Raw genomic sequence first — 131,727 nt, 5'->3', positions numbered from 1 at the left:
TCCTTCATGCCTGGAAGAAACATCCAGGGCTTCTCGATAAGTGGCAGAATCTGGTCCCAATTTGTCGTTTCGTAAGCTAGCTTGACCACTGCAAGGTGGAGGCTCGTGAGCATGGCGGAATCTGGGTCAAGTCGTCTCAAGGCGGCAACGACGATCTCGATCGACTGGCGAGCCTGTCGCAGAGGTGAACACTGTTAGTATAACGACGTGTTCCAGGTCGAAATGTTTATCTTACTGGGAAGAGCTTGCACTCGACGACATCCTTGACCAAATCGTAAAAGACTTCACCGACGTAGCGTATCTGTCGAGCGTCATATGACAACAAGAACCGGGCAACATGCTCGCGAAAGGCGTCGACTGATATCGGAAAGGAAGCCTCGTCAATGTGCTTGAGCGTGTTCAGGATCGCGAGGTGCGAGATCGAGTGTTTGGCGGGGTTGACGATCTGTAGAACCCCAGTTAGCAATGCCAAATGGCCAACAGTAAGGGACGGCGGCGACGGACCTCTAGCAGTTGGGGGGCGTTGGTCGCAATCGCAGGTGCCTGGTCCTTGAAAAGACGAGTGATCTTCGTGATATGGTTCTTGATGGTCTTGTCATAGACCTCGTCGGTCGCATAGCTCTCGTGGTCGAAGTAGAGGAGTACCTCTTCCATCTTGCCGGCAATCAGTGCACCTAGCCGAAGCAATGGAGATGTTGGGTGGATGCGGCGAGCTTGCGCTCCGACGGATCTAAGGGCGAAGGACGCAGAAACCCGAACAAGCGGCTTAGACTTGGGATTGCCAAGATCGACGAGAGGGAAGAGGGGGCACGGGGTGGTTTGCTCGAGAGAAAGTCGGAGATTCGCAAATCCAGGGCGCAGTTCAGGATGATTGTAGGCAGCCTCAGTACGAAGCTCAAGTCGCCAGTGGGAGAGGTACCCACGAAGGACGTGCCATTGCTCCATTCTGGTAGTGGGGTTTAATGGTCCGTGCACTATGGTCAATGTGTTTCGACCCGCCTAATCCTCGGCTGAATATCTTTGGCCTTTGGAAAGGAGACGTGAAGGCGGGTGTAGCCCCACCTGTTGATGGCAGTGGGGCTCTACCCCTCCAAGCCAATGATAGAAAGCCAGGTGCAAGCTCTCGCCCTCTATTCTTCGTATCATCCTGCGTGTTCCTTTGGGGTCTCTATTCCTCTCTTTCGTCAATCGTGACATTGTAATAATATGCAAAGAATAAAGAGATTCAGCAACAATGCTATCAGTTGAGACGATAGAAAGACTAACAAGGACGGGACAGCAACTGACAATGACTGACAGACACCATATTGGGTAGCTCAGAGATAATGAAAGCAACAGTGAAGAGATCAGAATTGTGTATCTGTACTAACACAATGCACCGCCTGCCATGCACATTCGCACGAGACTCTTTATTCGCTCACTTTTGATGGACCAGTACTTGGGAGAACTAGCACCATCACCATGAACATATTGTAAAGAGTTTGGGGGTGAAACCTCGAAGTGATATGCTTCTCGCTTTGTCTATTGGTTTTCCAAAGAAGTTGGGGAACCTGGTCCGTTACCCCGCCCCCACCATGGATAGTCGAAAAACATTTTGAGATAGGGACTCAGACTCATTCTACCATCGCGACAACTGACCCCAACTATCGAGCGAAACTCTGCTGTACGTCAACCCTGGCCCCAAAAGCTGTAGGATATTGAGTTGTCTCTCAATTTGCCAGTTCGGTGTATTCTAATAGTGGAAATAGAACCTTTATTTCTCTACTTCGAATTCCATCAACGTTCCATCAGACTCGCCGTCAACCACTATCTATAATGCCTCTCCCTGACACCGTCGAGCTGCCCGCTGGCTTCGACGCCCACGTCCACTTGCGTGATGGTGACATGTGCAAGGTTTGTCGACGTGCAACCTTCAAAGCAGATCCCGAACACACCAACCAACTGATTGTCCCAGATCGTCGCCCCGACTGTCCGCCAGGGTGGAGTGAACCAGGTAAGTCGCATCAACGTAGACATAGCACGTTTATTGCTAACACATCCGCTGGCCTTGATCATGCCCAATCTTGCACCCACCCCCGTGACTACTGTAAAGATGGCCCTGGACTACTCCGCGCGCATCAAGCAGGCCGTGGGCAAGGACGAGGTCGACCTGCTCATGACCCTCTACCTCCACCCGGACGTCACCCCCGAGACCATCAGAGAGGCAAAGAAGGCCGGCGTTGCCGCCGTGAAGAGGTTTGGGAGCCTTTATTACCACCAAGTGCTGCCCTACTTCAATTCACTTCTCTAACCAGTGCTCAGTTACCCCGCTGGCGTCACCACCAACAGCTCTGCCGGCGTCGTGGACTACGACGCTTTCCATGAGGTCTTCAAGACCATGGAGGAGGTTGACCTTATCCTGTGCCTTCACGGCGAGTGCCCGTCCCACGCCGGCAGCGACATCACAACTCTCAATGCCGAGTCCAAGGTGAGCAGACGGATCCGAATTGTGTTCTGGACATCCTTGTTGACAACTCTACTCCAGTTCCTCCCTACGCTCAAGGCCCTCCATGCCAAGTACCCCAAGCTTAGGATCAGTAAGCTAGACTCACTACGGCACTTGGGCAGGACATGGCTAATCTTTCTAGTTCTCGAGCACTGCACAACCGCCGAGGCTGTTGAGGCTGTTAAGTCATGGTGAGTCCAGAGAGCTGGAATGGGTATGAGCTTGAACTAACAACACTCAAGCGGCCCCAACGTCTCCGGCACGATTACCTGGTACGTTTCTTGAACCAAGGCTCAAGAAAGACATCAAGCTTATTGTGCAGCCACCATCTCTTCATCACCATTGACGATGTCGTCGGTGACGCGGTATGACCGAACAGACCCCTATTACCCGTACTTTCTGAGACTAATACGGACGCCACACAGCTGAACTTCTGCAAGCCCGTTGCCAAGGTAAGATCATCCAACCTTCTGAAGAGCACCCCCACCTCCCCTCGTTGTACTCGTCCCATCAGGCCACGAAACTAAACACCCACAACAGCTCCCCGCCGACCGTAAAGCCCTCCTCAACGCCGTCGCCCATAGCAACGGCAAGTTCTTCCTCGGCACCGATTCGGCCCCGCATCCCATCACCTCCAAGACGGGTCCTTCCAAGGCCGCCGCTGGCGTCTTTACGCAGCCCTACGCCGTGCAGTACCTCCTTGCGGCCCTCGACGAGGCCGTCGCCCGGGGCGAGCTCCGAGACGAGGACATCACCCAGGAAGGCCTCGAGGGCTTCGTCAGCGGCTACGGCCGCAAGTTCTACGGCACCGAGGACGTCCGTAAGGAGCGCATCCGCCTCACGCGCGGTGGCGCCGTCGTCAACCAGACGTTCGAGGGCGCGGGCATCCAGGTTGTGCCGTTCCGTGCGGGCAAGGAGACTTGGAGCCTGGAGTGGCTATAGGTGACTCGATGGAGGAAGCTCCACTTGTGAAAGGTAAGTTAAAAGAAGGCGGCACGTCAGCACAGTTTTGCGTTTGGTTCGGCATTCGCCCGCCGGCCACCATTGCTGGCTTGTGTCTTCTATAACGAATACAATCTATCAAGCCTGGAAACATAAAAGCCTTGCCGATATCCTCAGTCTGTCATATCTCATGTCTCATTCCGATTTCGACGGACTCATACCCAATCCAACCAAAGGAGCCTGTTCCATACCCGGACTCTAGTATGACTCGTATTTGATGTTGTTATCCTTCTCACCCATGTTCGTCTCGAGAGAGCTCAAACGCGCAAAGTCGTTCGATGTGGTGAAGTTGCCCAGGTCCTGATGGCATATCTGGCTCTGATCGGATGTCTGCTTCGAAGGCGGACCAATCGGGCCCCAGACACAAGAGGAAGTAGGTGAATTGATGTTGTGGTGGTACGCAGACCGCAGTCCTGCTTCTAACGTTAGCTTATAGGTTACAAGATGAAAGGGCTCGAGACGAGTACCAGCAGGAGTCCTGTATCCTCCAGTCTGTCTTGGGGATGGCACTGAGCTCATTTGTCCTTGAAGGCCAAGCTTCACTCCCTCGGCCCTCCGCCAAGACTGTGACGCTCTTGATAAGCCATTGTGGCCCTTTTCACTTTTGATGGGTGAAACATGTCCGCTTTGATGTTGTTGACGAGCATCAAAGTATGCTTCAGAACCGTTGTTCTGCTCGGGAAGTGCCTGTGACTGCTGTCGCTGCAGCTCGGCCTGCTGCTTCTTCCACCATGCCGGCAGTCCGTGGAACAGACCCAGGGAATTTTGCGTTGCCTTGTCGAGTGGCATCTCATGCTTGTACTTACAACCCTGCTGCGTGAAGGCACAGACGCCCTCGTGAACCCACTTGTCGCAGTAGATCTTTGGCTTCCTTGGCGGCGTGGGAGAGGAAGCTACGATATGATCAATTCTTCTCTGTAGTTTCACAAAGATTCCCGTCAGTGCATGATGTACAGTTTCAAGGAAAGAACGCACGGAGAAACTGGGGAGCTGAAAGAAACGCCATGAGCATTACCTGAAGAGCATCAGACACTGGTGCCGGTGATGGCGGAGGGGTCTGATACGTTCAGCGCCAACGATCTGGTGCTCGACGGGGGATAACAAGAGCGAAGGAAACGCGCATACCTTGAAAGCAACCGGCTGAACAGGATTACCAGCCAGATTCTGAGGGTCCGACCCTCGAGGCGGCGGAAGAACAAGCATGCCGTCAGTACCGTCCTGAACAGCCGGGATTCCCACCAGGGGCGGAAGCAAGTCGGCTGGAATGAGCCGCGTGTAGTTGCCATTTCCACGATCCAAGCAGTAGGCATAGAAACACGTCGTGTCCACGCTTGACTCCCCGCCCATATGACGCTCTGGCATCGGCGATTCCATCACCAGGTATCCATGGCCGCTGGTCGAACTGGGCGAGTGGTAGTGCCCCTGGCCAGGACCCCGACGAGCCCCCGCACCATAGCCTCCCCGCCAGGTCGGGACATCAACACGACGAGGCACCGAAGGATTGATCTCCTCGAAGTGGTAGTTGGAAGGACGGAACATCGTGTAGGGGTTCTTATAATGACCTGGTTGAGCGTCCACGTGGAGAGCGCGAGGATTGCCGCCGATTTCCAGGTTAGAGAAAATGAACGATACGGTGGAACTGATTTCAGGCGTGGTATTGCGTGTAGAGCTTCTGGAGCCAGATGGTGAGTATTATTTGTCGGAAGAGGAGTGGTTCAGGTTCGATTCCATCCTGCAATAGGGAGTGAGAAGAGCGGCAGCAATGGTTGTAGAGGACAGGAAAGAATCGAAAAAGGCCCAACCCAGGGCAGGAAAAATAAATGGTTGATTTGGGCCACCTTGCAAACGCTCATTACCTTGCTTCCAATGCTGTTGACCGTAATGATCACCTCTGGCGCGTCAATATGCGCTTCCTCCCTGCCTCAAAGACGACTTTGACGCCGTCCACTACGCGCAGGATGAATGGGGATTCCGGACCAAGGGACCAAAGACTCAGACATGAGACCCTGATGCCTTGAACGCGAAGGTCTTTAATTACAAAAGAAGCTAGAGAGAGAAAAAACTGTTCGTTGCCATCGTCGTTTGCTCGACCGAAATAAGATCCGCTGCATTCACCCGGTTAGCTGCAGTCTTGGTTGTGTACCTCAACACGTGACAAACAGCTGCCTTCTACGGTTGAACAAGTCCAACAGAGCGTAACCTCTAGCTTGTTTTCAGGAGTATCATAGTAGAGCAAAACTGGTCTGGTATATTTGTCCGGTCTGCAGGTCTCTTGTCGCGTATGTGTCAGTGCCGGCCTTGCTCCCTGACCAGAACATGCCTGCCACTTAAAGAATACCTTTCCTTCTAGAAATTCCAAATCTATGGGCCTATGTTCCTTTTCCCCCCTAGTGACCTTCCAGTAACCTCAGATATAGAGGCCTCTATCGTCGTGTCTTCTGTGTAGCAAATATGTCAATATTTTATGTCTTTCGTTGACGACGACCTTTGATCATGGCTATGATGCGTAGCTTTTCGATCAAGTTTCGTTCTGCAGAGAGGCTTCTTGCGGTCGATGGCCAGTGCCTCAAATAATCAAGAGCCAAGCGAAGTTGAGCTTCAGAAGTAAATCTTGGGCAGGAAGCTGATAGATGCCGCAAGCCGCAACTTGCACATGTGGGTGCATTGGGATGCATCTGTGACAAACCGAAAGAGTTCCTTCGCGCCTTCTTGGGCACATTCGCGTTGATTGATGTAACTGACTGCTGCAGAGCTCCATACCCACCTTGCTGGGCTGTGGCTATGGGATAACCAGTCGCTAAAGTCGTGTTCCTGAGATTATCCAGCCAATCCATGTCGGACCTCAGGAGTTGATCACCACCGCCCCCTCGCCCAGAGTTGGAGTATTGGTGAGTTGGGATTCCGGGCTGCTGGGTGTGGTAGTTGACAATGGGCTGAGCGGAATTGTTGCCACCAAGGGCTTCTCCGTTCCCCTGGACTGGTCCGAGGCTTGCGGCTTGGTGATTCTGCTCTGAATTGGGTCTCCATTTCTTGTAGACGCCTTGACCTGTCCTAGATTTTGCGTATTTTGGTTGCGAGGCGACTGTTTCCGCGGGGTTAGTTTTCGCGGGGTCGTCGTTTTGACCTTGTTGGATTGCACGAGGCCGTTCTTTGGAGTTCTGCGTTGGCGCGTCTTCTGTGGTGTGGAGTTGTTAACTTGCTGTCTCTTACTGGCACTTGTATTTCTTCGAGTGGAACGAGTAGAAGCAGATTTAGCTTTACCTTTGGAACCATTTCCCAAAGCCCTATTCTCCGTGTCAGTATCCGGTTCCTCATCGTCTTCGCCAATGAATTCTCCGTCGTTATCGGAGCTGTCGCTGTTGTCGACGGCAAGGTCAGTGACGACACCAGCTGTGCCATTGGTCTTGTAGTTGATCGCCTAAAACATAGTTGTTAGTAGGCTTGGTGGAAGCGTTTGACTCGTTTCTGCCCATTTACCTGACGGCGCCGACCACCACGACCAAGAACCTCCTTATTAAGCTCCGCGATTCGCCTGGCCTCAGCCTCGCGCTCTGCTAGAATCTCCTCCCAAACGTTTGGGTTGACTGTGGGTTCGTTCTCTTCAGCCAAGTTGTCTTCGAATCCGGCTTTGTCGTTGGCCCAGACCCGCGCAAAGGAGAACTGTGACTCAGCAGACTCGTCATTACCGGTCTTTGTCTGCTCAATATCAGACCGATCAAGAAGCTTGTCGACACTTGCGTCGTCATAGCGGATGATGTCCTTGCCGTCATGGTCGTCACTGAACAGCGCAGACGCTCCAAACTTCAAAATTGACTCTAGGTCATCCGGCTCGCCTTCTTCATCCATAGCCTCGATCAGTACATGGTCAAGAGCCATCTTCTTCCGGCCAATCTGCATGATTTTCTCTTCGGCCGAGTTCTTCGTCATTAGCTGGAAGCAGAGAACTTTGTGCTTCTGTCCAATTCGATGAGCTCGAGAAATGGCTTGAATGTCTTGATGAGGGTTGAAGTCCGGATCTAGAATGATGACCGTGTCAGCTGTCGCCAGGTTGATACCTACACCTCCTGCCCTGGTTGAGAGGAGGAATGCAAAGATATCGGAGTCCGGCTCGTTGAAGGCGTCAATGTGCTTCTGCTTTTCCAGACTGTTGATCTTGCCATCGAGTCGTCTGTGCTGGAAGCCAAGCCCATTCAGGAAGTCTTCAATGATGTCCAACTGATCCAAAAACTGGCTGAAAATGAGAACTCGGTGGCCCCTCTCCTTCAGTTTAGGCAGCATAATATTCAAAAGCATGAGTTTTCCTGATGCCGAAACAAGATTTTGGTGCATCTTATCTTGATCTAGCGATCGCTCCTCGACTGCCTCGCTATACATGAAAGGATGGCAAAGGCACTTTCTGAGCTGCATGAGGATGTTGTTCAGGCTCCCACGATCTCTCTTGTTAATCTTGTCATCCGCGAAGATGGCCTTGATTAAATCAGGGCTTTTGGCAATGATTGATTTGCAAAGCTTTTCCTGTAAAATAGACATGGAGACAGGAACAATGATCTGTGCCATGGGAGGCAGAAACTTCAAGACCTGAGCTTTCGTTCTTCGAAGGAAGTATTGCTTGATTCGACCATGAAGCTCGGGCAGGTTTTGGCCATTCAACTCCTGGAACTCCTCGTCAAGTTTCGCCGCGTTCTGAGTTGGGTCGACGAACTGCAGCAAGTTGAAAAGCTCTCGCTTATTGTTCTGCAATGGCGTGCCCGTCAAGAGGAGCCGGAAGGGGAAGCGCATAGAACGTAGAGCCGTGTACAACAGGCTCTTGTCGTTCTTCAGTCGTTGACCTTCGTCAACTACTAAACCAGCCCACTGGACTGAGCTAAACTTGTGCTTCGTCCGTTCATCCTGAGCAGAGTCGTACGACATGACGACGACATGGGCCTTGATGTTCTGAGAGCGATTCGGGAAAAGCTCAAACTCATATGCCAAGTCCTGTGCTTGTTTGCCCCCGTGGTAAGTGACAACTCGGAGATCTGGAGCCCATTGTTTGATTTCGCGCCGCCAGTTCGGGCAAGTGGAATTCGGGACGACAATGAGGAACGGCCAGCACTAGAGGAATTAGCACACCGAAAACCTTATCGTACATAGCAAGTACGCACCTTCGGGTCGCTGTGGACGAGAGTTGAAATCAAGCCAATGACTTGCACCGTCTTGCCTAAACCCATCTCATCGGCAAGAATGACGTTCTTGCTTTCGTGGTAGTTCCATAAGACCCAGTTGACACCTTCAATCTGGTAATCCATCAGCTTGCCGCGACGGAGGCCAGGAGGTTGATGGTTCAATTTGACGAATTTCTGATCCTTCCATTTGTTTACCCGCTCCTTCATCTTGGCATTTGGAGGGCTGTTGAAGTACTTGCCAGCCAAGTATTCGTAGTATGCCGCTTTGAATGCGCTGTAGAGTTCTCCAGTATCTGGCTTTGGCGGGGAATCCCAGACCGTCTCGTCGTAGCCAAGACCTTGAAATTTGACGTATATCTTGTCGACATTGCCGATGCGGTCCATTTCACCCTCCAATGTTCCCCTTGCCGTGCCCTTCACCTTGGCCTGAAAGATGACATCAACAAGAAGGTACTCCTGAGGGATTGCCTCAGTTTTAGTAAACTTCAGTGCCAGGTTTTGATCTGCATCCTTCTTTGCAAAAGAGGTGCGCATGGCTCCCGCAGCGATGTGGAAAACCCAAGCTCCAGGCATCCAGCTGCAATGAAAGTATGATTTACCCTGCCACTTGATAAGGTACTCTTTCTCGTCCTCCTTCAAGTCGCTGTATGTCTTTCCGGACTCGAGTGACTTCTTTTCGGCAGGCCGCCAAGCCACCAATGTCTGGATCTTGTCAGATACTGTACCGCAGTCGAAGCACTTCCAGTCAACAGAGTACTCTGAGAGACGTTGTTGACGAAGGTCGGACAAGTCTGAGTCCATCTCAGATGAAGGCAGATGCTCGTAGTGCCAACCACGTTTGCACATAGTACACCGGAACAGCAGGTTGTCAGCATTGTTGACCAAGGAAGGGTCAACAGGTGTAATTGGGTCCTCGCCACCGTTCTCGAGACGGATCTTCTCTTCCTGCTTTGAAGTTCTTTTGGGTGCGAATGCGGCGCACGAGCGTCCAACGCCTTTGCACTGTTGGCAATGATCGTGTCGCGGACTGTTCTTGTCCTTCTTGTCGTAGAATCTGATGCAGTACTTGCACTGAAGAACGAAATCGTCAACGCCGACCTTGGTGACGATATGCTCTCGAGCTGATCTGTATCCGATGCAGCCTTTGTGAAACGACATGGAGCAGCCTTGACATCCAATCAATGGGCCTCTGTTCACAGCAGGGCCGGCGTTGCAGGCTCCACAGAAATCGGTGTGAAATTGATTGAATGGCGAACTATGGTTGACTGGCTTGAAGACTTCCTTGATATTGACAACCCTTGGTGCACTGGCTGGTGCTGTGTCTTCGATGTAGAATGATTCATCATCCATCAGCGCTTCATCCAGCATGCTGGCCTTGTTTCTGGTCGACCTGCCAGACCGGCGGCGGTCCTCGAACTCAATCGATGAGCCTCGTGATCTGGGTTGCCGAATTGTCTTTGCTTTCGCCTTGAGACGCCGGGATTTTTTGCGCCGGGACGAAGAGGGCTTTGGCAGAAGGTCGGAAGTGATGATCTGAAAGTCATCATCGTCGTCATCCTCAGATTGCTGGCGAGGCGGGTCTTGAGACAGCTCATCCATATCGTCGTCGCGAGTCAAAGGCATGTTGGTGAAGACCATGCTGGTCAGTTTTAGCTGTTTCTGAGTGCGTTCTCTGAGTTGACGACCTTGCGGCGGGGCTTCGTCCTTGTGATCATCGTCCGAAATCATCGGCGAGCTGTGACGATTGCTTTGTCTTGCGGATATGCGCTGTCTTTTCGAGCGACGAGGACCAATGTCCTCATCAGAGTCCAGAGTGGAATTTTGGCGGGTTCGACGGTGAGTTGAAATGCGTTGGCGGTTGGATTGGTAGGGAACATCATCTTCGCTAAGCGCCATGGTATTGTCATCGGCGTCAGAGTCGGCAACCGACTCATCCCACGCCCCTTGCCATGACCTCTTCTTCGCTCGGTTGTCATCAACGCTGACATTTCCGTTCTCAGTCATGTTGTTCTGGAATCGCAAGAGAGCAAGCTGTGCGTTTTCGTATGAGAGTAAATCGTCGACCGTAATCTTAAAGTGTTAGCGTCTCGGAAATATGTAAATATTGAAAGACTTGTTCACTTCTGAATGGTGTCAAAAAGAGAGTGCTTGAGAAGGATGTCTTGGACGAAAAGGGCAGACTCGGAGAGAGAAGATAAAAAAAGGCACAGAAGGCAGGCGCCAGGGGATTGGTGTGCAAATCAGCCAGTCGCCAACCGCGTGCATGTGAGCTGGCCGAGCCCAGAGACAACAATCCTCATGTGTTCTTCAAGTTGCATACAGCAGGTAAGCAGCTTCAGAACGTTAGATGCGGGCTGTCAAGTGTGAAGTAGGAGGCCCGTGATAACAGTAAGAGTGGCTCAAGGTAGGTAATAGGAAAAGGCAAAGTAGACAGTTTGAGAGATGATTCCGGGTTGAGGTAAGGTGGTTGATCGAAAGAGACTGATCTCAAACTACCCAAGGTAGGTAGATTGGGCGAGAAAGGAAACAATGGTAGAAGACGATAGACAAGTAGATATGAAGAGCGCCCGTTAAAAGGCAAGAGCAACCGGGAAAGATTCGATACTCGAGAAGCAAGAGGAAAACACTTACGATATCCTGCCGGCCATCTGTGAATTCCGCCTTGTACCACACTTCGCCTTCGGATCCTGTGACCTTTTCGACGACCTCGTTCACAACGTCACTTGTGATAGAGACATATTGTGCGCGTTCTTCTGGCGACAAGTCGGGAAGGACGATCTCCAATTTGCAAGTACGCCACTCGGGATCCTGCAGTGCAGTATTTTCGGCGCTCGATCTGTTAGCGAATGTAGAGTTCACATGTGTGTCTCCAACTTCAATGGAGGGGCTATGCTCGTCATTTTCGATGTCGATCTTCATCGAGGTCTGCGCATCTTCTGTCGTCGCAGGTGTGGGTTCTAGGGGGATTTTGTCGGTTGTGGCCTTCACAGAGGAGTCAACTCCACCGAAAACTGTCATAGTTTCGTCGGAAGTTGTGTCTTCAGCTTCAATATCGTTGGCCATCGTTTTGTCTGCCGTGGTCTCGGTTGGATTCTCGCTGGGCATGTCTTCGCTAACTTGGATATCGGGTCCGTTGGGCTCGGCTGAAGTACCGAGGTCGGAGTTGTCGAGTCCGAAGAGCGCGTCGCTTGGAGAGCCCGCAAGCGACTGCACGACCTCGTCGTCAGCGCTGGTCGGAACGTCGTCCATGATGCGATAAGCTGTGACGTTGTAGCATTTGATGGGTGGGGAGACGGGAAGAGCCGATGGGAGGTTGTGATGTATTTTAGTTGCCGGTGATACAAAGGAAAATAAAATAAAAACCAAGAACCAAAACCGAGCCGCCAACTGATCCGATTATTACGCTCGGGTGCTCCTACAAGCAGCAGGCTGTCGTGCGGTGGGAAATGAGGAGTTGCAGGTTGCTCGCTGTCGAGACTCTGGCAGGTGCACTTCAATGTACAACGCGACGATGCTCGAAACCGCGTTGCTCCATTAAACCTCGTTTCCCGAAAGAGCGCGCAGTCACTGGAGGAAAGTACGTACCAGTTCAAGGGCCCCTTCTTTGTGTGGAGGGGGCGCGTTGTGCCGGTAGAAGAAGCCCGCCAGATCGCCCTCTTCATCCAATCAAAGGCCAGTGGCAGCTTCAATAGAGCTTTACCGCCCAGACCCTGCGTAGGAGCAAAGCGGCAGAAAGAAAAAAAAACCGACCAGGAGGCGAGTACTTGGAACTCGTACATAGCCCACCTACAACATAGTCACTCATGTAGCAGCCAAACAGCAATATCAACACCTAGGCCTATCCCATTTACGCAATGCAATGAGTCTCCTTTCAATATGGAGCGCTTCCCGCCCATTTACAACTTCGACAGCACCATTTCTTCTTTCCCGCAGCCCACTGCTCTCTAGCCAGGCGCGCAATGCTTCGCTTTCTGCGATCCACCGCGGAATATGGCGTTCTGACAAGGGGTCTCGCAACGACCGCCCGAGTAGGCCTGACTCTCGGTCGCGTTTAACGGAATCGCGAGGCCGAGGTCGACCCAGAGACGCAGCCGAATCCAAACCAGATTCTTTCAGCGACCGATTTTCACGCGCTATTGGCAGCCGTCGAGATGGCCCTCGAGACCGCGAGCCACGACAGCACTTCAAGCCGAAGAAGGCGTTCCAGAAGATGCAGGAGATGGAGGAAGAAGGGGGAAGAAAGTCGCGGAGCAAACGATTCAACGACCCCGAGTTTTCCTTTGGCAAGAAGAGTCTGGTGTATCAACTCAACCGAGGCGAGTTGAAGGACAAGGTTTCAAAGCTACTGGAGAAAAAGGACACACGTGATGGAGATTCTCCGAGGCCATCTTTTCAGCCTGATCGGCGGGGCGACCGCCAAGACGACCGTCAACCTGACCGTCGTCAGGATCGCTACCAAGACCGGCAACACGACCGTTCGACACGGAGACCAGGATTCACGCAGGACAGAATGAGATCTATGAGGGATGGTGCGCGCAGGGAGCTTGAGGACGGAGATACACCTCGGCGGCGGTACGACTCGAGGAGGTCAGAAGACGATTCGCACGCAAAAAGGTCATCGGACTTCCCGGTTTCGGTTCAGTATACCACTGCCGCGTCGCAATTTCTCTTTGGTCGTTCTGTCGTGAAAGCAGCCCTCAAAAACTCGAGACGCAAACTCTACCACCTTTACGTCTACCAGGGCAGCAACAAAAACACCACCAAGGACGATGACTGGATTCTGGCTTTGGCGGAGAAGAAAAAAATCAAGGTCACTCGTATCTACGAAAGCGACCAGAAGCTGCTCGACAAGATGAGCAAGGGTCGGCCACACAACGGCATGGTCATTGAGGCATCACCTCTGCCGCAGCTGCCGCTGACGGGTCTTGGCGCAGAGTCGAACGAGCTGAAGGGCTACCCCGTCTATGTGGCTCGTCAGTCCAGGGAAGAGACCGAGATCAACGGTACTGAGGGCTTCATCCCGTGCCGGCCTGGATCTCCTAAACCGCTTGTACTCCTTTTGAACGAGATTTTGGACCCCGGCAACCTTGGCGCCATTCTTCGAACCGCCAGGTTCCTCGGCGTGTCGGCGGTTGCTATCACGCAGAGAACATCGTCGACCATCACTTCTACGGTGTTGAAGGCGGCAGCGGGCGCTGCCGAAGAACTGAGGCTCTTCTCGGTCGAAGACCCCGTCGCATTCCTGGACGCTTCTCAGAAGGCCGGGTGGACTTCTTACGCAGCTGTCGCACCGACGGCTGGACTGCGCAACGACAACCGTCAATGGACCCCGGAAAGCATCGAGGATTCCAAGCCTCTCACCAAGGAGCCTACCATCCTAATCCTTGGAAACGAAGGCAGCGGTCTCCCCTACGACATTAGGAAGAAGGCCACCCGTGAGGTTACAATCCCACGCATGGTCATGTCAAGCTCGGTGGACAGCTTGAATGTCAGCGTGGCTACGGCGCTGCTCTGCAACTCATTCCTGAGAGGTGTGCAGCCGCCACTGACTCTCACCGAGAAGTTGCAGAAGGACGCTCGCAAGGCAGACAGCGGAGAGAGTCTGTTCTGATAGGACGGAGATGTAACAACTTGTACCATATATGTACGACTACCTGTAAACGATCATCTAGAGGATAGAGTATTACCCTAGCGCTCTTGGTGCGCGGAGCGCAAATCATCTTCTCTGCAAAATATGGCCTCCGAGTAAGGATCGCCAGATCGCTGAGGTGCGCAACCTCACGAATGCTGTGCCATGCTCGAGTTCCCGCAGTGCATGAGATCGGCTGGCGCGACCCATCGGCGCGGGCTGGTTGCCCAGGTGGCGCTCCGGAGAAGCTACCCGTTGACCCCTGCAAAACCTTACAGCCCAACCCCTGACAGCGTCCAGGTCTGTGTTTCTCCCGCGAGCTTAACAAACGGTCGCCGACCCGCCTGGGCCCTGAATGACGTCTGTTTGGCAACTGTCAACCAGCCCCAGCCCCCTAAAGAATCCCTAGCGTAAGCGGTACGTACCGAGCTGAACGAACGGTGCTATTGCCAGATAACAAAGCCAGCAAGCGCGCGACCCGGTAATCCCAGAAAAATAACCAATGCAAACGCAAACAAACGTATTGTCGGTGATCGGATCTCGAGTTTGACGTGTCTCGCTGCGGGTCACAGACAGCAAAGAGACAACGGTCGGATACGAGAGAAGCGAACTTGGGGCGGTGAGGTGTCGCAGCTGGCGGCCTCGAGCGTATGCAGCTCCATCACCTTGCAGGGTGGGAACCCCGAGGTGTCCAGCTCTCTCTTCTCTCTCTCGCCCAGCCACCGATTTCCGCACCTCGAAACTCGATGACCCTTGACGCCTCACTGATTACCGACCGGCCCTTTTCATGAACTCGCACATCTATACGAGCGACGAGCCCCTCCTCATCGTGCAGATTTAATATAGACGTCAAAATTCACATTCAACTGTCGTCGCGGTCGCCATTGAGCTCAACTGACAAGACGCGACTGAAGCTGCCTTACACACAGGAGCTTGGGCCGGCTCGCCGATCCTAACCACCCACAGCACCATCACCAAGAACAAGGCGATCCGTTGAGCGAGGGCGAAAGCTCTGCCTCGATCTCGGCACAATGCGTTCCCTCTCACTCATCGGTCTGCCCTCTTCGCTCCTGCTTCTCATAGCAGCCCACGTCAACGCAGAGCACCCAGCAGCCATCCGCAAAATGCCACCAAACGCCGGCGAGAAGCTCCTGCCCGACGACCTTGCCTTTGCCGACGACATCTTCACCACCCCGCTCTCACCCCGCGAGGAGCTCGTCGCCGCCCGCATGGCTGACGACCCGCTCCTCTACAACGCCTCATTCCCTTACCGCCCGCCCTTTGCGGAGCACTTTGACAGCGCCAACCATGGCTGGCAGCACCTACGGCGTGCCGCCGAGGTTCTTCATATCCTCGAGAGCAGACAGTCATGCCCTGCGAACATGAACAGCTGCGACAATATTGGCTCGCCGAACAAGTGCTGCATGAGCAATGAGGTGTGTGTGAGGGTCCAGGATCAACGGGTCGGGAACGTCGCCTGTTGTCCGCTGGGTGCTTCATGCAGTGGAGCCGTAGGAGCATGTCCCAGCGGCACGACGAGCTGTGACGCTGAGCTCAGTGGTGGATGTTGCATTCCGGGTTACGTCTGTCAAGGTGTCGGCTGTAAGTCTACACAAAAATGTTTGAGTGCTGGCGTGATCATGAGCTGACTCTTCCAGGTGTACCCAGCCCTCTCCCGGCGCCGAGCACTTCACCCACCCAAACGGCCACGAACGGAGGAGGAGGTGGAGGAGGAGGTGGTAGTGGAGGTGGAGGCGGCAGCAGCACCGGAGGCGGCGGCAGCGGCGGCAGCGGCGGTGGTGGTGGGTCAGGCGGCACAACTGCACGGGAGACCGTCACGACCACCACCGTCTCTACGACGACACTCGCAGACGGCAGAACCACCACTGTTCTTGTCACGATCATCATAACAGTGAACCCAGGCACCGCCACAACGAGGAGAACCACGACCACCACCGAAAACCCCGGCGAGACCCCGACGACTTCGGGCGCCTCGGACGCTGTGCCCCCGTTCCGACCAACGTCGACCAACTCAGGCGAGGACGGCAGCCAGCCCATCCCGTCGGACTACTGCCCGACTGGCTTCTACGCATGTCTCGCTCGCGCCGGCGGAGGCTGCTGCCAGACCGGCCGCGACTGCGCCACAACGTCGTGCCCACCCACGCCATCTACCACCATCATCAGCAACGGCGTCACTGTCGTCGTACCCGTCACCGATGTGCCAGAGCCGCAGGCGACGGAGACGTGCGCCAGCGGCTGGTTTCTGTGCGGCGAGGAGGGCGGCCCCGTCCCCGGCTGCTGTCCGAGCGGGTACGAGTGCGGCACCGCGAGTTGCTCGAGCGTCTCACCCAGCCAGACGGGCGAGATCCAAAAGCATTTCCCCAACGCGGGATCCAGGGCCGCGGTATCTCTGGCCCTGATGGCCGTTCCATTCGTGTTTGCATTGCTTTGAGACGATATTATCATGCATTGGGCGGCGTTTATAACTGGAATTCGGAAGCATTAGGGAAACGGGACGATGAACGAGATCAGGGCACATGAGAGACCGCGAGGGATGCGAGGTCTGCGCGTATCGCTTGGCTTGGAATGAGAACCACGTTGATTGTTGCGTGAGTGCGTGCATGGGAAAGCAGATATTCTAATAATGAAACCTAGGTCCTAGCAAACAGTCTGTCGCTCCGTGGCGAATGCAGATATGGGATCCCTCCAGCTCCTCGAAAAATGAGGTTCAAAGGACTGATGTGCCTCTATAATGCTCCCTGGCATACTGGACTCCGTACTCGCTTTTGTTCCAAGTACGAACAAACAATTATTTCCCGTCGCCCCCGAGATTCAACTCAGGCCAGCGACGCCCTTGTCCCCGCGTAATTCCGTGTCGAATGCCGTCCCAAGTCAGATGAATCTATACAAAACAAAAACTCCTCTGCGCCCCGAGTGCCTCGAACGGCTCCTGCATGCCACCGCCGGTGCGGTGCGGTCGTCGATTAGTAATTAAAGGTCTAGGTTGTGTGAAGGGGGTCGGCCTTAGCGGCCTGGCGATGAGCGAGATGCTCGAGACGCGACGACGCAATCCCACGTCCCTTGGACGAAAGAACGGTCGTCTAGATGAAGTACGCGGCCACGAGACCCGCAAGGGCGAGGTATCCGGCGCTGTTCTGCACGGCGCCGGCGGTGGGCACCGGGGTGATGCCGCCGGTGATGGACTTGGAGGGCGGGATGGGGGTGCGCGTACCCGACGCGCTGCCAGAGTCACCGCCGCTCTCGGTCGGCACGGTGCCGTTGCCGGAGGGGCTAGGTCCACCAGCGGAGGGCCAGGTCCACCAGCGGAGGGGCCGGTTCCGGTTCCCGTAGGCCACGGCGCAGAGGACGGAACCTGCACCGTGCTAGGGAGTGCTCTGGTCCTGGTGTCGGTTCCCGTAGACCGCGGCGCAGAGGACGGAACCTGCGCCGTGCTAGAGAGTGCTCTGGTACTGGTGTTGGTGCCGTTGTTGGTGGACGGCTGGGGGGCGATGGGGTTCGTCGTCGACGGCCCGGCACCCGTACCGGACGCGGTCGCGTACGGCGTGCAGACGCTGGACGGGAGCTGGAAGGGTTGGGCAGCGTAGACGATGCAGTTCTTCTCGCAGGCGGCGTCGCCGGACTGAGACTGGGACTGCCAGCACCGGGCGAGCTGCAGGACGCCGGGGGGGAACTGGCCGGCGAGGTTGTTGCTGCAGCTGGCGGCCAGGCCGTGGCCGTTGGCGTCGCAGCGGATGATGACGTCCGTGCGAAGGGAGTCGCTGGTGCAGAAGGCCGCGTTGGGACGAGGGCAGTTGTACCGGCCTATCGTCGAGTTGCTGGGGACGGTGTTAGTGAAGGCTTGGGAGAGGGGAAGAGCGACGTACTACATGAATTGGGCTGAGGCAAGCGCCGAGGCGACGAGGACGACAGCTGCTGATGTCTTCATGTTGATGGTTTCGGTGGTGAAGTGCTGTAATATGAACAACGGCACAATATGAGGGATGGTGGTGATGGGATGTGGCTGTTGTATAGCTGAGCTCACAAAACAAATGATGTGATACTGTTACTGTGATACTGTACTGTGGTATGAGATAGAAGTAGTTGTAAGGGATGAGAGATAGAGATGCGGATGAGCTGGAGAGGGAAAACATGGTCATACATATATAGATTGCACGAGATGCGTAGTCAGTGACAGCGAAGGTGCCGTCGAAGCCATCTCCAGGCACGAAGAGGAATGGCTGAGACCGGAGAGGCTGGGGACAAGTTTGGGACGTACCGCAAGCGAGCAAGCCGACAAGCAACCGACCCTACCTTGCAGAGACTGCTGGACTTGGAAAGAGACGAGAAGCCGGCATTGAGGCAAGGTCAGCCGTAATGGCGAAGCCAAGCTGGGCTGAGGCTGGGAGCGGCGCTTGCTTGTGGGTCTGTCAATGGGCCAACTGGGATTCCGTCGGCGTCCTTTCTTGACAAACCTTCCTATTCGAGAGAGACTTAGTCGGTTGCCTCTCCTTTGCTGTCGAGTCACCTTTCCCGGCCTAATCCGCTATTAAGCTGCGCCCTGCCGAAAGCGCCCGAGATCGCAAATCTGCCCGACGCCGTTTGTGCAGCTCCGTACACTGAGGAGAAACTACCTCGCTTGGCCATGCGATGCACACGTACATGTAGATGTAGATGGTGGCGTGTGGCACGCGGATGTGTTGATGGATGGACGAACTGGTGGTGTTCTGCTACCCTGGTTTCGGGAACGATGGGGAGCAGGGGTCCTGCAGGGAAGGGATGGCGAGGAATGGGAGTTGGCAAGCCGAACTTCATGTCGTTCTGCCGTTACCAGCGTATGCGTAGAGACGTTAACGGACGTTGCATCGCTGACAACACAAGGGGGAGCTTCCCACCCCCTGTCGCGATGCATTCCTTAGGGAAGCAGATGGACACTCGGCTTGGTTGCGCACGGCGCATCCAGTTTGCCCAGCGTCTTCCAGAGCCCCCTCCTCTTGGCCAGGGCTTGCTCGGCCCGGAAACATTTCTATTGCGCTAACGAAGAGTTCGAATTATGAAAAGCGGCCTTCCAGCTGTGGGACTCCCCTCAGCTGAGAAGATAGGTAGCTATCTCACAGCGGCTCCTTAGCAACTCACATGAGACGGTGCAGATGAACAAGGTGAGACAATTTACACACAATGCAAACCTGAAAGTGGCCGGGGCAGAGGAGTGTGGTGCCTGCGCATTCCGATACTGCCGAGGACGGCGGCGACGCCAACGGGGAAACACGTCTCTGGGGAGGGAGAGAGAGAGAGAGAGAGAGAGAGAGAGGAAGAGCACGAGACGACGTGCATCTGTCAAGCCACTATTCGTCGTAAGCTCGCCTCCGTCATGCTCACACGTTTCCCGCGTGGGATGGGGACAGTCCAAGTCCAAGTCCGCCTCCGAGCCCGATCGTCAGGAGGAAAGAGAGCGGATGGTTCGGATGCCCACCAGGGTTTCGGGGGTGAACTCCAGCCGTCCAGAGAGTCGGCGTGCGTCACTTGCATGGCCGGGAATTGTCTCCAGCACACTCATCTCCCATTGCCGAGGTTCTTGAGGTACGAACTCTGTGGCTTCGAGCTCGGAGACCAACTCGTTCAGCCAGCCGGGCTGGTGGACAAGTCTTTTCCAAAGAAAAACGTCGACCTGCGGACGTAATGCCGGCACCGCCTCTTGGCACACAGAGTGCACCCGAGGATAGATGGTTGCAGAAGCGACGGAGCGGCGAACGGTTAGTCGTGTTCCTTTCAGCCCTGTTTCGCCGAGGTCTTCAGCGCTTATTCCGTCCTGCGTGGGATAATCCTATCAGGTATCGGCCCGGTTGACTCCGAGCTGAACTGGCGACATGGCGCGTCCTCTCGTGTTGATACGCCTCACATTCCCAAAGTCGCTAGAAGCGGTTTTGTTCGTGTCGTTTCCAGGATCGCCGCATCTGGCGAGCCCAAATGGCCGAGAGAAAAAGATGTTTTGGGACACTTGGCGGCCGCTGGCGGCCGCCGGAATGTTTCTAGCCCAAGCCTGTAACCGAAATAGAAACACTCAAAGTCCCTGTCGCGCATTCCTGGTAAAGACCGCGCGCGCCCCGCCGTTCCCGAGCTCTATCTACCCTGTCGGAGGGGTTCTGCCGAAGCGCACCGGGGTCTTGGGAAGAAAGTCCCCCACCACAACTCGCGACGCGTCCCCCCGCGTCCCCCCGCGTCTCCGGCGCCTGCCGGACACTCCATTCACTGCCTGTCGTGGAGCTAAGAAAGATGCAAGTGGGCAAGCGGGATCATGAACTGGGTGTCTTCCTCAGCTGATGTGGCAGGGCTGTGTGTCGTGCCACCAAAAGACTAAACGCCTCGAGTGATGTCATCGCTCACTCCCCCTGTTTGTGCATCTAGTATCATGGTTAGTGACCTCACATTTGCCTCTAGTTAACGAAATCACAGTCGGACGCACAGTAACTTTTCAACACTCTGAGCGCAAAAGGGTACCGCTAATATCATAATTCATATATGCACCTCATATGCTTGCAACTCAATGATTTTCATTGGCATCAATGAAACCAGATTCCAGGACCAGCACCAACCGCCGACTTTTCCACTCACGACTCCAACCGCCGACAACGCCTATACCACCAGAAAACCTCATCTGCTTGTATGGAACGCTATTGACATTGTCACTGCGTCATACAAGCCCTGTTGTTCCCATGATTTCCTATCATTCTTTCCTTTACAGCTCCTCGTAGGCCTCGGTCTGGTTGACCATGGCGCTGAGGGGCCGCGCTTGACCATGATGCTCATGATCTCGTACAGTGCGTCGGCAGCAGCCATGGTAGTGTGCTCAGCGTTGGTGTCGTAGGCGGGCTGTTGGTTTCTATAGTTAGCTATCCGGTAGTTACTGAACAGTAGTGGACAGGAAACACTTACGGCAACCTCGACGATATCAGCAGCAATCAAGTTCAGGCTCTCCAAACCACGCAGGATCGTGCGGAGCTCACGCGTGGACCAGCCACCAGTCTCCGGGGTACCGGTAGCGGGGGCAACTATCGGCGTTTGTTAGTCACAGTCCCCCGAGCGTTGTTCAGCAATGTTCTCTTACAGGCAGGGTCAAGGGTGTCAATGTCCAAGGACAGGTAGACGGGGTTCTTGGTGCCGACGCGCTCAATGATGCGCTTGATGATGCCATCGGTGCCGATCGTGTCAATCTCGCGGGCCTCGACAATCTCGAAACCGCAGTAACCGTCGTTCTCGTAGTCACTGGGGCCGCTGAGGGTCGTACGGATGCCGGCATGGATGTTGGAGTCATTGCGCAGCAGGCCCTCCTGCGAGGCGTGGTAAAAGTACGTGCCGTGGTTGATGCTAGCGACCTCGGACGGGGAGCCGCCAAAGACCTTGGGACGCCCTGACTACATTTAGTTTTGGAAAGATGGGTGGTTGGCCGTTCATTGCTTACATGTGTCGAGATGGCTGTCGAAGTGGATGACAGAGACCGGACCGTAGGCGCGGTTGATAGAGCGCAGCAGAGGAAGGGTGATGGTGTGGTCACCGCCAAGGGTGATGACACGAGGTAGGGTTCGCTCGTTCTTCGCGGGACCCTTCTTCGCCGCATCGGTCGCCGGCTGGCGAGAGAGGATGTTGAAGTGGCCCTCCTCAATTTGGTGCAAGGCCCAGGTGTTGTCATATCTAATGGCTCGTTAGAACATGCTGGCAGAGCTGTGAGACAGTCTATCCTTACGAGGTAACCGGGATATCTCCGCAGTCCAGGACGGTGGCCCAGCTGTTGAAGGGGTTCGTGGCCAAAGGCACGTTGTAACCTCCACTGTGAGTGTGTAAGTACCTCTTCTTTCCAAGTCTTTCTGAACGCAAACGTAAACGTACTATAGGTTCAAGCGGCGGGAGCCTTGACGGATTCCCGAAGGGCCGAAACGAGCACCGGGACGGTACGAAGTGCCGGTGTCAAAGGGGGCACCTAAGCATTGTCAGCAAGTTCCGGAGCCAAGCGCCGTGCGTATGTCCTACCAATGAAGGCAATGTCGTATCTGACATCCTTTGCGCCTAGGCACGGCTGGTAGGGCAGACGGCCGAAAGTCGAGATGCCTGAGAACACCGAGTCGGCCTGCGACAAGTCAGATACAAATCATTGGCCAACCCATTCAAAACCATACCTGAGTGCCGCCATCACCAGGAAGGTTGTTGTACCAGAGAGACTGGTGAGGCCCGGCAATGGACTTTTGGTGGTCGTCGTGGTCACCGTGACCATAGACGGTTGCCGCAAGGCAAAGGGCGAGGATGCTTCGAGAGATCATTGTGCTGAGGCTTGAAGGTAAGGCAAGTTCAAGTTGCAGCTGATGACCAAGAGAATTCTGCAGAATCGTAAAGGGAAAAGGCCGTGCTTTTATGAATCTCGGCCTGCTGCAAGGTCCCAAGTCTTGTCAGAAGAGGATTGGCCCCTCAGTTCGACAGCTCTCCACGCATGATGATCGATTGCAGCATCAGGTATGGTCCGGGACCGGCTCCCAAGCTTATCAAGGCCGCTTTGAACACACCGACGGGAGCTCCCTGTGATGGGACTGGTCAATGGAGAGCATCAGATGCGGTGTCGGGAAAACCATTAACGTGTTGGTGTTAGGTAAAGACCAGGGCCGTGGCAGAGTTGTTGGCAATGCGGGGCAGAGATAAAGCTCCCTCCTGCTCCAGTGTCATGATGCTTGCAAGATCAGCGCAGATGTTGGGCTCAAGCGTCGATTGGTCTAGTCGGCTCTGCACTCCGGATGGGAAACCCCAAGATCAAACGCTCGGTACATATGTTGGCAGGGTTCTGCCTAGCAGTCGAGCCGGTGGGAAGGTGGCATCTCCGTGAAAAGAGCGAACCAAGAGTCTTTGAACGGTCTAGACGCCACGAGAAGGGCGGGGGTGGGTTGAGTATTCGTCGGGTGTTATGATGCAAACTCTGAGATAGATAAGCCAGAATGGGTTCCCGAGATGCATCTTCTGCAGGGCCGTCGGCTGGGTGTTGGAGAACTTAGGAGCCGTTACAGCACAACCTTAGATGCGCGGGGGAGGAGCGCCCGTCAGACTGGGACGAGCCGAAGGCCCCATAGCCAATGAAAAGGCATTGATTTTGTTCATGAGTCGTTGAATGTGCGAACGTCTGTCGTCCCCTAGAGTCCTGTTCAACGAAGACGCATTGACGAAGGCTCTTTGAAGGGAGTTTCCTTCGATGACGACGTGGGGCAACCCTACGCGGGGCTGATAAGATAAAGCTACGGCGCGCTAGCATATGCAAGCTGTGCTAGACGCTTACCCGAATAGGAAAACAAGCAGTAACGGCCACCTCGGTGCGCTTGCAGTCCATCATGCACGTTCTGCAGGCTGTTCGCCTGAAGCGAGCACGATAGAGATGACAGTGTTGCAAGTCCCGGGTCAGGATGATGATAAGAGGCTCGTTTTCCCTGGAAAAAGCTTTGGTGACATGCCCATGGCTTTTAGCCAAACAGATAAGGACCGATGGATTCATATCACGCTTGCGTCGCTCATTGACCGGCATCTCCGGGGACGACACATATAAACTCCCGCATATCTCTCTGCCTACTCGTTTGATTTCCCACCTGGGTATTCCCTCGTTTGATACGGCTACTTATCAGCACATACCGGCCACCGAAGGTAATATCTGATCCCAGCTGTTTTTTTCAGAAGATGAAACACCTTTTGAGGTGGTCCATACCACCTGTGACGGACGGAGTCGGCCGAACACATTGTGGGTTGGACGCCGGGGCCCGAGAGTGCTCCGCTCCGGTGGTATGGGCAGCCCGACAGGCGCTTCCGGCCGAAACATGCCGACCCGGCTGACTGAACCAAAGACATGCTGGCAAACCTTACACTGCGCCGGCGGGCAGATGCACGACTCGAGAGACCACACGTATGGGAAGAGCGAGTTCTCGACCAAGCCCTCAAGCGTAGGCGAGGATCGACTCCTAAGCCGAGTCCGGAGGTTCCTTCCAGCGAAGGCCATTTTCAATCCTCGCCGGAGTAGACATCGTATGCCGGTGGCCCGCGGCGCATCATACTCGCGTTTCTTTCTCGTCTTCGTGCAGCTACAGGAGTAGTTTCTGTTTCCGAATCTGCAGGTGGTCTCATGCAGCGAGCCGTGGAAGACCGCTGATTTGCCCCGGGGCTCGTCGGAGTCATGCAGGTCTGAGAAAAGAAGGCCGAACGTTATGAGCCGGCCCCCGTAGCTATGATTTGTCTTGGACGGACGCGGCCTCTCTGCATTCTGCAGTCATAAGATTTTACGGGAGGGCAGTACGTCGCAGACACGCGGTAGAGTCAGGGCATCGTTAGTTTTCAAAGTGCGACGGCTGTCGCCGCCGTCAAGGTGAGGCAGGAAGAGTGCATGGCGATGGTGTCACAAGAGTCCACACAACACCTTCGCCTTCGATACGAAAGTCCAGTGGTACTGTACTCAGTGTTTGAGGGTAGGTTTACAGATTCAGGTAAGTAAAATCCGTCCTGTAGCCAGTGTTGCAACCGCGGTACTGCTGGCAGACGGCATGGCTTGCATGGCGTGTGGTTGGGCAGCCAGTTGAAGAGGGGAAGAAGCGGACGGCGGGGACGAGGCACAACGATGGCGACACCCGTTCTCCGGACCAGTCGGAGGAGGCCAAAGTGAGGGAGAAGACGAAGGAGAAGGGGAGGTGGGAATGGACACCAGTGGTGGGAAAGGAGAGGAGAGGAGAGCAGAGGAGGAGGAGGAGGAGGAGGAGGAGGAGGAGGAGGAGGAGGAGAGAAAAGGCGGCAAAAAGTTGGCATGGCTTTGCAGAAGAAGGAAACCACGCTGCAGCACGATGCAACCACTAAAGCAGATGCAGCCTATGGGAGGTGGTTGTGGCCCCTGGAGCACTGCGAGCTTTGGAGGGTGAAGAGAGACGGCCCCACTTTGACCGGCCGCTCGTGGTCTACGCAAGGCGCTACAGAGCCCACAGAGCACACTTGTGTGCAGTTGGGACGGTGGATGAGTTCCTTATTCGGCCCCCTGGCGGAGCTACTGCTGCTGGCTACACGCACCTTCCTTGCAAATTTGTATATCACGGGACGAATGCATCTGCAAGGCGAAAGAGAGAGAGGGAGAAAAAATAAATAAAACACCCCCAAAGTGAAAATTTGCAAAGTGGAAGCAGATTGGACTTGGAATGGAACCCTTTGGAAGGGGACGAAGTAGCAGAGAAAAAGGAGGGGGAGGAATCCAACACCATCCAAGGCAGTGAGCGAGTGAATGTGTTCTTTCCTGCCACCCGATTTTTTTGGTCCTTTTTTCCTTCCTTCTCTTTTTCCCCCGTCTTTCCTTCGACCGGTATTGGTCCAGCTTCTCAAGTCCAGGCAGGTCCTTGGCCCGGCCTTGGGAAGCCCCGAACCCACCGTCCAGCGGAACGCTGAACACACATCCGGCTCCTCTCAATGACCAATCTTTCTTTGCGTGTAGTGTACCTGTACCCGTCACGAAACGAACTGGTTGGGCCCACGTCCCATCAAGAGGTCTGATGTACCTCCACAGCTCCGCGCCGTAGGGAGGTACCTTGGATCGTCTCCCTGACCTCACCCTGTAGTATCCCACCAGAGCTCGACTGACAGGGCGGTGCCTTGTACCCATTTACCGGGCGCGCCCCCACCACTCTTTCTTTCCTTCGCCTATCGCCAGCGTTTCCTCCGCGCCTCCCTGTCTTCAGGAGCGCAGTACCTGACCTCTGCCACCATTCATCACTCTCCTCCACCACTACCTACTCTTGTACTTGTCGCCCTACTTCTGCTCTGCCCTTGTCTCTTCACCCACGGCGCATTTCTCTTTCCTTGCGTCAGACCCTTTCCCGCCCTGCCAATCATCCTTTCCGTCCTTCCTCCTGAACCGTCTCCATCATCTCAACCTCTTGGAGCCGTGTCCTGCACCAAAATAGCGCCAGCGTCCGTCCGCATGCCACACGAAGAAGCCCTGGATCGACATTCGCTCTTGCTGCCCTCACTACGCCCGGCCGAAGTTCAGCATTAATCTCACATATCGTCCCGTCTCGTCTCCTTGCTTTCGGTCTGTGCGACTTGACCCCGATCAAATCGCATCCGGCACCTTGACTAGGCCTCAGCCGAGTCTCCGTTCTCACTTCCTCCTCTCACACATGCGCGAAGCCTGGACCCTACCTATATCGTGACTACCGAGACTTTCCACCCTCTGCCTCGAGTAGATTGGAAAGGTCTCTGCTCCTTTAAACCACAGAGCCTCGCGTCTCATGCCACTAGACTGAACCACCTGTGGGTTTGTGTTCCGTCTCATCGACTCCGCTGTCGTCACCCTCGCGACTGTGGCCGACTGTAACTGGACGCCGTTGGACCTTGACGCGATTTACCCACCGAGTCGTTTGGTTTCAAGGTCTCAGGCCTACCTCTAGGCCAGTATTCCGATTACCTCCCCGGCTTTCGACGTTCTTTCTTCACTTGTTTTGCGCCACTCACTGTCGGACGTCACACCCTCCGCCATCTCTTGTCTCTCGTCTCGGGCTTGACCACGTCTATGAACCTCACTCTACCCAGCATGCAAATGACTTTGGCCCTCTCACATCCTCGCTAGCCTGCGAAGGGTCATCTTGTATGCATTTGACACGCGTCGCATTCTTACAGAAACGCATATCAGTGGCAGATGTCCTCTAGAATGACTACCGCAGCGACCTTGAAACCATTACCCGCCATGTCGGGTCGACAGAAAACCTACGCCATGGGCTCGCACGACGATGCCCTGGCGGGGCAGAGAATGTTCAAAATGCACAAAGTCCTACCGCACCCCACAAGACACAGGAGCGACACTGCGCGTTCCTACGAAGTACGATCAACTCCCGGGAAGTATGATCTGGTTGTCGACTCACTATCGTCCCAGATGGACGCGTCGCAGCAACCGAGCCCCCAGACGCTGAGACACCAGCCGAAGCGAATAGGCAGCGGTCCGGATTTGCCTCCGACACCGCCTTCACACTCGCGAACCTCGTCGAGCAGTCACTCAATCCAGCCTCCAAGCCCAGCGCCTGCCGAGACGGTGTCGCAAACACCTACGACGCCTGCGCGTGCGCCTGCCACTCCTACAAACCAGCAAAGCCCGCCAACACCCGACGTTACGCCTCCGCAACCTGCGACTCGCCCCAAGGCTGTTCGACCGATACCCATTGATCGCACAGTCTCGAAGGCTACCACGGCCGAGTCGCGGACTGAGTCGTTTAGAACTGCCAGAGAAGAGCCTTATTCTTCTGAAGAGGACGACTTGCGATCGACAGTTCGGCCAAACACACTGTCTGCGCGAACTTCCCAAAACACTGTTCGTCGGGTTTCGGAACCTCGGGCAAAATCGCCAACGCCGGTTGGACTAGGGCTAGGCCTAGAGTCGCCCTCAGAGGACGCTACAACCCCAAAGGCAAAGAGCGACTTTGGTGCATTTGATGGAGAATGGGCCTCGAACAACGAAGTGGAGCAAGAGTGGGATGACAACTTGGGCAGGAACGTCACAGTGAGGAAGAGGCGCCAAGAGCCCAAGCCCGCACCTCGGTCTGGGAGACGCAAGGTTGAGATCCTTGAAGATCGCGTGGTAACGCCGACAAACGCGACAAAGGCGTTACGTGCGATGTCGCAGCGCGACAGGGCAGCTTTCTATGCTCCCAGCGAGATCGCCTGGTCCAACACGTCAACCTCGGAATCCTTAGCCACTGCCGATGCTCGGAGGTTCTCAGGCATGTCTGCCAAATCAACGAGATCAACGAGATCAAACGCGTCGACGGTTGTTGAGGCGATCTTGGTGGATGCCCCTTCAATCCCACAAAGGCGACAGACCCTCAGACACGTGCGAAAGCAACTCACTCTAAGAGATTCAGGCTCCAATCGGTCACCGGCCAGCTCTGCCACGAACTCGGCCGTCCAGCTTGAAGGTTCTCCGAGGCGTCCAAGGCCGCTCCCTCGCCCTAGCGATAGCCGTCACAACAGTTACGCCTCGAACACGACTTTCAACTCCATCTCGAGTGGTAAAGCTCGCAGGGAGATCTGGAAGAACGGTGGCATCCCGGTGATCGTTGTTCCGGACCGTCGATCATCCGTCAAATCCAAGTCCAGCAGGGAGCCGTCCCTTAGATCTACAAGCAGTCGAAGATCCAAGAGAAGTGCGAGCTTGAATTCGGCAACCCGTGTTAACGGATCAAAAAGCCACGAGTTGGCAACCCCAGTATTTGAGCGGCCGGGGCGGAAAAACCGGTCCATGTCAGAGTCAGATGGCTCGGATCAACGGACGATTGACTATCCACCAGTTATTCCCAAGCGGTCTTCTTCACTATCTGCACCGACAAGTCGCAATACATCGCGCGCAGGTTCGCTGACGGCGGACAGCCTAAAGGCACAAAACGCTTTGTTGAACCAACCCTCAGGACATGAAACGAGAGCACCCGCCTTGACCCTCCAAAGGGCCACCTCATCTGAGACCGACAACGGCCACCATCACCGAGACCACAGGCTCAACGTAGACCGGCACGGAGATCCCTTCTTCGGCAAACGACTATCTACTCAAAACACTCCTTTCTCAGCAGCTTCAGTGGAGACTAGTGGTACTGCACCCGAAGTGTCAGAAGCGAAGGCAGTGAGCTTGTACCCTCATCAGAATTCATCCGTCCTCTTGGTGAACCACTCCAACAAGCCCTCAGAGAGCTCCGACGCGTCCCAGACGGACAAGGAGTTGTCGCACACTCCCCAAAGGCCTACGATAACCACCACTGGACCAGACGGGGAAGGACCTGTGACGCCCCCACAGCCTCAGCATACCATGGACGACGTGGACTCGCCGCTCCGCAACCCGCGAGCTGCTCCCCCAGTGCCTCCCTTTATCCCGCCCGCAATTCAGTTTATTCCTGCAACTCCTTCCGGGCTGACACCAAATCACGAGAGACAGCGCAACATGGGCAACTATTTTGAGACGATGGTAGATGAGGAGCCTCAGAGAAGTGGATCTATAGTTCGCAGGGCGCTGGCCCGAAGGCGGAATTCCGAAACGTATCCGCCGAAGAGTGGCAGACCGGGATTACTGACGAGAACCTTTTCTCTCACGCGTAGAGGTTCGAGCTCAAGGAACCACTCTTCTATGGAAGGACCTTGCTCGTGCCCAGACTGTGAGGCGCCGCCACCCGAGGACGATCGACTCCATCCGCATTGGCGGCCTGCCTACGCTGATCACGAGGACGACGTGTGGGAGAGGGAGATGGAGGACGAGCCCATCGGCCAGGTGTATCGGTACCCTCCAATCGATAACCGTCCAACTCCACGAAGAAGCATCAGTGCGCGAGTGAAGAAGACGTTTGCAATTCTTCCCAATCGCGGTGCAGATGACTTCTATTCGTCAGGGACGCGGGATGAGCCTGATCGGCGCACCATACGCCGGACGGATAGCGGTAACCTTCGTGTCATGAGGCGCCGGGGCAGCCTAGACTCTCTTCGCGATCAGTCACCCAACTCCGGCACTTACTTGAGCGCCGGTGGCCATCATGACAACAAGGAAGAAGCTAGTCCGAAGCGAAGGAGACGCTTTTCTCTCTCGGGCACGTTGGAGGGGTTGCAAAACCTTCCGAGACAAATCAACGAGCGCAAACGAGAGAAGAGGACGCAGGAGCTACGCCAAAAGATAAGTGGCCCACGCGAAGTGAGAGATGGTGTAGGAGATGTCATTCGACCAAACACATACCGCGACTCGCACCAACAAACAAACCTGTCGATCCACCATTTTTGAGCAATCAACGTACAAATTTCTGCAACCAGAGGATTTGTCTGGAGCAACTACGCGTAATATACTTGAGACGGATGCACCAGAAGGGTGTAGGAAAGGGCTACGTGGAATATTACGACCGTTACGAACCAATATCATTTACGACTACAAAACTTTTACGACCAAAGAGCAATTTTCTTCGCGGACTCGGGAACAGATTTTGGGATTGGGGTTGACTTGAAGACCTTGCAATGACAATGATGACCTTACTGGGCATCCGGTGCCCCAGCGAATGCATGGTTTTGTTACGAGAACACTGGAGACTATTATTGTTGTATCATATAGAAATTGCTCGTGAAGATACCATTTTGCAAAGGTTCAGGACAAAGAACCTCGGCGCTCTAGTACAATGGTGTCCCTTTTCCAATGCATTTTGAATGTGATAGTGGTATGAATTCGTACCTTTGCCATGCTGTGAGTTTTGCCCTTCCCTGATTAGACGCCTAAACACCGTATTCAACCGTAACAACGTGCGCGCGCGCGCGCGCGTCCGCGATGAGATGCTATGCCCACGAACCCTTACCGCTGGTCACGTCCCGGAGGTCCACCACCAGGTGGGAATGACCCAGGAGGGCCGGGCGGGAACCCACCAGCACCCGGCGGCGGCATGCCAGGAAACTGGAAGTTGGGAGGCAGGCCGCCCGGTGCGCCGGGAGGCGGAAAGGGCAGACCGGCTGGGAGACCGCCCGGCGGAGGGAAGGGCAGGCCACCAGGGGGCATGGGCGAGCCATTGGGACCCGGAGCGAAGGGAGGCATGGGCGGCATTCCGCGGCCGCCTGGTCCAGGGGCTATGGGCGCGCAGGTCAGTTGCGAATTTGTCGAAGGGGGTTATTGGCGGGAGGTTAGCGTGACTTACGTGGGATCATGCCTTGAGGGAAAGGAGGGGCGCCGGCGGGCATACCAGGGAAGGGAGGCGGGACACCTGTGGGAGCTTGACGTTAGCATCACGACGATGGGGTTGGTAATAAGCCCGCGCGCGCGCACGCGGGGGGACTCGACGAACCTCCTGGGAAGGGAAAAGGCGGCGGGAAGGCTTGGCCCGGCTGATTTTGCGGCAGCATGGGGTTGTTGTGCGCCTGGCCTTCGGCGGCATAGGAGGAGGTGATGGAGTCGATGACAGACTGCGCCTTTTCGTGACCGATTTCTGTGATTGAGGAAATAGTGTTAGCCCTTGTGTTTGCGCGCAGGTATAGCAACGAGGGAGACGTGATGGAGGGGGGTGATCGTACGTTGGTAGTAATCGACGACATTGCGCAGGTGGTTTCGACCGCTGTTGTGCGCCTTCCGCACGCTCATGGAGTCGTGCGTCAGGTAAACATCGCAATAATCGCCTAGGAAATTGTGTTAGTCGGGCAAGGAGCTTCGCGATCGAGCGCGGGGAGGAGCTGGAGGGGACGTACAGAAGACTGGGACCTCGGGTTAGCTTTGAGCTTCTTGCAGTTGATGGAGGGGAGACTTACACTTGGGCATCTTGGCAGATGATGCTACAGGGAATGACGGGGTAGCTGTTTTCCTCGACGCTGGTGATGCAAGACACAAAAATATTGTTTCTTAAGAATTGGCCTCGTTACGTGTGAAAGGGCACGTCGCATTCGTGATGAGAAAGGATGGACATCGAAGGCAGATAGATGCAGCGCGCGCCGCGCCCGGCGCCACACCTCGAAAAGTTGCAAGGCTGCCACCGCACGTGAGTGCCAAGAGCGAGGCTGCCCCTCTTCCCGATTCTGATTGGCCAGAGCATAACCTACCCGCCGACAGGGGTCATTGAGTGGTCCAGGCTCTCGAACGCGACAGATTTCCAAAAATCCCCAAAGGTGGTTCCTCGAGACTGTAGCTCTCCTATCGCTAGTCCAGGGAGCTCCTTCAACGACCAGCTTTCGACAATCCAACCCACGCCCGGCTCCCCCCTCTCCCCTGTCGCCATCGCCTCTTCACTCCCACCGCTGCGACTGGCCCGACCCGATCGGTCGAAACACCTGCGGGTTCCATTACCTTAACTTTTGCGAAACGAACGAACGATGGCGCCGACAAGATCGCTGCTGCACTACGTGTGCGGGCTCGTCCTGCTCGCCTGCTGCGCCCAGGCGCTCAGGTTCGACCTGCAAGCCACGAGTCCCCACGAGGGCAAGAAGGAGCGATGCATCCGTAACTTCGTCGGTCGGGATACCCTCGTCGTCGTCACGGCCATTGTGGACGGTCAGAAGGGTGACGGCATGACCGTCAACATGCACGTACGTGGCCTCAAACGCCCCCCTCTCCTGAGCCTTGGGAATCGAAAAGCGAAGAAAAGGATTGAATTTCCGAGGTGTTTGGGGAAAGAAACGACCAAGAAAGAGAGGGAGAAAGGGAAAAACAGAAACTGTGTTGAATTGGAGGTTCGGCTAACCGCGAGTTGCTCTGCAGATCAAGGACGCTGTCGGCAACGACTACGGCAAGCCGAAGGATATTGCTGGTGGCGAGAAGCGCATCGTATTCACCTCTCACGCTGATGCCGCCTTTGACGTTTGCTTCGAGAACATCCTCTCTGGCTGTACGTGACTCCCCCTCAGACCTGACTTTTACATGCACCTTCAAAGTTACAACCTCTATGATGGCAACGCCTCCAATCCAATGCCTTCGGCTCTCACCTGAGGAGCCATTAGAGCTAGACGCTAACATGAAATCGCACAGCTGGACGCAGTGGTGCTACGAGCCGCCACATCGAGCTCGACATCGACATTGGTGCCGATGCCAAGGACTGGAACGCCATTCAAGCGACGGAGAAGCTCAAGCCCGTGGAGGCGGAGCTGCGGCGCATTGAGGAGCTTGTCGGCGAGATCAACACCGAGATGGACTACCTGCGCGCTCGCGAGCATAAGCTCCGCGACACCAACGAGAGCACCAACACCCGCGTCAAGTGGTTCGGCATCGGCACGACATTGATACTCGTCGGCCTGTGGGCTTGGCAGATTATGTACCTGCGGGCGTACTTCAGGTTCGTGGACCCCTTTCCCGCCACCTGGCATCCGCCCAAGTGGCCGTAGGGCTCCATAACTAACCAGGGCAAATAATGCAGATCCAAGCATCTGATTTAGAGTTCTTCCTGAATGGAGTAAGCAAACAAGTCAGTCAACAGCTACCAAAATCGCAAAGAATTTACGGGACAGACGAGAGATGTTGTGTTGGGCGAGGGTCGGCGGCGACGAGTGTCTCTCTGTGATGCCAATCGGGAAAGCATCCAAGCACCTCGGGGGTTTCCGAGCGTGCAGTAGTGTATACATACCACGAGCGCCATTTAAAAGTCATGAATGATATAACGGACATCATATTACACCCGTTTCTCAACTACAGAGAGGACACATCCGCTCGGAGTACGGTACGGGGCCGGAGCGAAAAAGACATTCCACATGGTCCGTGTGTCCGTCCGCAACGCCGGGCCGATTCCTGGACGGTATAGCCCGCCGGTCCTAACGCCCCCGGCCACTTACTATGCTTTAGCAGTTGCTGCATTTCAATGCTGGTTATGTCAGTTTAAAGTGGGAGTGCCCCATCCAGTGACTGATGTATATAGGGCCAATTGTTTCACCGGGCGCTCTTGAACCACCGTGCATTATCTTAGCGCATATATTGCTGCGCTTGTACTTGCAGCTGTCTATCCCACTGTCAAATTACAGGTCTGTTGTACAACATCGTCCCAGGACCTGGGCGTGGTAAAGGCTTCCAATGAAGCCAGGCTGCCTTCATGCAATTTTCCCCTCGGCTTCACCGTCTTGAAGTGCTCCGTCCGGTTAGTATGCAATGGCTTCCAACGAAGCTAAGAATGCTGTACACCATGTCCCTCCTCCCTACCCATATTTTCCCCCATGGTAATGGTAATTTCCTAATAGATATGGTGGTACAAGCCTCGCTCTTACATCTCTATACGTTCGACCTCGCACCATCTCCATGCATCCTGATCATCGCCCCCACCCCTTCAGTTCTTGTTGCCCGCCTTGTCGACGTCAAACAGGGGGGCATGAACCCGAGCCCGCCCTCCTTGCGCTCCTGCACGTCGCGATGCACGCCGACGGTACCGTCCGCACGGCGGCTGCGCACGTGGGCCCTCAGCATCTCGAGGACCTCGCTGCCCTGCCACCGCGCGGGACGGGGCGGTACTGCGCCTTGAAGGTGCCGATGGTGTTGGCCCACTCCCCGGCGCGCTGCGGCTGCGTGCGGACGTCCTCGGCGGGCTTGGCCGGCGCGGCACGGCCAGAGTCGATGGTTGCGGCGGCGCCGTCGCCGACGGGGCGGTAGGACTCGGAGCCCTTGGTGGTCGCCGAGGCGAGGGTGTCCGTCTCTGGCTTCTGCGTCGGGGCCGAGTTGGAGGGGGCCTCCTCTTGCGTCGCCCAGTAGTAAATGTCCCAGTCGTTCTCGTCGAGGAACAGGTCGTACTGCTGCATCTGGGCCTTTGTCATGTGCGGGAGGTGCTCGTTGGCAAAGGTCGACATGAGGAGGTCGGATTCGAGGGTGCCGCGCTTACGGGACTGGTCTGTCGCACACAAGGTGGGGTTCCGTCAGTCGCCTCTTCTCCCTCTGAGTCTTTTGCCGGAATAGCATTCTCGGGGGGATGGGGGAGACCAGATGGCCGAGAGAACTTACAGAGCAGACGGGCGCGCATGGTCCGCTCGTCCTCGCCCACGCGCCGCAGCGGCTCGACGCGGAACTTGATGCCCTCGAACTCGCCGACGCCCAGCTCGTTGTTGACGGCGGGCTCGGTGTAGATGGGCGGCTTGTCGGCGAAGCACCTCCGGACGACGAGGGGTGCGGCCTGGGCCGGCGGAGCGACTCGGAGGCGGCGAGCCGGGCGGAGGGCGCGGGCTAATGTCGACATTTTTCGCTGTAGCGTGTCTGTGGTGATTCGGTTTCCCTTTGGTTTCTCTTTCGTTACCGTACTACGTGGTCCGAGACGTTGCCGTATGGGGTGTTGAGAGAGACGAAGAATTGTATGAGTAATTGGAAGATTTGATAGGGCGAAGTGGTGGTTCCTGTTACCGAGGTAGACGATAACTGGTGAAGTTCGCCATCGATAAAGAGGACCCTGGGATCTCGAAGCAGCTTGGGCCGTGTAAGTACGTACCGTGTTCGCGATTCCGACACTGTATGACGGTTCGATCTCGACGCACACGCGGAGGCTGGCTTGAATCGTGCAATTGATAATCAAAGCCTTACGTGATCTCTTCCCCGAGGCGGATCGCGTCTGAGCCTACGAAGCGCCTACCGAAGTTGTGGAGAAACTTAGGGTGGCAGTAGTTAGGCTGAAAGCTTGGTTGCACTGCATGCCTCCCTACCTCTGCCCCTCTCAGGTGTATCTCGTGTAAACGAGGCCCCCGGCCAAATCGCTTTGGAGAACAAATTTTGTCACCATGACCATACGCATTCAGCAATTGTTGAGGTTTAGTATCCGTTCACTTTATATTCAATTACCTAGTGTGATGATCGTAGGCCAGCAGGGGTTGTTGTCCGAATGAGTCCCGCCAGATGGTGGCAGTCAGGCTTGTGGCGAGTTCAACATCCGAGATACACACAGGAATGATGATATTTCCTGCCTACGGGCAAAAGACAATGTGGGTATTGGGTAACTGAAAACTCCCTTCGAGATGCAATCTGTCTTCACATCTTCCCTAGAAACCCCTTCGGCGCCAATCCATGCCTTGCATCAAGCGAAAAAAAATAAAGAATCCCGAAGAGACAAGAGTGTGCTTGTTTGCCAGCCCGATCCGTTCCCAAAAAAAGACTTCGCGAGTCCTGAGGAAACCCAACAAGAGCGAAAACCAAGAAAACGATTGTTAACCCTCCCAACCGCACACTCTCATACCAGTCATTATCTTCATCAAAAGGAGAGGGCGTTGCGCAGATCTTGAGCGGGAAAAAAAAGGGGGGATGCTCATGTGTACATTATTCTTTACTCCCCGCCCTCTGGCAATATCCTACCTAGGCTGCGGAGCACCTCCATAACGGGCATCTCTTTTGTGCCCGCATTGGCCTTTTCCTTCGTCTCTCGCTCCTTGAGCCGTGCGGCGCTGAGCGAGAGCACCTTATCCGCCTCTCGGCCTGCCGTGTCGACTCGTTGCAAGAGCTTGTGTATGCCGTCTGCGAGCTGGTCCACCTTAAACTCCAGCGTTGACTGCGTGTTTTGCAGGCGGGAGAGCGTCTTGGCGCGTAGGTTATCGAAGGAGGACGCCGGGTTGGTGAGCCAGCTCAGCATTTCTGCTTCTTTCGGATCAAGTACTGATGCATCTGCCATTGCTGTTTGTGCTGTATCTGGTTCGGGAAATAACGGTGGGACTTCTGTGCGTGATTTCTTCAGCGCCAGCCACTTCTTCTTTTCTTCTTTCAGTCTGTGTCTCGTTAGTATGGAGCCCCTGCGAGTTACTGAATATGGCTCCACCATACCTCTTGACTTTCTGTTCTAGTTGCTCAATCTTCTGTTGGTGCTCGATGTTGCGTGGGTTTGGTTTGTATACCACGGGCCGCTTTGGCCCCTCTTCTCGACTGAACCAGTCTGAAAATTCTGACTTCGTCGAAAAGTCTTTCAGTAGTTGCTCCTGGATGTAGCGTGCTGTACCAAATTAGCGGCTGAAGGGTTTTACAGAATTCATGCCGAAACTTACCACCCAGCACTGTATTAGAATCCGTTTGCCCATGTGGTGGCTTTTCCAGCAGTGCTCGTTCGCCGCACCAGGTTAACAGCTGCTTCATCCGCCTCGGTTCCATGAGGCCTTCAGACTCGATATGCTTGTAGAATTCCGCGGTTTCGACCTCCCGATGCGGAATTGCGTTGTGCCCGCTCTCAATCAGAGAGCTTGCTCTCCTGCCACGCATACCCGTACTGCTCCGCCTATTACCGCCTCCCTTTTTCCGCATCTCCTTGTTGCGATTGATAACAGGCGTATCGCTGACAGGGAGAGTTATTTTCGCCGACTCGACTGGCCCTTCCATGACGCAAGGCGTCAGTCGCCTCTCTACCTCCATTGGTGTCGCGGTTTCCTCATCATTGTGATCTTCTTCCGGTACTGGCGCTGGTCTGCTGACCGGCTTTTCCTTATCCGCCTTCTCGGCCTTTCCCGTCGAGTTGCGCGTGCTTCGGCGCGTCGTCCGCTTCGGCGCAATCAATTCTGGCTCATCCTCCTCTACCGGTTGCAGACTCGCTGTTCGTCGCGTTCGTGGTTTCGATGAAGTCGCCGCTCTTGGTGCAGTTACTGATGATGTTGGCTCGGGTGCCTTCGCAGCCGCTGAAGCGCGTCCCTTCGCGGGCCTTCCTCTTCCCGACTTCTTCGCGGCCACCGGTGCGGGCTCCGGTTCTGGTTCGGGCTCTGGCTCGGAATCTGCGTTCTTGACTCGCTTCGATTTCGAGCCGCGCGTGAAGTGAAAGTCGCCATCTTGCTCGTCATATACCGACGTTGCTGCGCGCATCGTTAGCATCCCCGCTTCATGCCCACGCTCCTCGAACTTACCCGCCAGGCGCTTGCTTTTCCTTCGTTCAGGCTGCTCGTTGCTCATGCTAATGACTTGCAGCGGATGACGGGTTCGAATGACGGTCGTCATGGATGGCGCGTCACAGAGAGCATGTGGTCGAGACGTAGAAGCCGGCGCTGAGAAATGGGGAAACGTCAAGTCGCGCTCCGAAACAACGAAATCGCGTCAATCGGCGCGCAATGGACGTACGGGCAGCAGAAAACTCGGTGCTGTCGTGGTAAATGGGAAATCGCTGGGCATTCGGTCGGCGGGGTCTTGTCGTGGGTGTCGCGTTGATCTGCTGGGGTAGTTGGCGGCGCGAAACTGGTGAGGTGCAGCTTCTACGATGTTGTTTACATGAGGGTCGATTTACCCGAGAGGTAACGCTAAGCCACTTTGGGAAATCTCCATCAGCCACTCATAATCCCGGAACCACGACCGCCTCACTGACATCACCTTATGGCTCTCGGAAGGTTAATGCAATGTCATGAAAATGCTCAAATCACACAAAGTTCTACAAGACTAGATCCGGTAACGTGCAAGCCCTTGCGTGATGCTATCTAAACACCTACTTCTCTACTTAAGACGATAATTATGAGCAGCAAATATAAGCTTCTTCTGCAGGCAAATACAGGCAAGCGTATTATGTGAAGTATTTGATTTCAAGGCATTGCCAGTCATGCAGCTATTGTTACCATTGCTACGTTCAAAACAAAAGTCAAATCAGCCAAACCGGCGGAAGACGGCGTATTTCCGGCTCCCACCCCTCGACGCCTCCCGCATTTCAGTAAACAACTGCCAAACCGTAAACTCCTTTTGATGTATATGCCTTGCATCCCACACCTTTCAATGAAGGGTGAATGCAATACCGGCAAGCCAAGCCAATGACGCCCGCCGACCTTCCTCCAGCCCGAGGAGGACTGCTCCCGTTACTGTACAGCCCAACCTCAACTAGCCCCATGAGCAAGTACGAGAAGCAATGTGATGATGGAGCAGGTGTGTCGTATAAAAAATGATACAGTTGAACCGCAAGTCAAGGCCGAGCCAGGAAAGAAACAGCGTAAAATCGTCATCTCGGCGTTGGCTGAGCACAAGCTAAGCGCGGTAATCGCTGCTAGTTGCTCATGGGTAGGACGAGGTCTCAACTTCCTCGATCTCCTCGGGGTTAAAAGATGTAACCATACGACGCTTCGTAGCTTTATGAAAAGCGCCGCTGCACACCCTGTCCTGCCGCAAGCACCTGCTGGTTCGGAATAGGAGCGGCCATGCCGTACGGGTTCATCTGTGGGTTGAAGGGTTCCATCGCCTGTTGCATAAAAGCACCGTGAAGGCCCTGTTGCTGCGTGACAGGACAGTCCTTGTGGGCGAGGAGTAATGTCTTGAGGTTAACAACCTCCTCCCTCAACTGCGTAATCTGAGCTGTGAGAGCATCATTCTCACTACTGAACAGCTCAACCTTTGACTGGAGATTAGCCAGCCATTGCTTCTTACGCTGTCGACATTTCAGGGCAGCAACTCTGTTTGATGTGGTTAGTGATGTATAGTGACATGATGGCAATGGTCTTGTAGCTCACCTGTTACGCTCCAAAAAGTTCTTGCGCTTCTCTTCATCTGTCATCTTGGACTTAGAACCGCCTTCTCCGTTCTCATGCTTCATATCATCGTCGTCGGAGTGGCTATCATCGCCGTTCATGTCGGGAGGGGGTGCGTTGTTCGGCTTGGACTTCTTGCTAGGGGGCCCTTGGCTGGGGGCTCCTCAGCCTTCCGACGACCGTTCGTCGAACCGCCTCCAGTAGAATTCCGCTTACCCTTACCCCTGGCTGAGGGGCGGGCCTGCTCACTCTCGTCTGACATGGCGCTTCCGCCTTCGCTAACACCTCGAACTGAAGATCCAGCGCCTACTGAGCCGGCGCCGTTCACGCTCATCTGAGGAGACGTATCGATACCCTGTGTGGGGGCAGGAGCGGAGTGTGACTGTGACTGAGACTGCGTTGTCGTCGCGTATGAGGGAGCCTGGGCGCCGTTTCTACCCTGGGCAAGCATAAATAGGCCGTTTGCCGCGTCGTTATCGTGCGGGTCGAATTGCTTTGCTTCGGTCTTCACAGCAGGTGCGCCGTTGGGAATATCCTGGGGTTGCGACGTAACGGGTGGCTGTTGCTGGTTCTGGTTTTGGTTCTGGTTCTGGGTTTCACGCTTCGCAGCAGCACTCAAAGCAGTGCGGTGGAAATCAATCGTGCTAGGTGTGGCACCGCCACTGGCGAGCTGGGCAAACAGTTGCTGAGAGTTGGGGCTCGGGGCAGGGAACATAGATCCGCTGCCACCTGGGGTCAAGCCAGTCCTCAGTGAAGACTCGTTCGGGGTCGGGAATCCGCCTCGAAGGTGATGCGTGTCGCTAAAGTAATCGCTCGTCGGACCCGACAACATGGCCGGGCTTAGAGGACCAGTTCGCAAAGAACCACCTCCCCAGTTGAACGGAGTTGCGCCGCTGCCGGGAAGCAGCGAAGAGGGCGAAGTCAGAGCAGCAACGGATGGCAACTTGGTACCACCGGGTGTCTCTGGCGCGCCTCCGCCGAAAGACTGCTCAAAGGGATTGGGCTCCAGACTGAGAGATCCAGCGGCTCCGCCGCCGAAGTAATCGGGAGTGTTTCCAGTGGCTTGTCCAGGTCGAGGAGGGGGACCGAGAGGTTTCGCGCCGTCAGCATCGGGCTTCAAGCTCGGGTCGGGTTGCTTCACTTCGGGGATGGAATCTGCAGAGCTATGAGCGAATGGACAGGGAAGAGGAGGGCAACGACGATGATGTCTTCGGTGAGAGAACGACAAAGTATCACGATGCAAAAGGGATCGAACGTACCTTGGCGTGGCGGAGTGGCATTGTTGGACTGTTTGGGTGACTTGGTATCACCCCTGGTAGAGGCAGCATTCGGTGAAGTCCCCATGATGACGACGATGATGTATTATACTAGGGGGAAAGAGGGTTGTTGACGTTTGTGGGGTGGGCGCCGAAGGCAAAAGGTGACGGTAGCAGGGTAGGGATGATGTATGGTGGTGGTGAAAAAAGCCAGATGAGGTCAGAGGAGGACAACACGCAGCGGGAGAGCTTAGAGGTCTGGGTGGAAGCGAAGAAGGGGAGAGGGAAACCCGATCCTGCTGCGCAACTTGGGAGAGACAGGCAAAGCAGCGACGGCAACGGCAAAGCAAGATTGGTTAGTCAGTCAGAGGCAGCAGCTACGCTATTGCAGCGCTCCTCTGAATTGGAAGCGGCACGGGAATGGAGAAACTTTCGAAGATCGACGACGTGGTGAGGAGAAAAAGTTGTCTCGCTGTGGCCGCAGCAGAATAGACGTATTGCGTAGTTGTGGCCTCTCTGGATGCGTACCCGGGGACGTGCTAAGATCGGGGGGGTGCAGAGCGAGTATCGAAAGTGAGAGTAGGTTGGGTGAAAAAAACGGCAGACGTCACAGGTCAAGTATGACGTTGCGCGGTGGTTGATTTTAAAAAATAAAAAAAAAGGGCGAGGGCGCACGAGAGAAAAGAAAATGGGTGGGCAGCGGCGCACACTCTGACACCAGGACGCCCACGTCCATGTCCATGTCCATGTCCATCCACGCCCATCCTTTTCCAATAACGCCCCCGTCCTGGTCCAGTCTCGTCAACTTGTTCCTGTGCTATTGCGCTTCTGCTGCTTCCTGCTTTCTGCTCCTTCCCCGTTCTGCGAGAAACGCTGGGATATATGTGGGTCAGTCTTACGCACTGTACGGCAACCGACCCCGGTCACTCAAGAACGGCTTACGAATGGGGTATAGGCTTCCCCACACACCTACCCATCGTACCTCTACGGAACGACGACTACGTATCGCTCCTACATTGGTATCTTCGCAAACGCCGTCCAGTCTAGTCCAGTCCAGCCTCGCCTTGGATGTGTTTGACTGCCTCTCCGTCAAGGCTTTTTGGTTCTCTCTCCGACCAGGTCACGTTGCCCACACACTTTCACGCGTAAACCCCCATGTGCTCCTTTTCCCCATATGCCAACGTCCTGGGCCCAACTCCGTCCACTGCCCTGGCATCAGCGAAGGGTAAGACGTAGGTACACCATCATCAAGCTCCGTCTCATCTCGTTGCTTCAAGCGAAGGACGGTAAGCAGTCTGCCGAAGGCGCGCACCATCTCGTTCAGTCAGGCTTTCTTGCCCCCATCTACGCCTACCTCACCTGTGCGAATTCGCCTCCCGCCTTTCGCCTTATCTTGATTTATCAGCTGAGAGAAACTGTCCAGACCGTTACGTTGTAATGCCTCGGGCCCATCGCTACCCTGGGGGTCTAGACGTCTTGGATCGGCCGTGGCAGATGATGAGTTTTGCTCTTCGCGCGCTCGGCAGCTTCTATGCCCCCTTCCACAGTGCTTCTCTCCCTCCTCACGCAACCCATTTGTCGCAGTCCAACATGTCCGCAACACTGTACAGAACTAGAACACGAACCAGACGGGTGCCTGCTAGGAGCATATCGACCGATGCCCAGTGTCACACTGTACGCGTGCTGACCACTCCCAGCCATTCAGCCATGGCCCAAACAAGGTGGAAGCAGCCGCTGTGTGGTCAGGAATGTGAAGATGCAAGTCCAGGGGGTCCGTACACCCCCCCGTTATGCACCACACAGCCAGTGTCTGTAGCCAACGTTTTCTACTGTGGCTGCACGTTCCCCATCCGGCGGCCCCACCCCTCAAAGACTCCCCAACCCCTGCATTGATTGCATCACTTTCCTTCCTGTCGCAATCATCGCAACTCGCCCGCCGGCTTTTTTCTCATTTTGGCGTTTTGCCCTCTTTTACCCTTTTCCTTCTGCTTTCCCGGTGCGGAGGCAGACGGCTGGCCTGACCGGAATCCACTGTGCCTACTCCTTCATAATCGCCCGCCGAGCCGCACTTGTAGCTCTCGCATTCATACAAACATCCAGTCTCGCCCACTCGCTGGTGGGAATCTCCAACCCATCACATCAGAGCTACGACTTCTTCGACCCAGCACTTCGCACCGCCCTGCCTTGTCTCTCGCAAGTTCTAGACCAGCCAGCGCCATCGAACCACCCGCACCGTGTGCCGTGCCAGGTGTCTAACCATGCGGCCGTCAGGTCGCCCGTAGGAATCTGGCCCTCGACCAAACGTTACGGTGAAGTGATCGACACTTTTGTTCCTCCTTCGGGATAAGGCTTCCCCTCCTCCATTACAATCTGGATTCCCAGCCGTGCAACAACTGTACGAATGTTAACCATCCAGGCTCGACCGCATCCGACAAGACACGCGAAACCAGATCGTGTCAGACTATCTCGCTCCATCTTTAGACCACCATACCTTCGACGGCAGCCGCTCACCGTCGATTTCTAAGCCGCACCTCCTCGACCCAGTTGGCCGACGACAGCGAGCGTGGGTGGGCCGGCATGGAGGGATTCAACGCGACTGACAATCGGAGTGGCAAATTACAGTCGTCATCCACCAATGAGGTGCTGCGTAGCGCTGCGGATTGGCCAGGGAGGGCCCGGCACCTAGTCCCTGCCCTCCGACTGGCGACTATGAATGATTCCAACAAATTGCGTCACAACACTAGCACACGTCGGGCCACGTCCATCGAATCCGTTCCGAGGCCCAGACAGAGACAGAAACGCAGACGGGAACGACGATGCCGTTTCCCCTTCTCGCACCCTTTGGCAAGCGACCCGCCGACTGGTATTCGCTGGACCTTTGGCAGCGTTGTTTACTGATGCCCATTCAGTGACAACGTTCCTCTAACCGAGACCTGTACTGACCAGTTGAAGGCGGCAGGCTTGTCACAGCAGTTGTTGGGTTCCTCTCCTTCCAGACTCCCATTACGTCACGGTCTTGCAAAAAACAGTCTGTTTTAGGCTTGAGACGAGGACGACTGATAAAGTTCTTGAAGGGGTTCCCAATTGCGCGCGCTCAAGGGCCACCACGTCTTTAGCCAATCCCTCCCAGAGGCACGCACTGTCCTAGTGCTTTTCAGCTTTGTGTGTTGCATCGGTGGCGTCATTGGAGATGACGTAGCTGTATATCGTTGAACTATCGGCGAATGGGATATCTTTGTCACCCCATAAGCCCAGAGAGTCCAACGCTGCCGCCCACACTTGTCGCCCGGCACGTTCGGCGACGCATCTCGCAAGGTGTGGTAGGGCAACGCGAATCCAAACAGTGGACAAACCCAAAAGTTGACGGTCTCCTCGCCTGCGTCCCAGGACTGACTTCCTCGACGGTGGGCTGCGATCTTAACAGGACCCAGTCCATAACGGCAACCGACAGCAAATATTCGACACTCAGCGTCCTCCGGACCTCTGAAAGCCCAACAATGGAGGACCCACAGGTCCGCTTCGAGACGACCGCTTGCTCCCACTCCCACGCATTCCAGGCGTGGTGTGCTTGGTTGGGGTGTTCTGCGTTTCGCGAATTAACAATAGCGGTCCCAGGCTGAGGAAACGGTACGTATCTCCGGAGGAGAAGGACCTTGTCGGCAAGTCAGTTACCAAATTATGACGCACTAGACCCGGAGTATAATCCCTGCGGCCTGCAGCCTCTGCTCCTCTATTCCCGCACCACTGGGGCACACGCACTGTGCTCAAACTTTGCATTTTGCATCGCGTCGCGACGCACTGTACGGCCGTCTGGCCGTCCCATCTCAACCGTACACCCCCGTCGGCGCGTTACAGCGACTTGGCCTATTCACTTTTTTTTACGGACTCGAGTTGGGACAAACAATCGGTTTTCCAAGCCTCAGCAGAGACACTGATGGGACAATGACGAAGAAATGCTGATTATTAAGTGAAAGTGACGGCACGTCTGATAAGCACTTCATCCAAAGCTCTGACTCGGCACGCTGATTGTCGTCGATTTACCTGCTTGAGGATCGATTTCGATCTTGCTGACCAAGAATGTCAGATGGGAATTCGCATCCCGAAGCACGTCCATGTCACGCGTTTTGCAAGAAACACGCTGAATAACTGGAGGAGAATTTTGGCCTCTCCAGCTTTGGCCTATCGTTCTGTCTAGCTAGCGTATCGTCTCCACTGCCCATTCCCTCGGGTCGACGCCACGAGCGTCTGGTTAAGCCTCAACTCACGCCGGTTCCCTGGCGGAGTATCTCGTCCGATCGTCTTCAGCTCAGCATCGTCGATGGGCCCAGTCGCGACCAATCCTCCCGGCATCGACGCATTTCCTGTGCCTGTGCATCCTCTGATCCGATCGACTCTATTGCTTCCCTACGCACACCACTGAGCTCCAACCCTAGTTATGCTTATCGCAGGTGGCTAGCCCCATCGATCTGGCTCATACTGTAGCATCCTACAGCACACCATCTCCTTCAACGGCGGTCCTAGTACCCAGATTGAGTAGGGCGCGAGGGAGACCATACCGGTCCATGGTTGACGATACCCAGAAGGTTGTTCCATGTTACTACTCTTGGACTTACATCCTATTCGATAGCGGAAGGTGCTGAAGCCGGAAGCAGGAGCTGTCATCCACATCTCGTTTGTGGTACGGATGATCTCCTCCACACTACGCTATCAATTCGGGTTTCAACTACTTGACCCATTGCTTGCCAGCATCATATACGTTGTGCATCAGTATGTTATGCCTTCGGCAATAAGTAGTCAACGGTTGAAACCCGGCTACTCGGCTTACAGTGTACGACGAAGTATTAAATCTGAAAACAGCTTTTCGTTTAGTAGACACGATGGGGAAACTGTACAATCGTATCGGACCATTCACAAACTGCGGCATATCTCATGAAGATCCCTCGCAACGTGTCGCCGGTTGCGTTCCGAGAAGTCTTGTGCGACGTAGACGATCACATTCCTAGCCCTCTATCCCAGCTCAGATGGGCTCTAAATTCTCGATGGGCAGTTCCCGATCATCTTCCATGGTATTTTCACGTGTCCTGGCTGAGGGGTCCCTATGGCACGTTGTGACACCGAGCCCGGTGAGTGAAGAATCTCCCCGTCTTTCGTCCCATTCCAGAGGTTTGGGAAGAAACCGCGTGATGGCCACTGCGCTTTTAGCAAGGCCTCCATCATTCCGCAAAGGCCAGCCGTGGGCTTCTACAGCTTGGCGGAACTTCTGCGTTCCTTAAACTTGTCCAGCTTCTCTACTCGGAAGCCGTGTCTCGGCGCATGCACTCTTGCCGGCCCTTTGTGTCCCTGAACCCCAATCACCACCTCGTCCCCGTTAAGACTCACGAGCTTCCCGGTGTCCTTGTGCGAGGCGCCCGTGTCGGCGGGCCAGAGGATGACCTCGTCGCCCGCTTCAAGCCCCTCGGCGGCGACAAGCGCGTCATTGCTGTCGATCCAGCCCTCGGCCTCGCTGTACGGCGACGAGGCGACGATGTCTGCCGCCTCGTCCCCGGACACCGCCGCGACCTTTGGCGCCACCTTCTTTGCCGCTGACGCGGCTTTCTGAAACCGCTCGATCCAGGCAAACACCTTTGGGAACCTCTCTGCCGAGATTTGTTCCTTCGGCAGCGCGCCGGGGATGTTCGCAAGCCAGTGCGGCAGCCACACGGCCTCGATGTCCGCCAGCCCGGGCCCGTCCGTGTTAAGGACCCAGTCGCGCCCGTCGGCGAGGAGCGTCGTCTCGAGCAGCTCCATCATGCGGCGGATCTCGTGGATGGCCATCGGCCGCGCTCGTTGCATCGTCTCCACGGTGAGCTTGCGGCCGGAGAAGCCCTCGCGGTCCTTGAACCAGGTGCGTTTGGGGTCCTGGAGCATCGGCAGGTTCGCGGGAAGCATGCTGGTGGCATTGGAGAAGACGCCGCCGTCGATGACGAAGGCCTCGAGGAGGCGCTCCACGGCGACGTGCTCCGGGCCGGCGGCGCCGAGGCGTGGGCGCGAAGGGTAGAGCTGCTCGAGCTTGCGGAGCATGAGGCGCGTGTCGTAGTAGATGTCGCGGCCTATGGTGAGGATCGGGATGCGGCGGTGGACGATGCCCAGCTTCTCGACGTCTGGGCGGGGGAGGACGGGCGGTTGCATCTGACATGTCGTGTGAGCGCACAGCTCGGGAGTGACCAAGACAGAGCAGTGGACCTACGCATTGGACATACGGGATGCCCCTGAGAGCCAGGTACCACACGATCCGCCTCGCGTACGGCGACGCGGAGTAGTGGTATAGCACGATCTTCTTGTCCTCGTCGGATGAGGCCATTGTGGACTGATTCACCTGATGTCGCGGCTGTGGTGAGATGTGGTGAGATGTGGTGAGATGCGATTGTGAAAACACGACAGCACGGAGCTGAGCCTGGGCGGTGATAATAGGTAAATTCCCCGATTTATCGAATCGACGTGACTCGTGTGCAGCGGGCTGATGAACCGTGATCGACGCGCTTGCAAAAGTTCGGTTCGAAAGGGGCACGCGGCACTTGGAGGTTTAAATGACGGGAGGTGAAGGCGGGAGCCGGGATGAGGTCAGAGATGCCGAGGCACGACACAGCCGACATTTGAGCTAGAGCCGGCCGATGCGGGGGAGGGACTGGAGCTCTGGGGACCGTGGAGCGGCCAATAGCATGGCTCTGTGGGGGTGGTTCACCATGGTGAGCTGGCCAATTGGGTGTTATACTTCCGACCTCGTCGATGACTCGAGCATGTGTGTCCCTGGAACCCGGGGTGGGAAGCGCTTGGAAGAGAGAAGCGAATGAAACACTTGGAGCGCTGGTACATATGACAGCGGCCATTCGATGGCCAGCCAACGACCAAGTCGATAGGGGACACTGAAACAAAGAGTTGTAAAGAGCATACCATATTCCATGTTTCAAGTGCACGGCGTTCTCTAATTAATCCGAAGTCGACGTGTTCCTACAGCTGAATCACCAAACCCGAGTTGGGGCCTAGATTGTGTACCGAGGAAGGAGATATTAGACCGACGGATGTAGGGGGGATTTGAGCTTCACACGGACATGTGTACGGCCACCCAACTGGAAATGCATCACCACCGGCCAAACCCAAGCTTCCAGCCCACCCTTGGACCGTTGTAGACGCATGTGCACTCACGTGTCTTGATTGCTGGATCCTATGGCCGCCTTTTCCAATCATGGCGGATTGTCGTGTCAGTCGAGTATACCAATGGTTCAACCTGGGTCTCCGCTGCAATGTGTGTTCCTCTACTTCCTTAACAACCAAATAATAATGGATGTGTCGAAGACGAGCAATCTATAACATCTACTGAACTGACGACTCAAGAATGTCCATAAAGTCCTTACTGAGGCTATTCCTTGCACGCCCGCTTGTTTCGATCATGGAAACAGCACGCCCATCACCTGGCTACATGACTATAAAGACACCATGGTGTTCGATTCTACTCCTTATGGTGGGCCCTGATCCAGTAGTTTGATTGAGCGTGGATACCGCAATTGAAAGACTCCCAGGGGTTCAGGGGATCGCAGACGGTCAAGTCGTATCGTCGAAGTAGCTATCGAGACTCGCATCAGCACCATAGCCCACCCATCTAGAGCGATCTCGGGACAACAAGATGAACCGCGCAATAACTTACCTCGAAGAAGACCTTGTTCAGCTCAATCAGCGCCACGGGCCGCCCGAGACACTGGTACTTCCCATAGCTGAACGCCAAGTCGATTGTCGACTCCATCTCACGCAGCTTCTCTGTCGGCGTCGTACCGCCCTGCTCCTCGGCCAGCCAGCGCTCCGGTCGAAACTCCTGCGCGTCGTTGCCCCAGACGTCCTCCCGGCGGAACATGGACCAAACGGACCAGCCGATACGGGTCCCGCCAGGGATGAACTGCCCCTTCCACGTGTCCCCGGCCGCCGGTGCCTCTTTCGCCATGATCCCTGCTACGGGCGGGAATATGCGGAGCCCCTCCTTGATGACGGCTTGCAAGTAAGGCAGGTTGCGGGCCTCTGCGTTGGCGATCATGGGCGGTGGGTCGAAGATGCGGCCGAGGATATCTCAGCAAGGAGTCTAGCATGGACGCGCGGGTTGGTGGTTACGAAGAGAGTGGTGGCGCGGATCGCGGTTGCTACGGTGTCGGAGCCGGCGACGCTAGAATGAAGGTAAGTCGGGCATCCTCGCTTGGACACTAGGAGAAGCGGTAGCCTTACATCTGGAGGAGAATCTCGGATTCGGCTTCCTCTTGTGTTAAGCCGTGCGCAACAAATGAACCCAACATGTCCCTCTGGACCTTCTTATCAGGCCCGAAGCGTTCAGCAGCAACCTGCTTGGCAATCCTGAATTCAAGCGTCAGCCGAAAAGCCCTCCTCAGTACTAGACTGCACCAAGGTCAACAAAAAGCATCTCACCCCATCACCTTCCCAAACCCCAGCGGGTCCTTCTCCGACGGTAGCAGTGACCTGAATAGGGGCGACGCGAACAGGCCAATAATCCAAGGGAACACAGTTGTCACCATAAACATTGGCAGACTGTCCTCCGTCGTCTTGATGTACTCGTACACATCTGAGTCGGTTTCCAAGAAGCGGAACGGCCTGCCAAAAGCAAGGTCCGAGATGACGTCCAAGGTGAAAAACTGTGCCTTGCGGCCAAAGTCGAAGGGCTTGCCCCCATCAATGTAGCCGTCAATGAGTTTGAAAAGCCGTAGCAAGTTGTCGTCGATCTTTTGTTCGAGATTTGCTACTTCACGGCCAGAGTACTACGTGGTGTCAGACGCGTTGTGTATGTTGAGCAAGGTGTGAGACGACATGGGCGAGTAGTGGAAGTAGCCGTGACTTACGCCAGCCGCCATTTTAGACCGTAACTTGAAGTGTTCGTTCTCATCCCTCCACGACAAGACGTTGTTCTTGGCCGGGTTGAAGCGCATGCCATCGTACCAGTCCGAACGGAGGTATTCGCTCCGCACGCCGAGCATGCGCTTCATGAGCTCCGGGTCGTCGTTGAGGAGGTCATTGGGGCCGATGCGCGCGAGAGATCCTACTTGCGTCTCAAAATGAGCAGCTGTTCGCTGTGACGCATATCAGGACAAGGTAGCAAGGCGAAAGTGCCTTATCATGAACCAACCGTATTTCTGACTGACGTGGTAGAAGTCAAGGTCGCCACGGCGCCCGATCACGGCCCGGAGAAGCCACAATCTCGATACGGCCGCCAGTGGCGGGCCGTTGAAGTGTCGAAGCCTCCGGTATTGTCTCACTGTTACGATTAGCCGGTACAGAAGGAGCATCAGAGACAAGAGAGTGGCGACGGCCCGGACGGGGTGCCTGTCCCATTGGCCGCGAAGAGCTTGGACGAGATCGGACGGTTCAGCCATTGCCTGGTTCTGTTTTTGACGGATTCAGATACGACGATAATGATGCCGCAGACAGTTCGTGTTTGAGGGATCGACTGCGGTGCGCGACTCGTGGGCCGACGGGTTGGGAACGTGTAGATGACGGCAAGCCACGGATGCTTTGGAGACAGCGGATTGCATGTATTCTCACTGGACGCGGGGCAACAGAAACCCTGGTTGGGAACCCATAACCACCTTCCTGTTCTGCAAAGCACTCGGCAAACATATTCTAAGAGAGACATGTACCCAAATCTTGCAGAAATGTTGAACGAGGTGGAAGAAATGAGTGGTCAGAACAGGCTGGTCCAAAAATTGGCAAACCGTTCTCGTGAAGATGCATATCCTGTCCAACTCTACTGTGTTTCCAGTCCAATTACACGACGGCGACTTGTCCATCTGCAGCTACGTTGCCAGTCTAGGCTTACTACTGCGCCGATAGTGTCTAGTCTCGATTGATCCCTGCCATTTGGATGGGTCCTTGGTATCTACCACCCAATTCCCCTTTCTCTCGAATCGCAAGTTTGAGCACGCACGGTAAGCATGTTGGTTTCAGAGGGTGGCGTGCGATGGTGCAATGTTAAGACAGATCGCCAGAGCCAAGCCTGTGGGAGTCGTTTCTGCGGGGATCCTGTTCGGTTACCGAAAGCAACCGCTTCCGAGCCGTTGAGAAGATGCCCAAGTCCCCGCAATCAGGCACAAGAATCTCTCATGTCGAGACAGACGAGATCTGACACGCCACATTCACATGGCTGGATGTAATTCATCCGAAAGCAATCTCGAGCAATTTTGGGTCCATTTGAGGGCCGTTTTCCGTTACGCCGTCTGAGATAGAGCTTCCACTCATCCGTCGTAATAGGACCGGTTTGGGGGAACCGATCGACAAGTTAATCTTGCCGAGTAGATCGTGTGCTTTATGGAGTCGCTCACGCACCTAGCCAAGACATGGAACTGATGTTGGTGGTTCCGTTTCCCCTTTCCATTCAAAAGTCTACTTTATGGGTTCTCGAGTCTCAGGATGTCTGTCCGAAAGCACGTTGTTGATCGGACGCTTGCACGGCCGACTGCGCTACCGGCAATGGCCCTCAGTGCCCCACCTCACGGCCGGGCTAAACAGGCTGCGCGGCGCCGGCGCCGGTGGTCGGACTTTTGCGAAGACATTTGGGCACGACAAGTCAACGGTGTTCCACCTGGATACGAAATATGACAGTGGGCAATGTCTCCCAGAAGTGTGTTGCAGAGATGTAGCTGCTAGATGTGTTCATCCGGTCTTACTATCGAAGAGGAAGGGCTCGCCGGACAACAGGGACCTCGGTCTAGGCGCCTCAAAAGAGCAGAACTAGAGCCGATGGTGCAGATTCAACGTCAGCATCTATACATTGGAGCGACCCACAGATACTCATTGACGGTCTCATCATGCCTGGGCGCTGCGGTGTGAGGCCAAGTTCGGGGCTCAAAAGATGTCTTGCCAGTAAGCAAACGCCCGGGATCACACCAGTGGTTACGGGTTATCCAACGAAACCGGCCCCGCCAACCCATACCATCTCGTCCCAACTCTGACTGCAGCTGGTGTTTGCATCTCTTCCTACTTCCCCGGAACCTTGTGCACGCATGTCAATGTCAACGCCAACGAATCGGGATTCCGGGACAAGGACCGGCCACCTCACTATCGTCCAATGTTTCCGAGTCGTTCCAGCCCCGACAGAAAACGGGACTACTCAGGTATGTAAGAAACCTATGGTTTAGAATAGGTCTACCCGCATGTAGTTGACTTCTCTCGCTGACGACCTCAACAACTTGCTCCATGGTCAGCACCGTCTGATCCGGGTGCAAGAAAGGACTTACTAACTTCTGGGTTGTTCTTTATAACCTCGAGTCTTGTTAGCAATGCATTGTTTCAGACCACATCAAACACAGGTGTAGCAACCTTGGCTCTCAACAACTTTCAAGGGCTGCATACACCTATTGTGGAACATATACACAAGACCCAAGACACACAAGGTCACTGCGAACATCTGGACGACATGGGACTTGGCATGGACATGGAGCGCTGAGCCGGAAGAGACCCTGAACGGCAGGATGATCTCTGGCAATGACCCATTAATTGTTTCTTGTCTGGAACGGCGAGGCGCTTCGGATTGGCAACCCATCTGCGCCCAGAATTTCCTTGGTGTCCGGAGTGCCGTCTTGGTTTTGTTTCAAGCCTTAGCCCGATGCCGCCACTTGGCCGGGACCTCTCTCAACCAGATGTTGGTACCCAAGCCAGAGTTAGAAGCGGAATCCAGGGTCTAAGCTGACATCCCCACAACATCACCAAGGCAAGGCAAAGTTCGTTGGTTTGCTAAGCTGTCGGTGGCTGTCGATCCCCAGGAAGAATAGCGTGCCGTGACGCAATCATGGCATGATACGAAGACCTGTGGGTGCATATCCGAGCTGTAAAACGGGATGGAATGAGGAGCCGGGGCGCGGCGTCATGTGCTGGGTGGAAACGCGGGGAACGAGAGTATGTAGCAGGTTCGTCAGCTCCCCGTAGCGGGCGGATTGAAATTTGCTTAACGGCGGGCAACAGGAAGCCACACCAATAAAACGGCGATGCATTTGTGCACACCGCCTTTGGAGATATGAGTCTGTTCTAAGGGTGGCCTGGAGGCGCCGGATGGCCACCGGGCCGCGACCACGGCAGACACGACATAGCCAGCCAGCCATTGAAAGTCGAAGGAGAACTGCACACCGCAACTCGGCCTGGCGATGGCGAACTCTTAGAGGTCGGGAGATCTGCAGCTAAGGCGGGAAGATACCACAGGAAGTGTGATGGGGCATATCGTGCTTGGAACGTCAATCCCACTTGCCCAAGCGTAGCGGAACCATAGGCCGAGGCCGGCAGGCTAAGTCAGGCCAGTCGCGCCCAAGCGCGTAAAACTCCCGGTAACACGGATACGCTGGAAGGCCACACCCTTGTCACACCAACTTGGGTTCCCCAGGGCGAAGAGAGGGGGTAGGAGAAAGAGTGTGGCCCAGCCGTGGCAGTTGGCATGGGGAGTGAAATGAAGCCTTGGGTGTTTGGTGGTTTCCTGTCCTGAAGAGGGCGGCGCTGTGACGCTAACGGCCTTGGTTTGCTCCGCGAAGAAAAGGGGATAATTCCGGTAGTCGAGTGTGTATGTGTTGAGCACAATGGAAAAGCTCCGAATGTGTTTAGAAACCCCGGACCGCCGAGGACAACGTGGCAGAAAGGTGTAAAGGTTCGCCGGGGCTTGGAGGGGCACAGGTCATAACGGAGGACGTAACACCACCAGGCGAAGGAGGCTATTTACGTCGTATGCATTGGTAGTGAAGCCATATACGAGGGGGGCTGCTTGGTTGCACGACGTGGACTTGGAAAAACACACCAGATTGTCCAGCATCGTTGACGAGGCCACTGGATATGTGTGAGTGGTGAGTACGCCACGTCTCGTATTTCCCTGATTTCCCATCCTCTTTCACTAGTCTCTCTGAGAGCTGGCTTGGGAGCAAGCATGCTTGGTAATGATGCCCCCTGTCCCACAGGACCAGTCGTTATTTTGGGCGGCACCAGAAGTGCCGTCACAGGGGCGGGAAGGGCAAGGTGGGTGTGTAGCACCGAGCGTCGTTCCCAGGCCTATGCCGCCTCGTGGCGGAAATGTGTGTGTGTGTGTTGTAGAGGAACAGCGTGCTCAGTCGTAAGTCCTGCCCGTCAATTAATTCTCCCCGGAATTTGGGGAATGCAGGAAGTTGGGGGTTCCTCACTTCTCCGCAAACTGTAAGATAACCCCACATTCCCCTTACGTAGGTACCTGGAAAGTGGAGTCTGACAAGGGAACGTCCCACCAAAAATAAATAAAAAAAGAAAAAGAAAAAAAAACCACCACCCTTCTTCTTCCTTACGGCATCCCGTCCTAATCAACAATAACCATTCATCACATCCGGACGGACGGACGAGCACCTCCACGCAAAGAGATGCCTCGATCCAGTACGACAATTTTCAATCTGAAAGAGACAATGCTGCTGTGTGGACGAGAGAGAATGTGTATGAATCGGGATTCACAACGCGCACCGACGTCGCTTCCAGGAATATTGACCGACACTCCGTGACTATTGGAGGATATCCTGTTCTGCTCCGTTACTTCTGCAATCAGACAGGGGTGGCTGAAACTAGCCTGTGCTACTCTGCCCGTTTGGGGACTTTGGGGGTTGAGCTTTGCATGCTTGCCCCAGAGATAAGGCCGCTGATCCTTCAGTTCCGTCTCATCATTGATCTTTGGCAATGGGGAGGAGAGGTAAAGGTTTTGGCACGCAGCTAAGCGGCGCGTCATGTAAGATGAGATGGAATGGTTTACTGCGAGATGCAGGCTGGAGCTTTTGATCGTGGCAAGCGAACCTCGGAGGGACAAAGTGACAAAGTGACAAAGCATCAACACCTGAGGCAGAAGGCTTACAAGGTTCCCGGACGATTCCTCGTCCCGGTGTGTTGAGAAAGAAAAGGAAAAAAGAAGGTACAAGTTCCGACTTCCGGCGGATGGGACGACCTTGGACAGACCAGATGGAGTCGAAGAGAGCCCTAAAGTTGCGCCTTCCTCTTCATCCAGTCAATCCGTTTGGCTCGCAAGTCCCCCAACGCAAGGTCCAGGCTGCCGTGGGACTATTTCGTACCCGCATAAGCAAGAGAATTCGGGGCTGCGAAAGAAAGAAAGAGGGGGAAAAAATAAACAAGGAACCGAAAAGGGAGGCACGCGACCACTGGGATGACCCAAGGCGAATGGGCGGTAAAGATGGCTTGGAAGATGCTGGCAAAGGAGTCATCGCTATATGCTGTGTTGCTGCTCTCCATGCCCTACCCCAACTCGCCGAGGCCCTTGCGGAATTCTTCTATTTCCCCGGCCTGATCGTCTCTTTATCTGAGGTGTGGTGCCGGCTGGTCCCATTACCCGCCTGCTACGTAGTGATGTTCGCCGTCTCCTGGGATCCAAGGTCGACAATGATCTCCAACCAAAACAACTGGGGACAGAGGTAGAGAGAGTTACGGCCTCCATTCCCGCAGAATACTTTGACTTCCATTGTTCCCCGTGTGCTGTATCGCCCAGGCAAAATTGGTCCCCATTCCCCCAACACTCATACCCCCTCTTACACCGAACACCCGAACGGTCAGCTCACCCGGCTCGCTCGCCTCTCAAAGGGATAATGCGACCACAATCTTAGTACCCTTGTAAGGGAATACCCACCCCAGCTGTCATGGAACATTCCTCTCCTTCCAGCGCCCACCCGTAAAAGCCGGGGGATCATCTTTGCAGACTGAGAGCTTGTTTGGGGCTAGCCAACAAAACAAATGGGCTGCGACACAACAGAAAAGACTGGACGCGGCATAGCATGTTGTTGCCTTTGGGCTAGCTGACATGCCTAAAGTCAAAAAAAGTAGGGGAGTAGAGGACAGATACATTTTTCAGTTTTTCATTGGGGATGCAACGTATCAACTCCGCAAGAGGGCCAAGTACCACGGGAGAGCGCTCGGCTGGCTGAATAGTGGTAAATAAAGCCCGGCCATTTCCACTGAGACAGTCATCTTGCGCATTCGTCCTGGCACAAGCCAGCCAGCTCCGCCCAGTCCAGACCCCATCGCCGCCCAAGTGCCTCTCCCATCTTAGACTTTGCCTTAGATTGCGACATTGCGCATCACAAGCCTCGCGTGCCAGCTCCGCAAATCAACCGGCCGTCTTGTATTCCGTACCTGTCTCCTTATCGAGCTTGTCCCGTCTCGTTCTGAGGCCACTCAAACATCCTGTTACACCCTCCCTCTCCTTCATACCTGTCTTGTAAGTCCCGTCATAAATTCCAAGTCAAGTCCACATCACTTCCCGGGGGGGACAAGGGCGTCCGGCTGTTTCTGATCCCTACAAGTTACATCCTCTCCTCTTTCCTCTCTGCCCCAGACTCTCTCGTCAGTGTCTTTGCTCATCTCCCTTCTTCGTTCCAACCCCTGATCTTTCCCCACGCTTCCGTTGAACTCACCCGGGCTACTGCAACCTTACCCGCGCATTTCGTCGATTCGCTCTGCCCATAGCCCACACTTTCGACCGCTCGGTTGGGTCCTTTTTTCTCCCAGGCATTCCACCACCCTTGCCGTGTTTGCGCACCGCCTTGACCAGCCCCGGGGTGTCTACGAGACCAGGAAGGAATTGTGAAATTTCTGTTACGGATCGCGCACAAATGCCCCCCCCGTCACACCCTTTTGCTCCTGGTCCTGCTCTTCTCTTTCCCTTTGCCACTGCTTCGGGCCTCCCAGTTTAAATATTCCGTCTTCTGCACTCTCACCCAGACCGGACACTTCCATCTCATCTACGCCTCCCATCCAAGACCAACACTCCGCTCTGCTGTCTCGGCACCACTTCCAGCCTCGCCAGCGCCTATCAGATAAGAACGTCCACCGCCGTCTTCATAAATCCCCGTCTCTTCCCCAGACTTACCCATCGGGCCCATTCTTCTCGGTAGGTGGATCCTGTTGATTATATACGCTATCATTGAGACGTTGTGTCCTGACACTACGCGGCAGCTCCTCATATTCCACCAGCACCACCACCACAATCACAACAACAACAACAACAAAACTATCAAGATGCCTGCTAGCCAGATCGCTTCGCCTTTGCCCATTCCTCCCCAGCGGAGGAACCTGCGTCTAATGACGGGCCAAGACCTCTACACCAGCCTCAACGCAACTCTCGCCTCGACTACCCACCGCCCGGTGACGCCCGTCCACATGATCCAAGAGAACGACTACAGTGTTCCCGCTCCCCCACCCCGAGCCCAGTCTCTTTCGCCGCGGAACACTGGCAGTCATCGATCCGTCGCTAGACCGTTTTGACCAAGTCTACGACCAAACAACACCCTGCACGCTGTTCGACACAGACGGGTGTCCTTCATGTACAATCAGCATATGGACTATCATCGGAGTAAAGGGCGAAATGGGTACGGAGAAAAAGTCATTCGAATCGCGAGCAGTGTTTACATCAAAAGCAGGGCAGGCAACAGGATGGGATTTTCTTCATGGTCTGCACATGGTATTGGCAGCAAAAAACTGGTGTTAGTCGGGAACGATGAGCATCTACGGATCGCTCATAATTGGGTGTTTGCATTTGTGCGTATCAAGGAAATTGTCTTCCGGACCATGAAATGACATTGATAACAAATACCTTTCCGCGACGTCGCCTGCATTTTATGTGATTCGATTGCGTGGTCCCAGGGATGGCGAATCGCCGAACGTGAACTGTTCGCCGCGAAAAGGGCCGTCCCATGTTTGGCCTAGGGTGGATCGAACAGCTTGATCCCCGTCGTGCTGACAAGACGTGAAGCGAGCATGGACATGTAAGCGAGCCCAAAAAAGTGACTTGGATGCGGTTGCCAAAATTGGATCGCAACATTGAATGTCGGATAGAAGAAACGCCAAGCCCCGACTTTTCCCCCTTCTTTCTGAGTGGTTCTATGTGCCTCTCCAGTGTCGCGCCTCCCACTCGTTGCCCAGGCCGTTGGGAAAAGGAAGGATGCTGCCGAGGTTGCCCCGTCGCGGGAGCACGGACCAACGATACCAGCGCACCCCACCCACTTAACGCGACTTTCCATCGTGAATTGCTATCCAAAACGCGTCAGTCGCGGTCGTGTGGTCCGCGACCCCCTAACCGGGCGCGTTGCTACCGTCGTTGCTCCATCATTTCCACTCCCCACTCCCCTGCCAATGTACAAAACCTCTTCGCACTTCCACACGACTTCCCACGGCTTCACACTACTCCTACTACAGCAATTAAGAATTTTGTCACGCTTGCCAATTAACCGTAATACACCCTACGCTTTCCAGCTTCACTCTGAACCTTTCTCGACCGGTCCTTCGCGTCTTATACCCGCCGAGACATTCAGCAGTTGCACATCTCGACGCAATGGCTCGTGCAGCTTCCCGTCGGCAGGTCAAGCCTGATCCCACAACGGCCGTCAACCCCATCAGCAAGTACGGTCGTGTCTCCAAGACACAGCCTGCCCCCGAGGACAACTCTGTGAAGAAGGTCTTCTTTATCGAACTGCCCAGCTCTCACCCAGCTGCGACCGCGGAAGTTAAGACACAGGTCAAGATCGAGCCTAGCCCCGAGAGGACCCTTCTTCCCCCTCCCACACCGACTTCCTCCAGGAAGCGCAAGGCGAGATCGATCGAAGACGATACCTCCGCGAAGCCAACCAGAAACAACGCCCCGTCACCCGAGATCCTGAAGCGTCAGCGACTCTGCAAGGATGAACCTGTTCCTGTGAAGGAGGAGTTCAAGCCTGCAACAACGACCCCGTCACCCAAGAGCACACCCTCTACTGTTGCCGACGCCCGTCGAAAGACACGCAAGCCGGACGTTATCTCCCAAGCAAAGACAGAGTGCCGCAAGGCCAACCAAAAGGTCAAGCGGTCGAGGAAGCACAACAAATCCACCGAGCCGGAAACCAAGAAGGCGCCAGCTAGGACGCAACTGCCAGCCGAGCTCCTTGAGCTTCTAGACCTCCAACGTGCGATTTTGAAGACCGTTTCCCTCCAGCTTGTGCACCAAAACAGCAACGCCCTCTCGACATCAGCAGCATCACACCTCATGTCGCCCGTACTTGGGGCAAGCGGAGGGTTACTGTCGATGACGTCCGGACATGTATTGCAATCCAAGATGCGAAACCTGCTGGCAGGGAAGACGAGTTCCTGGGCTCCCCCTTCATCGTGACCGACTACGGACGCGGCAAGCTCTGCCTCGAGATGGACCTGACTAAGAAGGCAAACCGCATCGATGAGGACCAGCTCTGCCGGCAGTTCGAGGAGAACCTGCACATCATGTGCGCCCAGCGAGCAACGGACGAGATGTCCGATCTTGATCTCTGCTTCGAGAACCTAACCTTTGACGACCTCCCCAAGTCCGACATTACCATCCGCCACACGACCATCTCTCAAAACCCTGTGTTCGCCAAAGGCCAGCGTGCCCTGAACGAGCTCAAGAATGGCATCATTGAGAAAAAGCAACAGAAGGAGGCTCAGATGATGGCCACAAAGGCCCCGGCACTCAACCCCGACGGTACCAAGATGAGCCTTCTCGACAGGTTGCGCGCCAAGGAGGAGGCCAATGCCCACATCCAGCAACCTACTGGCCCCGAGCTTGCGAGGAAGCGAGCGCTTGCGCGTATCGTTGACATCGCTGCCATTATCTCGATGCTCGTCTCTTCATCGAACTCGGCGGGCCAGCTGGTCATGTCTTTCACAATGGCGGTCCTGCAGCAGAAGCTGAAGGATTCCGTGCGGGTCCCAATGCCCATGGAAGAGGGTATCCAGACGGTGCGCATCCTCGCCAACGAGGTTGCGCCGGAGTGGTTGAGAGTGGCCAGCGTGGGTGGCAAGGAGCACGTCGTCATTCAGACGAGACGGAAGCCGTACGATGCGGAGCTCGCAGCGCGGGTTAGCAGACTTTCTGCATAAAGACGTGGATTTAATCATGGATGGATAGATGCATGGCATGGCATGGCATGGCGTGATTTTTTGCGTACGGAGTTTGGAAGATACCATGAAAGAAAAGAGGAGTCTGGGTACACCAGGCGTTTGGTTTGCTAGATGGGGAAGTCACTGGTTTGGACGCCCTCAATGCCGCGAATCTCATCCACATAGAAAGAAACTGCGGAATGCAGGTAATGAAATGCGTATAATTGTCAGCTTTGCAGTGCCAACTCATCTATTGTGCTGTAAAACGTCTAGGAACCGTAACCTTCGTAAAAGAGCCAGCCTCTCAAGGCATTCTCAAGCTTTGACTCTTCTCGGTCTTGTTCGTGTGTGCTATGCAACCAGCCGGGTCATAAAACAAATGACCTTTTTTTCGCCGTTCCAAAGACCAGACTCCCAGCGGAAGGGGGAGGGAGGATGGGTGGGCGAGCCGCGAGCGCTCTCTCTCGCGGGGTTTCCTCCCCCCTCCAGTGCCCCCCACCCTCCCGTAACATTTCCCATCAATTGGTTCCAACACAAGAAAGAGTGAGAGAAAGATCTCCGTCGCGGAGAGGAGAAGAGTCCCCGCTCATTTTTTCTTGGCGAACCGGGGGGCGCCAATGTCGCTGCCGCGCAGCTTGACGTTGAGGACGCGCTCCATGGCGGCGAGGATCTTCTGGTCGGGGGCCGCGGTGCCGCGCTCAAAGTCGGCGACGATGGACTGGGTGGTGTTGCACTTTGTGGCGAGGTCCTTCTGGGTCATCTTGGGCTCCATCTTCTGGCGCGTCTGGGAGATGGCGTCGCCGACCTCCTTGCCGACCGTGTTGGGCTTGATGATGTCGTCGGAGCGGTCGACCTTTGTCAGGCGCTGGCCCTCGACACCGGGCTTGGTGGCCTGGAGGGATGAGTGTCAGTCGAATGGTCCCTGGTCTAGAGTGCTTTGGGGGAGGGCTGGAGAGAAAGGGTTTCCGGGTTTGCTCTCCCCGTCGGCAACTTCTTTGGGAATAGTGGAGAATGGAGGGGTGGAGGGAGTGCTCATGATGTCAAGCACCGTCGGGTGCCGAGGGGCAATCGTCAAAGGCAGCCGGTGGGAATTTGGGGGGGGGGGGGAGATCACGTACAGCATTGCCGGCGGCGTACTTCTTCTCGGTGCCAATGACTGAACCGCTGCGCTGGGCGGCGTTGAGGGCGCTCTTGCCCTTGATGACGGTCTCTCTCTGCGTGCCTCCGCCGCGGGCCTTGGAGCCGATCTTGGTGGTGGTGTCCCAGTCGTCCATGGTGGGCGGCGTCTGTGATTGTATTGTGGAGGGGTAAGTGAGTTGCTGGGATTGTTGTCGTGGACGGTAGAGAAGAACGGGTGTTGTGTTCCTTTCTCTTGTCGTTTGGTGGTGGTGGTGATCGTGAGGTTTGTTGGTTTTGTCGGAGTGGAAGTTGCGCAAAAGAGGGTTCTGTTGCGTCAGTTTTTGGGGGTCCTTGTTCGGGCGCTTTGTGGCTGGTGCGAGAGAGGGAGTGTGGATTGTGGGTTTTGAGGACAGGTTGGTCGGCAATAAATATGGAAGGCGATGGAATAGCGAAAATGCTTGGTGGGGGGCGGAGAGGGGGACTGGGCACTGAGTCAACCGGCGGCGCGGACGTAAGAGGGGTGGCACATCCCTGCATGTGCCTAACGCCGCAGCAGAGATGCCGCCCAGCGCAAGCAAGTCAGGCTGCCTACCTAGAATTTCGCGGGGTGTATCTCGGCCAGGTCGGCAAGGCTGCCTGCCTTTCCTCTCTCCGGAACCCTCAGCTCCTCCCAATTCTGTCCCGGCTACAGAGTAGTTGCTTACGTTTTCTGGTTTGTGCCCGACTGCGCCACACGAGGGAAGCGCTGCGGCGCAAGAGATCGAGGCCCTCAAGGTCCCAGTCGCCGGGTCAGCCCGCAAAAACCCGGGAGCAGGCCTCCAATGGCCAGAGTGCCGTCTCCCCTCTCACCGCTGGGCAGTCGAGTCCTCATTCGGTACCTGCTTTTGTCGTCGTGTGACCCCAGTCGATCGCCCTTTCTCATATCTAGTTGGGGCTTGTAATGCTGTGTGTGTATTTAACCATATCGCTGCTTGCTGTTTTACTACGGCAAAAGACTTTTAGCCCCAACTGAGCCTCCATTATGCAGTGTTGACATCTCTCTTTAGGAACCATCCCATTAGCTGATACGACGTAGCCAAACCCGCACTAACAGCCCCCCCCCCCCCCCCCCCCCCCCCCCCCCCCAACACCAGCGTCGTCTCAAAGATGACTAAGCTCGCGATCGGGCCTCGGACATCTCAGGTGAGCGCAGTCTTGATCTCATCGACACAGGCGCATCGGCCCACAACCCGTCTACCTCCACCGAGCCAGACCCCTGATCTGGCAAGAAAGAAACCCAGCCAAGTTTCGTGATCCTTGATGGGAGTCGTTTGATGACCTTTAGAGAAAACCTTCATCTTCAACTGCTTTGTCGTGCTCATCGTGCATTCCTCCATGGTGATGAAAACGTGACTTTGTCGCCTTAGAGATCACACTCACTAAACGGTTCATCGCGCCGTGCCCTGTCCAGCTCACCACTCTCTCCGTCCGGCTCATCGCCGTGACGTCTCCCGTCACACCACAGGCCACAATGTCCGCCACCAACCCGGGCGTCCGGCCCTTCGCCCTCCTAGCAGGCTTCGCCTACTACACCCTCCTCGGCGGCCGTCTCGACACCGCTCTTCTCCTCCTCTTCTCGGCCCTCCGCAGCAAGCGTGCCCTCATAGATCTCGTCTCGGACTACATCGACCCGCAGACACTGCGCCGCCAGCTCCTCCTTCTCCCGGGTTGCCTCCTCGGCTTCGTCATTCTCCAGGTCTGCCGCTTCCTCCTGGGCCTCACGGAGACGGGAGACTCCACGAAATGGACGACGCCCATGAGGCCGCTGCTGATCCCCTGTACGACGACGCACCGCCGGACGTTCCCGGAGAAGCATGCCTTTGCGTACTCGTACCTCATTGTCGGCATTCCCGTCGGGTGGAAGGGCACGTATGCCGGCATGGTCTCGAGCGGTGTCGAGAAGCCCGGCTGGGCGTCGTGGTTCTCAGTGGTGCCTCGACCCGGGAAGGGGTGGTTTGATGTCGACCCCGCGGATTATCTCGACAGAGGAAATGGGCATCTCGGGCTCAGGGGGAAGCTGGATGCGTATCTCAAGTCTCAGGTATGTTGAGGCATCACATCTTTATTTGAACGGCGTCGGGTAGCTAACACGCTCCAGGGCGCCGATCCGGCGCAGTATCCCTGCGCGTATCTCGTCACCGCGGCCAGGTTCATGGGATATCACTTCAACCCAGTCTCCTTCTGGTACCTCTACTCCAAGGACCAGGAGTTGACGGCCATGGTCCTTGAGGTGAACAATACCTTTGGCGAGCGCAGGATGTACTTCCTCGCTACGGACGCCATCCCTTCAGAGCAACGTCTCAACGGAGGCGACAACACCAAGAAAGACGTCGCAGAGCCCAACTCCAAAACAGACGACGAGCCCGCTGCCAAGAGGTCCACGGTAAGAATGACCAAGCAATGGCCAAAGGACTTCCACGTCTCCCCCTTCAACTCCCGCAAGGGCGCCTACTCTCTCTCGGCAACCGACTTCTTCAGCCCCGATGCCCGCGGGACCTACTCCCTCGATAACACAATCACCCTCAAGTCCTCCAAAGACCACCCCAAGATCGTCGCCCGCCTCTTCAACTCGGCCCCTGCCATCGACCCGGGCTCCATGTCCGCCCTGCAAAAGTTCGCCTTTCTGTGCCGTTGGTGGTGGGTCGGCTTCGTGACCTTCCCCCGCATCGTCAAGGAGGCCGCTGTCCTCTTTTTCAGCAGGAAGCTGCACGTGTGGTACCGGCCGGAGCCGCTAAAGGAGAGCATAGGCCGACAGGCCGATGCGACGGAGAGCCGGCTCGAGCCCATCTTCCGGGCCTACCTCCGCCACCTGGTCGAGCAGTCCGCGGCCGCCATTGCCGTCAGGTACATCCCCACCGGCATCGACTCGGCCGGACCCGAGGTGATGCAGTCGCCGGCCGCGAAGAAGAACCCCAAACGCACCGAGGTGCTCGACTTCAAGGTCCTCACGCCGGCATTCTACACCCGCTTCGTGCACTACGCCCACGACCTCGAGGCCGTCTGCTGCGAGTTCCAAGACAACTCCACCCTCTGGATCTCGCGACCGGACCTCCTCCCAAAGCTCATCCTCAAAAAGCCCACGCCGCCGCTGAAGACGACAAACATCCTTGACTTTGTCTACTTCAGAGCCATCCGGGCCCTGCGGCAGAGACCGGATCGTATCGAGCGGCCACTCACCTCTGCAGCGTCGTCGAGTCACAGCGGAGGCGACGGCGCTGACGGTGTGCAAAAGGTGGATATCCGCGACTTCCGCATCTCGTCCATGGACGGCTTCGTCCTGGGGCATTCTGACGCTCCAATGCGGAGGGCCTACAGGTCGCTCGTGCTGCGGACGTTCCTTGCCAACCGTCTGGCGCTGGGGAGCGTGGAACTATTGGATTTGCAGCATTTTATCCTGCGCGCAGGCGTCGCTTGGTTACTGTCGTCGCTGGTCGCTCCGCTTGTGATGCTATGAAGTGGATAGCTTCCTCAGTCAGCGCCGTGCATGTATGCGCTTGCATGTGTCCCCTCTCCTTACGGGCCTGGCAGTCGTGTTACATAGATGAGAAAACTAGATATAATACCCATGGACCAAATCCCCTGACTTTGGGCGAAACAGATGATGTCTGTCAAACAGAGATCCAGCATCTCCGTCCGATCTCAGCCCTGATGTACGTCTGTGGTGGTCACTCATGCAGCTGCCTGCATAACACTCATGCCTTCCGTGGCCCTTTGTCATTGGGGGGTATTCTCATCGCAGATGTTGCCGAGGGGTAGAAAAGCCGACGGGTCGCGCAAAGCATCTCTCTATCGGCTCCTCTCCTGGCCCCGGTAGAGATAACCCAAATCCAAAAGATCACATCGCACCTAGCTGGGCGGCGATACCAACGGGTGCATCTATTTTGTGGAGCACCCATGCAGCGCGAACGCTCCCGGAGCGCATGGTATTTGAAATAGGTCCTTTTCTAGCTCTCTCCTCCATGAGCACACGCCGTAATTGGCGGGGTTATTAGTCGATTAATTCACGGGGAGGCGGTGACGCCGGACCGCACCTCTTGCATGCGGTACCTTACCCGGACGGGGTCACCTTAGCTCACCTCCATGACTACCGGTACATCAACCGGACGCTAGAAGTGCAAGCAGCAGCTTGATCGGCCTCAACGTTGCGAGTGCCCCTTGCTACTTAGCTTGTCGTCCCATCGGAGCTGCTCCTCGAGATTGGTATTTGTCAATTGGAGAGATTTGTCTGACAGCTTGGCGGGCAGAAGCCATCCCACGTTCCAGCCGCCAGGCGCCGTGAACGATAGCATGTCAAATTATTCTGCACTCAGAAACAGATGCTGCCCGCTGTGCCGCCCGAGTTCCGAGAGTAGGGGTTTTTCGAGGGAGCCTTGATAACGTCACAGGGCTCTCCTCTCCAACAGCTTGCCCCAAAGCGACCCGCACCTCATTTGGTGGCAATTCCTACCGGATTTGCAAAGATTTGCGAAAGTGCTCCCTGGACCACTTGGCTAGATATGCAGCCAACAAGTTTGCGAGCCATCCAGCAGCCAGTGGGGTCGAGATGCATACACTCACCCAGGCTGGACTCGACTCGAGGTGTCGAGGAGGGGACCGGGGAGCTGCAGCAACACTAACGCGGTCCCGCATCGAATTCCAAATCGTCCGGTCCCCAGGGCGGGGCTGTACTAGGGACACCAACAAGTGTTCCTCAAAGGTCTGTTTTGTCTCGTCAGCAGACCACAGTTTTCCCATCAAACGAGACATCTCGGTGTTTCCATCTCAATTGATGAAGAAAACAGCCGTCATGACAAATTGGTACCGGTATGCTCAAAATAAGCTCCGCCCAAGTGACTTGGTCGCTATCGTATTGGTGTTGAACCAAGCACTTGTTTGATCTCCCCATGCTCCGAGCTCTTCCCGTACCCCTCTGCGGGGTTGACGGTTCCAATTCGAGACATGACCAGCCAGTGCCTGGCCTGACCTGGAATAGTCGTGCCGCAGCTTGCATCAAGGGCATTGCAAGTCTATCCATGGGAACTCCCGGGGCTACGGAGCTGCTCCGTGCTCGACTCCCAAGCAAGTTCGCATCCGCCGCTCCAGCTGAGGTATTGTGAATAAGGATGGCGCTTGTCATCACAGGCCATGAAGTTGAGGATCTCCGTGGACTGCAGCGCTGACAGGAACGTTTCCTGGATTCGGTGGGTCCTTCTCCTCATTACTCCCTCGGAAGCTGTCCAAGTTCATTGTCCCAGGTTTGGGCCGCGTCGAGGTAGGTACTGGGCTGGATCCAGTAGGTGCCGCAGCCACTGAAGGGGGACGTCCTCGAAGCTTTGGAGAAGATTCCTCGGGCGCGTATAAAGAACCACGGTGTCCCTCGTCCTTTCCGGTGTTTTGTCCGCATCATTTCTCTCGAGCAAAACACAAACGCCATCTTTGGAAACTCTTTCATCGACATCTCGGGCGCTAGAGTTCTTTGGCCGCAGCCATCCCGCCTCCAGAAACTTCCACTCCACGGTTTCGGCCATTCTCCCCACTCCACCGGTTTGACTCAAGGGTACCTCGATAGGGTAAGTGACGTCGTCAGAAACATGTCAGCGCAGTGAGCTAACGTCGGGAAGCCACCAGCTAAGTCTTGAAGCGGCATCAGATACCCCGCCCCCTCCATAGCCAGAACAAAAAGAGCCCGTTCCCATCTCTCGTTGCGAATCGGTGTTGTTCGTGTCAAAGCTCGCTGCACTGCATCGTCTGTCAACAAGTCATCTCCGTACTTCTCGAAGCCACAAAAGACGAAAAGATCCTTTCATCTCCAATCATCAATCCAAGATGCCTCTCACCGGACACTGCCTCTGCAAGGCCGTCACCTACAAGGTAGACGTGGACGCCCCGCTCCTCACCGGCTATGACCACTGCGATGACTGCCAACGCCAGAGTGGCTCAACATACTGTAAGTGTGCTCTCTTCATATTCGTCGGTGAATTGTGATGTTGTCGCAATTCGACTGGTCGATTTTTTTTCTTTTCTTTTCTTTTCCTGCTTCTCGTAAATCAGAAATCAGACCGCCTGCTAACTTCGTCAATGAAGCCCTCGTTGCTGTTGTTCCCAAGGACAAGCTCACCATCAACGGCCCCACCAAGAGCTGGGCTGGAAAGGGCTCCTCGGGCAAAGCCGTCCACCGCATCTTCTGCTCCGAGTGTGGCTCCCCAATCGCTCACGACCCCGATGCGGCTCCTGAGATCATTGCTCTCAAGGCGGGCACTCTCGATACCGAGATCAAGAAGAACCTGAAGCCTGTGAGTCATACCCGTCGCCGAGGTGCCAACTGCAATCAAGGCTTTGATTTCTGAGTGCTGGTCCGGCATCCTCGAGCGGTGACAGACCCGGAACTAACAAACTGTCGACAGGACACCGAGATCTGGACCGTCGGAAAGCTGCCGTTCTGCCAGGAGAAGCTGGCCAAGCCTTTCGAGCACATGCCTCAGTAAATTTGGTCGTGCGTGCGCGCCGAATAACCAAAGAAAACGAGGAACACGTGAAATGAAATACCCCAGGTTCAGAACAGGAGGGTTGGGATCCATGTTATATGCTGCACTGGAGGCACCAGGATAGGATGACCATGCGTGGAGAGTTGATGGTGTGGTGGGCTGGTGTGAGAACCTGGAGGGTTATGATGGAATCGGACCCGACAACCCAACCCAGATTGACCCACGTTCATCGTTACCCAAGTACGCTACCTTATTTCAGACAGAGTCATGCAGTAGGAAACAGTCTCTAAAAATTGAATGAAAGTAGTTCCATTGAGTTGGCATCAGGGATGTTCTTTTCTCCAACCCTATGTATCGTTGCTGGCCTGCCATATAGGTCAACGTGGCTTACCTTGCTGCGGCAAAATCATCAGTCACTACTCACAAGGCGAGAGTAAGCACACGGCTTGGACGAGAGAAAATATAAAGTGCTCTCTTTGCGTCACTCATTACTATTGAATCGTGAATCCATCTCAACAATACTCATTAATCCTGCCCAATGACAGTACCTTCAACAAGCCAGTGCTTCCCCCTCTGCATAACAACATTATTTTAATTGGGTCTTACAAACCCGCAAACACCGCCAGGCCGGCGGCACCCATCATCAGGCCGCCTACAGCGTAGGTCGGCACCGCACCATTGCCGGAGGCGGACGTGGTTGTGGCCGCGTCGCCGGTAGCCGTACCAGCAGTGGTGGAAGCACGAGTGGGGGCACGAGTGGAGGCACTGCCGCTCGTGGTCGAGCCAGTCGCAGTGGTAGTCGGATTGGCAGTTGTGTCGTTGCTGGTGGCGGTAGCACTAGCAGCCTCGCCAGTGATGCTGCCGGGACCCTGAGGGCCGCTAGCCGTGTAGTAGAGGGAAATGGCCGTGTTGCTGGGGGCTTGGTCACTCGTGGTCGTGGCACCAGTGGTGACAGGAGTGGCAGCAGCCTCGATGTTGGAGTAGATGGCAGCGTAAGTTGCGGTTGGCGTACCGGTGCAAAGGGCATTGGAGACAGACGAGAGAACGCCGCTGTAGAAAGCCAAGGACCGCTCACTCCGAAGGCCGTGGACGAACAGGCATCGCTCGCAGGCCAACTTCTCGGCGAAGAAGGAGCCGCCGCACTGGTTGTTGTTAGTCGATAGTTTCCCACGATGTAGAAGTGTCTGAACCTACCATGCATTGGGCATGGGCCTCAAAGTCGATCGGGTCAGTGCCGTTGGGCTTGCAGGCGACCTCAATGTTCTCTATCTGGACGCAAGGGGGAAGCTGGCTGCCAGAACCAGTCGCAGGCTTGCAAACGACGTCTTGGTAGGGACGGCTGTTCTGACGGGAGTCCAGGAATGCTGGAGCGGACCACGCCTGGGCGGCAGAGGGCAACATGGCCGCAAGGCCAGCGATGAAAGCCGTCTGTCTCATTTTGGTGTAATTGGAGCTTCAACGAGCTTGGAGAGGAAGTGGTATGGTAATTAAAAGGAATAACGAAGAAGCTATTAAGGGGGGTTAAAAGTCTTCGCGATTGATGTCAAGAGTCCAAAACTGGTGTTGATTTGTTGGTGTAATTGGGATAGCAGCAAGTGTGGAAAGCTGGTGATGCGTGCGGTGTAGTTGGATGATGGAGGGAAGAAGAGAAGGGCGACAACAAAAGGCGGGAGGACGGGGAAAAAGGTCAAGGACGTTGCCCGACGATGGACTCAGGCCAAGAGCAGTTGATGCATGCATGGTACCTGCCCAATTTGACAAGATGCGTGTTCGTACCTTACCTCAACTCACCCACCTTACCTACCTCGTCTGTCCTCAAAGTGATAGCACCTTTGACGATAAGATGGGGGGGTAAGAGCGCATGCGTAGAGTCATATGGGGCCAAAGGGAAAGCGGTACCAATAGAGGACTGGAACTTTGGTGCGACGACCATTCCTTTTTGGTCCGCGTTGAGGCCTTTTGGAATACGTTTAGCCGTCATTGCCGTCAAGAACGCGTCGATAGCCGGATGGTTTGTCGCCAAAGTTGACGATCGCTTAGACGGGCGGAAATTAGCATTGCGGCACAGTTCGTTGGTGGCTCGATATGCTGAGATTTGTCCAGTTACGGGTGGAGGAATATCCTGAGCCGAACGGGTCCGTCACGAGCGCCTTTCCAAGAGTGGACTAGACAAGCAAGGATTTCACTGTGTATTCCAGTGTCCAACGGTCAACTCGTATGTAGGAAGCAGCTCGGGCAAAAGCGCAGAGCTCGAATGGATGGATGCCTGTTCGCAGGGAAGGGTACCTGACACACACGGCACCATTCCCAACCACGTCGTCGTTCTCGCTTGCATCTTCCTGATTTTGATTGCTCACCTTCTCTACTTTTGTGGTAGAGAAGGTGCCAACGAACTTGTGTTGGATTAATTAGCTAGGTTGTCGTCTGCTAGCTCCTCCTTTTGGCCGCTGCTGTTTACTTACCGAATGAATATGCTGCCCCTCCGAGGAGAATACGGAGCCAGAAGCCTTGGAGCTTTAATCGGATTCAAGGCTATTCGCGGCTTGTCGTGCTGCCTCCAACAACGTTGCAACAATTGTTCAAGTTGCACCTGTCTCTAGATCCTTGCAACCTACTGCGCTTCACAGAAATAGCGGCAGTGGAAGGGAAGTCAAAAGCCAAGGTGGTAGCTCATCTCGTTCTTCAGCAGCCTGATCAACATCCCCATTCATCCAACTTCGCCGCGGTGCTGCCCTTTGACAAACCTGCATTGCTCTAGAACCATCACTTCGACCCGGAGCCGCCATGAGGGTTGAGATCATTGATTAGGGTGTCTCATGCTGCGTCTCCTCAAGTTTTGTTCAACGTTTACCCCGTACAGCAGGGGTTGCTTTAAGCTTGTTTGCTCGAGCAAGGTCTAGCCTGTCTGTCACTGTAGACGTCTCCAAACATGGTAGATCTCGCGCCGATCTGCTCAACTATAAGCAAATCTTAGGTGTAAACCTCCCTGGGCGCAGTGATACAGAAATAGATGAGGCTCTGGAAGGTTTAGCCAGGACGGCCCAAACTTCTGGTGGCGTGTTGGTCATGCATTCGGTCGAGGCGAAGCTGTGCGCTTTTTCTCGATTCCCATTCGGAGTACATGTGTAGACAGAATACACTACTACTGCATCCTGTGGGGTTGTCGTTGCGAACTTTCGCCGGATCCGACGCCTCTTCTCCCCCACCAACCCTCAGCCCTACTGGCGTCCTTTTGCCATGTACACTTGCCCCAACAAGTATCAATACGTTCTGTATGTTCCACAGTCTGTTTCAATTCTTCGACTGATGCCCTTCGTCACCGTCGGCATGTCGTGAGCTAGATAGAGTAAGTACCTACGAAGCCTGCTCAATGGCGCAGCAAGTAATTGCCATGTCCAGTCAAGGGAACGGCCTGCCACCAAACCCCTGTCTTTCCGACTCGTGTCGACAGATCAATTGTCTCTGTGGCGCCATCGCAATTCGCTAGCCTTCTGGCGTAACGCACCAGCTGCCCTAGCTTCCTTGTGCGACGCTAGGCTTGGCTTGACTTGGTGGGCGGCCGAACAATGTGCAGACAATGGAGCTGAGGTTCTGGATGAATTTAAAGAAAGCCCACTCTGCAAGACAGCTCAGCCATCGAGTATAGCTATTTCTGCAGCTGACAGACATGGCGTAAACTTGCATGCTTTGGGAGCCTTTAAAGGGCGTCCCTTATCCTACGTACTATGGGGATCCAGCCGACTTGCCTTCTCATCTCAGTCTTACGCAAGACCCCAAAAATCCTGTGGGAATCATGTACTTCCTACGGACGCTCGCCTTGGTCATTGCCGGCATCACGCAGCTTGTTTCGGCGGGCAGGCCCTCTGTGACTCCGCGCCAGGCTCAGCAAAGCCTCAGTGATGCGCTGTCGAAACATGCAGACCTCTCGGCTTTCAGCCGGCTCTTGAGCAACTACCCTAGCATTATCGAAAATGTCACAACTGGCGCCAAGAACAAGATCACACTTCTGGTTCCCACCAACGATGCATTGGCCAACTTTCTCAAGCAGTCCAATGCCAGCGATACAAGCCAGCTCCCCGTCGACCAGGTCTTGACCATGTTCAGATACCACACTCTGGACGCTTCCCTGACGGCCGCGAACTTCAGCTCTCCGAGAGGTATCACAGTTCCCACAAAGCTTCGAGACGAGCTCTACAACCTGCGAAGCCCTGGCCCTGCCCTTATCAGCCAGTATGGCAACGAGGCCCAGGGCAAGTGCTCTACTTTTCACGGGATACTATCAACCCTGCAAAGCTGCGAGTGAGGCAAGGGTCTTCCTCTGATGACAAGACAGCGAATCTGCGCGCTGGCCTGGGCCAAACCGCAGAGATTACTGCCATTGATGGAGAATGGGATGGCGGATATTTCCAGTCCATTGATAGGTAGGTTGCCTTGACAGAGACTTTGGAAGCCGGAGCTAATTCTTTTCAAAGTGTTTTGGAAGCACCGAGGCCCTGCTCGACAACAATCAGGAAGCTTTCAGGCTCGCTAACGTCTCTTATTGACGCATTTGACAAGACTAAACTATGGAAAACTCTGGACGCCAAGGCAAACGTCACATGTCTTGGCCCAAACACAGAGGCCTTCAGCGAGGCTGGCAATCCAGAGAAAGCACTTGGAAAAGAGGACCTTATGAATGCCCTGCTGTAAGCTCTCATTATAATACCTGTGATAGAACCAGATACACTAACACCCGTTAGCTTCCACACCCTGCCTCAAGTCACCTACAGTAACTTCCTGGAGGATGGTCAGGTGTTCACCTCGCTAGCCAATGTTACCGTACGGGTCACTGTCAAGGGCGACGAGATCTGGTTCAACGACGCCAAAGTCGTCAGTCCCAATGTATTGTAAGCCAGTCCCATCTGTAACAAAGCCCAGGATCTAGAAACTGATCAGCCCCAAAAGGACAAACAACGGACTTATCCACGTTCTGGACCGTGTCATGTCCCCAAATGCCACCGGCCCATCGTCTTCGGATTCGCCTTCGTCGACGGCATCCCCAACAGGGTCTAGCACTGCCAGCCCCTCCTCAACCAGCGCACCGCCCAGTGCCGGCAACCCTGTCACAGGAAACATTCGTGCCGCGGCAGTCATTGCTCTCGCGGCGGGCGTACTGCTCATTTGAGCGCGACCATACTTGTGCGAGGAGCAAAATCTGGTTTCGAACAATACCACCAATGTAACAAAAGAGTGGAAAGCAGCATTACTCTAGAGTAGCATGGGATGAAATGAGAACCACGACTTCATCGCAAGTTTTCACTAGGAGAAACAAACTAGGATCCAGTTTGCCACGTTGTTTCGGCTAGAGTACAATTCTTTCTAACATGACGTCCTATAAATACCAAAGTAGCTTGAAGTGCTCTTTCTTCGCTCCTTTCCTCATCGTAGCATCCCATCCAAGATCTATTTCACAGCAGTTTTACGGATAGATTTGGCCATGAAGCACGCCAATCAACCGTTCCGTTCAAACTCCGCGCGGCTCCCAAAAATCAACCTCCTTACTTCATAGTATTCGTCATTGTGCCGCGGCCATCGTCTCACCGGAACTGCCACTTGATGGTCGGGAGGTCTATCCCGCAGGGTGAAACCGTAGATCCAGAGGTCCCGTCCCCGCAGAGATACACCAGAGTCTAGCGGCCTCCTCAACCTCAGGTATAAAAAGGCTCTGTCTCTGTCCAAATGCGGCGGAGCCGGTTGATCGAAGTGGCGGCGCAAGATATACGCCCTTGTGAACTCGTCCACGGTGGCCGGTGTGCCTCCGGGCCTGCTCTTTGCAATTGCTCCGGTGCTGCTTGTAGGCCCAGTGGAAGCGATCCTTGCGGGCTTTGTCAACCTTGGCGGGAGAGGGGCTCGAGGACATGAAGGACCATTCTTTGTACCAGAGGAGGATACTCCAGAAGTGTATCCTTCTTAGATTCGCGAGGGACGGGGAGGAGCTGCGGAGGTGAGGAATGAAGATATCTGAGTAGGCGTTGATTTCGTTTTGGCGGCGGATGGTTGACGGCGAGGGCTCTTGGTCCGCCAACGATGGCGATGAAGCAGGTGGTGGTGTGTCAGGTAGCCAGGAGGAATAGGGGTTCTCTAGCGATGTGTCTCGGGATGGGAAATTCCTGCCCCGGAGCTTGCGGCCTTCGTTGTCACCTAGAACGGCGAGGACGAAACTGTAGATAAAGGATAGAGGGACGGGGGCAGTCTCTCTGATTAGGGTCAACGGGGGAGGGTCGGCCATGGCGCGAAGGGTGGAGAGGAGGTGCGGATGAAGGATGGCGTTGAACCGCTTTGATGTACGGCGAAGGTGCCAGAGAGCTATGGGCGAGAGAGAGGCGAAGATGAGATCAAGGATCTCGGCTGGCATAGCGTTAAGAGTCAGGGAGGCTTTGAAGGCCATGGTGGATGGCACTGTGATGAGGCGTCGAGCTAGTGGTCTGATTCTCCAGGAAACACTTGGGTTCCTCGACGGAAAGAGGATCGAAAATACTCCTGTGGCCGGTTGTCCTACTTTTCAGGATACTGGAATGGTCCGGTGGTCTTGTAGTCTCTCCAGGTGACAACGGACCACCAGAATATTGACACTCAAATTAGGTGTCGATGCTCGATACCTTGTCGGCACGGCACTTTTCTATCATGGAATTTGGCCTGTATGTACGTGGGTTATACAAACTCTAAATTGCCTACATGTTAACCCAGACTTGTAACCATGATAGTAGATCTCAGGTGGGAAGTCTAATACGCTGTATGTGATGGGATCGATATGGATGTGTACATAGAGTTGGCACGTCTCTGACAAGACCAGTCTGCGCAATTAGCTATGTGAACTCCAGGACTGGTATTCAGGTGCTCCAGAGGTTTCATAGATTACCAACGATCAATACAGGTTGCAAGTGCGAGCCTAAATTTTCAAACATAGTCAGTTTGCCCTCATAAACAGCCATGCTGCATGAGTCCTGATGAGTGGTTAGGTGGTTTGGCTAGCATTAACAGAATACTCTGCATGAAGAGCGGACAGTTCATTTAGATTGTGAAGCTCGCAAGCCAGCACCAGACTGAGCAAACAATGAAAAAAAAGATGGGAAAAGAGATCATGAGATGTAGATAAGCGAAACCGTAGCCAAAACCCATTGGAAGTGATCGCATTGGTTACAGAACCATTGATGCTCAGGTTCTTGGCGAGGGCAGACGTACTGCTTGAGCTGGTCGACTGAGAGCCAGACACGAAGAAGCTCTTCCTGCGTCGACTGTAAGCCGGATTCCCCCCATCACCTAGGTGACTTCCTGAGGCAACCGATCTACTGGTATGACCCCTTCGAGGGATCATGTCCCCCACGCCAGCAACTAGCCAGCCAAGCGCGATATGAAATATGCTCTGATCTCATCTGGCACCATAAACCAAGGTCCAAACTGACAATCCCTTGTTCTTCTGCATGCCGTTCTTCCACATGAAACCCCATGGAGATGTAGGTGGCGTAAAGGAAGCTCGGTCAACGTGTGGTGCTGGACCTAAACACGTGCGCCGAATCGAGGTCGAATTGGCCAATAATGTAGCTGTAGATGTCTTGGACGGATGTTCACCGTGGCCCAAACACGACACTAATGTCCTTGACTCTGACCATGCGAGCTGGCTACCGAATTGATCTCACACCTGAGTCTTGCTAGTGCGAGGGGGTCTGCACTTTGTGGAAGCACCGGCTAACACGGCGACGGGTCCGGGTCGACTTCCATTCCTTCGTCAAAAACCCGGATTCTCACTATTGCTTGAATCAATTGGGAGGTTACATCACCTTTGGCTAATGTTGTGCGATGTTCTGGAGATAGATTGCTTGGTGCAGCTTGTTGGGAAGGCTGTCCATTGTAAATGTGTTGGGTGAGCTCCGGATAGGTCGGTATATCGGGTTGTATGGGTCTTTGTCGATTGAGGTTAGGCGAAAGTCCAAGCCCGCTTGGTCCTCTACGTCACTTTTTGCGGGCCAGCCTTACGAGTTGTCCTGTACGTATTGCTATCTCCGGAGATTGAGATCATATTTGTGGCGCTCCTGGTGTGTTTACGTGGGGGGTTCGTGGGAAGCTAAGGGAGGAACGTGAGACACAATCTTGGGTCGCGCTCGCTGTTTCCCTTGCTTCGTGCCGACATGTTATTGAACCTTTACCTCCCCCAAACAGAAAAAACAAAAAAGGGGGACAGTTAGGTACGGTAGCAGAGACGCGTTTGGCGATTCCAGCTCCTCTTTCACAAGCCATGAGGCCCGCCGCCTTTAATCAGATAAACCTTGCGACCCGCCCCGGAGCGCCGACTAGAACACCGGTGCCATCCCAGCTCAACACTACCGGACGCCGACTACCGCAACCGCTGCCGATGGGGCTCAACGGCCGTCGGGAGGGGGGACCCATTTGTCGGTCATGGTACTCCGGGCCATCGGAGACCTCCCCGCAATCATTTGGGAGGTCCTGGCCGCCATCATCTGGGAAGGGTGGGTCTCCATCACTAACCAGCTCCGTCTCCTCATAGCGACCTACCCCCTCATGGTCCTCCTCTACTTCTCCACCAGCGGTTTTGACCTCACCACCGTCATCAGCACCGGCTGTATCGCCTACCTGTACGCTTCGTTCCTCTACTATTTCCGCCTCAAGGACCGCCTGCCGTGGGCCTGCCTCGCCGCGGCGTTGATCTGGTTCGACGGCCCCAACAGACAGCTCATGCGCCGCGCCGCGATCGCGGTCTTCATGCTGGCGCGGGACAACGACTGGCGTGTCGTGGTGGACAAGAGGCTGCGGAAACAGACGTTGCCCTGGCAGGACGGTAGCGGATTTGAGTTCCTGTACAACTTCGAGGGGCGGGAGTTGCTCCGGGAGGTATCTTTGTATTGGGTCAATACGCTCTGCTCATCGTTCGGCCAGCACCGCGTGCATGATGACTTCACTCTCCGGACTTCCATCAGGACCATGGACGTGTTTGTCCTGCCACTTCTGGGGTGTATCGATTGGGCTTGGCGGTACAGGCAGGCTCAGAAACGTACGAGGATGGCCGAGATGGAGAGGCGAAGGGTCGAGTTGTTCTGACGGAAGGGAGCTGGGCGAGGAAGAACCTGTATAGAGCATATGTGCTCCTGAAGAAGACAAACTTTTCATTCGAGTAATGGTATAATGACTGTCCTAGTTGAAACATGGACCGCGGTATTCAAACAATTATGGGTATCGAGTTGAATCGAAACGACAACACCCTCATAATCATCCACAATCAATCAAGCAGAATCTCATGCATTCCCAGAGCCTGCCTCGTCTTGCCACCACTCCATGAATGTCAGAATTCTCTTTGTCCGTTCCCGCGCCATCTCCCTCCCCGGATCCGTTTTCATCATGCCCTCGAGCTTGACCAACTTCTCCTCGAAATGCAGGATCGAGTCATCCATGCTCCGCGAGCCCTTTGCGCCGCCAAAGGTAAAGCAGCGGCCCACTCCTACGGCACCAATGGCATCCAGACGGTCCGCATCCTGCACAACAGCCAGCTCCGGGTACTCGGCGATCAGCGTGCGAACTCGAGCCGGGTCCTTGATCTCGCCGGAGTAGCTGACGCCTAGACAGATGGTCTGCACGCGAGAGGCAAGCTGCGAGTCGACGCCGAGAGACTGGAGGACGGCGGAGACAAGAGTTGAGGCGTCTTCGCCGGGCTGAAGATACTTGCGGTCACCAACGTCGTGAAGGAGGGCGGCGAGGGTGATGGTGTGCTTATCCAGAGCCGGCGTGGCAGGGGATTGTGCGTAGATACGGTGGGCGAGCGAGACGACACGCTTGATATGGTTGAAGTCGTGGGAGGCGTCGTACTTTGACATGTAGCCCTCGACATACTCTGTGACCTTGGCGACGATTTCTTCGTTTGTGACTGCCATCCTGAATAAAAAATCGGAGCCAAATGAGCTACACCTGGATATTTCAACTGGGATCAAAAGGCCTGGAAGTCCGGCGTTGGATATCAGAAGGAACCTGAAAGCTCGTGGCCTTTATCGAAATCGATGGCGAGACTTCTCGCTCGTGGATTGGTAATCCGGTCTCTTCGACGGGGCTTCCTCTGCTCACTCTCGAATAGAACGGGGGGTCAAATTAATTAGAGGGGCTGCTGCCTGGGGATGTTGACTCAGACGGCCGGTTTAGGAATGGAGACTCGCGTCGACCGCGAAGCTGGAAAACAATTCACACCCGTTTCGAAGACTTCACGATAGGGAAACGCGCTCTCACGAGACCATTCACGTGATCCATCCCAAATGTGGAGCTCACAACCGGATGGCCTGGTCCTCTCACGGACGATCCCGTCGTCTCCCGCCAGGTACTCCCGTCACCCACCAGATACCTCATCACACCTTCACGGATCTTGGATGGCCAGATGTCGGGAACGACGTCCCCAGATCCATCTGATGTGCCCGCAACACATTTAGCACTGAGACGGCCCCCAGCTTGTCAACCGACATCATTCTCGCCGCGCTGATGTCAGACCGCTTCCAGCGTGCAGTCTTTTTTGTGAGACATCTGTCGGCATCACCGCTGAGATCACCATTGATATCCTGAACTGCTGCCTGCTCACAAGTCATCGGCGCTGCTAGACGCCTCAATGTACGATGGAAGGAGGATCGAGATGAACCGCCCTTCGCGGTCCAGAAGCCTTACAACTGCAGACTAGATCCCAGATCCTAGATGCAATGAGGGGAACATCACAGCAGACGTTGCCATTCCCATCAGCAGAACATGATTGTGTCCGTGTGTGATGGACCTCACATACCCGCCGAGACTAGGGATGCATGGATCCGGATGACGCACCTCGATACTACGCTGAAGATGGATGCCAGAACGGTGCCGTTTCTCATATCTCATCCAGAGAGGTGTGGTGTGGGTGGCTCAAAGGTCACGCAGACGAGCGGATGTCGACCGAAGGCGGAGGACGGCAGCTTGTACTTGGCGGACTGCAACCACGATCGGCCATGTTGACTGACAGGCTACCTACACCGCCAGGGCATGACAGTTAGCGAAGCAGGCACTTTAGTGTTGGCTGCCACATTTTCTGTGTCTTCTCCAGCTCCGGATCTCGGTAGTGTTTGATCTCCTTCAGGCCAAATTTGTGGGAGTTTATTGACTTTGTCGTGTTTTCAAGCCAATGCATATCGAGGTCCATCAACATAAGCTGGTCTGAAATCATTCACATTGCCAGGTCTTGAGAGTATCTGCTACATTTCGATATCAAGACAGGTACGAGAAGCAACGGACGAACCGGAGTAAGCAGAACGGTCCGCATTGTTACCCAGGGAACCAGGAACATGGCTTCTGGCATCATGTTTGCCTCCCTTTTCTTCCGACTTGCGCAATCTTCGGTTCTTCCCTGGCCAAGCGGCTGGCGGGAGTTGTCAACCGACATCACTCCAATGAGGAAGCACCTCGAACTCTGAGAGCTTGCGCATCTACATGCAGCCCGCATGCATGTTGACTCGGTGCATGATGCAGTCTGTCAGTTCGCTGCTCTCTGATGCGGCCAGGCCGGCGAATACCATGCGGGAATTGGATAATTGTTTGTTCTGCTCATATCGCGCCCACGGAGACGAGCCAATCCCCGCGAGAGGGGAGCTATTAGGAGGGCTGGGAAGGCTCGTGAGCTTGGTGATGCTTTCGCAAAGTTGCACCGAGCATCCAAGGCTTGATTGGCCCGACCTGCAGCACATCACTTGGTGATGGGTGATAAGCGACCGGGCACAGAAGAGCGATGTGCGTAGGCTATTGGCCGATGATGACAGGGATTTAGACGCCCATTTCAAGCCAGAAGAGGACAGCCGGCTCTGAACCACTTAAAGCGCACAAAGGGCGGAGAGACGTGCCGTGGACTAGTCCCGGACCGACCCACTCTTTTCCTTCACAACGTTCTATTTTCGCCGACGCTGTCCAGGAAACCCCTCTCCTTCACCATGCTTAACCGCCCAGCTTGCAGACCTGGCCCATCCCGGCGACCATCTTGTGGTAGCACCACTAAGACATTGCACCAACCTGTTAGCATGAAAGAAGAGATGGGGACACCACGGAAAGGTGACGGTGACGGGCAAGACGGGACCCTTCACAGAGGAGCGCTTTCGTTCCTATTTGCCAGACACACCTCGGAGAGGCACACAGCTTGACAGAGTGCCCATTCTCGGACGAGGGACCCCCCGGCCGGCTGATCCTCCCAACGTCGCCGCGGAGCACATCACCAGTGTGATATTGGTTGCTTGCATCGACCATCCACAAGCCTCGTCGTTCCCAGCCGTCCTCTCATTGGGCTGTCCGTTGAGTGATGCTCCTTCCGCACACTCCACTACGCTGACAAGTCCTCCGTTGCCCCAGCCATGGGCGGCGCGAGTGACACTGCATCTCGAGTGGCTTTTCATGAACCCACCAGATGGGGAGGATAGAAGGAAGGAAGAGGGTGGTGGCCTCAACCAGTGGCCTCGTGCTGGCCTCCAAGGACGGCCGCTCAAACCATATAATGAAAGCCGCCCATCTTCCCTTTTCGTCTTGTTTTCCTCTTTCTCTTCTTCAGCAAGCATTCAAACAACTAATTCCAGTTTCTCGTTTTCCTCCCTCCGTTTGTTCTTTTTTCTTTCCGTAGAGCCGGTCTCTATCTTAATTCACACTCCAAACTAATACCCAATTTTTCAAAACAACCATCACCAAAGTTGCCGGTCAACTTATTCCCCAATAAACGGAAATCTGGAATTTCTTGCTCATCACGCACATTGTTCGCCAATCATCACTTAATCGCAGCACCCCTTGTCGAAAAACCGCAATAATGTCGTCCACTCAACTCTCCTTCTCCCTCCGTGTTTCCTCCGGTGTCAAGACCGTCCACTTGCTCGGCTCATGGGACAACTACGTCGGCCAGCTCCCTCTCTCCAAGGACAAGTCTTCGTCCAAGTCCGGTTCGTGGAAGGGCACCTTCAAGTTCGGTGGTTCCACCCTGTCCGCCGGCCAGCGCTACTGGTACTACTACATCATCGACGGCTACCACGTCGCCCACAACCCCAGCGTTGCCTCCACCGTTGAGCCCACCACCGGCCGCGAGCTGAACATCCTCGACGTCCCCTCCAGCGGAAAGTCTTCCAGCAAGTCGAGCTCCAAGTCCAGCAGCTCTAGCAGCTCCAAGTCGTCCTCCAAGTCCTCTTCCCACTCCTCGTCCCGCAGCTCCCGCCACTCTTCCAAGGACAAGGACGGCAAGTCCAGCCGCCACCGCTCCTCGTCCCGCGACATCCCCAAGGGTCGCCCCCTCTCCGTCTCCCAGATCAAGGCCCCCAAGCCCATGTCGCCCCACGCCACCCAGCACATCCTCAACAGCGACTACTGCGACGACGAGACCATCGAGGAGCTCACCGCCCGCTTCGGCGCCGCCGGCTTCGACGAGGAGGACATCGTCACCGACTTCTCCAGCTCCCCCGTCTCCTCCACTGGATCCAGCCTGTCCTACCGCTCAGACAGCTCCAGCCCCAGCTCTTCCCTGTCCGGCTACAGCACCCCCGGCTCCGACGTCAGCACCTGCACCTGCGAGCGCTACGGCATCACCCGCAAGGGAGACCGCGTCAAGATCGACTGTGGTGGCGCCCGCTGCGGCTACGACGACAGCTCCGACTGCTCCGACTCAGAGGAGGAGGAGGAGGAGTACGTCGCCTCCACCCGCCGCCACGGCATCGTCGTCCGATGAAGAGCCCAATCCTGCCCTGGGAAGGGATCACCGAGAGAAATACACGAAGAAGAAGGCCCCACATGGCCGTACATTCATTTCGTCGCGCGATGCCGCCCTGCCATTGCCTTCCGTCTTAATGACGGCAGTGAGCCGGCGCTCGTCGACGGCTAATCATTGCATCCACCGAGGGAGCGGTGCGGCCGAGCCGGTCTCGGCATGCCCGCCCCCTCGTTCCCAGTGGGTCGATGCTGCGACCCCGCGCCGCGGCCGCCTCTCCGGGCCGCGCGTGAACTCCCGTTTCGTTTGTCACGTCCTCACACTGACAACAACGGAGCATCCTCGCATCCCTCCGCTCAAGGGAGAATGCGGGACCGAGACTCCAGGGGATAGAAAAGGAGCGCGCAGCAGCAGCCGCTGTCGCTGCCGCTCCTGGGGATGGATCGTTTTCGCGGCCCCGGGCTGGGCTTTGGAAGGCCCGGGCAAGCCGCCTTATGTAGACAGCCAAGTTACCGCCACAGGCGGAAAGAGTAGATGCCTATTGAATCTACTTATGAATGAATACAAACCGAAACCGTCCCATTGTGAAATATGATGCATTTGTTGCTGTGAATCGAGACTCTAGTTAGTAAATACAAAATGCCTGAGTTGCTAAATGGTTGCCGAATGGCGTCGGCCGGCCGGTGCAGGTGCGAGTCTCCACCGCCGTGACCAGGAACCCCTTCCGTAAAAGAGAGCGTCGGTGCTCGGTAGAAAGATCCCCTGAAGGGAGCGGGGCCAGCAGCGTCACAAAAAGGGTCGGTGGGGGCAATCGGACTGCCGTTCGCCCAACTGGAGCTGAAGGGACTAGGGGGTGGTCACTGCTGTAACCCCACGATGTCAGGAGCAGGTGCGGGGACTTCACCTCCTTCTCAGGTTTATTTCTCCACGCACTCTTCGAGCTTAGCTCAAACATCTACTGCACAAGCTGCCTAGCTCACGATAAGTTCTTCGTTGACCCTTTTTTCTTCTTTTCTTCTTGTTTTGAGAACCCTTCGACATCGATTGGGCTCCGAAGACAAGACAATACGTTCGTTCCCAAGACCCTTCGCACACCGACTCCCCCCACCTGCCAAAAGACTGCCCCGCGGCTGTCCCAAGAGCCCACCATGGCCGCCGACTACCCCATTGTCGACTCCCACATCCACCTCTACCCTGAGACGGAGCTCGAGACGCTCGCCTGGGCGAAGCCGGGCAACCCCATCGCGACGCAGCGCTCCGTCTCCGACTACGTTGCCGCCACCGGCTCACCGCCAAACCTCAAGGGCTTCATCTTCCTCGAGACGGACCGCAAGCACGACCTCGAGTCGGGTGCCCGCGACGCCTCGGGATGGGAGTTCCCGCTCATGGAGGTTGCCTGGCTGCGCCGAATCGCCGAGGGCAAGCCTCGTGACGGCGAGGGCCACACGCCCGATCAGAGCAGCTTGTGCCTTGGCATCGTCCCTTGGGCCCCGCTGCCCTCTGGCGCCGCCGCCATGGAGAAGTACCTCGACCACGTCAAGGAAGTTGCGGGCGAGAACGTCTGGCCCAAGATCAGGGGGTTCCGGTACCTGCTGCAGGACAAGCCCCACGGCACTGGGCTGACGGACGACTTCATCGCCAGCCTGAAGCTCCTGGGCAAGCGCGGCTTCACCTTCGACCTGGGCATCGACCAGCACCGTCGCGGCAACAAGCAGCTCGATGAGGCATTGGAAATCATCTCTCGTGCTCACGAGGGTGTCGCCGAGGAGGAGAAGGTCACCTTCGTCATCAGTCAGTTTCCCACCCTCCTGCCCTTCTCATCTTTATGTGAAACACCTGCTAACGAATAACAACCCAGACCACCTGTGCAAACCCGACCTCGGTATTATCAACACCACCGACCCCTCCTTCGTCCACTGGCGCACCGCCATCTACGCACTGTCAAAGTGCTCCAACACGTACATGAAGCTCTCGGGCGGCTTCTCTGAAATGCCCGACTCCCTCAAGGGCCAGGACCCCAACGCCATCTTCGAGGCCATCTTCCCCTGGCTCGGCGTCGTCCTCGCCACTTTTGGCACCCGCCGCACCATGTTCGGCAGCGACTGGCCCGTCTGCACCGTCGGCGTCGACGAGGCCTGGCGTAAGTGGAAGCTCCTTGTCGAGCGCACATGTTACATGGCCACTCTCGAACCCGAGGACCAGGCCGCCCTGTTTGGCGGAACCGCTATCAAGGCGTACGGCATTGAGGGCGTTTGAGTTGCATCGATCGGATCCTGTCTATATTATGATGACCCATGACTTTGGAGGAGGCTTCTCAGATGAGGCATCACCAATTTCTTATGTTAACAGAGACTTCGCCACGGTCTTGATGATTTGACGCCGGCACTGGAATGGCTTTGGCGATGAACGAATAGCTTTGCACACAGATACCAAAAACAACATGATTTCTACCGTCCACCTCTTTCTGCTGTAAGGCAGTCCATCGATTCTTCTATTAAACCAGGGCGATTTTCTGTGATGATGGCTTCTTGCCGATACTACACGTTCGAGTATCGACATCAAGGACAGTATATTTGATGGAAACCTGTTGCTGCTTGTATTCGTTCCTTGCTTGAGGGCGAAGCAAATAGTGAACCGTCTTTTGACCTAAACATACAAAAATAATCCGAGTCTGCTCCGAGACTTTGGTGCTAATTGCTCCAAGTTTCCCATCATCGCTCGACCCGCCATAGCTATTGAGTTGAGTCCCCATGTTGGATTATGCGGCGTCTGAGGGCAGATAATTCTGCCTACTTTAAGTAGTCTTTCATATACCCTGCCCAATCTCCGGTAATCGATACCAAATATAGTCGGCCTACAAACGTGGTTCGTCCTGAATCTTGAGAATCCAAACCTTTCTCGTCGAAATGAATCTTCCCGAACCCGATGTCCCAATTCCTTTTCCTTCCATGTTTAAGAACCCTAAGCTGCTGGGCCACTACCTTTAAGGTGCAAGTTCGCACCATTGGATCGAAGAGCCCGCCTGGCTTGCCGTGCCTTGCATTCAAGAGCATATCCGGGCTCGTTTGCTTTGCGCCATTCAATGTAAGCCTCATAGCTCTGCTGACCAAACGCGTCAGGTACTCGTGGCTTGCGAGTGGGTCTCGGGCCCATGCCAGGCCCAAAGTTAGGAGCTGCGTTTGCATTGAAGATTTGCCCCTGATTTGGCATCGACGGTTGCGCTGGATAAAAAGAGGCGTCGGGATGCGGACCAAGCCAAGGGTCTGTCATCGATGGACCATCGGCCATCTGTCGACTATAGTTAGGATTTGGCATGAAGTTACCCATATACGGACCGCATCTAGAAGCCTGAACGGAAGCTGGTTGATTGAATTGCGAACCGAACGGTGGTGGCCGGAGAGGGATTCCAGCCATGCTCGGTGTACCAGATGGATTAAAGCCCGCAGCAGACGGATTCGGTGGTGCAGCCGGCATATGTGGAAACATGCCAGCCGGAGGCATCGTCAAGTCGTTCTTGAATCCGAAAGTTGGGCTGATACATGGTGAAGTAAACCGCTGAAGGGACGGATGCAAAGTCGGACTTATCACCAGAGGCGAAAATGCCGTGGGCGGTGCGATGTGTTGCTGGTGCGCTTCTGGAATGCCAAATCGCTGGATAGTGTTGGCCACGATTTCTTCCAGTTTCTGCTGAGGGGCCTCGATGAAATTGGAAGGGTCACTGCTGCCTAGGATCTTCCTGAGCATCGAGAGTGGAATGTTGATAGACGTCTCCTCGGACTTTTCCACTATGGGATCTTGCTTGGGGGCAAACACTGAGAACTCCTTTGCCATAGGGTTAAGAGACCGAGTCTTCACTGAGCTTCTGACGTCGACACTAGAGTCACCAGAATCACCAGAACCCTGCCTTGGACGATTCTCGCCAGGTTTTTTGGCCATTGAAGACGACTGACCATTGTGTGAAGAGCGTTGAAGTTTTCGAAGAAGGCCTTGGAATCGATCAGCTTGACCAGAAATAGAATCTTCGCCCGCCGGCTTCAGACCCCGGTCAACCATGCCGGTAACAGCTGGGTCGTATATAACTCCAGCTTCGTTTCGCTTCGCTTGTTCCCGTGGTTCCTCGGAGTGGCCATTGCCATTGAAGATGCCGCTTTTCCCAAGCTTGCAAGGCATTGTTAGGTCCATCATGGAGGACTTACGAGGGGTGACTTTGACACCTTTCAGGTGTTTGCCAAACTCAGCAATTTCGCCATCACGCGTCTGTGATCTGAAGCGGGTTGCATTTCTAATGCTGCGGATTTCAGCATTGTTGAATAGGCCGTTGTGCTCCTTGCACCTGGGATCATTGCATTCGTGGATGAACACCTCCAGAACGAGGGGTGTGTGATCCTGCTTCTAGAAGGACCTCTTGCTCCCATCGCTGGGAACAGGAACAGCACTGACCATAGCACATCTGGTCATAACCACGGACTTGCCGTCAAGATCCTCCAGGGTATGTTTGTTGTCCCCAAATATTGGGTCGGTTGCGATCTGCAAAGGATCGGCGCCGGTAACAGACCTTCGCCAGTGAGTAGCTGGGTTGGTCATATCGAAGTCGATGGAAGAGGTTGATGACTTTCGCTTCCTAGGCATCTTGATCTGGTGGATATGTTGGTCGTGGAGAAACTTCGGTCTCCGCCAATTGGCGGCGCTCAGTGCTGCAGTGGTCTTGTCCATTTTGACTGTGTTTCAGTCAACGAAGTTCTCGTCTCTTAGCCGCATAAGAAGGAGGGAGGCTCACCAAATCTTGCAGAGGCTAGTCTACGACCCTGTAAGTTGGTGGTATGACGAAGAAAGCCGTAGACGCTCAGAGATTGGCAAGTGAGTAGTTCCGCGAGGCAGTCGGGGCATGTGCGTATCATAAGAGCTTGTGGAAGTAATTGTCGATCGCACGTGGTCGAGGGCCAAAGTTGCGGTCAGAAAGTGCAAAGATTGGGTATTTGGGCAAGTGAGTTGATTTGAGTACCAAACAGTGCGTGCCAATTTTGGGCCCTGTGGACGAAGGAAACGAGGAAAAATGATTTGTGTACAGCAGTGAATGCGTGATAGGTTTTCTGCTCGGCCAGTATACTCAAAGTTGATCGCGTGGTAGTGTCGCTTCTTCACCAGGCGGGCGGTGCAGGACGACGAAGCCAGGAGACGGGGAGGCAACAATGGTCCACTGGTGGAAGCCGACACGCGTACCTGTAACGTGATTGAGTTTCCTCGCTGATGTAAAAGCATGCGCTCTAGGCAAAAGCCTGTAAGTCTGCGAAGATGTGTCCAAAAAGGGGGGGCTGAGATGGTGTGAGGGGTGATGCTGGCGGAGGATGTAGATGATGGAGGGAGGTTGGACGAGGGTGGCGCGTCACACGAGTACTTCTAAACCTGCCGGACAGCGTGTTGCGCGAGATAAAAGAGAAAGGAAAGTGCCTTCGACATCACGTTCTAGGCTGTCAGATCCCTCGCGCCCAGGAAACACACAGCATCCACTTCCCGACAAAGGTATTGCCCCAAGGTACGTACAAATTCGCATTCACTGTTCAAATGTGTACCTTTGAAACTTCTTTCCTCCATATCTGTCATCAAGGCACCAGTAATTGCTGACAAAGTAGCAAAGCTATACTTCAGGAGAAACGGCAGAGGATATCAATTTTAGCACGCTACTTGTTTAAAAGTACTGAATAACATCACCATCCTAATCTGTAATTTCATCTGCTCTCCAAGGCCACCTCATGAAATGCAGACAAAGACCCCGCACAGTTGCCAGTATCCAAGTAAAACTCTCCAAGCATCATTACACGGTCTGATTTGTCTGTCCAGTAAGATAGGCGCTGAAGGCTTTCTGTAATCCATTAAATCAGTATAGTCAAACGGTCATATGAACCACGGAAAACTTACCGCATTTCTTGTCTGCATGAAGACAGTTCCGGGGCCTGTGAACTTGCAAACCAGGCCCTCGCCTGACGAAAGGCCAGAGATGAAACCTCCAGAAGCGACTCGCTCCATAATGTATTTGACGTTCCATGCCACCAAATGGCCGTTGTCAACGACGTATTTCTCGCCGTCCATGAGCTAGATTAGGGTCAGCTCTCGGTGTGCAGTAATGATCATTCAATTTCACTCACGTCTTTCCGGATGATGGCACCAAAACTGGTAAGCCAGAGCAAGCCGGTGCCGCTAATTTTGTACACGTACAACCCCTCCCCACTGAAAATGGCCTTGCTGAGACCTTGGCGCTTATAGTCTTTGACGACACCCTGAGTGGAAGCCAGGTACGCGTCATGCCCGACGGACCACGTCTCCTTGCCTGTAAGACGCAGACTGGTGATGTCGCCGAGCATGGGCGGGGCCAGGATAAGTTCGCCGGGCCCAACAAAGGTAGAACTGGCCAGCTCTGCACCGGCCACAAGCTTCTTCATGCTGAACTTGATTTGACCCCTGAGCGTGATCGAGTGCGACATCGCTACCATGACACCCGGCTTCGCCTGCAACGGACACCCCATGGCCAACTGGATTGTGAGGATGGTGTTGTTGTCTCGGTGACTGATGCGGTAGCTCCCGCCATTGAAGGTGCCAACGTCGTCGACGGTTGCCGTGGCCCCTATAAAATGTGTCGTGGGGGGCGCGCCACCCACGAGGTTGGAGGGGTTACTCGTGTCGACTGGCGTTTCCTCGACATACTGTTTCTCCGGCAGGCTGGAGGCCTCTGGTGGACCGTCGAAGTTGGGAGGCGGAGGAGAGAATTGGGGTTGTGAGTCAGGGGTTCCCGATTGTCGCAAAGGAAGCTGTGTCTGTTGGTATTGCTGGTGCTGGGGGACGGCTCTGGTGACTGCTGAGGAGGCGGCTGGTACTGTTGTTGTTGAGTTTGTCCCTGAGAAAGACCTGGAGGCGGAGGGTATTGCTGGGCTGACGCAGGCGACGTGGTAGCCTGAGGAGGTGGCGGATACGCCCTCCCCTGGCTCGGAGATGCCTGTTGGGGAGGAGGGTAGCTTGCGTTCTGTCCGGTCGAAGGCTGGGGAGGCGGTGGGTAGTTCTGAGGCGTGCTCGACTGGGGAGGGGGAGGATGATAGTTCTGCGCCTGCGAAGCTTGAGGCGGAGGCGGATAGTTCTGCGACTGCCCCGTTGAGGGCTGAGGTGGCGGAGGGTAGCTTCCACTATGGCCGTGCTGAGGTTGTGAGGGAGGAGCAGGGTAGGAGAACTTGGTCTGGTTCGCGGGCGGCGACTGCGGCGGCGGAGGATAGTTCTGCTGGGGTTGACCTTGGATTCTGTTAGCGAAAGGTTCAGTCGACGGCTTTGTTCAGACATGAAGACGTACCACCCGATGGGGGAGCTATGAACGCTGTCAGCGCAAGCTATTCAGATCCGCTTGCCGGGGTAAATGAGCGACTCACGGGATAGTACTGGGCAGACATGGCCACAGAAGACGCCACGGATTGTGACAACGTCGTCGAGATCGCGACTTTTCAGTGGTAAATAAGCAGTCTCGGGCGGGAGCGACGCGAGGAGAAGTCGAGGAGGACAGTAAGACGACCTGCCTTCAAGTCAGTCAGTTGCCCATCAATTTGGCGACATTGGATCGCATCGCTGCCCCGCACTTACAATGATTACAGCCCGCTTGTTGGCGCAAAGTGCTAGTAACACGAACAGTAAGATTCGCGTTCCACGGGAGAAACTCTGCTGTATCGAGGAAATTCGAACGGCCGAAGCTTCCGAGTAGCTAGTGAGAAGTATCGAAGGAAGAGAGAAACATTCGCTGCGCAGGGACAATGGGCGCCTCGGGGCTCAGGGCCATTAAAGAGGGAGCTTCACGCGCCATGCAAGAGAGCTCCGCCAGGACCCCTGCCACGGTTCGGGGGGATTGGCCATGAAATGTGGCCGCATTGCCCCCAGCTTCCCGTTGGCTTGCATAGAATGGTGTGGTATGGCATGTGGTATTGGGAGCTTCTCTCAGAGATCGAGGTTCTAATTTGAGCTGCTAGTTGGGATGTTGGACCGTCGTCCAATCGTTGCTGGCCGCCGAGAGGGATGGGGAAATTCTCTAACTCTTTTGGGCGCCAGGTGAAGAGGGCGGCGCTTAGAATCGTCGAACAGCAAATCACCCTCTCATTGGTCCAGCTTCCTCCCTCTTGTTCACTTTGTCTGCAACTTGCCCGTTGATTTTCAGGGCGTCATTTTCAGTATTGTAACTGTCTTAAAGGATATCTCGAGAGTGTCTTGTGAAAGTAACATGTTGAGACAAGCTTCTTCGCGTGTGCCAAGGGCAGAAAGGGGTACCATCAGAGAGCCCAAGACTTTGCCAAGGCTTCACCAAACATTCCTAGAGCAGATAGCGAGACCTACGGGCAGAATACCATATCTAAAGCTCCTTTGGCTTGTGATAGACCTTAGTGCGACACAGTCAGACTCCGGCTTCTCGGCAGTCAGGGCCGTACTGGACCGGCAGATTTCCGACTGATGTGGGGCCGGACCCGGACACACTGCCGCCAGTGAAAGAGAAGGACGAACAGGACACGGAACGCCAATTGGGGAAAAAAGTTCCCTCGGGCTTGATTTTTTATTCATTTTCTCATTCCGCAACGCCTGACTAACGCCGAGTGACTATGCCCTGTCCATTCTCCATTTTAAAACGGCAACTTCTCGTGCTTGAAAGGCTTCTGCCCTTCACCTTCGCCGTACGCCAGAGAGACCTGGCCATGCCCCCTGATCTTGTACTTGTAAATCATGAGACCCTCCAAACCGACGGGACCACGGGAGTGAATCTTGTTGGTGCTGATGCCAACCTCTGTGCCGAAGCCGTAACGCATGCCGTCAGCCATGCGCGTCGAGGCGTTCCAGTAAACGCCGGCTGCGTCGACGGCCGCCATAAAACTCTCAGCATCCTCGGATGAAGAGGTGAGGATGACCTCGGTGTGCTTGGAACCGTGAGTGTTGATGTGCTCAATGGCTTCATCCAAAGACGCGACAACCTTGACGGCAAGATCGAGAGAAAGAAACTCGGTGTCGTAATCGGCATCTTTGGAATCAACCACCTTTGCGGCAGCATCTCCCGAGATCTTGGACTGCAGAACAGCCTTGGACTTGGCATCGCAGTGCAGTGTCACGCCCTTTGCGATCAAAGCCTCCGCAGCGGTGGGGAAGACAGACTCGAGGGCTGACTCCTGAACGAGCAGAGTCTCCAAACTATTGCAGGCAGCAGGGTAGCTCGTCTTGGAGTCGACGATGACGCCCGCCGCCATCGAGGGGTCGGCGGAGTCGGTGAGGTAAATGGAGCACAGGCCGTCAGCGTGGCCCAGAACAGGAATCTTGGTGGACTCCTTGATGTAGCGGACGAGCTCGTTGGAGCCGCGAGGAACGACAAGGTCGATGTACTGGTCGAGGGCAAGGAGCTGGGGGATGACGTCGCGAGTGGTGACGAGCTGGATGGCCGAGTTGGGGACCTTGGACTTGTCGAGAGCGGCGGAAATGACCTTGGAGATGGCGATGAAAGACTCGGTGGACTCCTTGCCTCCCTTCAGGATGGCGGCGTTGCCCGACTTGATGGCCAGGGAGGCGATGTTGGCGATGACCTCAGGGCGAGCCTCGAAGATGATGAGAAGGACGCCGATAGGGCAGGTGACCCTCTCCAGGATGAGACCATCATCCAGCTTGGTTCTCAGAGTAACCTTGCCAACTAGGTCGCGTCAGATAAGTGCAGGGAAGTCGAGTCGTTGATGAGTACACATACCCGGGTCCTCAAGCCCACGCACATCCAAGATGCCCTTGAGCATATCCTCAAACTTGCCCTTCTTGCCCAGATCCAGGCGGGATACCAGACTTTGGCTCAATTGGCCATCGGCGGCAGCCTTGCGGGCGAGCTCCAGGTCTCGCGCATTAGCGGCCAGGATCTCATCTTTGGCGTCAGCGAGCGCGGCGTGGATGGCCGTGAGAGCGTCATTGCGGGCTTCGGCAGGGAGGGTTGCGAGGGTGTGGGAGGCCGATTTCGCACCCTTTGCGGCGTCGACGGGGGAGGCGTTGGTGAGGGACATGGTTGCAGACCGGATTGGTTGAGTTTCCCGGTGAGATGTGAGACTGGGGGGATTCGCGGTGCTCAAAGTGCAAGGCTTCTTGCACTTACAAGTAGGTTCAGATATAAGTCGTATGAGTCAACTATGAGATCTCACGGCTATACCTAGTCTTGTTGGCTGGTAAGAGCTTGTGCCACATGGCGGGCAGCATGTTCGCTATGAAAATTTGGAGCCCCGCACTCGGAGTGGGAAAGAGGGAGGGCGCCACAGCGTGTGTGCTCAGTTTAACAAGGTTGAGTTGAATTTAATTTCTATCAATCCAATTGATGACATGTCAACCGCATAACCTTATTCGAACACGTACAGACAGAATGGCAATTGCGAGAGACTCATTCAACTACATCGCTTCGGTATAAGGCATACCTTGAATACGGGAATCATTCAACTCTTTTGGGAAGCTCGTTGTTTATGGTCTCAAATAATGAACAGGGGTCTGCAGTGCCAAACGGGCCCACTGAAAGTCTTGCTGGCCGGGAAGATGTTACTGACATTGCATATTTTTCTGTATCCAGCCTAGATGCGACCTTGCCACCATCTCCGGTCCCTGGCTGGCTTCTGACACTGCCTCGGCGCCACTCTGCTTGTTCGAACCTCCTGTCAGTACAACTACTATCTGCCTGTCATGGAGAATGCAACCATAGCGGCGGCGACCTCGAGTCATGAAGGGCTGCCTTCTTCTTTGATGTCGGGGTTTCCGCGACACTCTAGGTAGCCGAGGCATGTTGCGGCAACAGCATCCATCGAGCCCTCCTCCTCTCTTCTGCCCTGTCTCATCAACCTAGTTCCCACGCGACGCTCATCCGCCCTTCATCTCACCTCCGTGTGTCAGAGATTTCTGCTTTTAGGGATCCCATCTCCGTGACAAAGCCTGTCAAGCATGCAGGCAATAGGTAGCAACATATGCACTCCGCGACAGCCACGCGCGGGGTGGGATGGGCAGGTTTGTCCGTCTTCCCCGACCTTACTAGGGCCCAGTAGGTGCGGGAGCTGCCCGTTCCGCCTGATAACGAGCAAGCCTTCGATAAGAACCGAGCCGAAAAGATTCGGGCCTGCCAGATTGGCGGTAGTCACACCTCTCGTTGCCGACACCGCAGCGCTTTTTAATAAGCGGATATAGCACGGAAACCGGGCTCCTATGCGGTAGATGGCGCGGGAGATGGCTAGGCCAACGGCCAGTGCCGAACTTCCGCCCTCTGGGTTTTGCCAGTATGATTCGCAAGTGCTTCATTCGATCACTGCGCGCCGTCCGTCCTTCGCATACCCTTTGCACACTGCTTCATTCTTCTCCCAGGTTGGCGGGCTCGAATGTCCGTCATACTGGTCCATCGCCCCGCCCAGCAGCCGCCGAGGCATCTTTTCGCGCTCGAAACATCGGCTGCCCAGAGCCGAGCGCGGTGTCGATCCACTCCACTGCGGAACGGTACCCGACCTAGGAGCTTTTGGATGACTGCTATGAAAAGGCTAGCATCATGACCAGCCCTGGGAGGTGCGTGGGGTGGGAAAGCCGGACAACACCCGACTGAAAAGACGGCCAGGCCCCGGCACTTTCTGTCGTCATTTATGCTTGCGCTCCTCTCCCATTCTTCCAAATGTTCCATCTTGGCTTTTGTCGTGGGTCTTGAAGTCCAAGCTCCCTTTTTCGTCCTCTGTACCTGTTCTTGTTAGCCGTCTGCCTCAACTCTCCAGCCTAGAGATTGAACGTGGACCTTGCAGGGGAACCCACTTCGGCACCGATTCGGCATTACAACCATGGCCGCCACATCACGCGACCCGGAAAAGGATTCGTTTCCGCCAGAGGACAGTCGTAGTCGCAGCGATGAGCAGAGTCAATCGAGCGACAGCGACGAGGACGAAATCACCGAGATTGGCCGGGATGGGGACAGGGCCCGTCCGTCCCCGGGCACCGAGCCGGACGGCGGGGATCCATCAGCCGCAGCGAGAACGCGGTCTCGGGCCTCCTCCACCCGCTCCCGCGCCCTCTCCATCGTTGCCAGATCCAAGAGACGTGGGCTTTTTGCGCAGTTGGCCGCCATCCCGGAAGTGGATAATCCATATAATTATACCAACAAGACGAAATGGACAATCACGTTGATCATCGCTCTTGCCGCCGCCGTTTCTCCTATGGGATCATCCATCTTTTACCGTAAGCTAGCTACATAACCCAAGCCCTCGGTCTAAATTACCACTAACATGCACAAGCCGCTCTGACGGAGATGGCCAAGGAATTCGGTGTCTCAACTACCATTACGAACTTGTCTGTAGCGTTCTACATGCTGGCGATGGCAATCTTCCCGTTGTGGTGGTCGTCCTTTTCAGAGACCTTGGGTCGCCGGTCCATCTACCTGTTGTCGTTTACCCTCTTCGTTGTGTTCTCTATCCTCAGCGCCGTGAGTGTGAATATCAGCATGCTCATCGTAATGCGCCTCCTCGCCGGCGGTGCAAGCGCAAGTGTCCAGGCTGTCGGAGCCGGTACTATCGCAGACATCTGGGAGCCACGCGAAAGAGGCCGTGCCATGAGTATCTTTTATCTTGGTCCGCTGACTGGGCCCCTGCTGGCTGTAAGTCCACTTACACCTTTTCATCGAGTGACGCTTTTGGATTTCTGACCCTTTTTAGCCCATCATTGGCGGAGCATTATCACAGCGCTTCGGCTGGCAGTCAACAATGTGGGCGCTGGCCATCTACGGCGGCCTAGTCCTCGTCATGATCCTCTTCTGCCTTCCCGAGACCCTGGCGCGCCCTAAGCCGCCGGCCCCGGCGCGCGCCGCATCCGAAGGCGAGAAGATTGCACTATCCCGGACGAAGACGGCCGAGTCGGTCAAGGTGCACTCCAAGAAGGCAGCGGCGCTGCTCAAGAAGTCCTTCGTCGACCCTCTTTCAGTGTTGCTCTACCTCCGCTTCCCGCCCGTCGCCATCACCGTCTTCTTCGCCGCCATCACCTTCGGTGCCCTCTTCGTAGTCAACATCTCAGTGCAGGCTACACTCTCGCAGGCGCCGTACGGCTTCAGCGAGCTCATTGTCGGCTTGTTCTACTTCCCTGCGGGGCTGGGATACTTCATGGCCTCGCTGCTCGGCGGCCGCTGGCTTGACGTCATCATGGCGAGGGAGGCCAAGAAGGCTGGTCGCTACGACGCCAACGGCAAGTTGATCTTGCTTCCGGAGGACAGGATGCGCGAAAATATCTGGATCGCTGCGACGGTGTACCCTGCATCGCTGATTTACTACGGCTGGGTGGTTGAGAAGGGCCTTTTCTGGTTCGTGCCGTGTATCGGTCTTTTCACGTTTGGAGCCAGCTCCATGCTCGTCTTGTACGTTTCCCCGTCCCCCGATTTCTCTTTGGCAGTCGTCTACGGCAGGCTTCTGCCGGCTCTGCTTTCTTATCATCACTCGGGCTCGGCTAACATCGCTTCCTGCAGTGGCGCCGCCACCACCATGCTAACGGAATTCCTGCCGAAGCGGAGCTCGGGCGGCGTGGCGGTCAACAACTTTGTGAGAAACATCTTCAGTTGTATTGGTGCGATTGCTGCACAACCCGTTATCAACGCCATTGGGAACGGGTGGCTGTTTACGATTCTGGGCATTTTCACGTGGATTTCGGGGTACATCTGCGTCTGGACCTTGAGGAGAAACGCTCCCAAGTGGAGGAAGAGCATGGATAAGGCCTTGAGTAGTTAAGACATCACTTCCGGCCCTTAGCGCGCCCGTAAGGCAGAGAGAGTCATACGATGGCGTAGCGCGCGGGCGGTGATGGATTGATTTGAACAATAAGAGATTTCTTTGGATACGTATGTTTTTGTCTTTCTGCATGAGACTCTATGTACCACAACCCCTCCTAGCGATAACCTGCGCCCGCAGCTCCTTTGTTTACGACGACGTGTGCGGATTGACACCGCGCTCGGCGCAGTACTTGGCCACCTCCTTGCGCAGCGTCTGCTTCTGTCTTGACACCAGGTCCATAACGTCTCGCAGCTCCTCGCCGAGGTCCCAGTCTCCCTTGACGCCGCCGCCGACGGCCTCGTACAGGTCCTCCATCTCGACGAGGATGGCCTCGAGCTGGTTCGGCAGCCAGGTGACGATGGGGCTGCCGCCGGTCGCCGTCGGGTGGGATGTGCGCTTAAGGATGTACTCGCGCGCGAAGCACCAATGGCGCCAGCGGAAGTCGCGGACCTGGTGCAGGATGAGGAGCCACAGGCGACGGGACTCGCGGACGGCCTCCCTCTCGTCCTCGGCGAGGCCGTCGGCCGACAGCTTCGTGGCGAGCGCGGCGTCCTTGAGGCCGACCTCGAGCGAGCGGTCCTTGACGTGCAGCAAGAACTGACGGTGGTTGCTGGGGCGGTAGGAGCGGAAGTCCTTGAGGATCTCGGTGAGGGGCGTGTCGGGCATGGGCACCTGAAGGAGGTTGTCCATGAGGGGCACGATGGAGTCGTTGGCGCCGGACTCGCCGCGGAAGGACATGGGCTTGTCGTCGTTGACGCCCTCGTAGACGACGCCGTTGGGGAACATGCTCTGGCTGGTGATGCCGAAGATGAAGGTGCGGAAGCTGGTGTAGCTCTGCGGCCGCGACTTGTCCCACATGGTCTCCATGGTGTTGTTGATCGTGCGGAGGGCGGCGAGGACCTCGGAGAGGCCACGGTTGAGGGCCGCGCGGTCCAGGGGCGAGCCGGGGGAGGCTGAGGAGCGAAGGGCGTCCACTGTGCCCTTGACCAGGCCGCCAGTGTGCTTCACCATGGCGATGTGAACGAGGACGAAGCCGGCCTCGGAGGAGGTCGGGTCTAGACCCTTCTCAAAGGCGCGGATGAGGCGGACGTTGGAGTATTCCAGACCCTTGGACGGGTCCTCTAGGCGGTAGTTGTAGAGGGCATAGGAGCCGGCGTATTCCATCCAGGGCTTGAAGCCGGTGCTTTGATATTGTTAGCGGTTGCGATGAGGCAAGTCGCAGTGGTTGGGATAAGGAGGCAAGAGGAAGGACGTGGGAATAGAGAGACGGATTAGAGCGTAGACTTACAGCTCAGCGCAGCGTGCGATGGGCATCGAGATGTTCCTAGGCAGGCGGTCCCTCGCGAGGCCGTACCCCTCGCCCCTGACGAAGCGCTCATGGCAGGGCTCGAGCAGGTATGCAGACGCGAGGAACGAGTAGTCGCGGTACAGGGCGTTCATCAACTGTTTCCATGGTCAGACGAAGAAACGGAAGCACTGAGTTGCGTGTGCACTTACCGGCAGGTTATCCTTGTATTGGTCGATGGCGTGGGTCAGGTCGGGGAACTCGGCGTCGACCGTCTCGCCCAGCTTGGACGAGGCCAGCAGACCCGGCGTGCCGTCGAGCTTCTTGACGGGCATGCGGGAGAGTATGTCCTCGAGCGGGGCGAACTCGGCAGGCAGAACGGCAACCGGGTCCGCGCGGGGGAGGAAGCCGCGGGTAGTGGAGACCATGAAGGCTGGGAGGGAGTTGTCCTCGGGACGGGGGTCCTCGAGGACAGGGAAGGGGTGGAGTCGATCGATCCCATTGTGAAAGAAGATCCGGGGTCAGTGGAACGCGTGGGGTGAAGTTGGTGCAGGGCCGGGTTGTGTAAAGGAGAAAGTGTGTGGGTTGGGATGGCGGGTTATGGGTTGATGGTGGTGTAGTGGTTCTGTGTTTGGGTATATGTGTGTGATGAATGACTAGGCTTGGGGGTTTGGGTATAGAGTCGTTCGTGTAAGTTGACTTACACGACTCGATGGATTGTGTGTAAGTGATATGAGTGTGTGGAAGAACGGGGGAAAATCGCAAAAAATGACAAATAATTGCTGCAAAGCTCAGAGAGTGCTTTGTCGGTGCAGACGTTGGATGGGTGCGAGTGCAAGTTGGAATTTCTGGCTTCCCGCCACTCGGCGCCGTGTATATACTTCGTGGCCGGAATCGATTCCGGCCTCAAGTGAGGGGGTGCCCATTTCACTCCGGCCGCAGAGCATGACACGAAGCACCCCGTCCGCCGTGCCCGTCCCATTTCTGTTTGTCATATCAATCCTAATCTCTCTGGTCACACGGGCTCATCTGGACAACCAGAACCAAGGGTTTGCTCCCCCCCTTTCTGCTAGCCAAGCCCTTGCATCTGCTTGTCGACCGTGATAAGCGGCATTCCTCTACACCTTACAGGCTGCCGCATCTCAGACGCGCCCCATCGCGGGCTCCATATGACCAGCTGGCATCCTTCTTCTGGACAGACGCAGAAAACTTTGATAAAGTTTTTCTTCTTCGGCGTTGGTGAGGTGTTTTGTCGCTCGAGATGCCGAGTTTTGTGGTTCTGCGAGGCCGGTGCAGGCGAGTTGGAGTTGGAGAGTGGTTGAGTAATGAATTTGGCGGGCCCCGCTTTTCTACCGATTATGGCCGGCGTGGCCGGAACCGTTCCGGCCTCTTGGCACACGGACCCGGGCTGAATTGGCTGAGACGCTAACAGGTTTCACACAGATATGAGGAAGACAATTGTTAAGCCGATAAGAAAATGCAGTGTGTAATTAATGAATGCTCTGTGATAGGCCAGTGGAAGAGCCCGTCTGTTGAAGACGCGGCACATGACCCGTGATTTCCCAGCCGTCTCGAGTCTTGCTGAAAGAGACAACAGCCACCCCCCCGGTACCGAGTGCTCCTCGTATCTTTTTGCGTTAAATGAATGTCGTAAAAAGTCGTAAAAGTCATTCATAAAATTCTTTCATCGTTGTCCGACGTTGTCCATTCTTGTTCATCATAAGATTTTCCAAGCCATGATGCACTGCACATCGTGAGCAAACATGCTTTTCGCATGGAAGGTAGAGAGCTTACCTTGGGCCAGAAGCCAGCTCTCATAGATTTTCTTCGTCACGAACGAAGAGGGATTCAGCATTGGCGGGGACACCTCCCGGATCACGACGTGTCACCCCCAGGGAAGCCCAGGTGTTGCGCGTAGTGAATCCAACATCCGAGCCGTCCTCTTCTACCGTCGTTCCGTCAAACTCGACCCAAGGCTCCCAATCGTCGTCTTGCTCGAGATCCTGTGATGTACCGGGATCCGAGTCCTCGGTCTCATCCTCGTCGACCTCGACTGCAGACCGAACGACTCGGGGCACCGCCGATGAACCGTCCTCATACACGTATTCAGTGAAGGTTTGAGTGACTGTCGTCTTGCATCGCGAGCTGGTCGTAACCGATGTCACATACGCTGTGGTAAGGGGCTCGCTATCTCCTGAGGTACTGGGTGTTAGAAAGGGACTGGGGGTAGAGGGACTTACACCGGAGCCGGCTGGGTCATTTCCAGTGGCGGTCGGCTGTACGTCTGACTGCACCGGCGACGAACTGGTCGGATCCGGGTTGCTGACCGTGCCGGACGGAGGTGGCAAGGCAGTTCCGCTTGCCGAACTACCTCCAGACGCAATGATGGCCGCAAGCTGCCGCTCAATGGACTGAATGAGCTTCAGGAGATTCTGAAGGTCCTCTGGGGAGATCTGGATGCTGCTGGCTTGCCTCTTCGCGAGGTTCGCAATTTCAACAATGTCGGGTTTGCGATGGCCACCGCCCCAGTTCCTTAGAAAGCTGTCCACTTGATTATCGAGGTCCTCGGCAGCTAGGCTCAACGTATCAAGGTCGCTTGCTGAAAGCTGAGCGGACTCAGCACCGCTAGTCCGTCCACGGAGGATCGCACCGGACGCGCCCTGGAAGACGACTTGTAAAGCGACACAGACGCGAAGAATAGTCTTGGTGAAATGCATGTTGGAATGTTCAGTGGTAAGGGATGATGCACCCGTCAGACGCCGCAGCATCGAGACTTCTGGAGCTCATGATATAGTTTTGTGGCGTTGCGACCAGCCAAACAATAGCAACGCATTCCAGTGATCGTTTCATAGCCGCTGATACGGTTGCATTCCTCTTGTGGCATCGTCTCTCGGTCAATGACGAATCAACAGTGGGCGGTCATTGAGAACGACAACGCTTGTATGTCTTTCGAATAATTGGTATTCAATGACTGCGCGGGCGGATTGCTTCTGGAGCTCCATAGACGTGCTGGCGCAAGACACTTGCCCTTCCCCTCGGTTATTTCGGCAGCTGCTGGGATGGTGGGTCGGGATGATAAAGCAAAAAGCGTGGCACGCAAGAGTCATGGTGATGATGCGGTTCACGGAAGTATCTCCTGGCTGTGGAGCGGTGCAGGGTGGTTTTGGGGATGGATACGCAACGAAGTTTGACTTTGGAATGACGACAGCACGAGTTCCCGTTCATACTGATCGTGACGATGGTTGATTGATTGACCCTGAGCGATAGCGATACATGATCAAGATAGCCATCTTGAGATGCGCTTGTGGTACGGATCAAACGCGAGTTTGACAAGATGCTCCAGCGGTGAATACCGACAGCGGTCGCCCGATTGTGTTGAAACAAGGACAGGATATTCGCCGTTGGAATCTTTTTCTTGCATGCCAAACGTGACACTTTTTCTACGGTCGGGGTTGACAAGCAAAAGCCCGCTCTCCCTGGTCATAAACTGATAACAGATCGGTCATGGTAGCGCTCGCCTCTTCATTTCCGCTTCTTGACTCTTGAAGGTGCAACGATGATGGATTGGCATGGGACGCTATTAATCTAACTGCATGCTCGTTTGCTTCTCTTCCGTAGGAACCAGGCGACTGGGGAGTTGGGTGGATTCACCGGTGCTGAGCTCTGGTCTCATCTCCATCCGGGCTTGCGCCACTTGGCTTCTGTGTTTTTGTAGGTGCCGGGTTGGGATGTCTGATCCTCGGATGTACGATTGGCCCTCGTCGGGTGGAATTGGAGTTCGGGTCGAAAGCATTTTTGTATCCATCTGACAGGGACTGTGGCTACGGCAGATGCGGGAGGTTTTCGTTGCCCCCTTTCCACATCTTTAGGGCATCCATCTCCGGGTTGCCAACCAGAGGTTTCTGCAAGCTGGCGCCGATGGCGTAAATGGTAATGTCTGCTTTCATTCTCAACACAGACAGAGTCCCGGAAGGTGAAGTAGTAAGCAGGAATTTGTAGCTGTGAAGCCCCCCCTTGGAGTGGATCGTAATTATCCAGAGAGACGGCCCCTTTCGCATGTCGAAATGAGGCAGGCAGATTACGCTGGTGTCTCGGTCAACTGGGCGTCCGAATCAGAGCCGACAGAGTCCTATCCAGCTTGCTGCAAGTCAAGTTCGGTTGGACACCGTTCTTCACGATTGAGCCCGCCCGTCATTCTGCTGGTATTGGGTCCTGAGATATTGCCTCTTCATTGGTAGTGCCGTTGTCGCAGCAGCTTGATTGAAGGTGGGCGGTGCACCTTTTGTGTCTTTCTCGGTCACAGCGGCCTCAGGATGCAGTGGACGCAATAATCTACGAAGCGACTTGATGACAGGCGAGGGCTTCGGGTACCTAAAGTTTGTAACTCACGAAGGGTTCAAGGGGTTTCCAGGCTGAGCCGGAAACCTGCAGGTCGCCATCACCAATTCAGAGTTCTGGGCCGCCCTGGACAAAGTGTTGGAGTGCGCCAGCCAAGCGTGGACCTGAGCCGTTGGGGATTGTGTTAGTTTGAGACTTGTTTGCTGTCCCCTTGATCCTCGTCCAGTGTCCGAACCTGTTGAATCCACCGATACTCTAACAGGGTGCGTCCGCAACAACCATCTCGACAGCGATCGTCAACGCTCCGGACATAGTCAAGGGGTGTAGCTGTTTGTTCGCGATCGACACTTGGATTGGGCTGGATGCATCATTCAGAGAGCATCACCAGTGCGGAACAAGAAGATAAAACGATCTGGAGTCCTGCAATCCGGGTTGTTGGTTGCGGATGCGTGGCGACGTAGCATGTGCCATAGCCCTGAGGGAAATAATTCGCAATACTCCGTTCGTAAAGTCTGAAGGGGCCATGGATCATTGTCCGGTGTCCCGAGAGGTACTGTGGAGAGAGCAAAATGTAGCGTACTATCGCCATTTTTCGAGTCAAGCCATGCTCAAATGGGTAAGTGGCAGCTGGGCCATGTCGCGAGGTATCGAGGTGTTTCGCCTTCACCCTGACAGGCAGACGGGATGATTTAGATGGGAGGATGAGGATACACGATGAGCCCCAGCCTGAGGCACGACACGACGCGAACAAAAAGTGAAGCAAAGACAAGACCAGGGCCGGGAAAAGGACGGGACATGGCACAGAGAGGGGGGCTTCGGACGGGGAGAAGAAAAGGTAGAAAGGGGGGGAATAAAAAACAAGTGTGTGTGTATGTGTGTGTGTGTGTGTGTGTGTGTGTGGTGTATGTATTACTGAGCTTCCTATTCCCAGTTTCTGCTGAGGTCAGAGGCCGGCCAAGGCCCAAGATCCAGTGAGATGCATTTAATCATCAGCCAGGAAGGGCGGGAGTTGAGTTGACGAGAGGGTGCGCGGTGCGTGGATGGCCCCCGGCCGGCCGGCGGAGGGTACCGCGGTACGTATCATGCCTCGAGGTGCAGGTAAAATGGGCGGAGGAAGGAATGGATGTACCTTTGTACCTCTGGAAGGGGGAAAAACTCCACCCGTGCGCCCATCCCTTTCCGGCCGGGCCACGGGCCCCCCAAGGTCATTGGTCTTTTCCTTACCCACAACTGCCCGCGGTGCTGCTGCGCAGTGTGGCAGGTGCGCGAGAGGAAGCGAAAGCTGGAGGTCAATTCTTGAGCGAGAGCCCAGCACCACGCACCCAGCACCGCACCGCACCCAACCCAGCATGAGAACCGTTTATTGTCACGCCGCCTGGTCTGGCGCTCTCCTCGAAAATGAGACGCCAAACTTACCAGATGGACTCCCCCATAAAATAAAAATTCTCTCTCCTCCCATCTCGTCTTCCCATCCACCCTCCCATTCCATCCATCGCCAACCCAAGCCATCATCACCTCGCCGTCGACTGTGCGAGTCGCCAACGCGAAATAATCTGCCACCGACGAGACAGACAGACCGTACCGCATCGCATCGCTCACCAAAACCAACCGCACCGCAACGCAACGCAACGCACCGCCCACCAACCTTGCCCATCCATTACCCACCAGATCACCACTCGTGGCCCATTGGATGACTGGCTCGGCCGCCACCCCATTCATCAAAGCAGCTGTCTCCGACAAAGCCACCACTCCCTCTTGAGCTTTCCGCCGCCTGCCCATCGAACTACTCCAGCTCTTCGCCTTTTCCCCTTACGCCTAACCCACATCTACTCTGTTCATCACACACAACAGCCGATCCCATCGAAATGTCTTCCACCCCATCTGTCAGCCGACGCAAGTCGAATGGAGGCAAGGGCGACCTCGTCATCACCCTTATCGTCAGTGCCGACAAGTTGAAGCAGATCCTCGACCCCAGTCCTGTCAAGGAGGACTCGCCAGTCAAGATGGATATCGAGGAAGCAAATGGAACCAAGGAGACACAAGAATCCCAGGACTCGCCCGCCACGTCGACGACGTTGCCTGCCCCCATCGCTACGAACGGCGAGACTGCATCCGACTCGAACCCCGGCACGCCTGCTGGTGACGGCACTCCTGCACCCACGTCAATGGGACCCCCCACGGAGGGAGTCAAGAAGAAGGGTACCAAGCGTGGCGCTGGTGCCGTCAACGGACTTGGCCCCGATGGACAGCCCAAGGTCCGAGGCAAGCCAGGACCTAAGAAGAAGGCGAGACTGTATGTTCACTCCTTCGCGACTTGGCTACGTCGATTCATGCTAATTTGTTCTTACAGTGAGGATGGCACAATCGATCCGAATGCCCGTGCTGGTGCCGGTGGGCACAAGCTGGGACCCAAGGCAAACCAGGGTGCCATTAACGCCGGCCTGCGAGCTCTCGACCGATCTGGCAAGCCTTGTCGCAAGTGGGCGAAGGGCGGCTTCACACTCAAAAGTTTCACAGGCATCGTCTGGGAGGTCCCCCGGTGGGTCGCGCCGCCCAAGACTGTGCCCGATTCCAACACGGAAGACTCTGCTGCAGCTTCCGCCGATAGTAGCACCAAGGAGAACAAGGAAAACGACCAGATCAAGAGCGACGCCAACAGCGCCGCCAATAGCGGCGCCGACGTGGAGATGCGGAGCGCACCGGGTAGTGTCCCGGCGAGCTCGCCGGCCCCGATGGCCATTACCGCCGCTTCATAGACGCCCGGCTCGTCGCTATCTCATTTGTTTTATGCTATTGACGGGTACTGGAGGTGGTCTACCCCATCCATGTACACAACAGCTTGGAGTTTGAGGAATCGGGGAGGGACAGGGTCTCGAACAGGCAGCAATTCATAAAGGCACAAGTCGCCTTTGCGGTCTTTTGGACAGACCTTCTCATGCGGCATTAGTCCGCCGGCGTTACGGACACAAGGTATTTGGTTCAGCGCGGAAGCTGCCAAGGGTAGAGCGGCGTTTGCCCGGAATGGAGGCACAGAGTGTATATTACAGAGTTGGTGCAAGCGCGGAGAGATTTCGACTGGCGATACAGTTAATGTCATTCTCACGCAAAAGCGTCGTCCGTGACAAACGAAGGTGTGCGCGATGCAACTGTGAAATAGTTTCATTCGGCAAACGTGGCCGGTTGGGTTGTGCCGAAGCCCTCGGAAAGATGAAAGTCACGCGCAAATCGGAGAAGGACCATGAAATCAACGTGCGATGCGTGGATGAAGCTTGGTGGAATGGTAGGGGAGTGCTGACGCAAGTTGAGTTTGCAGATCGCTTGCATTGACCATGGGCGACTGGCGGGTGCAACCCCGGGCGCGCCGCAGGGTTTCGTTCTGACTCCTTTTGTTCGAGTGCATCGAAAAACCAAGACGATGGTGCTCAAGAGATGAGAGGAACTATTGGGGGCGCGGAGTGGTATTGCTGTTGTGATTTACTGCCGACCGAAGACATGTGGGAACCCACCATGGGTCAAATGCGCCAAAGAAAAGAAGGGAAGGAAAAAAAGCATTGGTCCCCCCTTTCGTGATCCCCCCATCCAGCCTGTTTGCCTCCATATGATGGACGAGGCCGGGAAAAGAGACGTTGGTGGTTGGTGTCAGGCACGTGATATCACATAAGCAGAGTCCGCCCTGGACTGGCTGGCTGTTTAAGGCAAGGCGCGGGTCAGGCATGTCGGTCGCTCGTTCCCCGGCAGCAGCGTACGTACAGTGTGGGCATACTGGATGACGACAACGTTTCCCGGCCCTCTTCCTTTGAGAGTCTCACAGTCAGCGTCTCACTCGAGGGGTTGCCCTTTGTTGACCAAGATGTGGTTGACTAGTCTCGTAGAGACCTCAAAGGGACTATTCCGGTTCCCATAGGACAAGCCCGTCGCTCTCTCGTCGTGTCATGGAATGGATTCTTCTCGTGCTGGTGTTTCGACTCCAAGACAAGCCAGCACCCAGAAAGGCAGGGGACAGTGGGTAGAGAAGCTAGTTTCCGATAGCACCGTGTCAAATCCCTGACGACTCCTGCCTGCCCGCAGTTAGGGGGAGATCCTGCGGACCGGCGCCTGCTGTGACTGGCCACCCCGTTTGGCGCCTCAGCTGGCTGGTTAGCCTCTAACAATGACCTGCTCTCGTGATTGTTTAGCGGCGTCTGGCGACTGGGACGACGGCGGCGAACACGCTCGGGACAAGGCCAGGCCCAGCGAGTCTCAGCAAAACACCCCCGTCTATTATTCGTCCGCGCGCTGGACCTCACCTCACCTCCGTCACTGCACTGCACCGCAGCGCTCCTGCACTGTGACTTTCGCATGGATGCAACTCAACTCTCCACACGCTCCGTCCACCACCACCACCACCACCACCTCGCGCTCACTCAACCTTACCTCCACTGGTCTCCGTCTCCTCTACCTTTCGTACCTTACCAGCACCCAGTACCTTGCCGGTACACTCTGTACCGCCCCCCCGTTCTCCACAGAGCGATAGCACCCGACTTGACCTCAATCAACCCCCATCTTTCGACCTTTCATCGCTGCCGTATCATGAGAATCGAGCTGTCCTGCGCCGCATCTTAGCATCCTCGACGTGTCGTCTCTTCCGTGCCGTTGCATTCATCTTGTAGAGCGAAGTAAACCTTGACGACCCGGATCCATCCGTTTGACCATCTCCGCGCCCCTCGTGATAGTGCGACACGACCTGAGCCTCCGTCACAGCACGTCATCTGGAGGCCGATTGCCCGTTGCACCCGTCGACCTTGCCGTCCCCAAGACCGACCACCTTTGACGACCCACCCAAGATTCGAACGTCGGCACCAGGGCAGGGACACACGATCGCCGCCGGAGACTTATCCTGAGAAGCTCCGATTACGGCTTCTCGGGGCTCCCGTTGCGTACGAGACGCCACAGGTGCGCCGAGCCCGCCGACCCCTTCACGAACCTCGACCCCTCACCATGACGAACCCGTTCCATGGTTCTGCACATTATACCGACCCAAACACACCCGCGGGAAGCTCTGGTCTTCTCCCGCGCCGTTTCTCATACGCCTCGGTCGTCTCGGGAGCACCACCAAACTATAACCCGCCCTACCTCTCGCATCCCGGCCGAACTTCGGTCATCTCCCAAATCCTCAATAACTCCGACGATATCACCTTCGAGCCGGCCTCGGGCTACTACGACCCGAGCAGGAGCGACGACATGGACGCGGACAGGAACGGCGCCGGCTTGAATGGTGCGTCCGTGAGGCCGTCCCGTGGTGGCCAGCTCCCCTCCTTTTCGAGAGCTTTTGATATGTTCATGGCGAACCCCTCAGGTGATACTGCAGGCTCTGGCAGCGCGAGTGGGAGCGGTTTCTTCGTCCCGTCCTATCTGGCGGGCTCGGCACATGTTCAGCGGCTGGAGGAAGCACACTGGGCAAAAGTACGGGCGCAGAAGGAGTCTCAGGCAACTCAGACACAGACCGGCGGGAACCTGTCTACGAGCGCAAGCAGCGTCAGCCTTCACAGCAAGCCGGGTGCTCATCGAGGAGTGAATTACGATGTCATTGAGAAGCCCCCCGCCTTTGAGGAAGACGAAGCGTTTGCCCCACTACCCACGAGGTGGAACAGTCTCGACAAGTACGGTGCTCTAGACATCTTATCCGACGGCCTCGAGGTCAGATATATCGGCCCGAGGGGCCAGACGGAGCGCGACCACGAGGCTTTCTGCATACGTGCCGACAACCCTATGCCCCCGCAGTGCGGCATCTACTACTTCGAGGTCCAGGTGCTATCGGGCAAGCGGGATGAGTAAGTTATACGAGTACGCATGTATGGCTACGATCCTAATTTACTGTACAGCATGACCATCGGCATCGGATTCTCTGGCAAGGGGGTGGGACTTGCAAGACCCCCTGGCTGGGAAACGGATTCTTGGGGCTACCACAGTGACGACGGCCACTGTTATGCTGGTCAGAGCGGCGGAAAGACCTACGGTCCTTCGTTTACCGCGTCTGATGTTATCGGCTGTGGCGTCAATTTTAGGACTGGCAGTGCTTTCTTCACAAAGAATGGCCACCTGTTAGGCACCGCCTTCCGCGATGTTGGAAAAGCCGGCAGCCTCTACCCGACAGTTGGGCTCAAGAAGTCAGGAGAACACGTCCGTGTCAACTTTGGTCAAACACCTTTCGTCTTCGATATTGACGGTATGATGACGGTGAGTCTCCGATTCTCATTTTCTTCCCTCCTTTCATTCCAGGCAATCCGGCCGCCCAACTGGGCTATCAAACTGAGCCATCCACGGCTTTTCTCATGATACTCCTCACCGACGTGCGTGGAGGGCAGTACCTGTGTGATTGTGATATAACCACCAAAACATTGTGGTGGCGCGATATGATTACAGCGGAACCGTCACGCCACTGGCTTGGCGTTCGTGCTATGATGGGAATTGCCTTACTGACCTTTTCACAGAAAGAAAAGGAGCGCATCCAGAGAGATATTTCGCAAACGAGCACCGCGAGCCTGGCCCCAGCGATGAACGAGACCGAGTTGGTCCAAGCCCTTGTATGTGTTGCCTTGCAGCGGTTCACGTTAATAAATAAGTCTAATCCCCAGCCAGGTTTTACAATTCCTACAGCACGATGGCTATGTCGAAACGGCGAGAGCGTTTGCGGAAGAAATCAATGCCGAAAAGAAGGCATTGAGCCTCGACCCGAATGCTCCCATTGAGGGCATCAATGTCAAGGACGACGAACATGCCAACAAGCGACAACGTAAGTCTGCACACGACCTACTAGCTTCGACTTGGCTAACGACCACAGGGATCCGAAGAGCTGTACTCGAGGGCGACATTGACAGAGCACTTAAGCACACCAACGCATTCTACCCTCAAGTCCTCAAAGATAACGAGCAGGTATACTTCCGGCTACGGTGCCGCAAGTTTATCGAGATGGTCCGGACCGCCGCCGAAATGAGGGCTGCGTCGGAGGCGAAGAAGAGCAATGGCCACAGCGGTGAGACTGGCGCCCAGGCAATGGACCTTGATGCCAACGGTACCGAGAATGGCGCATGGGACCAAATGGACACCGAAGACTCTGCCGAGGCCCCTCTCGATATCAATGAGCTCGAGATAGCGACCCTACAGTACGGACAGGAGCTTCATGCCGAGTTCAAGAACGACCCCAGGCGAGAGGTCACCAAGCACTTGGCGGACATTTACGCGCTTCTCGCGTACGCAAACCCTCTAAAGGAGAAAGACGTTGCCCATTTGCTAGACAGGAAAGGTCGTCTGGCAGTTGCTGAGGAGCTTAACTCGGCGATCCTTCGTAAGTCTCATCTGGAGAGAAAGCCAAGCCAATCACTAACTGTGTACAGTGTCGTTGGGCAAGTCCTCTCGTGCAGCTCTCGAAAAGATATATGCTCAGACAAGTGTACTGCTGGATGACCTACGGGAAAACGGCGGACCAGGCGCCTTTGTCTCTTTACAGGACGTCATCGAAGACATACCGAAATCCCAGCCTTTTTAGAGGGTCTGGCGACTCTGAGAAACCGCAACGCGTCTCCAGAGAGCTCCTTCAACCCAAGGCTGTCGGGTCACTTCAGATGGCATTCCACTCTTGTGTGACGTTTAGAATATGATTTTTCTTCCGCTCCCCGCTTCCCCCTTTTCTTTCCAATTATTTTCTACCATCATATCATCGGCGTCAGGCTTAGTCTCGGAGTGGAAATGGCAACTCTACAGTCGGCTTCGAGGGTTCTTGCATTGGGTGATGCGGCGGGCGGGTAGGGTAGTAGTCTACATAGGTCTCACTTGGGGCGTCGGACGCCGCTGCACAAATAAACACGTTACCAATGATTGCCTCGTAGTGTTGGGTTCCCCGGTCACGCTGCTGTCCCTGAGTTGGACGCTCGTCTGTTCTGGCTGCCATCGGCTTCTCCGATATACTTGTAGCACATCGCAGCCACCCAAAGGCGGATAATGAGGGCGAAGGGTGACGAGACGGATGCTGCCAGAAAGACGGGACACTCATCGACAACAGGACCCCAGCCTGATGCCCTTCCTCGATTCGTGAGCCACGGAATGCCAATCCTGACTAGTGATGGGGTTGTAAGCCTCTCATATGGGCAAGGATTCTATGTGGTGTTGACGTGGCATGCTTGCGTCGGCTCAGTCACTCAGCCTACGACGTCGTCCGCAGACGGTGTTTGCTGCGGTATTATAATACAAAGGTGACCCCCCTCGGGTCTCTCGCGTCTCTCTTCCCTTCCACTGTTCCGCTCCCGCTCCCGCTCCCGCTCCGCCTTGGCCGTCTGTGATACTGCTCCGCCTCTTAGACGAGCACGCCCTCGTCGTCGGGGAAACACCTCTCCAGCAGCCTCTCGCGGTGGCTCACCAGGCTGGGGAACGCGGCCACGACGTCGGGCAGCGTGCGGTCGACCCAGCCGAAGCCGTCGTCGAGCAGCAGGTGCGTGTAGGCGAAGACGGAGGCGTCGAAGAGCGTCGGCGCCTCGCAGCCAAAGAACCACGCGCCGGCGCCGCCCTCGTCGAGCAGGGTGGCGAGGGCCTCGAGCGCGGCGCGGGCGTCGGCGTAGACCCTCTCCGGGTCGACGACGGCGGCGCGCGTGGCCTTGAGGACCTCGGCCTCGGCGGCGGAGCGGACCTGGTGCGCCAGCGTCAGGCGGACGAGGGGGTTGTTGGAAGCCGGGTGGATGTAGAGCCGCGCCAGCAGCGGCGCGTTGGCGGGTGCGAGGTAGAGGGCGTGGAGCCAGGCGGTGCGGAGACGGGTGTCGAGGAGGGCCTGGTAGGCCTCGAGGCGGTGGGCGGGGGTCGGCGAGGCGGGGCGCTTCTCGCGCGCGAGGGGGGAGTTTGCGAGGGCGTAGGACTCGAGCTTGCCGGCGCCGGCTACCGGGCGGAGAGGGGAGGGCGGCAGGAGGTAGGGGAGGGCGCCGGAGGGGGAGGCGTGGTTCGTTGAGGGGAGGATGCGGAACTCGACGCCGGCGATCTTGAGGAACGTCTACGGTTGGCGGGCCGAGGTGTCAGCTGGCTTGCCCACCCGAGAGGGTTTGCGGCGCAACAAGGGGAAGGGGGGGGGGAGCGCCGACGGACCTGCCACTTTAGACACGAGGGGTTGAAGCTCGGTCGGCCCCTCGGGGCATCGTCGTCCGCGACGAAGACGTAGAGGGTCGGGAGGTCGCCGCGGGAGGGGGAGCGGGCGGGCAGTTCGTTGGCGGGGTAGACGGCCAGGGGGAAGCGGCGGAAGAGGGCGGCGACCGGGGCGGGGACGGCGAACCAGCTCCTCGGGGTGTGGTCCGGCATGGTTGCGTCGCGTGTGTGTGTGAGAGAGAGTGGCGGCCGGCGAGGCCGGGGCGGAGAGAGTGTGTGAGGGAGAGAGACAGAGAGAGAGTGTGTGTGTGTGTGAGGGAACCTTGGAGGCAGGAGGATACCGGACAGGCCGAGGTATGTGGCGCCGATAGACGGAGCTTGTCGTACAAGGTAGCTAGCTCTCTGTCGGAAGAGGGGCCTTTTCGTTTGTTTTTTTCTGATTCCCTTGGAGCTTGCTGGTTGGGTGCAACGGCGATTGCGCGGTGGTGCGTCGCGTTGCGTTGGTGACCTTGCCTTTTCCTCGTTGGTCCGTGGGAAAGGGGAGCGCAGCTTTCGAGGTCGGTCGGGGGGAGGGGAGGTGGGCCCCGAGCGGAATTCCAGCTCGTGGTTGGTCGGTTCCGACGGAGCTTTGGATGAAGACCCGCGTGTGTCGTGTGTGGCGGCAGTCACCAGCAGGAGGAGGAGGAGGACTATCCCGATGCGCTGCTTTCCACACCGCCCATCTGTGCTCTCGCGGAGTAATCTACCGCGTCCCTCATGCGAGATAAGGGCCCATCTAGCTGTCCCCTTCTCGGCGCATACGGGTGCCCAGTGGGTTTGATTGAGTGGGTTGGGGTGGGAGTGATGCAAGTATGGTCCGGAATGGCGGCTAGTGGCACGACATTTTCCCTACTCGGGCCCGTGCGAAAATGACAATATGGGCAATTGGGGACTGTCGTGTCGTGGTGGCTTTCCAGGTTGGAATAAAGCTGCCGAACAGCTGCAGCTCATACATGGTGCAGTGCTCGCTTGCTAGCTGAGCGGGTTTGCGGCGCTGTGGATGGACCCTGGATTTTCTCGTGGCCCCCGTCTCGTGTCTGTATCGCCTGTCTCCTGGCCCATTCCTCCTTCCCTTTTGTTGTCTACGCCGATGCAGCTTCAGATGACAGTCACGAGCAGGATGCAGGCTGGAGTGAGGAGCTGGAACACGCAAAAGAGCGTGGGCTGCAAACCCACCCTCCATCTGGCATTCCCAATGGGCCGGAGAAGGGTGCGAATTTCGCTCCAGACTAAAGCGGCTCCCGAGGTGAGGTCGGCGCACCCCGGTCGGTGAGTGGCTCCGGATCAATCACGGCGAATTCGAGAGAGGGATTTGTCGCCCGGCGGGCCCTCCTTTTCTCTCTCAATCTGAGGGCTGGCGGCCTTCCGGGGTGCAAGGTGAACCCCTTTCGGTGCTCTCGGTCAAATTCCTCGCTGGCTGCTCAACTGGCGACGCCCGCCCGTTACTAAGCCTCTGCCACCGTACGGGCTTTCCGACAGCCCTTGAGTGGTCGCAGGAAGAAAGCTGACCCGCCCGCAGGTACAACCCAGCGCATCAACCGGACCCGGGATGCGATGTTTACCATGACAGCAGACACAGCACGAGCAGACGGGCCAGTGACAGGCACAAGCAGACGAGGGGGAGGGGCCGGATTTCCTGCCGCGACTCGTGCAGAAGACGCAAGTGCATGCGCGCCCTGCGCCAGGCCGATGCCAGGTGTATGACCCAGCGATCGAGGCCCATCAAAGTCCATCCACACTCATTTTTTCGCCTATGGGACCGTCTTTGAGTGGCTCCCGTCTTTGGGTAGCTCGATAGTCTTTTCCTCCTCGGCGCCTGACGATGGTGGTTTTCGGGATGTTGACTCGAACACCAGCGAGCTAACGGCATCCCGATGCCGTCGGCGCAAACCACACATGCGTTGCTACCAGAGACCACACAATCTGGTCGACCAATGCAGATTGATGCTCCGAAACCAAGGGGACCGCCCTTATCGCCCGGGTCAACTGTGGAAGGCGGCCAGAGTCCGGACAATCAAACGAGGTTGCAACTTGGTCTGTATGCTGGAATGCCAGGTTCCGAAATGCTGCGCTCCGCGACGCTGGTGAGAGGGTCAACGGTGATTGAACCGGGGGGTGGAAAAAGGCAACAAGGCGCGAAGAAAATTTCTACGTTTCGCCATCATATGGAGATTGCGCGATTCCGGCCGCTGGCGCAGAAGAGAGTGGTCCTATATGAGCATCGTCCTTGGTGTTACCCGCCGTGCCCGGGGCATTCTCATGCCGAAGGTATTCCGAACCAGGAGGGAAAGCTCTGCACTTGGGCTGGAGGGCCTCCGTGGAGAACCGGCAAGCCCAGCGTGGGGCCTGGGGCCTGGGGCCTGGGGCCATGGGGAAAACCCAAGACGACAAAAAGTGGATAGAGTGGGCGTTCGCCAATGTGGGAGATCTCTGTCCCGAGATTTTCCGCACCGAGCGTCGGATAACAGTGACGGGCGAGAGGTTGACGAAAGGCAAGCTAAGGCGAGGCGAGGTGAAGCGAAGAAGCCTACGTGGGGACCAAAAGGAAGGAAAAAACGGATTTCCCGTCAAAAGTCACCCGGTGCCATTTCACATGTCTCCACCGCAGCCGGCCATCCCTGGCCTTATTCTTAGCGTCGGATCGCTCTCTCCCTCACCATCTCTCTTCAAGTCAAGTCAAGTCAGGTCAGCGACAACCAAGCCAATCTTTTCCATTTTCTCCAGCCCCAGCTTAACGAGTACCTCGGAGGAGGAGGCAACAAGGCGCAGGCGCCATGTACCTGCCACGCCAAAGAGGCAAGGCATAGCGAGACGATGGCTTCAGCCTCCAGCAGCCCGGCAACGGAAAGGGAGGGAAAGCGGTGGAATCACAAGCAAACAGGAGCATGAGCCAACACGCGTCTCGTCGTTTTTGAGTTCTCCCTTGCCTGCGGATTCCCCATGTTTCCCACGCTCTTGCGCGATCAATTCTCGAGGCTTGTGATTTCTCCGTACCTCCCCCGCAATCCCCGTTCAAGATAGAGTTCAGCCCGCACCAACACCAACGCGACGCTCCAGCAGCCGCACAGTCATGACTCCAGAGGCGCTGCTGGTCTCGCCCATAGCGAGGTGATACCTGACGACGACGACGACGTAGGCACGTCTTTGGACGGGATGCGACTCCGTACGTGCCGGAGACCAGTGATCGAGCATCATGTCGCATCGCAACGCCTCCTGCATTGTCTCTCGCTTCCCCATTACGGGAAGATGGGCATAGCGCGTGAGCGTGTGTGCGTGTGCTGTTCTCTGTTGATCCGTCCACATCCACACACCAAGGGAAGAGACGTTCCGCAACAAGGCAGGACCAAAGAGCAAGCAACATTGTTGGCCATGAACATCATTCAGACATGGGCGTAGCGCAACCTTGGTCTGCCAAGTGGAGCAAGAGCATGTCATCGCTGGACTGTTGCCTCCCCTCATCCCAGGCCGGAATCGAACGAGGCAGGCTTCGGTGCATTGGCTCTCGTCCTTCTCTTGCCAGGATCCTGCCCGCGCCAGGGACCTGTTTGAGGCGATCCAGTACAATGCGGAGAAATGGCCCCAGGTGCTGGGCAGAAGGGGACTCGGGGAGCGCAAGAGGCAAGAGGCCAGCGAGCACGAAGCAGGTACCGGTACACGGAGTGGGTACGCTATGCTCCCAGCCCAGGCCCCTGGTTGACCTGGCCCAGCATGACATGCCGCCCTTCCCCACACAGCGAAACGCTCGCCGGCGAGAAGGCCGACCTCGATGCGCCGCCTGTGATTGCCCATTCACCGTGTTTCCCCGAACCAGCTGGGTGGGCGTTGCGGTCGCTCGAGCCGCCGATCCGCGCAGACCCTGAAGGGCCTCTGGCTGAGTCGCGAGACGAGGTGCAAAACCCTTTCTGCCCTCCTCCCTCCCCCCCCCCCCCCCGCCGCTTCAGACGGGGGAGCTTGTACCGATACTTGGCACATGGGCACATGGGGGGGGGGGGGCTTCCCATTACTGCTTCTGGCGACGTTTACCGCGAGGCTTTACTTTACGTCTGTCACTGTGTGTAGTGTACCTCAGCAACCTTTTTTCCCCGCCATGGCAAGGCAAAACAAAACAGGCAGGCAAGTAGGCGTGTTCCCGCCGCTGGGTCATGCTGGGCCGTTCGTTCGTTCTCATGGGAAATATGGGGAAGGGTGTGTCGTCGTCTCCCGTACGATACAAGTATGGCAAGAGAAGAAGAAATAACAAAACACAGAGGCCCCAGGAAGAGAGGGAAAATCTCCCATGCAGAGTGGGACGACGATTCGGCGTCATACCAAGCTCGGGTCCCCCCACCCCCATCTTCGGACCTATTATCGCGGCTCCAGGAGTTGGTCGGGTCTAGGAGCATTGAGCGTCATGGATGAGACGGTGCGAAATAACGTGGAAGGCGTGTATCGTCCCTCTTTTTTTCCCTTTCTCCGTCTGCCTTTTCTCTCTTGGCCCCAAAAGAACTGGAGATAAGATGGATTCTTAGCAGCCGCGGCTACTCTCCGTATCCGTACTCTGGGCAAAGTAAATAACCACCCAAGGGCAGCAGCCATCTCGGTCTTGGGTCGGTAGACGGGAACCATACACACATTTCAGATTCTTTATCCTCGACTCGCCCGCCACCACCACCACCACCCCCAACTCTCTTCTGCCTTCTTGTCTTGCTACCACCTATTGATCCCTCCCACCCTCATCCCACACACTCCAGTACGCACCACCCACACACGTCCACATCGTTTGGATCAAAAGCAAGTCAACTGGACAAGCCTGGAAGCAACCAACCCCAATCAAGAGTCAAGCACATCACATCATCACTCTCTTCCAGACGCACACCCACACAATCCCGCCCAAGCTGGCCCTACGCCCCAGCCTTCTTTCGGCCCAGAATCCTACACTCGAGCAAGAAAAAGCTGCTTGCTACCCACACCATCATCCCGCAGCCTACTTTACTTTACTCTACCCAGGCCAACCCGCATCGACTACCGGCGCTCAAATTTCTGAGGGGAAAAAAAGGTCCTGCACAGTCGCAACCTGGCCCTCCTCTCGAACGATATTCCACGCATAAGAGTCGCAACATCCCTCCGCGCCTGAGCGAGGTCTAGTCGATCCCGCCCCCTACTTGTCTCACTCTCCTGCTGCAGCTTCTTCTCTCGCATCCCTCCTTTCAAAATAGAAAGGACTTGCTTGACCTGCCTCGCCCGGCCATCCGCCTCTCGTTTTTCCCCTTGTCGACGTCCCCAATCTATTCCACCGGCACCACTGTTGGTTGCTGCCACCCGCCCGCACGACTTACCGGGGTTGGTTATCCGCAATCGCGCCGAGAATCCAATATTGCAATCCAATATTGTTACAAGCAAGACAAGCCGGTCCCGCAATTAGCCTGTCACTGCGAACAAGCCCAGGGTCGTCCCACGACTGCTCTAAACGCACACGCTCGCCTCAACCCACATACGCCTCACGGTCATCCCGTCCGTCTCTCCTGTCTGTCCATATCTCGGACACAAACGTCGACATTTTAAAAAAGAGCCGGATCACCCGCACGCTCACTTTCTCCCGACGCCTCCTTCTGACCTTGCCGTTCCTGATCTGCCTTTCCCCCGCGCTTGACATCACCTCGGTTCAGGTACCTGTGCTCTGGTCTCACGTAGAGAGAAGATCGGCACCCCAAAATCGAAGATCTGGGGAATATAACACCGCCAGCCATCGCTCCCTCCAACCTACTGCTTAGCCACACCACCCGCACCTTTTTAACCCTTGTTTCTCTTGCCATCAGAGAAACTCTATACATATACATCAACCTCAAAAAACCCTTACACTACAACACGCCATCAATCTCACACACAACACACTTTATCATCATCGTCACCATGAACGCACCGATCCAGTCTCCCAAGCGCCAGGACTCCACGTCCTCGGTATCGTCGTCATCGTCGCACATGTCTACGAACCAGATGGTTCCGCCGCCCCAGGCCACCGGCCAGGCCGCTCCGTCAACCGAGGCCTTCCTCCGCGACTTCACCCTTGTCGCCGAAGCCGCGAAACGCGCCCAGATGGCCGTCATGATGCGCGACTTTGAGTCGTGCGGCCTGTCATAGTGGTGTCCTCGGCCAGTCATCCTCATTCGCCAAATGGAGTTCGCAACGCAAAGGGCCCGTCGTTCTGGAAACTTTTTATCTTTATTTTTTTAGTGATTACTCGGGGCTTGGGCCATTTTTGCCAGACATGCCGAAGTATCGGACGAGAGGGGACGCTGAAACAACGCGGTCCCGAGAGGGTGCCGATGCTCCGCGGACGGCGATCTCGTACGATCCGGGCAACCGGGGAGAAGTCACGAGGCGGGTTGCCGACAATCGAGCCCTTCCCCGCCGTTTCTTGCACTCCCATCACTCGGCATTCCTCTCCGCTCGCTACAATGTTTAATCGACATGGAAGTTTCTCTTCTCCTTCGGTTTTGCATTTATTCTCTCGGATGAAACGGACATTGGGATAGACATGGGGTTTCGAACAGCCATCATTCCTCATTATTATTTTTCACCATAACAGCTCACATTGGCGCATCACGGCACCGGGCATTTATTGCATTGCGGGATCTGGGAGGAAACATTTCATATTTGCTTTGAGGAGGGACGTTACGATCTATACACACGGAGTCAAAGAGGCGTTGGCAATACACGGTGGGAACGACTCGGGGGCATATCACCGCACACCCCCGTCATCTGGTTGGATCTTCGCTCATATTTTTTTTTATCATGTATGAATACCACGTCGGAGGACACGGTCCTGCCGCAATCTCTAGTTTTACACGAGTTTAAAGAAACATGCCAGCCTTCTGGCGGTTTCCCTCTACACTCATCTTGCCACATCTTGTGACAGTACGGTCCGGCTTTTCCAGGTCTTCCTCACGTTGCACATTATCCACGTTTTGGCTCCCCCCCCCCCCCCCCCCAGCAGCCCCCAACTGAGCGCCGCGACCTTTTCCCCAATCCTCGTTCCCGACCCGACGACACCAGCAAAATCCTACAGCTTCGAGGCCAGCACGATGCCGCCGTCGACGGTGATGGTCGCGCCCGTGACGAAAGCGCCGGCCCGGCCGCTGAGGAACAGGCAGGCGCCGGCGACGTCCTGCGGCGTGCCGATGCGGCGCATGGGGATCTCGGCCTCGATGGTGTCGCGCATCGAGTCGAGCGTCGCCTTCATCATCTTGCTCTCAAAGGGCCCGCAGGCGAGCGTGTTGCTCGTGACGCCGCGGGGCCCCAGCTCGCGGGCCAGCGCGCGCGACAGGTGGTGCAGGCCGGCCTTGCTGGCGCTGTAGGCGAAGCTGCTCACCAGCGGCACGCGCAGGCCGTCGACGCTGCCAATGTTGATGACGCGGCTCGGGTCGCCGGGCGCCGCGGCGGCCTCGAGCAGCGGCGCGGCGAGCTGGGTCAGGGTGAAGACGCGGTGGAGGTTGAGGGTCAGGAGCTTGGTCCAGGCGGCGTCGGGGTAGGTGTCGAAGGCGTCGCCCCAGGCGGCGCCCGAGTTGTTGACGAGGACGTCGAGGCGGCCGGCCGTCCGGGACGACAGGGCGGCGACGAGGCGCTGGCAGTCGTCGAGCTTCTGGAGGTCCGCGGGGATGGCGTGGGCGCGGCCGGGGCCCTGGGCCGTCAGCGCCGCCGCCGCCGCCTCGCACGCGGCGGCGTCGCGCGACGACACGTAGACGGTGGCGCCGTTGGCCACGAAGCCCTCGGAGATCATGTAGCCGATGCCCTTGGCGCCGCCGGTCACGAGCACAATCTTGTCCTGCGCGCGCGGGGGCGGGCGGGTCAGTCTTCGAGGTTCCCACGGTGATGGAGGGGGGTGAGGTTTACCTTGACATTGAAGAGCGATGCGACGTCCATGGTTGCGACGTGTGTGTAAGTGTGTATATGTATAGTGCTGAAACTGGGTCGTGGCCTGCCTTCTCTGGTGTTCCCTTCCACGTGTGAGAATAAATCAATGGCGACGTGGGGGTCTAGGGAAAAAGATTATTGGCGACCGTCCGGGGAAATGGGAGGCGGGAGCGAAGCTGGGGATGGATGAGCTTCGGCTGGGGGGGGGGGGTCGAGCGAGCTTGCGGTCGAGCCGAGGCACAAGTTGATGGAGGGGTCCAGGCCAGGGCGCGATAAGGGGTACATCCACCGCGGTGCATCCGGCCGCGCTGCGCGGCGTACATCTCATCATGATGTGGGATGTAAGTCTCTCGAACCCAGATGCGACGTCGGGGAACCCTCGTCTTTTCTGCAAACCCCGGCCTGAACGTCTCTCTTATGATTGTTGCGAGGCCGCAGTGTATGTGTGCTCGTAGCAGGGGTTTTGGTGATGATTATGGAATATGTGCCTAAACTATGCTCATCTATGCACGTGTGTCGTCTCTACTGCTAATACCCTCCAGAAAGTCTATTGTCATGGTCATCCCGATTTGCCGCAACCACCAAAACGCCATTGCTCAATTTCAATTGTTTGTCCATGCCGGCAACGAGCGAGCGCTGCCGGGCTCGAGTCCCGAGACATTTACTAGTAGTATCCGCTCCTTCGCTTTCTGCACCGACCGCAGGACGAGGTTGCTCTCGCGAGGAGCTCCAGCCTGGACCGGTTGATATGGACCGCTGATCCGCGCACCGCGCGGGTCGTGCTTGACTACTCTCCATACGACATCCCGGCTTACGACGTGGATGACCTCGGGCTGCGCTTTCTCATAAACGCTGGCAACCTCGACGGCTTCTCGCCGCTCTCCGTCGTGTTGGTCGTCTTCTCGGGCGTGCCGTTGTTCGCCGTTGCAGCGGCGGCGGCCTCTCTCTCCTTCCGCGGCGAGCAGCAGCAGCCCATGGCCATGTGGAGGATGGCGGCAACGTCGACGAGGGCGCTGGCGAGCCACATGAAGACGAACATGCGCACGCCCAGGATGGCCTCGATGTTGAGCTCCTGCTGCTGGGTGAGGGCGATGCGGGCACCGACGCTCACGACGGTACCGATGATGGAGGCGACGGTGACGAACAGGCCGGTGAGGAAGGCGAAGATGGCGACGGGCAGGCTCCACCAGCGCGAGCGCATGACGAGGGGCGTCGCGATGAGCACGGCGGCGGCGAGGGAGATGCCGGCGATGAAGAGGCCGAACATGACCTGCTGGCCGATGCGGAGGATGGTGAGGATGGTGGTGACCTGGGAGGGCAGCGCGATGGTGGCGCCGGCCAGAAGCTCGTTGGTCAGGATCTCAATGGGGTTGAACCACCACAGCCGCTGGGGAGTCGAGCAGTAGGTGACGCCCCTGGGGGGTGTCATGTCAGTATGCGCGGTGTAGCGGGAGGGACGGACGGTGACGTTTGGCTGGCACTCACTCATCGTTGTAGCCCTCGCAGAAGTTCCACAGGCCGACCTGGTAAAAGTCGTGGAGGCCCAGACTCCTGGCGACGGAGTTGAGCAGGACGGCGTTGGCGGACGAGAGGGGGATGATGTCGCTGACATCGAGCTTGAAGAAGTAGATGTCCGTCAGGACGGGCTTGATGGAGGTGTTGCCGATGATGACGAGGATGAGGAAGATGATGGCGATGAAGTAGCACACGGCGGCCGCGATGGCGCTGTTCCTGCGGACCTTTGCCATCGTGGGTGAGGGTGGGCGAGAGTTGGGGTGCCTGGGAGGTGAGGTTGTCGCGAGAGGCAGTTGGACGTGGGACCAGGTCTAGATCCGGGGGACGATGGAGAGGGCCGAGTACCGGCTGTGGTCCTCTCCCCAGATATCTAGTTTACCAACGACGTGTGGGCGAGGAACGGTATGACGCGGTATAGGGAGGTGTCTCTCCTCGCCGAGGGTCCGTATGGAGAAAGAGAGAGAGACACACAGAATAGGAGCTGGATTTCGGTAGTGCTTGGGCTGGGGTGGGTTTGCCAGCAGCTCGAAATCAAGCAGTTGTCTCAGGCCAAGCTTGCTCCTTCAAGGAAAGGAGTCGAGCCTGTGGCTTGTGGGTAATTATTCGACGGGTCGAACAAGGGCGAAGACGATGACGATGAGCACACAAGCTAAATCAAGCCCATAAGAAATTCCAAGAGCCCGGTCTGAAATATTGGGGGTTGAGTCCAGAACGTGGATAAACAACAGGAATCACCAGGCAGAGCAGGCCAGGCCAGAACAGGACGCCAGTTTCAATGGATCCCCCAGTTAGTAAATACGGGCAGGGCAGGCAGGGTTCGACTGGGAGAAGAAAAGAAAAACCAGAACCCGGTCGAGCTGGGTTGGCAGCGTACAGGCAACTTGCTTGCTGGGGAGGAGCTTAAAGGAGGGTCACTGACACTCCCGACAGGGAGAAGAATGACGTCGTAGCAACGCCGGTCAATTGGAGGTGGTTTTTTTTTTTCTTTTCTTTTTTCTTCCTTCTCTTCACTCTCCTCCCCCTTCTGCCTTCTCCTTCCCGGTCATGTCGACAAGCAAGCGTGTCTTTGGTACATTAGCGGCGCCACGGCTAGTGGGTCTTTGGCTTTTGGCTGTGAGGGACTGGGTGGGCCCCTTGACCCTGTTACGGACCCACTTCGTCCCAGCATCGACAGCCAGATACAAGACAGGAGAGAGGGAAAAGAGTTCGGATAGCAAATGGAATGAACCACAGAGAACAGTTGTGACGGCCCAGGCGGGACGGGACTGCTGTGTTGGTCAGTCCACATTGGTCGTTTACGAGCACCACCCACTGCATAGGCTCTGCTGCAGCAAAGCCAAGTTTTCCAAACGGAATGGGACTGCCTCACTGCCGCAATATGGGTAGGCAAAGTCACAATATTCCGGGGACCCGAGCAACTGCATCGATACGAGGCCGCTGCTGCCGTTGTTGCCTCTTGCCGTGGTACATGGTAATAGTAGAAGTCCAGCACAGCACTGCCTCGAAGGAGTCCAGTCAACGGGGCCGTTTGTGCCGCTCGTTTACCGTTGGGTGGCCGATCAGTAAATAGCGCCCCCTTCACCTTCACAGCTGAAAATGGGACCACCATGGTTGGCAGCTGTTACTAAGGAGACAACAATAACAACTCTGGGAGGGAGAGGACTCGGCAGAAAGCAAGCACAAGGGCCACGCAAGACGCGTCCAGCTGCTGTGACATGTGTGAGTTGTGCTTCCGATGGGTGGATTGGAGCCGCTTTCTCTCCTGTCCTGTTGCACCATCAACCAGACACCCGGACCCCGACTGCGAGTCTACTATTACCGGTACCCCCCAAGCCGCGCCGTGCCTCTGCAACATGCATAACCATACTCCATACAGACTGTAGTGTACACTAGGTACGTGGGTACGTAGTACCAGGCCAGTCTTTACTCGCTGGGTCGCCTTACCTAAATGATGCTTAGGCTTTGTTGCAAGAACAATCCATGGGCTAGAGTCAGAAATAGTGCTTTTAATTCCCCGTGGCAACATCAAGGGTGACGATCCCGCCCATTCGACCCCAGCAAGGCCCAACGTCTTGATTGAAAAAGCGAAATGAGGATGGGCAGGCAGGCGCTGAGCCTAAAACTCTGTTTCCCATCATCTCTGCACGGCGCATCATCATAGACATCTGAAGCTCACGATTTCCCGCTCACGATTTCCCCTTCAGCTCACCGCCGAGTCTTGCTTGTCTACGACTACGAATGCCCAAGTTTACTCCGGTTCCAGAAGCCACCAGCCCGAGATGGGGGCTCATGGGAACAGGACCATGTTGCACACGCGCCCACGCCGCCGCGCCGGCTCCTATGCCGGCGATCGCTAGGGTTGTCCGCCCATGTCGGATCCCTCGTTTTCTCTCCTTTGCTGCCCCTGTCCCTTTGCCGCAGCCGCAACCGCAGAAACGCAAGCGACCCGGCCGTCCGATTCGTGTGTTTCTGCTGTTGCCTCCCGTGGTGGTGGTGGTGGTGGTGGTGATGATGTGTGTTTTGCCGTTGTTGTTGATGCTGTTGATGTAGCCAGTCATCCCCCCCTTCCTCTTCACGCCGCGCCTTTGCGAGATGTGACGGGCGGCGACCCTGCCCAGCTGGAGCCGCCGATGAGATGACACGATGGCCAGCAGGGTCCCCGGCACATCGCCAGCGATCCTCGCAGCGCCTTCCGGTGAGGTGGACCGCCTCGACCCGCCAAAGTGGAACCCACCCTTGGCGGCTTGGTTTCGTTTCCTGCGGTCGCGCCGTAGCGCTGTCTGGGGCCCGGACCACCTCCAAAACAAGTGCCTGGGCCACCCCAGGAAAACCTGAGCGCCAAGAGCACAACACAAAAATTATGTCATAGGCTCGCTCAACAGGGGCGGAGGAGAGAGCACTTTTCGTTTGAGCTTCGCGTTGCTGCTGGCGCACATTGGCACCGCCGCCGACGAGTCGCAGAGAGAGAGAGAGAGAGAGAGAGACTATTCCTTCTCTGAGCCGAGCTTTCTCATGTGAAATGCAAATGACCGCCTCTGCCGTCCCTTGTCAAACCCCGTGAATCCCTCTCTCGCTTTTTCATCCTCCCCTCTGCCCCTCTAGCGTGCCTTAGTCGTTGTCGATATTGCGCGAAGATCGTCATCGAACCCTTCCGAGTCAGTCTCAACGTCGTTCGTCGTTTGTCGGTCGTCGTCCCTCGTCTGATAACGGGTTTTTTTTTCCCTCTTGGGTTTTTGGCACCCGTCTCTCCCGTCCCTCGCTCAACCTAATTCTCCCCTAAGTGGCACCTGGCGGCCTCTGCGTCTCGCTGCCATCCCAACGACTGGCCGGAATACAAACAACCTCTCTCAACCCGGTCCTCCTCACCACCATTGTCGACCTTCACCTGGCCCTTTCGTTGTGGTCGGCTCATACCACACCCCTAAACACATACACACACATACGAAAGAGTCCTCGTGAGAGGGAACTCCGCCCAACATGACAGGACGTCTCCTTGCTCTCACCCTCGGGCTGCTGTCCCTCATCGCGACTCCAGCCGGAGCTCAAGATCTGAGTGTGAGCACCATCACGCTCTCCAACACCGAAGACGTGACCTTCTTGTCCGGCACCAAGACCGTCCCCGTCACCCAGCCCAGAACGCCGACGGGACCCTATGCGACCTACACCTCGAGGATCACGCTCACAAATGGCGACCTCTCGACCATGACCGGGACCATGACGGTCACCGGCAACGTCACCCAGACCACGACCAACTCGGTCGGCCAGTCCGTCGTAATCATCTCGGGCCAGACCTCGGTCGTCACGTCCACCGTTACCGGAAACGCGACTCAGAGCACCACCGCCCCCGCCGGTCCGACCAACACCCAGCCGTGCAACAACTACGTCGAGTTCTGCGACCGCAAGTACAGCAACATCACCGAGATCGGCTGCCACAACTCCCCCTTTGTGCGCCCCGGAAACTCGGCCTCCAACCAGGCCCTCGACGTCACGACCCAGCTCAACGACGGCGTCCGCTTCCTCCAGGCCCAGATCCAGTGGCCCACGAACGGCACCGTGCCGCACTTCTGCCACTCTTCATGTGACATCCTAGACGGTGAGCTCCTCCTCCTCCCCCTTTTCACATGCTTGCCGGGCCGCGACTAACACACCGCACAGTCGGCCCCATCACCGAGTGGCTCACCACCGTCCGCGAATGGGTCGCCGCCCATCCCTACGACGTCGTGACCATCCTGCTCGGCAACGGCAACTACTCCACGCCGGACCTGTACGCCCCTTCATCGAGTCCACGGGCATCCTGCAATACGCCTACGAGCCCCCCTTCCTCCCCATGACCCTCGAGGACTGGCCCACCCTCTCCCAGATGATCCTCGGCGGCAAGCGCGTCGTCATGTTCATGGACTACATGGCCGACCAGCAAAAGTTCCCCTGGCTGCTCGACGAATTCTCCCAGATGTGGGAGAGCCCCTTCGACCCCATGGACCGCTCCTTCCCCTGCACCGTCCAGCGCCCGCCCGACCTGCCGGACGAGGCCGCCCGCGACCGCCTCTACCTCCTGAACCACAACCTCAACGCCGAGTACAGCATCTTTGGCGCCTCCATCCTCGTCCCCGCCGTCTCCCTGCTCAACGTCACCAACAACGCCACCGGCTACGGCTCCCTCGGCGTCGGCGCCCAGCAGTGCACCGCCGACTGGGGCCGCCCGCCCAAGATCCTCAACGTCGACTACTACAACTACGGCGGCTTCCCCGGGTCCGTCTTCGAGGTCCAGGCCAAGATGAACAACGTCACATACACGCGCGACTGCTGCGGCAAGGTCACCGGCGCGTCGCCGGGACGGCCGGCCGTGTCGTCGGCCGTGATCCTGGGCATGGCGCTCGCCTGCGCGCTGTTGCTGGCCTGAGGCGGGGGCAGGGGGAAGGGCGAGTGTGTTTTCTTCTTTTACTCTTAATGCCTTTTTTATTGGTAATTTCAGTCTAATGATACAGCATGTCAGGAGTTCTTGGGACGGGCGGTTATGCATAGACGGGAAAAACACAGGCTTGTGGATATGGGAGGGCTTTTAGACTGCCGGGCTTTTGTACCTACCACGTGGGCGACTGTAGAGCGTTTCCACGGCGTACATACTACAATATGCAGATGTGTCTGAAAGAACAGTAATGGTCATCGTGTGAATCCATGGCGAACAATGGCCGCTGAAGACTCGGTAGTCTCTTGTTTCGGGCGACTCTCCGCGTTGTTTCAGGCCAGGTCGTCCTGGTTGTATACGGGCATCCAGTTGGTGTCTCGCGCATCCGGGCCAGTTGATGCTAAGCGTTTGATACACAGTGAACCGGTGGCAACTCTCGCCTCACGCTTGTGAGTGCTTGTGTCGACTCGGTAAACTGGCAACAAGAACGGTGAACACGGCTCTTCCCATATACAGGATCTGGGCCAACTCGTCCATGGGCGTGTCCAGGACGGACGACGCCACAGCGTTTGCTTTTCACCCTCATTCCTGGAAGTATCAGGTCGCTTCCCAAGCGTATGACACCAAGATCCTTCCTGCTCATACGGTCTTTCCGGGACCTTACGACATGATAGGCCTCTGTCGGAGCTACACCGGTCCGTTCTTACGGAGCCAAAGCCCACGTGTCCACAACCACTGGATGAGAGGTGGCTGGCTGAGCATGACTTGTGGTGTTCTTGAATTATGGAACTGGGTTTCCGGAATCTACAAAGCAGGCTAAACAGAAACCGGCTGACGGCGACGAACGAACCACCAACTAGCAGAGTCACCAATCCCTTCGATATGAATAAATGGCTCTTATGTGTATATAAGGCCAGGTGCCGTCGTCAGCAGTGAGGCTCCTCTGGACGCCAATGGCATCCAAAAACTCGGCACCGTCCGCTGCGTGTTCGTCCGAGGGAGCATCGAAGCAGGAACGATGCCTTTGCCCACCGGTATCGAGCCATGGGCAATGGCTAGACAAACTCGTCGACGTTCCTTGTGTCTCAGCTCTGCCATACAATCGATACCGGGTGCTAGCCAAGTAGTTTAGGTCTATCTCGTCCTAAAATGTATCGCCATTATCGAAGGAAGCTTCTTGCCACCTACTTGGGCTACTGCAGGCTTCCTTTCGGAGGGGCATCTGGCATGGTATTCTGATAGGCCCTTGGGTCCCAGCAAAGACGTGATCCGTGTTCCGTGCTTGACTACGGTTCCTGCTACTGTTGCATTGCTGGCGGCATGGTGTGAGTAAAGCATATACAGTGGATTCAGATACTCGAGGCTCGACTCTGCTCTCGACATTGTATTTGTGTGCTCAACATCGCAATGACCTGAGTTGGTCTCCTCGTGTGTTAGGCTGGCATAAATGTGCGGCGGTTCTCGAGGCAATATACAACGTCGGAGATCTGGTATAACACTGCAGTGGAAGGTCGTATAATCGGTAAGGCAAGGCAGGCCGTCTTTGTCCACTGAAAGTCGGTATTGGACGAAGTCCCATCTTCAGTGAACCATCGCGAGGGTCCACCTCGTATTCACCCGAGGATCGCCTTACGGCGCAGAGACCGGGCCGATGCCATCAACGGCTCCCTATAGTTTGCGATCACTATTTCCTTGGAGCTAGGTTGTTGGTCTTAGTTCGCTACGCTTCAGTCCTCTCAGCAGAGCCTCATATGTTGTGTAACCCAACATGGTGGGAAGGTCTCCAAGGAGCATCATACGTTAGCAGCTTTTTTGCGGAAGCCTCAACGTTACATGCAAAGCAAGTGTCTCCAAGCCACCAGTCGGACCTACTCAAAATAGAATTATTCATGGCTTTGGCAAACCCAGAGAGCCTATGTGACTGAAGTGTTCAGCAATAGTTGCTGGTGGCCATGACTGCTTTGATTTATAACCAGAGAGCCTAGAGAACGCTGACGGAGGTAGGGATGCAGGCACCAGGAGTATCGGGAACCAGGCGCCGCTGCCCACGTCCCCTCAAACATTACGTGAGACAGGAATCATTCCTTGTGCCCAATATACTGACATGCCAAGAACCCCAACGCTTGCAGGCAGGCTTCCTTTGCTGCTGGATGCTTTGCTGTTCCGGACCTCAAACTCCTGACACGGGTTGCAAACTCTCAAAGCCTCAGTTCGCCGTACTCGGGGAAGTATGGAGGGACTGCAGATCGAGTTGACATGGTTCCGTTCGACTGGATCAGAGGAACGCAGGTCGACATGTTCCAATGGAAGGATTACTGAAGCTTGCGGTCTTCTACGATGAAATTTCTGCCGTTACAAAAGAACCCAGGTCAACGCCGAATTGCTTCTGCACCTCAACATACCATACCTGTCTTACCTTCTATGTTGAAATACTCAAGCCGCGAGAAGAACAAAAGGATCTACATGCATCTCAGGTCATCGGTGCAATTGAATTGAGAGGTGCACTGAATGACGTGCAGGCAAATGCCATCGGGTGCAAAAACGGATTCAATGCGTTCATGAGCAAAAAGACGTGATCAGTGGGAGGCTTGAACTCCCGGCCTTGGCATTACACAACATTTCAGGTGAAATATTAGTACCACGCTTTAACCAACTGAGCTAACCGACCAGCTTGTAAGCTGTTGTTGAAGAGGAGCGGGGAATAACGATTCATGTAGCCGAGCTTCCGAAGCAAGCCGAGTCAGGCGACCTACTGCCCACTACAGCGGGCCGTGGAATCTGGTCAAGGCATGCAGACGAAAGAAAGAAACCGGGTTCTCATGCTCTTTAATGCCCCGACGCGACGTCCACCAAGGACCAAAGAGACGGCTCCCCATGATCGTGGAAGAGCAGCACCGACGATTTCGAAAGAAGGGAGTGACGTCGTATCGACTCGGAAGATGCCACGGTGACGGTGATCCCGCAGAAAGGGACAAATGCCTCAGGTGATCCTCGGCTCTGAAACGAGGACTGCAATGTGACAACCATGTCGGAAGCTCTTTTTCCTGGATGAGGCTCGATAAGCTCGGCCGGCCAGCCTTGCATTGGCGAAGACGAGGGATGAACGTTTTCGATCCTCATATCTACCCATCGTACTCTCTCCAAGCGCAACCCGCTAATTCGGGATATTTGGCGCTAGGTGGGGGAGCAATAACCATCGGACGAAGACCCCATCTCTCCCAGACACCGTCCCAAGGGTCCGCCGGCGCCTTTCACACGCCAATCGCAAGACACGAACGCGTCCCTCGTCGGAGACGACGATCGACCATCAAGAAACACGTCCCAGCTGGACGGGAGCCGAATCTCATCCGTATCGTGTGGCAGACAGCTTTTTGGGGCTGCCAAGCTTTTATGATGACGGTGACGCCCCAGCGCGAAACCGACCGCGAGGGCTGAATGTAGCCCGCCCCCCCAGACATGCATGCGACTAAGAATACATCGTACTTTGTAGCAAAGGAGGCAGCCAGACGACGTCCAAAGCCCAAAACGGTCAGACGTCTGTTCCTCACCCACTCACTCAGCCAGTCGCCATTGTCACACCCAGTCGCAGCAGCAGCAGCACCTGCATGACAGCGTGCCAGATCAGGCACGGCGGCTCGGGGGCGGAGGGCGACACTGACTATCGATTGCCCTGCATGTTCGTTGCAGTACCTACACACTATAGTACCGTATGTACTCGGTCAACTGAGCCCCCATATCAAAGTTCTCTAAACCTACTCTGTTCCTTTTTCTCACCTTGTATCCAATGGTAAGCCCGGGATCTGCCAGCGAGTTGTCTCGATCCCGTTACCGCGAACAAATATGGGGGACCAGTTGACCGAGTAGATACGGTATAGTACCTATGTAGAGCTCATCAAGCTGTGGTCTGTGGTTCCTTCCAATGGGTCGCCCTCCCCTGTCCCACAACCAATGCAACGCTTAATCTGAGCCAGGACGGAGCCCAGGGGACGATAGAGACATGCCATCCGAAGCGTGGGAAACCGGTCGCATCCCCCCCTACCCTTTTGCTCTTTCACACGAGGAGCAAGGTTCTTGAGTTGGACGGCCCGTTTGACATGCTCGCATTTCGTGTTGGAACGGGGAATCTGACAAGGGCGTTATGCGCGGGCGAGCACAAAGTGGACCTAACGTCAACGGGCAACATCCGAAACGTAGAATCGGCGCAACGGAGTGGTAGATCACGTCGTTTGGCGCCGGATGGACAAAGAATGCGTTCCTTGCCTTGCCTCTTGCATCACCCCATTCTCCCTCGACTCAGCCTTGCCGGCGCTGGATCGTCCAGAGACAGGTATGGCCTACCGTCCCTGACTTGGGTCGCCCGGTGGCTCAAGCGGTTGTGCCAGGTCGGCCAAGCTAGCGGGGACCCCATGCCGGAGGTGGTTTAGAGTCCTTCGTTCCCATGCGTCGCGGCCAGTTGCACCTCCACCACCAAGGCGCGCGCCCCCGACAGCCCTACATACAACCTCTTTCTACTCTCAGCTGCCCCGTATCGTCCTGCCTCCGGCTTCCACGTCTGTCTTATTCCCCTTCACCCCTTGTTCCCCTTCAGCTGGCTGGGCAACAAAAACGCCAGAGATGCCTGTCGTTGCTTGACCGAGTTGCTTTCATTCGTTTCTTCCCTCCCCCCCTCGCAGCTTCGCTTGCTTTCGGTACCAGACTTACACCGACCTGACAGACCGATCGTCTTCCCACTCGCGCGCAATTTCACTCACTCCCCGATTTGATTTACAGAGAAGCAGCACGCACGACTTCCGGAACCGGTCCTGGCGACATGAGAGCTCCGTAAACAATGGCGCACAACGAAGACCTAGGCGCGTCCCATCAGCCTCCTGATGCGACCGAAAGAAGACTCAGCCAGCGGCATTCCAGCATGACCATGGTCAGCGACGCCGACTGCCACACTTACGAGGGGACCTCCGCCACGATTAGCGGGAGGGATTCTCTGATCTCGATGCAGTCCTACTCACTTCACAATTCGCCGCCGCTGGATGAGGGAGACGAGTTCGAAAGGCAGCCGTTGTCGGCCTCATGGACCGCGTCCTTTTCGTATAGCGGCGCAACCGCCTATGAGGCCTTGTCACCCAGATCCACCGTGCCCCCTGAAGTGTCCTCACATGCGGGCCGGAGGTCGAGCCTTGCGACGTCGCGACGCGGCCAAAAGACCACACCCGAAGAAGAGGAGCACGACCTCTCTCTGCTGCGCGCCGCCGCGCCCTTTGGCAAGTCGTCGCAGCACGAGTCGGATCAGGACGACGAACCCATCTTCGATGTGACCGCCACCCTGGGGCCGATGGGCTTCCAAGACGCGGCCTTTATCAAGAAATTGCAGGAGCAGGAGGCGAGCGGTCGTCTCACCGGCGGTCTGGGGGCCGGTTTTAAGCCGGACGCCAGGATCAATAGCGAGGATCTCATGGCGCCGCCGACCGCCTCGCCCAGGCGATCCATTACACGGTCCTTCTCTCGCAGGCCGAGCCTGGGCCGGCCGAGCTTGGGCCGTCGGGCGACAATCAAGGACCGAGGCCAGGACGAGGCCAACAAGAGGGGCGAGGTCATCGAGGTCATCATCGAGGAGACGACGGCGGAGGAGGGCCCGCGGCAGCACCAGCATGACCAGGTCGACCTCAGCGTCGTGGCGGGGCCGACGGTCGCGGGCGACGACGGCGTCAACATGCGCCAGGCCACGTTCCCCGTCAACAAGAGCCAGAAGACGCAGATCTTTTACCCGCAGCCCAACTGGAAGCCCTTTTCGATGAGGTGGCCCTACCTGACGGGGCTCATCAGCTTGTCCATCGCGCTGGCCATCATGGTGGAGCTCCTCTTCCAGAGGTCGCGCACGCACCCGCTGGTCCGGTTCCGGTCCCCGGCCGAGGTCCCGGGGCTCGAGTACTTCGCCGTCAAGTTCCTGCCGACGATCCTCTCCGTCATGTACGGCGTCCTGTGGCAGGTCACCGACTTCGAGGTCAAGCGCCTCGAGGCCTACTACCAGCTGTCCAAGGAGGGCGGCGCCCTCGCGGCCGAGTCCATCAACGTCGACTACGTCACCAGCCTCAGCTGGCTGCGACCCATCCGGGCCATCAAGCTGCGGCACTTTGCCGTCGCCGTGTCGTCCGTCGCCACCTCGCTGGCCGTGTCGCTGGTGCCGACGTTTGGCGCCGCCGCCTTCGTTCTGTATCCCAACCGGGCCGAGCGGCTCGCGCACCCCGACGGCGAGAAGGTGATCCGCCTGCAGGCGGTGTGGGCGAGGCTGCTCTCCTCGACCCTGTGCGTCTGCGCGTTCTGCGGCTGCGTGCTCTTCTACATCCTCCAGAGGAGGAGGTCCGGCCTGCTGGCCGACGTCAGGGGCATCGCGGGCCTCGCGTCCATGGCCGTCGTCAGCCACATCCTCGTCGACTTTGCGGACCTGGACGTCGTCAGCCACCGCGACATCCACGCCAAGCTCAAGCACCACCGCTACGTCCTCCGCAACGCGTCGCTGGCCCCCGACGACGAGAACCCCGTCTCCTCGCAGGACACGGACAGGTTCCGAGACGACCACATGACCGAGAACCCGCACCCGCGCTCGCTGCGTCTCGACGGGTTCCTGCCGTTCGTCATCGGCATCGCCCTCTTCATGGGCTTCATCCCCGTGTTCCTCTTCTCGGGCGCCAGCATCATCACGGCCAACGCGCCGTGGGTCGTGACCGCCTTGGCCGTCTGCATCAAGCTCGGCTGGGGCGCGCTGGAGACGGACATGCGCATGATGGAGCCCTACTACATCCTGTCCAAGAGGCACTCGCCGTCGAGGACGCTCACGCTCGACTACACGGCCATGCCGTTCGCGCTGATGCCGTTCAAGGCCTTCCTCAACGGCCACCTGCTCATGTTCCTGGTCGGCTTCGGCAGCATGATGGCCGAGGTGCTGACGGTGCTGCTGACGGGCCTGGCGACGGTCGTGGGCACCGAGTTCCTCGACGCCGCCGTCTCGCCCGGCGGCGACGCCGAGCAAGGGAGCATCAACGCGGGCCAGGAGACGGTCGCGTCCTTTTGGATCTCGTTCGGCCTCGCCACCTTTATCCTGCTGTACATGGGCACCGTCGCGACCGTCGTCTTCCTCCGGCGCCGGCACCCGTTCCTGCCGCGGCAGCCCAGCACCATCTCGTCGCACCTGGCCTTCATCCACCAGAGCAAGATGATTTACGACTTTGTCGGCACGTCCAAGCTCAGCAACGCCGGCATGGTGCGCCACCTCGAGGGGCTCGGCAAGACGTACGGGCTCGGCTGGTTCGAGGGCCGCGACGGCCAGACGCACTGCGGCGTCGACCAGGAGAACCTGCTCGGCCACTACAAGCACGGCAAGGACTTCCAGGGCACCAACAAGCCGTGGAACCAGCACTGGGAATCGTACGACTGAGATGGGCGGTGGGGCCGACACGGGACAGAGAGGACGGGAGACGACGCCCGCCCGCCCGCCCGCCCCCGTCCCTCGTCAACGAGTGCGGGCGGCGCGGGGTGGCAGGGGCCGGCTTTCCGCCAGAGCAGCAGCTGCTGCCTGAGGGATGGAAATGCATATACGAACATTGAGACACTGGGAGGAGGCGTTTACACCCGGACCATTCCAGAGAGGAAACACGGGCCCCGAGAGAGCGACCTCGGCATAATGGGGTTTCTAGAGCATTGTCACCCTGGAAGCATCTCGAGGGCCGCGGAGGCTTGGGGGGTTGGTTGCATCCGGCTTCGCATTTTGGGGAGGACGGAATACCCTATACGGCCTTAGAGTTTTGAGGCAGTTTTTATTTTGTTTTAATCTTTTTCGTTTGACCGGCCTCGGCGTTGCGGGACGCACGCGTTATGAGGTCAAGTGTCACAAACAATGCATTTTAATTTTACCCACGCACTCTGACTCTGATGCTCTCTCACCTGGTTGACCCAGGGCAGAACGACAGGCAAACGGGAGAGGTGGCTATCGGTTGCCCTGTCGATCCCAGCGTTAGCCGGCGGGAGTGGCTCGCCACCATTGCTGGTGCTGACGAGTTGTCGTTGTCGCGAGGTCAACGGCGGTTGCATGCCGGCCGAGCCAGCCAATCTTTCCCCTTCCCAATACATGTTTTTTGGGCGGGGGGTTCACGGTGACGCCTGACATCACCCTGCGAGAGAAATGC

General features: G+C 56.1%; 48 protein-coding genes and 1 non-coding gene across 49 annotated transcripts in view; 23 read left to right on the top strand and 26 right to left on the bottom strand.

Moving 5' to 3' along the window:
- The window catches only part of ColSpa_10520 (COP9 signalosome complex subunit 3), a gene marked incomplete at both ends in the record, with an annotated part of 1,579 nt that extends 925 nt beyond the window's left edge, over window positions 1–654 (bottom strand). Inside the window, 3 exons of the mRNA XM_049276732.1 lie at window positions 1–173; window positions 236–445; window positions 505–654. The exon at window positions 1–173 is cut by the window's left edge and continues 925 nt beyond it. Of these exons, the coding sequence (XP_049132689.1) occupies window positions 1–173; window positions 236–445; window positions 505–654 (533 nt within the window). The remainder of the gene's footprint in view (window positions 174–235; window positions 446–504) is intronic.
- A 1,161-nt stretch (window positions 655–1,815) lies between these two features.
- ColSpa_10519 (dihydroorotase) lies at window positions 1,816–3,427 on the top strand (the record flags this gene model as incomplete). The annotated part of the gene is made up of 7 exons (XM_049276731.1): window positions 1,816–1,993; window positions 2,019–2,235; window positions 2,302–2,576; window positions 2,628–2,676; window positions 2,808–2,850; window positions 2,911–2,937; window positions 3,026–3,427. The coding sequence occupies 7 exons, from the start codon at window positions 1,816–1,818 to the stop codon at window positions 3,425–3,427; spliced, it is 1,191 nt and encodes a 396-aa protein (XP_049132688.1).
- Window positions 3,428–3,685: 258 nt separating this feature from the next.
- Window positions 3,686–5,026, bottom strand: ColSpa_10518 (uncharacterized protein; the record flags this gene model as incomplete). The annotated part of the gene is made up of 2 exons (XM_049276730.1): window positions 3,686–4,402; window positions 4,613–5,026. The coding sequence occupies 2 exons, from the start codon at window positions 5,024–5,026 to the stop codon at window positions 3,686–3,688; spliced, it is 1,131 nt and encodes a 376-aa protein (XP_049132687.1).
- Window positions 5,027–6,329: 1,303 nt separating this feature from the next.
- Window positions 6,330–10,656, bottom strand: ColSpa_10517 (chromatin remodeling factor mit1; the record flags this gene model as incomplete). The annotated part of the gene is made up of 3 exons (XM_049276729.1): window positions 6,330–6,905; window positions 6,965–8,581; window positions 8,632–10,656. 3 exons carry the CDS (start codon window positions 10,654–10,656, stop codon window positions 6,330–6,332), a joined length of 4,218 nt encoding a protein of 1,405 aa, XP_049132686.1.
- A 236-nt stretch (window positions 10,657–10,892) lies between these two features.
- Window positions 10,893–11,901, bottom strand: ColSpa_10516 (uncharacterized protein; the record flags this gene model as incomplete). The annotated part of the gene is made up of 2 exons (XM_049276728.1): window positions 10,893–11,006; window positions 11,284–11,901. 2 exons carry the CDS (start codon window positions 11,899–11,901, stop codon window positions 10,893–10,895), a joined length of 732 nt encoding a protein of 243 aa, XP_049132685.1.
- Window positions 11,902–12,862: 961 nt separating this feature from the next.
- On the top strand, window positions 12,863–14,263 carry ColSpa_10515 (rRNA methyltransferase 2, mitochondrial; the record flags this gene model as incomplete). The annotated part of the gene is made up of 1 exon (XM_049276727.1): window positions 12,863–14,263. The coding sequence occupies one exon, from the start codon at window positions 12,863–12,865 to the stop codon at window positions 14,261–14,263; it is 1,401 nt and encodes a 466-aa protein (XP_049132684.1).
- Window positions 14,264–15,312: 1,049 nt separating this feature from the next.
- Window positions 15,313–16,733, top strand: ColSpa_10514 (uncharacterized protein; the record flags this gene model as incomplete). The annotated part of the gene is made up of 2 exons (XM_049276726.1): window positions 15,313–15,883; window positions 16,204–16,733. 2 exons carry the CDS (start codon window positions 15,313–15,315, stop codon window positions 16,731–16,733), a joined length of 1,101 nt encoding a protein of 366 aa, XP_049132683.1.
- Window positions 16,734–17,382: 649 nt separating this feature from the next.
- Window positions 17,383–18,227, bottom strand: ColSpa_10513 (uncharacterized protein; the record flags this gene model as incomplete). The annotated part of the gene is made up of 3 exons (XM_049276725.1): window positions 17,383–17,654; window positions 17,753–18,117; window positions 18,166–18,227. 3 exons carry the CDS (start codon window positions 18,225–18,227, stop codon window positions 17,383–17,385), a joined length of 699 nt encoding a protein of 232 aa, XP_049132682.1.
- Window positions 18,228–24,984: 6,757 nt separating this feature from the next.
- On the top strand, window positions 24,985–25,203 carry ColSpa_10512 (uncharacterized protein; the record flags this gene model as incomplete). The annotated part of the gene is made up of 1 exon (XM_049276724.1): window positions 24,985–25,203. One exon carries the CDS (start codon window positions 24,985–24,987, stop codon window positions 25,201–25,203), a length of 219 nt encoding a protein of 72 aa, XP_049132681.1.
- A 1,811-nt stretch (window positions 25,204–27,014) lies between these two features.
- ColSpa_10511 (uncharacterized protein) lies at window positions 27,015–30,074 on the top strand (the record flags this gene model as incomplete). Its single annotated transcript, XM_049276723.1, has 1 exon — window positions 27,015–30,074. The coding sequence occupies one exon, from the start codon at window positions 27,015–27,017 to the stop codon at window positions 30,072–30,074; it is 3,060 nt and encodes a 1,019-aa protein (XP_049132680.1).
- A 555-nt stretch (window positions 30,075–30,629) lies between these two features.
- On the bottom strand, window positions 30,630–31,580 carry ColSpa_10510 (U1 small nuclear ribonucleoprotein usp102; the record flags this gene model as incomplete). The annotated part of the gene is made up of 5 exons (XM_049276722.1): window positions 30,630–30,898; window positions 30,967–31,032; window positions 31,114–31,254; window positions 31,340–31,441; window positions 31,571–31,580. 5 exons carry the CDS (start codon window positions 31,578–31,580, stop codon window positions 30,630–30,632), a joined length of 588 nt encoding a protein of 195 aa, XP_049132679.1.
- Window positions 31,581–32,128: 548 nt separating this feature from the next.
- On the top strand, window positions 32,129–33,133 carry ColSpa_10509 (endoplasmic reticulum vesicle protein 25; the record flags this gene model as incomplete). The annotated part of the gene is made up of 3 exons (XM_049276721.1): window positions 32,129–32,341; window positions 32,514–32,640; window positions 32,781–33,133. 3 exons carry the CDS (start codon window positions 32,129–32,131, stop codon window positions 33,131–33,133), a joined length of 693 nt encoding a protein of 230 aa, XP_049132678.1.
- A 1,059-nt stretch (window positions 33,134–34,192) lies between these two features.
- On the bottom strand, window positions 34,193–34,959 carry ColSpa_10508 (succinate dehydrogenase assembly factor 3, mitochondrial; the record flags this gene model as incomplete). Its single annotated transcript, XM_049276720.1, has 2 exons — window positions 34,193–34,617; window positions 34,728–34,959. 2 exons carry the CDS (start codon window positions 34,957–34,959, stop codon window positions 34,193–34,195), a joined length of 657 nt encoding a protein of 218 aa, XP_049132677.1.
- Window positions 34,960–36,030: 1,071 nt separating this feature from the next.
- On the bottom strand, window positions 36,031–37,673 carry ColSpa_10507 (kinetochore protein mis13; the record flags this gene model as incomplete). Its single annotated transcript, XM_049276719.1, has 4 exons — window positions 36,031–36,466; window positions 36,522–36,687; window positions 36,740–37,531; window positions 37,583–37,673. The coding sequence occupies 4 exons, from the start codon at window positions 37,671–37,673 to the stop codon at window positions 36,031–36,033; spliced, it is 1,485 nt and encodes a 494-aa protein (XP_049132676.1).
- A 1,108-nt stretch (window positions 37,674–38,781) lies between these two features.
- ColSpa_10506 (transcription factor atf21) lies at window positions 38,782–40,519 on the bottom strand (the record flags this gene model as incomplete). Its single annotated transcript, XM_049276718.1, has 4 exons — window positions 38,782–39,100; window positions 39,158–39,323; window positions 39,398–40,330; window positions 40,435–40,519. The coding sequence occupies 4 exons, from the start codon at window positions 40,517–40,519 to the stop codon at window positions 38,782–38,784; spliced, it is 1,503 nt and encodes a 500-aa protein (XP_049132675.1).
- A 7,398-nt stretch (window positions 40,520–47,917) lies between these two features.
- On the bottom strand, window positions 47,918–48,493 carry ColSpa_10505 (cytochrome P450 monooxygenase lolP1; the record flags this gene model as incomplete). The annotated part of the gene is made up of 2 exons (XM_049276717.1): window positions 47,918–48,031; window positions 48,113–48,493. 2 exons carry the CDS (start codon window positions 48,491–48,493, stop codon window positions 47,918–47,920), a joined length of 495 nt encoding a protein of 164 aa, XP_049132674.1.
- A 181-nt stretch (window positions 48,494–48,674) lies between these two features.
- On the bottom strand, window positions 48,675–49,835 carry ColSpa_10504 (cytochrome P450 monooxygenase lolP1; the record flags this gene model as incomplete). The annotated part of the gene is made up of 4 exons (XM_049276716.1): window positions 48,675–48,846; window positions 48,877–49,223; window positions 49,305–49,532; window positions 49,605–49,835. The coding sequence occupies 4 exons, from the start codon at window positions 49,833–49,835 to the stop codon at window positions 48,675–48,677; spliced, it is 978 nt and encodes a 325-aa protein (XP_049132673.1).
- Window positions 49,836–56,472: 6,637 nt separating this feature from the next.
- Window positions 56,473–56,718, top strand: ColSpa_10503 (uncharacterized protein; the record flags this gene model as incomplete). Its single annotated transcript, XM_049276715.1, has 1 exon — window positions 56,473–56,718. The coding sequence occupies one exon, from the start codon at window positions 56,473–56,475 to the stop codon at window positions 56,716–56,718; it is 246 nt and encodes an 81-aa protein (XP_049132672.1).
- Window positions 56,719–57,784: 1,066 nt separating this feature from the next.
- ColSpa_10502 (uncharacterized protein) lies at window positions 57,785–59,337 on the top strand (the record flags this gene model as incomplete). The annotated part of the gene is made up of 2 exons (XM_049276714.1): window positions 57,785–58,391; window positions 58,421–59,337. 2 exons carry the CDS (start codon window positions 57,785–57,787, stop codon window positions 59,335–59,337), a joined length of 1,524 nt encoding a protein of 507 aa, XP_049132671.1.
- A 586-nt stretch (window positions 59,338–59,923) lies between these two features.
- Window positions 59,924–60,611, bottom strand: ColSpa_10501 (multiprotein-bridging factor 1; the record flags this gene model as incomplete). Its single annotated transcript, XM_049276713.1, has 2 exons — window positions 59,924–60,229; window positions 60,456–60,611. 2 exons carry the CDS (start codon window positions 60,609–60,611, stop codon window positions 59,924–59,926), a joined length of 462 nt encoding a protein of 153 aa, XP_049132670.1.
- A 1,355-nt stretch (window positions 60,612–61,966) lies between these two features.
- On the top strand, window positions 61,967–63,949 carry ColSpa_10500 (uncharacterized protein; the record flags this gene model as incomplete). Its single annotated transcript, XM_049276712.1, has 2 exons — window positions 61,967–62,536; window positions 62,594–63,949. 2 exons carry the CDS (start codon window positions 61,967–61,969, stop codon window positions 63,947–63,949), a joined length of 1,926 nt encoding a protein of 641 aa, XP_049132669.1.
- A 2,351-nt stretch (window positions 63,950–66,300) lies between these two features.
- Window positions 66,301–66,959, top strand: ColSpa_10499 (uncharacterized protein; the record flags this gene model as incomplete). Its single annotated transcript, XM_049276711.1, has 3 exons — window positions 66,301–66,421; window positions 66,559–66,767; window positions 66,879–66,959. The coding sequence occupies 3 exons, from the start codon at window positions 66,301–66,303 to the stop codon at window positions 66,957–66,959; spliced, it is 411 nt and encodes a 136-aa protein (XP_049132668.1).
- A 602-nt stretch (window positions 66,960–67,561) lies between these two features.
- ColSpa_10498 (uncharacterized protein) lies at window positions 67,562–68,396 on the bottom strand (the record flags this gene model as incomplete). Its single annotated transcript, XM_049276710.1, has 2 exons — window positions 67,562–68,101; window positions 68,154–68,396. The coding sequence occupies 2 exons, from the start codon at window positions 68,394–68,396 to the stop codon at window positions 67,562–67,564; spliced, it is 783 nt and encodes a 260-aa protein (XP_049132667.1).
- Window positions 68,397–70,752: 2,356 nt separating this feature from the next.
- ColSpa_10497 (uncharacterized protein) lies at window positions 70,753–71,262 on the top strand (the record flags this gene model as incomplete). Its single annotated transcript, XM_049276709.1, has 1 exon — window positions 70,753–71,262. One exon carries the CDS (start codon window positions 70,753–70,755, stop codon window positions 71,260–71,262), a length of 510 nt encoding a protein of 169 aa, XP_049132666.1.
- A 368-nt stretch (window positions 71,263–71,630) lies between these two features.
- ColSpa_10496 (uncharacterized protein) lies at window positions 71,631–72,123 on the top strand (the record flags this gene model as incomplete). Its single annotated transcript, XM_049276708.1, has 3 exons — window positions 71,631–71,644; window positions 71,729–71,845; window positions 71,895–72,123. 3 exons carry the CDS (start codon window positions 71,631–71,633, stop codon window positions 72,121–72,123), a joined length of 360 nt encoding a protein of 119 aa, XP_049132665.1.
- Window positions 72,124–72,567: 444 nt separating this feature from the next.
- On the bottom strand, window positions 72,568–73,386 carry ColSpa_10495 (uncharacterized protein; the record flags this gene model as incomplete). The annotated part of the gene is made up of 1 exon (XM_049276707.1): window positions 72,568–73,386. The coding sequence occupies one exon, from the start codon at window positions 73,384–73,386 to the stop codon at window positions 72,568–72,570; it is 819 nt and encodes a 272-aa protein (XP_049132664.1).
- Window positions 73,387–75,392: 2,006 nt separating this feature from the next.
- Window positions 75,393–76,052, top strand: ColSpa_10494 (uncharacterized protein; the record flags this gene model as incomplete). Its single annotated transcript, XM_049276706.1, has 1 exon — window positions 75,393–76,052. The coding sequence occupies one exon, from the start codon at window positions 75,393–75,395 to the stop codon at window positions 76,050–76,052; it is 660 nt and encodes a 219-aa protein (XP_049132663.1).
- A 194-nt stretch (window positions 76,053–76,246) lies between these two features.
- On the bottom strand, window positions 76,247–76,879 carry ColSpa_10493 (uncharacterized protein; the record flags this gene model as incomplete). The annotated part of the gene is made up of 1 exon (XM_049276705.1): window positions 76,247–76,879. One exon carries the CDS (start codon window positions 76,877–76,879, stop codon window positions 76,247–76,249), a length of 633 nt encoding a protein of 210 aa, XP_049132662.1.
- Window positions 76,880–79,791: 2,912 nt separating this feature from the next.
- ColSpa_10492 (uncharacterized protein) lies at window positions 79,792–80,697 on the top strand (the record flags this gene model as incomplete). The annotated part of the gene is made up of 1 exon (XM_049276704.1): window positions 79,792–80,697. The coding sequence occupies one exon, from the start codon at window positions 79,792–79,794 to the stop codon at window positions 80,695–80,697; it is 906 nt and encodes a 301-aa protein (XP_049132661.1).
- A 1,127-nt stretch (window positions 80,698–81,824) lies between these two features.
- Window positions 81,825–82,932, top strand: ColSpa_10491 (L-rhamnono-gamma-lactonase; the record flags this gene model as incomplete). Its single annotated transcript, XM_049276703.1, has 2 exons — window positions 81,825–82,467; window positions 82,535–82,932. 2 exons carry the CDS (start codon window positions 81,825–81,827, stop codon window positions 82,930–82,932), a joined length of 1,041 nt encoding a protein of 346 aa, XP_049132660.1.
- A 1,177-nt stretch (window positions 82,933–84,109) lies between these two features.
- Window positions 84,110–85,389, bottom strand: ColSpa_10490 (uncharacterized protein; the record flags this gene model as incomplete). The annotated part of the gene is made up of 3 exons (XM_049276702.1): window positions 84,110–84,231; window positions 84,258–85,062; window positions 85,117–85,389. 3 exons carry the CDS (start codon window positions 85,387–85,389, stop codon window positions 84,110–84,112), a joined length of 1,200 nt encoding a protein of 399 aa, XP_049132659.1.
- A 1,099-nt stretch (window positions 85,390–86,488) lies between these two features.
- Window positions 86,489–88,106, bottom strand: ColSpa_10489 (uncharacterized protein; the record flags this gene model as incomplete). Its single annotated transcript, XM_049276701.1, has 5 exons — window positions 86,489–86,536; window positions 86,593–86,766; window positions 86,820–87,576; window positions 87,606–87,937; window positions 88,086–88,106. The coding sequence occupies 5 exons, from the start codon at window positions 88,104–88,106 to the stop codon at window positions 86,489–86,491; spliced, it is 1,332 nt and encodes a 443-aa protein (XP_049132658.1).
- Window positions 88,107–89,315: 1,209 nt separating this feature from the next.
- On the bottom strand, window positions 89,316–90,719 carry ColSpa_10488 (putative global transactivator; the record flags this gene model as incomplete). The annotated part of the gene is made up of 2 exons (XM_049276700.1): window positions 89,316–90,364; window positions 90,419–90,719. 2 exons carry the CDS (start codon window positions 90,717–90,719, stop codon window positions 89,316–89,318), a joined length of 1,350 nt encoding a protein of 449 aa, XP_049132657.1.
- Window positions 90,720–92,507: 1,788 nt separating this feature from the next.
- On the top strand, window positions 92,508–94,433 carry ColSpa_10487 (MFS transporter OpS2; the record flags this gene model as incomplete). The annotated part of the gene is made up of 3 exons (XM_049276699.1): window positions 92,508–92,901; window positions 92,958–93,316; window positions 93,375–94,433. The coding sequence occupies 3 exons, from the start codon at window positions 92,508–92,510 to the stop codon at window positions 94,431–94,433; spliced, it is 1,812 nt and encodes a 603-aa protein (XP_049132656.1).
- Window positions 94,434–94,622: 189 nt separating this feature from the next.
- On the bottom strand, window positions 94,623–96,188 carry ColSpa_10486 (indoleamine 2,3-dioxygenase 1; the record flags this gene model as incomplete). Its single annotated transcript, XM_049276698.1, has 3 exons — window positions 94,623–95,658; window positions 95,764–95,918; window positions 95,973–96,188. 3 exons carry the CDS (start codon window positions 96,186–96,188, stop codon window positions 94,623–94,625), a joined length of 1,407 nt encoding a protein of 468 aa, XP_049132655.1.
- A 1,386-nt stretch (window positions 96,189–97,574) lies between these two features.
- Window positions 97,575–98,477, bottom strand: ColSpa_10485 (uncharacterized protein; the record flags this gene model as incomplete). The annotated part of the gene is made up of 2 exons (XM_049276697.1): window positions 97,575–97,892; window positions 98,001–98,477. 2 exons carry the CDS (start codon window positions 98,475–98,477, stop codon window positions 97,575–97,577), a joined length of 795 nt encoding a protein of 264 aa, XP_049132654.1.
- Window positions 98,478–101,963: 3,486 nt separating this feature from the next.
- On the top strand, window positions 101,964–102,854 carry ColSpa_10484 (INO80 complex subunit 4; the record flags this gene model as incomplete). Its single annotated transcript, XM_049276696.1, has 2 exons — window positions 101,964–102,391; window positions 102,449–102,854. The coding sequence occupies 2 exons, from the start codon at window positions 101,964–101,966 to the stop codon at window positions 102,852–102,854; spliced, it is 834 nt and encodes a 277-aa protein (XP_049132653.1).
- A 2,221-nt stretch (window positions 102,855–105,075) lies between these two features.
- On the top strand, window positions 105,076–107,623 carry ColSpa_10483 (Ran-specific GTPase-activating protein 1; the record flags this gene model as incomplete). Its single annotated transcript, XM_049276695.1, has 6 exons — window positions 105,076–105,908; window positions 105,960–106,314; window positions 106,569–106,661; window positions 106,735–106,870; window positions 106,919–107,422; window positions 107,472–107,623. The coding sequence occupies 6 exons, from the start codon at window positions 105,076–105,078 to the stop codon at window positions 107,621–107,623; spliced, it is 2,073 nt and encodes a 690-aa protein (XP_049132652.1).
- An 804-nt stretch (window positions 107,624–108,427) lies between these two features.
- On the bottom strand, window positions 108,428–109,413 carry ColSpa_10482 (metaxin-1; the record flags this gene model as incomplete). Its single annotated transcript, XM_049276694.1, has 2 exons — window positions 108,428–109,111; window positions 109,204–109,413. 2 exons carry the CDS (start codon window positions 109,411–109,413, stop codon window positions 108,428–108,430), a joined length of 894 nt encoding a protein of 297 aa, XP_049132651.1.
- Window positions 109,414–112,263: 2,850 nt separating this feature from the next.
- On the bottom strand, window positions 112,264–112,458 carry ColSpa_10481 (uncharacterized protein; the record flags this gene model as incomplete). Its single annotated transcript, XM_049276693.1, has 1 exon — window positions 112,264–112,458. One exon carries the CDS (start codon window positions 112,456–112,458, stop codon window positions 112,264–112,266), a length of 195 nt encoding a protein of 64 aa, XP_049132650.1.
- A 2,670-nt stretch (window positions 112,459–115,128) lies between these two features.
- Window positions 115,129–115,356, top strand: ColSpa_10480 (uncharacterized protein; the record flags this gene model as incomplete). Its single annotated transcript, XM_049276692.1, has 1 exon — window positions 115,129–115,356. One exon carries the CDS (start codon window positions 115,129–115,131, stop codon window positions 115,354–115,356), a length of 228 nt encoding a protein of 75 aa, XP_049132649.1.
- Window positions 115,357–116,278: 922 nt separating this feature from the next.
- Window positions 116,279–117,138, bottom strand: ColSpa_10479 (Rho GDP-dissociation inhibitor; the record flags this gene model as incomplete). The annotated part of the gene is made up of 2 exons (XM_049276691.1): window positions 116,279–117,040; window positions 117,109–117,138. 2 exons carry the CDS (start codon window positions 117,136–117,138, stop codon window positions 116,279–116,281), a joined length of 792 nt encoding a protein of 263 aa, XP_049132648.1.
- Window positions 117,139–117,940: 802 nt separating this feature from the next.
- Window positions 117,941–118,877, bottom strand: ColSpa_10478 (surfeit locus protein 4; the record flags this gene model as incomplete). The annotated part of the gene is made up of 2 exons (XM_049276690.1): window positions 117,941–118,544; window positions 118,615–118,877. The coding sequence occupies 2 exons, from the start codon at window positions 118,875–118,877 to the stop codon at window positions 117,941–117,943; spliced, it is 867 nt and encodes a 288-aa protein (XP_049132647.1).
- A 2,410-nt stretch (window positions 118,878–121,287) lies between these two features.
- ColSpa_10477 (uncharacterized protein) lies at window positions 121,288–121,479 on the top strand (the record flags this gene model as incomplete). The annotated part of the gene is made up of 1 exon (XM_049276689.1): window positions 121,288–121,479. The coding sequence occupies one exon, from the start codon at window positions 121,288–121,290 to the stop codon at window positions 121,477–121,479; it is 192 nt and encodes a 63-aa protein (XP_049132646.1).
- A 642-nt stretch (window positions 121,480–122,121) lies between these two features.
- On the top strand, window positions 122,122–122,975 carry ColSpa_10476 (putative serine carboxypeptidase; the record flags this gene model as incomplete). The annotated part of the gene is made up of 2 exons (XM_049276688.1): window positions 122,122–122,737; window positions 122,800–122,975. The coding sequence occupies 2 exons, from the start codon at window positions 122,122–122,124 to the stop codon at window positions 122,973–122,975; spliced, it is 792 nt and encodes a 263-aa protein (XP_049132645.1).
- A 29-nt stretch (window positions 122,976–123,004) lies between these two features.
- ColSpa_10475 (uncharacterized protein) lies at window positions 123,005–123,544 on the top strand (the record flags this gene model as incomplete). Its single annotated transcript, XM_049276687.1, has 1 exon — window positions 123,005–123,544. The coding sequence occupies one exon, from the start codon at window positions 123,005–123,007 to the stop codon at window positions 123,542–123,544; it is 540 nt and encodes a 179-aa protein (XP_049132644.1).
- Window positions 123,545–126,123: 2,579 nt separating this feature from the next.
- On the bottom strand, window positions 126,124–126,218 carry ColSpa_tRNA_275. The gene is made up of 2 exons: window positions 126,181–126,218; window positions 126,124–126,159 (listed from the first exon to the last, which is right to left on the bottom strand). It is a non-coding gene; the product is annotated as a tRNA-Ile (tRNA).
- Window positions 126,219–128,378: 2,160 nt separating this feature from the next.
- On the top strand, window positions 128,379–130,979 carry ColSpa_10474 (uncharacterized protein; the record flags this gene model as incomplete). Its single annotated transcript, XM_049276686.1, has 1 exon — window positions 128,379–130,979. One exon carries the CDS (start codon window positions 128,379–128,381, stop codon window positions 130,977–130,979), a length of 2,601 nt encoding a protein of 866 aa, XP_049132643.1.
- Window positions 128,700–131,136, bottom strand: ColSpa_10473 (uncharacterized protein; the record flags this gene model as incomplete). The annotated part of the gene is given in 2 exon segments (XM_049276685.1): window positions 128,700–130,960; window positions 130,974–131,136. The coding sequence occupies 2 exon segments, from the start codon at window positions 131,134–131,136 to the stop codon at window positions 128,700–128,702; spliced, it is 2,424 nt and encodes an 807-aa protein (XP_049132642.1).
- Between the last annotated feature and the right edge of the window lie 591 nt (window positions 131,137–131,727).

This window comes from Colletotrichum spaethianum, assembly GCF_022836535.1.
Source record: "Colletotrichum spaethianum MAFF 239500 DNA, contig36, whole genome shotgun sequence".
NCBI lineage: Eukaryota > Fungi > Ascomycota > Sordariomycetes > Glomerellales > Glomerellaceae > Colletotrichum > Colletotrichum spaethianum.
The sequence above is the reverse complement of the archived record's forward strand: the minus strand, read 5'-3'. Positions and strand labels throughout refer to the sequence as shown.